This window comes from Juglans regia, chromosome 2 (genome assembly GCF_001411555.2).
Source record: "Juglans regia cultivar Chandler chromosome 2, Walnut 2.0, whole genome shotgun sequence".
NCBI lineage: Eukaryota > Viridiplantae > Streptophyta > Magnoliopsida > Fagales > Juglandaceae > Juglans > Juglans regia.
Genome location: NC_049902.1, coordinates 29,265,973 through 29,389,145, shown reverse-complemented (window position 1 = coordinate 29,389,145; position 123,173 = coordinate 29,265,973). Strand labels below are relative to the sequence as shown.

Here is a 123,173-nt window from a genome sequence, read left to right as displayed (position 1 = left end):
GACTTTAACTCCGAGAGGGAGTGGCAAAGACGAAGAGGTGTCGACGTGCTGAATGAGTTGAAGAGGAATAGAGGCTAGAGTGAAAACGAAACTTGTTGAAGACGAATGGAGGGATACAAAAACGGAGTGAAGAAAAAATATTAAGGGAATAAACAGAAAAACGAGGCCAAAATGCCTCGTTTCATTTTCCACGAGGGCGAGGGTTCCCCCGCGGTTTGCCAAGCTGATTGCATATAGTATTTTTCAAGTATGAAGAAACATTATAGTGGCTGATTTGAAATTTTTAAGTCGACACCGATTGTACTAAGCTATCCTATATTTGTCGATATATGATATATTTCTAATGAAAAGTACTACAGATACAAATAGATTACATAAAAGTAAAGTTACAAATTGATATAGTTTTATGTGATCCATTAAATATACTTTACAATAAAATTAATTTTATAATCTAACACATCACATCAAACCACATTAGTCTATAAGTTTATCTTTGTGTAATTTTTTTATGGTTTAAGTATTTATCATTTACAATTAATTTAAAACTATCTCATAATTTTATAATAAAATAATATTTTCTTAATTTAAATATATTAAAATTAGTTTTTCATAAATTAATTTTAATTAGAAAATGGTACCGTTTGGATAGCGAGTTGAATTGAGATAAGATTAATTGAGATAAAAGTTGAAAGTTAAATAAAATATTGTTAAAATATTATTTTTTAATATTATTATTGTTCTGAAATTTGAAAAAATTCAATTATTTATTATATTTTATATAGAAATTTAAAAAAAAATTTGTAATGATGAGATAAAATGAGATGAAATGAGATTAAACACTTTCACTATTCAAATTGGCTTAAAGTACGATTTAGATAGTGAGTCGAGATAAAAGTTGAATAAAATATTATTAGAATATTATTATTTAATATTATTATTATTTAGAGATTTAAAAAATTTAAAAAATTTAAATTATTTATTATATCGTATAAAAATTTAAAAAAATTATAATTAATAAGATAAAATAAAATCAAACACTTTTTATACGTAAACTGAATTAAATGATCAGCCACTCGGATTTCTTGTTTCGAAGGTAAGGGAGTGGTACCATGACAATGATGGCATGACCCAACATACACGCCCAAGCGAAGAGTCTTTAGGACGGTGCTATATTTGGCCATAAAGTCATTACCATAATGGCTTCTTTTTTAAAATTATACGTTCACAAGTAAAACACCAGCAACTTTTTGTGGTCCATTTACAATTTTATAGACTTTATATTAATTCTTAATTTTTTAAATTAGCTAATAAAACATCGCCACTTAATCTTATCACACTAATTTTTAAGTTTATATTATTATAACAGAAATGATAGTTACAGTCGTGAGTGCGTAAACGTCGTACAATCACTTTAAAATAAATGAATAAATATGAGATTTATATAAAATAAATAAATTTTTTAATAGTGAACCCTACTTTTTTTCAAAGCGACTGCATGACGCTTACATACTCTACGACTGCATATACCATTACTCTTATTAGAAATATAATAGTCTAAACATTTTATTTTATTCTATTTTTTTTATAACAAAACACATACATTACAAACCAAACATTACAAGTATTTCTTAGACCAGATGACTTGTGAAATACATTCCGGGAAAGATCCCACCGCACACAAATATCATCTACGTTTCAAGCAAACTTTGCTAACTTATGGCCAGCCTCATTCCCATCACGTATAATATGTTGAATAGTGCAGCTGTGTTACTTCTTCATTAGGTCCTTTATCTTCGTGACGAGGTTTCCTAGAAGGGACATAGAGCTCCGGTAGATTTATTAGCATTAACCATCAAGAGTGAATCACTTTCTAAGGTGAGATCTTGTATTCCTTGATGAACACAAAGTTGTAGGCTTCTAAATCATTGTTTTTAATCTCGTACGGTATCAATATAGGTATCATATATATTTCATACCGACCTGTATTTCGGCTTTTAATTTTTAATTTTTTAATTTTTTTAAATTATAAGCTTATTTTTTTACTTTTAATTCAAACTAGACTATTTATAATTTATATATATATATATATGTATTTATATATAATTTATTCATATATAGATTATTATTTTAGCATATAATTTATATATATTTATACATATAATTTATTCATATATTGACTATTTCAAAACAGTATACGAAACGGTATTTATATCTAAATATTTTATTCTAGTGTCTTGACCAATACGACATCCCATACAATATTCAAAACATTACTCTAAACATTTGATTTATATGGTTGTCTTTGCCAAAAATATTGTGATGAAACGCCATTTGTGCCGTTTGCCTACCCCACTCCAAAAGATGGTGAGCCATATTTGTTTAAATATTAATTCAGATTTTGCTTTTTTTTTTTTTTCTAGCAATTATACTTTTTCAACAATCATAATTAAATTTTAGTGTGATTAAAGATTTTGTTTCTAAAATTCAAGTTATGGTAAATATGTAGGAAATATGAAAAAAAAAAAGAAGATAAATAATATTCTTTAAAAAGACAAAAAGAAAATATGTTGAAAAATACTTTATACAAATTATTTTATTTTCTAAAAGGAAATGATCGCAGCACTTTATTTTATTTTATTTTTCATTTAAAAAATGGAAAGCACTCATGGCAAATCCAACGGCAGTGAGAAGGGGACACTGTATATATGGTACAGCTGGCGGGTCACGTCACGTCTATTGAATTTCAAAACGTTCTCTTACTTAAATATTTTCTCAATTCTCCTAAAAAATCTCAATTCTTCCGAAACGCGCTTCATCAGATTCACCCACCTCCTTTCTTCCTTCACGACTACAAGCTTCAACATCCACAGGACCACAGCCATAACCCCTCCACAGTAGTCAATCTCTTTCTCTCTCAGCCTGCGTATCACTTTCTCAGATCTTTTTCTCTCTTCGGCCGTCCGATCCAGCGACTCTGAACCTGAGGCGGCTCTGAGAGGCTCCGTTCTGATCAGAAATGGAGAACTTGATCACTTTGGTGAACAAAATCCAGAGAGCTTGCACCGCCCTAGGTGACTACGGTGAAGCCAGTGCATTGCCCACTCTATGGGACTCCCTCCCCTCGATCGCCGTCGTCGGTGGCCAGGTCAGCTCTCTCTCTGTTTCTCTCTTCTTCCTCTTGCACAGAGGAAGCCCAAGCTTGTTCTATTCTATGAGCTTCGGTTGGTAGCCAGAGCTGATATCTCTCAAATCTCTCTCGTATTTTGTGAAAAATGATGATTCTTCCAATTGTTTTGGAAACATTCAATATCCGTTTGCGTAGGTTTGTCCGTGTTTTTAAATTTCTTTGGGATCCTATTCAAACTTCTGTGCCGTTTACCAAGCTGGATAAATTAGATTTCGGTTTATGAAAAGCAAAAAAATGAAGTTGTCCATCAATGGTCGCTTTATGAACAATAAAATTATGACCGGCATTTAAAGCTCCCGATTCTGTTGCTTAGATGTCAAATGACTCTGAAAGCGCTTTTGGATTTTAATTATCTCCTCAAGTTCTCCTGATCAGTATTCGTTGCTGTCCGGGGGCTACCGAACAGTTTGAGGATGATATTTATTATTTGTTCTGCTACTCAACTCTTGGTGCTTTCCTCATTGAACATGTCATAGTAGAGCCGTCAATTAGATTTGCAGCTCCACTTAAAGATCACTTAACTTTTTATGGTTATAACTTATTGAGTTGTATTTTTGCCTCATTTACAAATCAATGTATGAACTTTTTTTATTCCGTCAGCTAACACACTTGATAATATGATGAGTTAGGATGATGATTGTTATTATTTCTCTGGTTTATGCATTCAGCGCAGTTTCTAGATACCCTTTTGAAGTTTCTGAAGGGGAAAAGATCGTAATGATTTCAAATATATAACCTTCACTGAGAATATTTGCCTTTTATCCATGCCTGAAGAAAAATTGTAGTTTCATTCTGTCTTTTATTATCCCACAGAGTTCGGGAAAGTCTTCTGTGTTGGAGAGCATTGTTGGGAAGGACTTCTTACCTCGTGGATCTGGTAATTTATGGAACTCATAACTTTATATATACATGTTTGTTTCCTTATTTTTCATGTTGAATGTTAAAATAATAGTGTAAATTATATGCAGGAATTGTTACTCGGCGTCCACTTGTCTTGCAGCTCCATAAAAGTGAGGAAGGCAGCAGAGAATATGCAGAGTTTCTCCACCTTCCAAGGAAAAGATTCACGGATTTTTGTAAATTTCTTTATCCTCATAAAGTTTTTAACTTATGGACTGAGTTTGAAATGTGAAAATGCCATTTATGTTTTATTTTAATTTATTAATCCGCATTTAATATTTTCTAATCATCATATGGCACATCATGCCATACCTTAATACATCGACAACATGCACGCAAACCATTCATGGGGAGGGAGAGAGAGGAGAATGTAACCATTTTTAAGGTTGTTTCACTTTACACATCTTCATTAATGATATTGTGCAGCTGCTGTAAGGAGGGAGATTCAAGATGAGACTGATCGAGAGACTGGCCGTAGCAAGCAAATCTCCAGTGTTCCTATTCATCTCAGCATTTATTCTCCTAATGGTAAGATAGAAATTCAAAATTATTTTTGGTTCTTTCTTTCTTAACTCTACCTGCACGAATGTATCATTTATGTTTCTTTTATAGCAAACTAGATAGGTTTTATGTCTTATATACTTCCTTGTGTACTTGAGCTTTACCTATTCCTATTAATACTACTGTTTACTTATCCAAAAAAAAAAAAAAAATCATTTATGTTTACATGCTTTTACCAATAAAAAAAAAGAATCTATCATTTATGCATGAAAATATTTTCTAATGTGGGCACGAAGTCATTCCTTTGTGCTTGATTGTATGTTTTAATTAATATTAAATTGTTGTATAGGAAAATATGTTCTAATGTTATAATTTACTTGGTTCTGATTTCCTTATCAATTTTTTATTTTAATTTATTCTGATTTTTCAAATTTTTTGGCAGTTGTCAACTTGACACTCATTGACCTTCCTGGACTTACGAAAGTAGCTGTTGGTAAGTTACACTTGTGTCTTAATTTGTTATGTGATTCATTTACTGACATTCTTCTATGTCACTTTTCTGTTTTGTTGCTGAGAAGCACAAGAAAAGTGAAGGGAGAGGAAATTTGAAACCACAAGCCCTCATTATTTAGGCTGTGACTTATTAAAAAAATGTATTCCTATAAAAGACTCGTTAAAAAAGTGAAAAAAAATCTGCACGCTAAGGCTGTTTTTGTTTCGGCTGAAAATAATATTTGGGGGAAATGCTTTCATCTATTGGTCTGTTTGGAAAGGGCAGAAAATAGAGGTCAACGGAATAGGACTTCTGGGTCAATGGGAAAATCTTGTGTCTAGGGTGGAAAATGATTTGCTCCTTTTCCACTCCTTGCTTCACACATTCTTCTCCACCCAGACAAAAGATAGATGCTTTTTGCTCAAATAAAACACGAGGCCCAGCCATAAACTGCCACATGTTGATTTTTTCTTAAAAAATCTATTTAAATATTTTTTTATAATAAAAGTATATTTTAAAAGTATAAAATTCACTTTTTAGTATAAAAATACATTTTTATTTATTAAAAACAATTAATTAAATAATTCCTAAAACCCCTAGGGGTTGGCTCAAGTAGTAAAGGCCTTGGGCTTGGGGGTATGCTCCCCCCCCAATTTAAGGTTCAAATCCCATTGGGTGCAAACAGTCTCTAGGAGCTATTGGACTGAGGGAAAAATCCTTGAATTATCCTAGGTGCACTTGTGGGAAACTCCTTGCCAAGGGACTGTGCACCCCCGGGATTAGTCGGGACGCTGTTCTGAAACACCCTATGCCGATAAAAAAAATTAAATAATTCTTAAACTAAATTAACACATGGCGTCTGTGATTGGGTATGTGTTTTTATGTTGATGGTGATTGATGAAAAAATTAACGGATTATTTGATTTCTAATAAACTCATACCAAGGTTATTATTACAACGAAGTTCTTACTGAAAATTTTTTATAAGTGCAAATAATCTTAAAACTTATTAGATTTTCTATATTGTTAAACTATATTAATATGATGAATCAAAATTGTTGTTGATAAGTCATATAATTAAGTAAATGATCTTCAATGCAACCAAACACTGAAAATTATTTTCTGCATCATTTTCAAAGTACCAATCAAACATCAGAAAAATCAGCAATTCTTCCAGAAAATATTTTCATCTGAATACATTTTCTGATTGTCCTTATTTTATGTCAAAATAAACACAGCCCAAGTATTGTAGAATTATTTGGCTGGCTTATCTTTCTGTTGGAACCTTTTGGCTCTCCTTTCTTTTTCTTGGCTTTCTAATTTCTATTCAACAAAAAAGTCCTTGTTTTTTTGTATATATGAATGAGAGGATATTGTATCTAACACTTTCTGGGTATTATAGAGGGCCAACCAGACAGTATTGTGCACGACATTGAGAATATGGTTCGCTCCTACATTGAGAAGGTAATATTTGTGTCAAATAGTGTTTTTTTTGTGTGCAAATAACCAATCAATCAAATTAAGTATGATTTTTATGAGCAATCAAATTATGTATTGGCCACGTGCAACATTCTAAACTCTTGTAAACCGGAAAATTTCTTAAAGTGGTTTGATAGATTAAGTTTGTGTTTCAGTAATGTGAATTTTTGGATTTGAACAAATTTTAGGGTGCCTAAGAAACTTTTCCTAAATATAAGGGCCATGCTTGGCTAAGAAATTCTGAGAGTTTTTTTTTTTGAAAATTTTGAGATGCGTTCTTTACTGGGTTTTGTAAGGGTAGATAGGAAAATCTGAATAATTTTCTTGAAATATGTTTGTTTTGAGATTTGTGAAAGTGGATGGGAAGAGTTGAAAAAAGTTTTTTAGATATTATTTTTTAGGATATTTTTGTTTTGGTTTTTGCAAAATTTGTTCTGGATTTTGTGTTTTTGACTTTTCACTGAAGTCTAGGTAAATGGTTGGATGAAAAATTGATATAGTAAAAATTTTTGAGATTGAAAGATTTATGGTTTGGAAGTTGAAAAAGTATGAAATTGAACTTACCAAACAATAACAAATATTCTTCCGGTCCCTTGAGATTGTGGATATGGAACTGGAGACCCTTTTTTCCTCTCTAATCTTAGAGAAAAAGAGGACAAGGATAATCAAAACCTAAATTGGTACTTCACAGTCTTTCATTCTTATCTAATGTGTTGGTTATCTTCTGAGTTCAGAGCTTCTACCTGTGCTTTTCTAGTATCACATTGCCCTGAAGATGGTAAACTCCTTAAGAGTTTAGTTTTGAGTAAGCAATTTCTAGGAAACCAGAGATGGATTGTGCTTTTTGCACTTTGTATTTAAATTTTTATTGCTTATAAAAAATAGAGGCTCAAACCATTCTGTAAGACTTCTTTCCTATTATGTTTAGACCCTTTTGTTTTTTATTCACATATTTTTCTGTTGATCAATGTGATTCCTATATTTTGCTGGTCCATTCTTGGGTTAAATTCTCCATGTGTTATGATTTTTCACCATTTATGTTAGGAGTAATTCTTTTGCATTTTAGCCTGTCCTTATTTATGATTTAGAAGCTAAGTTTCTATGTTATTGTTTTGTCTTCTGTACTTTTATGCAGCCCAACTGTATAATTCTGGCCATTTCACCCGCTAATCAAGATCTTGCTACATCCGACGCTATCAAAATCTCACGTGAAGTAGACCCTACAGGTAACCCCAATATTGTTTCTTTCAACAGTATCATCTTCTCTTTTCATAACTCATGTATACCCTAATGAGTGCTATTTTCAGTATGTGTAGGAGGGGCTCTTTCAATGTTCTAGTTCTTGATTTACCATTTTCATTTTGCAGGGGAGAGAACCCTTGGGGTGTTGACAAAGATTGATCTTATGGATAAGGGTACTGATGCAGTGGATGTAAGTTGACTCGATCTCTGACCCAGAATGATTTGTGATGCTTCAGTGTATGCTTACGAAAGAGAGGAAAAAAACAATTTGTTCAATAAATTGCGATTTTCTTGAATGCTTTGTCTTGTTTAATATTTGTGGAATGTGCCACTTATCTTCATCATGTCCATCAGAGGGTCCAATGGTTCCTGGATGTCTTATTAATTAAGATGGGGATATTTATGCCACTAGGCCTGATACATTTGCATATGCATGATAATAGGTGCTGATGGTGCGTACAACTTTGAGAGGGGTCCAGAGAAACCACATATTTAAAGTACACTGGGATAGTTTTCTAGTAACCTCAAACTTTTGCATATGCATGATAATAGGTGCCTGATGGTGCTTACAACTTTGAGAGGGGTCCAGAGAAGCCACATTTTTAAAGTACACTGGGATAGTTTTCTAGTAACGTCAAACTTTTGCCAAGGATCCTCTCCGTCGCCTGACTGGCTGTCCCTGTTTCCCAGATACCTGAATTTGTTGTGATCTGGTATTCCAGTCCACATCTTTAGCTAGTATCAATATATGAATAGGTGCCTGCTCATTCAATAAAAATTGAGATTATCTAAATGTCTTAGATGAATTCTATATGTTGTTATACAGCTAGAAGCATTACATGCTTTGCTTTTCTAAATTTTGAGTCACATGTTTTGTTTCTTAGATGTTAGAAGGGAAGTCTTACCGGCTGAAATTTCCTTGGGTTGGTGTTGTGAATCGGTCACAAGCGGATATTAACAAGAATGTTGACATGATTGCTGCTCGGCGTAGAGAGCGTGAATATTTCTCGAATACCCCTGAATACAAGCACCTAGCTCACAGAATGGGTTCTGAGCATCTGGCAAAGATGCTTTCGAAGGTGGGTTAATCGATATTGTTTCCATTCTAGTTTTTGTTTTTCGTGGAAAAAATGTGGCAGTTGTAGTTGGATGTAGTTATTATGTTTATGTCCTAATGTTTTATGTCCTGAGTTGATCGAGTGGTTCATATTTCAGCATTTAGAAACTGTAATCAAGTCCAGAATCCCGAGCATTCAGTCCCTTATTAACAAAACAGTTTCAGAACTTGAAACCGAGTTGAGTCGTCTTGGAAAGCCTGTTGCTGCAGATGCTGGAGTGAGTTTGATCTTTCTTACTAGTTTGGCTTGTGTTATCCTTTAAATATTCAGCTTTGTTTACCATCAAACTGAATAATAAGCTTCCTCTCTCTCTCTCTCTCTCACACACACACACACACAATTTTTTCTTGGCCTCTTTATTTTCAGGAGATCCTCATCTCTGTAGGATTTACTAGTTATTAATTGCTAATGGCATGCAGGGAAAGTTGTACATGATCATGGAGATTAGTCGTGCTTTTGATCAAACATACAAGGACCATCTTGATGGGGTGTAAGTTTCATATTTTCATCATCTTCCTTGATTATGGGCAGACAGCGGGGATTCCTTGTGATGCAGGTTCTATAATAAATTTAATTTATTGTGTTCAAAATTGTCTGCAGGCGTCCTGGTGGTGACAAAATTTACAATGTCTTCGATAACCAGCTTCCTGCTGCTCTTAAAAGGTTGCAGTTTGACAAGCAACTTGCAATGGAAAATATACGGAAGATTATAACCGAGGCTGATGGATATCAACCTCATTTAATAGCTCCTGAACAAGGATATCGCCGTCTCATAGAATCAACTATAATTACCATCAGAGGTCCTGCTGAAGCAGCTGTTGATGCGGTATGCATTAAAATTTAGGAGAAACATATATTGAGGAACCAAAATTCTACTTTACATATGTTTCATGCCCATTTATAATTGGTTTCTTCTTTTTGTTTCTTATTAACCATCTCAATGTAGACCCTTTAAAAGATAGTCAGAGTATTATGTTGGCATTGCCATCAATCTGTGTAGGATGTATACCAATTTGATGGGTGTCTCACTCCTATTGACGCCTGTTTTTCGAAGTTCAATTTTTCTGGCAGTGTCAACACCATCATGAAATCATCCGACAAATGTGACCATTTGCCCCTAATAGATGGGCCTGCCCATTTGTGTGGTGTTTTCACCCAATAGTTCAATAGACTGTTGCTTGGAAAGATTAAACATAGATGGAACATAATCGGTCTGATTGTTGGGTTGAGAAAGTCAACCCTGCTTTGGCCAAAAGTCTCATATCATGGCTTTGTAAAAGGCAGTGGATTAATATATGATGAAAAACTTTTACCTGAAATCTTATTGGTATAGAGTTGCCGAATTTCCTTCATATCCAAATTCTGACTCCTTGCTGAATCATGGTTCTTGCTTCTTGATGACTCATCTATGTTTTATTATGGTTCCAGGTCCATGCCCTACTGAAGGATCTAATTCACAAGGCTATCAGCGAAACTCTAGTATGTTCCTGACATGCCAAATTTTATTTCTTGCCATTATAATTGTCCTTAATGTTTCTTAAAGTTTTGTGTGATGAATCTAACTAGATGACCTTTTCATTATGTCAATTTTTTCACAAGTATTTTTTTTTTATATGTAAAAGTAAATTTTATTGAAAAAAGTAATAGTAACAGAGTACCCCAGGAGAATACAACAGATCATGAAACCTGATTACATCTAGGTAGTAGTATACAAGCAGATCATGAAAATTGTCCCTATTACAAATAATGGCCGAAGCCCAAGAAAATAAAGTATTGTAAAAGAATCGCTTCAGCTCCAATTTTTTCACAAGTATTAACTCAGAAAAAGTATGGGCATTTCTGAAACGACTTGATTGAATGATATACATGGCAGTGACTCATATTTTAAGTGTGTGCATTGCTTGCTCTTACGTTAGAAACAAATGTGGTAAATTTGGTCCAATCAAGAAGACGAAGATATATCTATAATCCAATTTTCGCCTTGTTTTTCCTATAACAATAGAGGTGGAAATATATTGTAGAGGTCACAATGGAAAAAATTGAAAATTTGCAAAAATCTTGACACCTTTACAAAACAGTGTGCGGTCATAAAGATTTGCATGTAATTATAGGATCAAATCCCACTAAGAACCTCTATGAAGAATATTACAAAATTTGGAATAGCAGAAGTCCTAATTGGAATGAAGTACGAGAGACAGTTTCTTTTGACAAAAAAGAAGTATGAGAGGCAGTTAACAACTGATGCAAGTTTGTGTACATTTTATAATTCAGAAGTGGAAGTTTGATTTATTTAACTTATATTATGTTCAAAAGATCAAAGTAATAGGTATTATCGTAAAGTTTGGAACTTGGAGCTTTTGAGCCCCTTGTTTCTATCTTGGAGGAAGCTGCCTGCTTATCTGAGTTAGTAAAGTAGTTTAAGGTTATGCCAAAAGCTTGGGCAAACGTTTTGGCATCAGTTGACCTTCATTTGCTCGACTGATGACAACACATGTGCCTACCTATACCAGTCAACATCCACGCACCCTCACCCACCTGCATCTGCACCTGTACATGAGTCCACGCCCAGTTCAAGAATACGTTTACTTTTTGCATCATTGGGTTTTGAGCCCCTTAGAAATTGAAATTTTGCTGCTTCAGAAATCGGGTCAGAAGAGGTTTTCTTTCCTCTCTTTCCAATCATGTAAAAAGGCATTAGGCACTAGACGCCCTTCCCCATTTTCTCCGTTCCTTTAACCATTCTCTTGGATCGAGGATCATAAGTTTTCAAGCTTTTTTGTAAGTGTAAGTTTGCTTGACCACAGGAGTTGAAACAGTACCCTGGCCTCAGAGTAGAGGTTGGAAATGCAGCTATTGAATCACTTGACCGGATGAAAGAAGAAAGCAAAAAAGCAACACTTCAGCTCGTTGATATGGAGTGTAGTTACTTGACAGTTGATTTCTTCCGGAAACTTCCTCAAGATGTTGAAAAGGGTGGCAACCCAACACATTCAATCTTTGATAGATACAATGATTCATATCTTAGGCGAATTGGTGAGTCTTACAACTAAGAAAACTATGCCTGAACTTGTGTTTTTATCTTACCTCTGTTTCTCTTAGCTGATTTATCCGATGCCTCTGTAAACAGGAACAACCGTATTGTCGTATGTCAATCAGGTCTGCGCAAGTTTGCGAAACTCAATTCCCAAGTCCATTGTATATTGCCAAGTGCGGGAGGCCAAAAGAAACCTACTTGTCCACTTCTTCACGGAGTTGGGTAAAATGGAGGTGAGAATCGATCCGATCCCTCTTTCACGTCTTTGGAGCAAGATTTTTGGTGAAATTGTTATCTTTCGTTAAGCAAAAACTGATGGATGTTTGGCTTTAAAAAAAAAAATCCTCCTGATGCAGCCGAAGCGGTTATCAGCCTTACTGAACGAGGATCCGGCCATCATGGAGCGACGTACTGCACTCGCAAAGAGGCTGGAGTTGTACAGGGCTGCACAATCTGAAATCGATACAGTTGCTTGGTCCAAGTGAGCTGTAGTCCTTTCTTTTTGTCCGATGGATTTGGCTACACGTTAGCCTGTCATGTTGTATGTAGTTTCCGAATTATGTTGTAATTTTCTTCTTCTTACTTTTTTTTTTTAATTTTTTTTTAAAATTTTTTTTGGTATCATTTAGTTGTAAAGAGGTGATTCGTCGTCTTCGTATGCTACAATTTACACGTTCAATATTATATATGAATGCGTCATTATTTCATATTTTTCTTTTCTGAAATTTTATTTATAAGTCAGTGTAGATAATATATTTAATATATTAATTATATGGTATAATTTAATTTAAAAGATAAATTTTAAATTTTATCATTTAAGTAATTTGGATAGAAGTATTAATTTGAGAATAGAATAATATTTTTTGTTTGCACCTCGCCTCTTTCTCTTCTCTCTCTTATAAAAAGGGCATAAATACACAAAAAGTTGATAAATATAATCTTTCTATCTTCAAAAAAATTTAATAGTTATAAGAGAAATATAAAGATGTATATATTTTTTTAATTTTTTGCCCGAGGCCTCATTTGGCATTGAGCCATTCTATTTGATGTTAGTAGAAATGATATTTGATGTTACTATACTCATTTGAAAAAAATAGATAAATTTTATATTTATATAAAAAACTATTTTTTTTTATGGACGCTACTACTTTGCTGGAGGTGCCTCTAGTGTAAATTTTATTTTATTTTTAAAATATTTTTTTAAACAATTTTAGATATTTCTTTAAAAAATATACATAAATATATTAATAATCATTTTCTTAACTATTAAATAAATAAAATAAAATAAAATAAAACAGTTAAAATGCAAAAAACAAAACCATAAAATATACTATAATTTTCTTCTTTTTACCGATGGACCCTATATTTATTAAAAAACTATATATAATTTAGTAAAATTCTATCCAGTATTACTCATCAATTCAACATTTTTTTATTTTTTTTACTCTCTTTGCAAGCAAACATCAATTCAACAATCTATCTCCTCACTGTCGTGTCTTTTAAATCTGAATCGTCGGACCCACTACCTCTCGGGTGTGGAGTGTGGACCCACAGACACCAACGCATCCTTTCCTTCCTCCTGGCTCCTCGGATGCGTGATCCACGTTGTACTTAGAAGAAACGACACCGTCTTCAAAGGATTTCGCTCTTCGAATATGGTTCCAGATTCCATGTAGAGTTTGAGTCATTTCGAAAACTCCTGTCATCCCATTGCCCATCGGATGGAGAATTGGTGACATTTCGCATTTGAGCCATCGATTCTAAGGCCCTAATTCTTTCCCTCAAATTAAACCTCCGCACATTTGGTCAGATCTGATCTAGATTTCTTGAAGGTCCATTTCTCTTACTTTCTTATATTTCAGTTACCTAAGTCATTTATTTGTCTGATTATTTGGCTTTTGAGAATTTAAGTCGTTAGAATGCCGGTTTTATTTAGCAATCTTGGACAATGTTCAGATAGAAAATCTTAAACTCTTATTGTGTGTTTTGGTTGAATATGTTTTGCATGGAAGAAATCGGCTCTTTTTATCCGAAATGATTTCTTTTAGTAAACATATATGGCTTTGTTTGAAGCATTTACCATGATGGGTTTTCCTTTCTGTCACCAAAGTAGTTATTATGTTTAGTTCTAAGTTGATTTTAATGACGACATTTTGAGGTACAATCTTTTCTTCTTCTTCTTCTTCTTCTTTTTTTTTTAATTTTTAATTTTTTTATGTATGAAGTTTGAGGAACCAAAAACTGGGCTGTTGATTAATAAAAAGAGGTTTATGATATGGATCTAAGTTGAGTAAATTATACATGTTTGTTGTATAAAGGGAATATATTATGTTCCAGAGAGAATAAATTAGCCTAAAATATTTGATCTTTTGTTGCCTTGTGAAACTTTTATCCACCTGCACCATCATCCTTCTTGCTAGACTACAAGGTGAAAAGGACAATGTTAGCTTGCAACACTGTAGCATCTGTTGAAGTGCAAAATATGAATTTTGGAATTAAGGGGTCAGGGTCTATATGAAAAAGTATGTGGTGTGTCACAACAATCACATGCTTCAGCGCTGATTAATGAAGTATTCCTTTCTTAAACGCTTAGATATAGCCTGAAGTGACCATCCGTATATTGGGGATAAGGTTTAAATTAGACTGGCTTTGTTTCCCCTTTTCAACAAGCTAGCTAAGATTTCATTAATAGAAAAAAATCTGGGTGGTACCTAGCTAGCTACACAGAGAGTATTCTATGCTTAAACAAACAAAGAAAAAAGAGGAAGAAATTCCTCGAAAACCAGAAATAGAGCAAAAGTGAGCAGACAACCAGAGATAAAGGCAATTAAGGAAGGATTCTTGAGTTTCTCCACAGTCCTCTCACAATCCTTAAAACTACAATCATTTCTTCCCCGCCAAAACCACCTGACTTTTCTGAGTCGCTTACTTCTCAATGAGCACTAGCAGCTTCCAATGCGCCAATCTTCTGTTTTTTGATTGGTAAAAAAAAAGGCTAATAGATCCACCATCATTTGAGGCAAATGAAGGCCAAACAAACTGATGCTAGAGCTCCATAAAACTCTAGCAACCTCACAATGAAACAAGAGGTATATATTCTTACATCTCTTTTGTATGGTAAACTCAATCGAAAACTACTTTTCCACCCATTTAAGACATTGTGAGGAAAGGCTTTCTGGGTTCTCTCAAAGCAAGGGTTCATAGGTAGATCATTCTATAAATGATAGATCATCTTACCCTTCGAAGAGTCTTAGGAAGAGTAAGGCTCCTTTATGAGTGGCTTTCTTTGTTTGGACGGTAGTTTTAGGGAAGCGCTCGCTTCAGAAAACGTAAGGAAGCAGCATGTTCTAGTGATAGATTGGTATTGTATATGTGAAAAGTGTGAGCAGAGCATTCCTTCTGCCGGTCTTTATAGGAGTAGGGGAGTGTGGTGAGATACACTTTTCACCATAAAAGGAAAGTGTATCTCATAAAGGAGCCTTACTCTTCCTAAGACTATTCGAAGGGTAAGATGATCAATCATTTATAGAACAATCTACCTATGAATGCCCCTTGCTTTGAGAGAACCCAGAAAGCCTTTCCTCACAATGTCTTAAATGGGTGGAATACAAGCTATCCAAAAGTAGTTTTCGATAGAGTTTACCATCCAAAAGAGATGTAAGAATATCTACCTCATAATCCTATGCTGCTCTGATAAAATCAACATCCACTGATGAGAACCATTGGAAACTTGTAGATGGTGAATTTGACGAGCAAACCCATATTGCACTGGATAAATTGCCTGAAGGTTCTGTCTAATCACCATACCACACATGATGCCAGAATTTTATCCTCGAACCATCTGCCACCTCATATCTAGTCAAACAGGAAAACTTCCCTTAACAATGTCTGAACGTATTTCCAAAGTCCAACCTCAAATGTCCCATTTAACTTTTTAACAGATCCATCCATCCCACAAGCATCCATATTGAGCTTCCACCTCCGTGTGCCATATAGTTTCACTTTCAGAAGTATACCTCCTTAACCATTTCTCCAAAAGAGCTTCATTGAACATAGTTATGTTTTGAGGAACATGCATTGGTATAGTGAAAAGGGACATGCAATAAGTTGGCGAATTTGAAAAAGTATTCTTGATCAAAGTAATTCAATCTCCCTTTGACAAGTACAGCCTCTTCCATCCAGCTTAACACTCCCATCTTCTCCAGAATGTCATCCCAAATAGACTTTCTCTTGTGATCTAAATATGTTGTTGGCAAAGACGCCATCCTGCACCAAAGGATATTAAACAGAGTCGCGTTGTTGTTTTAGGTTAGTGTCTAGGATCTAGAACTTGGTTAACCTCCAATTATTAGGGCTTGCAACCTCATTGACATGATTATAATTGAAAATATCTAATTAATTACCTGGTTTCAATTATGTTATAAACTGCCTGAATGGCGTTATACTGTAAAGAAAAGAATATAGGAACTTTTTTAAAAATTATTGTGGTACTCCTTATAATGAGTTCCCCTAGGGTTTACATTGCTTTAAGATCGTTTATGATCAATTTTTTTGCTTTTAATACATAGTCTACGATGACCTCTGAAACACTTCTTGACTTGTGCATTGCAGACAGCTTTTGAGGATATCGAAAGGAAGACAGAAACGAACGTATGGTGTAATGGCTTCTGAGAGGGAATACTTTAGCCTTTCTGGACCGTTACACCTAACTTCAGTTGACTGGTGAGAACTTCAAACCTAAACACCCCAAAGAAAAAAAAAGAAACAACATAAAAGGATAGATAAATAAATGTCCTGTTTAGTATTTTACTTTATCTTTTTAGGTCTTAGGCATCTGAGGTTGCTTAAGATGATGTGTAGGGATAGCGAGTTCAACTTATTGACTGAGATTGGTATGCTAGCTTGATGTCCAAACAAAAAAAAGATGGCTTGTTTCTCAGCTGTTTCATTGTTTTGCAAATACAATGTAGTCAGATTACACTAAACTGAAAACTACCAAAAGTTTTCTGATGCAATTTATAGGTTGCAACCATAACTCATAGGCTTCACCCCTTTCCCTCCTCTCTCTCTATATTCCCTCAAAGAGTGGCATGTGTTCTAATTATGCCCCAGATTTATATCTTAACACATCTAGAAGCTGGCGTCCATTTATTTATTAAGTTAAATGCATATGCCTCTTTTCCTTACTAGTCATTATTCGGCATATGCTTGTTGACATGACTTGGGTCCATAGTTTTGTAAGAATTTGAAGATTCTGTTCTTCACTAAATTTCCCAAAGATGGGCTGTTTTGTTGCATGCTGTTAACATATCTAGTCCAATGCCATCCAGTATTGGATTAGTTTTAAGTCAGCATTGGTTTTGCTGGATATCCTCTCTCTATTTGTAAGATCGTGAGGGTAAAAGATTTTACATGCTATATCCAGGGAGAGTGCACATGATCAAAGGTCTGTGGCTGCCTGTTTGGTTCAGGGTGTCTACATTCTTGAGCGGGACCGCCAAGAGAAACGTCAAGATGCCCACGCCCTTGCTCCTCCTTGGTGGGAGTTTTTCCATTTTGGGTTGCTCCGTTGTCTTGTGGACGATGCTGATTCTTCCATCTTTGGTGCCATTTTTGAATTTAAACCTCCAGCATCTTGCTGTAACCACTCACTGGATGGAAGTCCACGATACGTGCTTGCTTTCCGAGGCACCATAACTAAGCCAGACTCCCTCTCACGGGATCTCGAGCTTGACCTCCACTTGATCCGAAATGGACTTCACCGGACATCTCGCTTTGAGATTGCTATGCAAGCTGTCCGAAACATGGTTGCTGCCGTAGGTGATTCAAATGTCTGGTTAGCCGGCCATTCCCTAGGGTCAGCGATGGTAATGCTTGCTGGAAAAAGTATGGCCAAGGGTGGCATCTTTCTCAAATCTTTTCTTTTCAATCCGCCATTCTTTTCTGCCCCAATTGAGAGAATCAAGTCTAAAAAACTGAAACATGGGATTCGATTTGCGACCAGTGTGATCACAGCAGGACTCACTCTTGCTATGAAGGCTAAACACCAGAGTAATAGGGCACAAGAAGATCCATTTGCTGCTTTGTCTGCATGGGCCCCTTGTCTATTTGTGAACCCAGCAGATCACATTTGTTCAGAATATATTGGGTATTTTGAACACAGGAAAAAGATGGAAGAGATTGGAGCAGGAGGTATTGAGAGGTTAGCGACCCAGAACTCGTTAGGAAGTCTGTTAATAAATGCAATGGGGAAGGAGGCTGAGCCACTACACCTCATTCCTTCCGCAAGAATGACAATCAATGCAACTCCTTCACGAGATTTTAAATATGCTCATGGAATTCATCAGTGGTGGGGACCTGATCTGCAGCTGCGGTCTGAGCTCTACAAGTACAAATAAATGTTGCCATACTTATCGATATTATTTGCTGAAAGACTTTCTATTGGTGTTGGTACTTGGTCCTCCTTGTAATGGATTATAAAAGAAGCTTTTGATCAGGTTCTTATCCTGCTACTTAGTGGTCTCAGCCTGTCAATTTGAACTTGTAGCGACGGCTGTTTTATTTTATGGACAGATGAGGGTCAGTGACTTATGTTTTGAAGCATGGAGCTTTGAGGCCACCGGCTCCTTTGATTAATTTGAATTGGTTGTATGTGCTTAGAGCCATGGTTACATGTAAAGAGAACAAAATGATTGTTAATGTTTAAAATTTCCTTCTTTGGTATATAATGTTTCTTTGGTATATAATGTTTATAGTATTGTTACTTTTCATTTTAAATTTTGTCATCATTAATCGAAACTTCTGATATGGTTAATTTTAAGTGATTCGATATGTCTATTACTACTACTACTTAAATAGACAATAACTAAATAGACAAGATCTCAAATAATAAACAACTTCTCTATTATGTCTAATATCTATGCCTTGTATCATTCTCCTGAAATTCGCCTTGTTAAGAGAATGATAATTGTCAGGGGAACGATACTAGTCTTCCCGCTGGCTGCTCCTGTTGGAATTTTATTTTATTTATTTATTGCTTTATGATTAAGAAAATATTTTTTTAAAGATATTGTGATTTTTTTTTAACTATTTAAAAGTGTTAACAAATATATGTAAAAAAAAAAAAAAACACATAAAATATACATTAAGTGACAAAGGGATTTAGTTTATTAGTTATTATTTAAAAAAAAAAACAAAAATAATCAAAATGACTTTTTACATTTTAAATAGGTAATAATATATTACTATTATGATTTTATCATTCACTTTATAATTACTAAATACAATCATACAATTTTATTATAATAAATTCTAAATTTAAAAAACTATCTTTCATTAGACTTAAAATTATAAAAAGTTATAAATTAGGTTTTGTTTTTATATAAAATAAATATAATATTCATTTAGTAGAAAATATTACATATTTGAGTTGTGTTATACAAAACTCTCACACTCTAAACATTACTTAAAAATATGTAATTTTATATTTTTATCCACATATTTCTTATTACATATTATGAGGGTGAAATGATAAAATCACGTACTTTTAAAATGATATACAAAAATGTGAGACTTACTTTTTTTAATCATGAAAAAATTTACATAATTTTCTATTATTCACACAACTTTTATATACTATACTTTTTTATTTTATTTTATCAAATATTTAATATATGAATAATAAATAAAATAATTGAATTAATTTAAAAAGGATAAAGTAAAAAAAATTAAAAAATTAAAAAAAAAATTATATATAGAGATTTGGGAGGTTTAGTAACATTGCTTTTTAATCATTTTACCTCCCGTTTGAGAGAGAGAGAGAGAGAGAGAGAGAGCCCCGTGTATCGTAAAAAAGTACACGGCCATATCTTGCATCCACCAGCAAGCAAACCAAAGAAGAGATGGAAGATCCGAGCCTGCATCTCCATGGTGACGTTCTTTGGCGGCGGCGGCAGCAAAAGCACAGTTGCGTGCACCCGGAGGATATCCGACCCTGCGATGTGACGTGTCGAGTCTCGGCCACCACGATCATTGAGGACGAGTTGATACATTTCAAGTCATTCAATCACTCTCAACCCAAGAACTCGCCTTTAATGTACTACAACCAAACTGGTCCCGGGATTCCGCGAGTTCCTGTCATCCTATGCACTCTAATGGAGACAACTTCCATGCCGTTTGTCAACAGCCACCGACTCTTAATGCGAATTCAACTTCAATCCCCTTACATTTCAAGCTGATCCCTCCGCCTATTCCATATTATCTGCTCTACCTGTAATTTCTTTAAGGTACGTTTCTCTTATGTTCTCATGTTTTTTCTCTGTATCTTTCATTTCTCCGATTCTTTTGGTATTCGAAATGAGTCATCAGAGTGTCGGTTCGATTATCAATCTTGGACAGTGTTCACAAAGAGAAGTCCCAACTCTAGCAATGGATTCGGGTTGAGTTGGTTTTTGTATGGAAGAAATCAAAGCTTTTTTCACAAAATGACTTCTTAGAAACCATAGGGAGAATGAAGGAGAGGAAATAGGGCTTTGTTTTTCCAGTGTTTATTTTTTGATAAGTAAAAGATATTTGTATTGATATGATTAGGCATAGCCCGACTACATAGGGGTATAGAAGAGTTTACACCTATTAAGAGGGAGAGATATAAACAAGAAAATCATGAAAATTTAGGCCATTACAATTTACAACACTCGCCCAAAGGGACAAAATTTTAACAAAGAACACTCTAATCTCTTCCAATGTTCGCTCCTCATCTTCAAAAGTCCAATCCTTTTGTTCCTTCCATGGGCACCAAAGAATATATAGAGGAATCATCTTTCACATGGCTGAGATTTGTGGAATCCCGTCCAAATTCTTCCAACTGGTCAGGAGCTCAACCACTGTAGAAGGCATAACCCAAGCTAACTCCAATCTTCTAAAGACACCATCCCATAGTGACTCACAATGCAGTAGAAGATGATCTAGAGTCTCTCCATTCTTTCTGCACATACAACACCAATCCACAACAATCACCCGACATTTTCGTAGATTATGCATAGTCAAGATCTTGCCCAATGAAGCTGTCCAAGCAAAAAAGTTCGCCTTAAGAGGCTCCTTGTTTCTCCAAATACTTCTCCATGGAAAGCTATTCTGCTGCGGATTGATGAGGGTCTTATAAAAGGAGCGGACAGAAAAAGCACCTTTTCAAGCAGGTGTCCACCACAGGTCCACAGCTTATCAGTACCCTGATTACTCAGTCTCATGGCATGCAAGGTTCTGAAAAAATCAGCAAAACTGTCAACTTCCCAATCATGAGCCACCCTCATAAAATTCACATGCCACTGGATTGAGTCACCGACTCACCGGACATCTCCATGAGATCCACAACTGATGCTTCTTGTTCACACGCAAACCTGAAAACTGTAGAAAATGTGTCCTTAAGAGCTCGATCTCCACACCATAAATCATGCCAGAATTTTATTTTAGATCTGTCACCCATCACAATTCTAGTGTGTCAAGCAAATACCCCCCACTCTCTTTGTATATGCTTAGATATGTTTATTATGATGGGTTTGTTTTGTTTTGGTTATCTTATGCAAAGCTTAGATCTTTTTGGGCAATTGGTCCTAGTTTAAGACACCTTGGTGGTTTAAGGAACCGAAAGTTGGCAAGAAACAAAAAGAAAGTGTATTATTTGGGTCAAATTTGGGTAAATTATATCAGTTTATTGTAAAAGCAGCATATGTTATGTTCAAGAGAGAATGAATTGACATAAATTATTTGGTTTTCCTCTGCCTTATGAAACTTTCATCTTCTCACATCAGTATTGTTCTTGCTACACAGTTCGCTACAAGATGAAAAACAAAGACTTTGTTAGCTTGCTTTACTGTAGCATTTGTTATGATGCAAAATGTTAACTTAAGGGCGATAAGGGTCAAGGATCCACATGATAAGGTATGTGGTTGACCTACAGCAACCAATGTTTTTGTATTTATCTATAGATTTCTTTTTAAAATAACAAGACATATTTGGTTGATTTCTTATAAGTAATATTTGGTTGAAAAGTAAGAAATATGGGTATGTTTGGTCCTAATTTATGAAGCCTGAAGTGACTATCTGCATGTGGGTGGGTGGGGGTTCCAATCTCAATCTGTTGATTTGGCTTAATTCAGTACGCATCATTGAAGAGCGTACTCTATAATCAATAAGCAAAAGGACCCTTGGAATTGAGTGCGTGTTAGAACATGCTGAAGATCCCGAAACAAGCCTGGGTGCTTTTCGAGTTTTTCCTTGAATTTATCGAAAAAGAATTTCGTTTCATATGTTTGTTCATCAGTTTTTATGATTTTCACGTCGGAGAATGTCTCATGTTCTTGGATATTTTTGAAAGTACCTTTTGTTTAGATGACTTGCTAAAGCAAATAAAAGTTCCCTGAAGGGTATAGTTGTTCTGAGATTGTTTAAGATAAATTGTTTGCTGATACTTACTAAAAAATATAAATTGTTTGCTGATTTAGTTCTTGTATCTAGCATACACAAGCAAAATCTATGAGGACTGCTGAGCAGTTTATTTCCTTTCCTCATGCATTGCAGAAGAGCTTTTGAGGACATCAAGAGAAGAGAGAGGGACATCCAAAGGAAGAGAGAGAGAGAGGGACATGTGGTGTAATGGCCTTTGAGAGGAACGCCTTTAGCCTTTCAGGACCATTACACCTAACTTCTGTTGACTGGTGAGACCTTCAAACCTCCCCCTTCCCTAACCTCCACAAAAAAAGGAACACTGAAATAAATAAATATCCTGTTTAAATTTTACTTTTGTCTTAGGTCTAAGGGCTTTTGCTTGATGCTAACATAACATAATTTGTTCATTTCATAGAGCAAGGGAATAGTTTCAAGTTCTCATTGGTTTTGCTGAATGGTCTCTTTCTATACTTTCAAGATGATGAGGGAAAAAGATGCTATCTGTATATGCAGGGAGTGTACACATTACCGAAGATCTGTTGCTGCCAGTTTGGTTAAGGGTGTCTACATTCTTGAGTGGGACCGCCAAGAGAAGCTTCAAGGTCCCCAAGCCCTTGCTCCTCCTTGGTGGGAGTTTTTCCAATTTCGGTTGCTCCATCATCTTGTGGATGATGCTGATTTTTCCATCTTTGGTGCCATATACGAATTCAAACCTCAGGCATCTTACTATAACTATTCAGGGGATGGTAGTCCACGATATGTGATTGCTTTCCGAGGCACATTACCTAAGCCAGGCTCCCTCATGCGGGATCTCGAGCTGGATCTCCACTTGATGAAAAATGGACTTCACCTAACATCTAGATTCAAGACTGCCATGAAAGCTGTCCAAAACGTGGTTGCTGCTGCAGGTGCTTCAAATGTCTGGTTAGCTGGCCATTCACTAGGGTCAGCAATGGCAATGCTTGCTGGAAAGACAATGGCCAAGACCGGTATCTTTCTTGAATCTTTTCTTTTCAATCCGCCATTCTTTTCTGCCCCCATCGAGAGAATTAAGGATAAAAAAGTAAAGCATGGGCTTCGAATTGCAAGCAGCGTGATCACAGCAGGACTCACTCTTGCTATGACTACTAAACATCAAAGGAATAGGGCTGTTGAAGATCCATTTGCTACCTTGTGCGCATGGACACCTCGTCTATTTGTTAACCCAGCAGATCCAATTTGTTCAGAATATCTCGGGTATTTCGAACACAGGAACAAGATGGAAGAAATGGGAGCAGGAATCATTGAGAGGTTAGCAACCCAGAACTCGATCGGGAGTCTGTTAATGAATGCAATGGGGATGGAGGCAGAGGCACTACACCTCATTCCTTCTACAAGTCTAACAATCAATTTAACTCCTTGCCGGGGTTTCAGACAAGCTCATGGAATTAATCAGTGGTGGGGACCTGATCTGCGGTTGCGGTCTGAGCTCTACAAGTATAAATAGATGTTGCTATAATTATCAGTATTATTTGCTGAAAGAATTTCTAGCTGTGTTGGAGATGAATTGTTTTGGTCTTCCTCGTAATTGATTATGGAAGCACTTTTGATCGGTTTCTTATGCTGCAACCGAGTGATGGCAGCCAGCCAGACTGTCAATTTGAAATTTTGAACCAAAGCTGTTTTTGTTTTATTATTATGAATTTATGGACAGTTAAGGGTTGAATCAAAGACCATGTAATTCGAATTGCACCATTGTATGTACTTAATTAGAGCCATATTTAACAAAAATATAATGCCTTGTAACATAAGAAATGGTTCGTGATATGGATTACAACTTTTAAGGTAATTTCGTGTATATATATATATATATTTTAATTTAAAAGTTTAAATTTTAATAGTTTAGTATATACTGTTAGTAATACTAATGTTAGATATAATTTTAGAATGTATAAGTCTCGTATATTTCTTTTAAAAGATGTGATTTCACTATTAAAAGAATTTTTTTTTTTATATAAATATTAAATTTATTTATTTTTTTAAAAAAATTGCGTAGTCTTGCACATTATACTATAAATATCATTTCTATATTAATATACTTGATTTAGGACGTCTTTTGGCGCTGCTGTCTGCCCGAGTTAGTGGACTTATGTGGTCTGGAAAGCCGTAAAATCGCGGCTTTGTTGAAAGAAAATATCGATATTCGATAATGCGAGGGACAAGGTTTTATTTTATACTTTTTTTTATTATTACAAAAGTTGAAAAATAAAGAAGAAGAGAAATGTTAGAGATCATCTTACTGTATATTATACTCTCCACATATGTCATATAGTTTTTTTTTTTTTCAACCCAACATGTTAGGTGTGCTGGAGCTTCTACTAATAGCAGAGTGTGAAGAAGATTTTTTCAAAGAAAAATATGACATCGTTTTCTCGACATAAATAAGCAAGCAGCCCAAAGGGGAGGGTAACTTCCGTGGTCAATTATTGGGGCTTTTACCCGAGCGGTGAGATTTAACTGTACAAAATGATTAGTAAAGTGCTTTACAAAAAAATAAAAAATTTTATTACAAAAATAGTTTACTAAAAAAAAAAAATTACGTATTTATAATAATGTTAGAGTATTAGCAATGGAGTTAACAAAATTTAGCTAGAGAATTTATTTTTATAAATTTAACTAGTCACTTTTTAACAAAATTAAATAATAGATTTTTTAAATCTACCACTATTATATTCAAATATTAATTTTAATCTTTTCATTTATTTTAATTTTAATTCTAATTTAAATATAAATTTTAAAAAAGTATACATTAATTTCTACATTAGATTTTAAAAGAAAAATTGGCATCAACTAAACACTCTTACTGCATAACTAGAATTTGAAGTACTCCAATAAGATGATATCATGTTATTGAAATGACGACTGATGGAGACTTACCATATTCTGTGGTTGAGTTTGAGATTTGGGCACTTCGTGCTTTTGAGATAAAGAGGAATTTTCTGGAGTTTTGAACTCGTGTGAAACGAATAATACGTGGGAGAGGAAATTTTTTATGCCAAAATAATATTTAGCCAACAATTTAGACTCCACAGATTTGACCAGTAAAAATGATCAAAATTAAAAATATAATAGTTTTATTGAATTTTTATACAATCTAGTTAAACTTTAATTAAAATATAATTTTATTGAGTCCACTATTAATACTTTTATTAGTCAAATTATGAAAATAATTTTATTATAAATTTAACATATTACATTAAAAACATCAACGTGTAAACTTCCTTTCACAAGATTTGTGCTTGAATTTAACACTTCACTTTAAAAGAATAAAACAAAAAAAAAAATTCACATTTTTTTAATTGCCAACTGTCAATTTTTTCGAAGGACACGTAGGACTAAGACTGTGTGTAGCTAACGTTGCTTTTTAAGTACTTTTAACTATTTGGCATGACTCCATTTAAAAATTAAGAATATTTTAAATAAAGTAAGAATAACAGTAAAATAATTATAAATAATTGAGGTGAATGTAATAAATGAGGTGACTCTTACCGCAAGATTTTTTTTTTTTTTTTATATTTTTTTAACTTTGTTGGGCCAACGTGCAAATTAGACAGAGAGACAAAGGACCTAATTTGCATTGGGATTCGAGTCTCCTTTGTTCGATTCTCTCATGTCTACGTGGGTGTGGGTGTCCCATTAGCTCGCTCGCACACTCCAAAACCACCACCGCAACTATCACACTCACAAGAAAAAAGCTACGCTTAACAGTAGCGCCAGGAATTAAAAAAAAGTTATACTAAGGGTGCGTTTGGAACTCAAACCACTCTCAACTCATCTTAACTCATCATTACAATTTTTTCAAATCCTAACACAAAATATAATAAATAATTCAACTTTTTCAAATTTCAAAATAATAATAATATTAAAAAATAATATTCTAACAATATTTTATCATCTTAACTCAACTCAACTCAACTCACTTCAACATCCAAACACAACCTAAATATGGTGTTTAGGGCATCCAACTTTGCTTATCTCCCAATTAATCTCCTCCTATTCATGCTAAAAAAAAGCAAACCCAAAAGCATATATCACCTTTGGCTTTCTACTTAATTCCTTATAACACTCTCAACACTACCCCAAAACTCTCTTCCTCAAAGCTTATGAAAATGGAAAAAAAAAAAAAAAAAACAAAACAAAAACAAAAAAGCTGGAAAAAACAAGACCTACTGCTCTACCTGAAAGCTCAAATGTAGATGCTTTTAGCAGAAGATTAATGACTTCTTTTATACACTTTTTTCCTAACAATTCTGGATAGTGCTACAAATTTGATACTAAAAAACAACCAAAAAGATAAACTAACTACAATTACACGAATTATGGAAGAAATAAGTGTTAGCAGTGGAAACCCAAGACAGATCCATCACTCACAGCCACGACGACCTTGCAGCCCGCTCTAGCGTCCACGTGATGCGTGAAGAAGTGCAGCACTCGAACCCGGCCCGCCATCTCCAGCCGTGACTCGATCTCCATGGTTGGCCCGATACGGAACCCACCCCCACCGCCAGTGACTCCGCCTCCGGGGAGGAAGGAGGTTCCCATGACGCCAACAGTACTCTGCGGAGCCGTCGTCAGCGGGAAGGACTGGACGGCGAAGGTGGCAGCCATGTACTGGGTGCGGCCGGCGTCGATCTTGCCTGCGGGTATGAACAAGAAACCGACCTGCCTGCCGGAGTAGAGTAGCCGGAGGGTGCTGTCGTAGTGGGAGAAGACGGCCCGGTTGGGGTTACGGACGGCGACGTACTGGGAGAAGGTGAAGTTGACGGTGCCGTTGGAGATGGAGAAGGAGGGAAGCTGAACGGCGTTGACAGAGATCTTGGCGTCGTGGGGCTTGAAGACGGTGAAGTAGACGATGAGGATGATGATGAGAACGAAGATTAAAAAAATGGTGGCCACAATGCATGAGGCCAGGTTGGTATGACCGGAGGGCGGCCTATGGGGCTTGCTCATGGCTCAAGATCGAGCACGAGGAGATCTGCGAGTATCCGAGTGAGAGAGATAAGGACTGGGAAAAGCCTGTCTCTAAGTAAGGTTTGGTAAATATATAGAGAAATATTTTATACATATAGTTAATTTTATAAAATTATTTTTATATAATTTCTTTACAGCAGAATTCAAATATATAAGGCAGGAAAGATGAGTCAAAAACTAGTAGCCTGTATTTTCTGTAAAATTTTGAACTTTTATTAAAAATGAGACTAAATTTTGGTTCATTTGCTTCTGATAATTTAGGGTTTATGTTATAAAAATGATCATAATTTGAAATAATGAAACATAATCTATTCTTTTAATTATTACTCCTTGTTAAGGTTTGTTTTGTAACCATCAAATCGAAAATAGAAAAATAGTCATTCTTGACCTACTGTGATTACTCAAGCTTTGGTTGGTGTAGTTTGAAGCTCATGAGGGTGGTCCGAAATAGCGGACGATGTCTGTATGTACGTCCATAATAATAAATATAAAATCAATATAACAAATATAAATAGAGAGAAAGACACATAAATTTACGTGATTTAATATAGGGCCTACATTCACAAATCGTTTGAGATGCAAATTCACTTTAATCTAAAATAGAGAACTGTGAACACATAATTTAAAATAGAATGACTTGTGATATTCCATACTAATTGATAAAAATATATGATATATGAAATCTCACATTATTTGAAAATGAGATCTTTTATTTATTTATTTATAATAATTCTAACAGGATTTTAATTATATCGGATCATTTTAAAAAATATGCCTAGATATAGTTTAGACCTCCCTTAAGCGTTACACAATAACTAGTTATAAGTAAAGTATATAATTATGCCATGTTTATTAAATATTAAATGTAATATTTAATTCATTTGCAAATTTTGTTATTTTTTAGTTTTAAGTTTTATGATAAAAGAAAAAGGTCGTGGAAATGAGAGTTGGAGTGGCGAGGCGTGCTGTTCAACTTCGATACTTGCTTTTTATTTTCACAAATGATTTATTAGATCAATTTTATAATAAAAATAATTTTATAATCTAACTTTGAGAATATTTCCCTTTGTTTATTGTTTTACTTCTTTTGTGTTTTTTTCAGTCCTGTCTTAGAGGTGGTTTTGGTTCGCGTACACAAGTTTTAGGAACATAATCTCGGTACAGATAAGCTTAGAATGTGGAATTCAATTCCCTTTTATTGATCAAAAGTGAGAATAAACTCACTTTGAATGGTACAATACAATCCGTTCCTTCCTTTTACAAATTTTTTTTTTTAAAAAAAAAAAAGAAAAAAAAAGAAGGAAAAATTGCATTGAGAAAAGTTAGATTGATATTTTATTTTATTTTTTTCTTCACTGTTGAGAAAGTATTTTTAAATGAGTTATTACTTTTTTTTAAATGTTTTAAGGGATTTAAAAAATATTTTAAAAAAACACTATATATATATTTATATTTCACTTATCAATTGCAATCATCGGTCTAGTCTCCTTTGGCCCCAGCATCACTCAAAAAATAAATCTTTCTTTTTTTTTAGAAAAAAAAAAAATGAAATCTTTTGGCTATGAGCGTGAAATTCGGTGGAAAAATGACATATGATGGGGTTGGTTTGTGGGTACTAAATAGTGTTGGAAAGGGTTGGCAAGGCAACAAATGTCTCTGACTGAATAATTGTGTGTCAGGACTCAAGGAAGGGTTTGCCGGAAAATGTTACTTTACCTATTTAACTTACCTTTTCATTCTAACACTTTATATATTTTTATTTTTTTTTATTTTTTTAGTAATTAAAAAAATAATTATTAGTATATTAATATTTTTTTATATTTCTTAAAAATGTTTTAAAATAATAAAAAAATATGAAAAAAAAATCCAATTGGCCTAGCAGTATAATGGAGCGGTACTACTCAGACAGTAGAATAGCACTGTTCAAGATTTACTATAATATAAAATGATATAATTTTATAAAAATGATATAATTTTATAAAAATGATATAATTTTATAAAATTATAAAATGATATAATTTTTATAAGATATTTTATAAAAATATCTCCAATTCAAAACATAATTATATAAAATATTATAAAAAATATTGCGTGTAAATTATTTTTCTTGGAGAGCCATCATTTTTCACCTACTGGAAGTTACTATAAATTCAAATTAATTTCTGTGTGTTTTTTATTTTTTAAATGTTAAAAAAATACACAAATATAGTAGTGATAACATTTGTAACTATTTAGGAAAAAATGCTAAATACAACTCCGCATACTTTAAAAAAAAAAAAAAAAGAATCTACAATTAAAAATTAGTTTTTTTCTTGTGAATTTTATAATTATTTACTTTTCAAAATGAGTGTGCGACACTTACATACTCTACTGCAAATATCATTTTTCTTCCTTACAATAATGCCTGCCAACTCATGCTGTTGTGCTGTGTAATCATACATAACATCATGCCCTAACAAGCAAGGCACTTTGTTAAACCAAATGTTTCAAATCTCATTTAATTACTTATCTACATATGCATTTTGTTGATAAAAAATAAATTTAAGTATAAATGAATCTTAAGGGGAAGTTGTATATACAATGAAGTCAAACACATCAACGAATTAAATATGAGCAATAAAGGGAACAAGCTCGCAAATGAAACTCTTAGAGTAATTTTATATTTCTCTTGATAAAATTTGAAATTGGATTAACACTCAAAATTAATATTTTATTAAAAAACATCAAATTGCATTTTCCACATGTGCATGACATATTTGAAAATTAAAAATTTCAAATTTAAATTTTTGAATTATGATTGATTGTCATCTTTCATATGTGCATGACATGATTAAAAGATTTGAATATTTTGAAAAGTAAATGATATTTTTTTTACAATCACGAGAAGTAAAATCTTGATTTGAATATTTTGAAAAGTGAATGATGTTATCTTTGACAATTACGAAAAGTAAAACTTTGATTTGAGTATTTAAAAAAGTGAATGATGTTATTTATGACAATTACGAAAAATAAAACTTTGATTTGAATATTTTGAAAATTGAATAACGTTGTTTTTGACAATTATGAAAAGTAAAACCTTGATTAGAAAAATTTTGAAAAGTGAATGATATTGTTTTTAACATGTGAATCTTTTTAAATTTGAAAATGAAGTCTCATATGCCTATACATAGCTCATTTGAGATTTTCAAAATCAATCACTACAACAAGAGCATACGCACATCAGTGCAAGTTTTACAATATTTATTCAAAACTTTCACTCTCTTCTCTACGCATTGAGCCTTAATTCTTGTTCATTTTGAGAAATATATAGTTTGCGTTGTGTTGTTTTTATTCCACTAATTGATGAGTGTTTTCCGATAACTTACCCACTATCAGTTCTTGTATCAATAAAGTAGTGTGTATAACTCTTGTGCGTGTAACGTGTTCTACACAGAGAATAGATGTTGAATCACCACGTGTAAGATAATTGCAAGTGTAGAAGATGTTCTACACGGATTTTTTATAGCGGCACTGCTCAAAGGTATAATAGGTTTTTATCTCCATCTGAAAGAAGTTGAATAGTAAATTTGTGAATTCTCAAGGGGTAGCTTGAAGCGAAGACGTAGGCAGTTACTCTTTATATTTATTACTGCTTCGTGTTTTGTTCATATTTTATATTGTATATTTGATTTATAATTACAAATTTTTAAATACAATCTAATTTATCTCCACTTGTGTTAGTCATCTGGCAACACACTTCGTCGACATTAAAGATCCATATCTGAGTTTATAAGAGGAAATGGTGACAATGGACTTGAAGAAGAAGATGCAAGTAGAGTTACAGATTGAGGAGCTTGGGTTCGTTTATGGTGGGGGGTGATATATAGATTATAGCCATTTGGATCGAAGTCCTACGTTTGATTTTCCAATCTAGCCGAGTAGTTAGGGCCTGTTTGGAGTTGGTTAGAGTGTTAAAAAATGTTTAAACAGTTTTAAAAGTTTTTTAATAAAAAATTTAGGTTATTTGGGTGTTATATATTAAAGTACTTTAAATATCAAATAAGCTAAAAAATATATTCGAAGAAAATTATCATTATCATTTTAATGTTTATTCTTAAAAGTGTTTTTTTGGAAAATTTGAGATGTAGATTATTAATGGACGAAAATAATCATACAACTTTCAGATTATTACAACTTTCAAACTTTTAGGAATATGGTCAATATCTTAAAAAAATCAAATGACCGTCATTTCTACCTCAAAAAGTATTTTTTTAATTTATTTCTAAACAAATATAATATTTTTTTAAAGTATTTTAAACATACGATTATCAAATAATAAATAAGTTTTTAATAGTAAAACGTATTACTTAAAATATAAGTAATAAGTCTTAAAATTATAAACTATATTTTCTACCACAATTTCAAACATACACTTAGAAAAGACCTGAAATATTTCGAATTTCCAATAGTATCAGTGACATGATATACATACAGTACACCTGGGTTTCTTTATAGGACTTATACTACTTTTTATTTTTGATTTGGTCATTACTCAATTATCTTTGTATGTATCATGCAAGACATGCATGCTGATGTGTTCATGCATTCAACAACAACCATTTGAAAATGTATCACATCAATTAATATGACTTGAAAATAATAAATCTAAGATGAAAAAGAGCTATTTGCTGCTCACTCAAGAAATATTAAAAAAAGGACAATGATACAACACGCTGTCTTCTCACTCATTCTCATTCGGAGTATACAAGATAATCCCGGCAGGCAATGGAACCTGAGCACAATACATACTCCTATTTGTAAATCTCAATTGCCTACAGTCATTAGAATCCATTTTCTTCGGATAACATTGAGGGTGCGATTGGATGTTAAAATGAGTTGAGATAATAAAATATTGTTAGAATATTATTTATTATTATTATTATTATTATTATTTTGAGATTTAAAAAAATTGAATTTTCTATTATATTTTGTATTGGGATTTAAAAAAGTTGTAACGATGAGTTGAGAGGAATTTTGATTCCAAACGAAGCCTGAATCAGTTCAGGATTCCAACCTTCAAAAGAAACACTTCACTGACTTTGGTTGGCTAGCCAACCAACAGCCCCTTCTTGGAAGAAATCAAGATTGAAGATCGACATTTCTGTACACAGCTCCGAATTGTAAATCTCAATTGCCTAACAGTCATTATAATCCTGCAGAGCACATCTTATTCATAATATTTTTTTTTTTTTTTTGTGGTTTCGACATCCCAATACAACCCCAGGTAACAGTTGACAGAAGTAAAGAGAAAAAGCTTCAAGCTTATACATAAAAAGATAAGCCATCCACATTTTGTATGACATTCAGTCCATCCAAAGATGGACCATTTAATAATACAAAGCAAAGTTTCATTTAGCGTTTTTATCAAGATGGGAATCCATGATCCGGAAGACAGCTTCAAGGAATGCAGCCTCACTCATGCCAGGGAGCAAGGAATCCTTGGCTTCACAAACAATCTTCTCTATAACAGATTCCTTTGTCACAGTTTCCCTGCACATAATGCTTCCAATGGCAAAGGGAGTGAGACCTCTCTCCACTCCTTTCTTCAGAAGCATGGTGGATATACGGAGCGTGCGGGCACACTCAAGTGTAATGTCCCCCCATCCATAAAATTTCAGTAGTGCTAAATCTTGTTCAGCATCTAGAGAATTTATGTACTCAATGGTGGCAGGAGAGTAAGGTTGGCGAGCTTGAGGCCAGTAAAGCCATTCAAAAGTACAATCTTCAAACTGCAAAGAGGGCAAATCGGCTTATAAATAAAACCTAATTGATCTCAATTTTAGTGAAACAAGATAACACCTTGTTTACTCCAGTCACGTTGGTGGGTAATAACAATTGCTACATAACTACAAAGTGCATGTTTGTTCCACATGTTTTGAAATATCAGCAACAAACTGCATCTCAAGTTCAAGAAAGCTCATAAAATCATTATACAAAACAAAGCTAAGCAAACAAAAAACGTTTAGCACAAAAACATGGAATGGTCCACACATGGTCTTAATTTTGCTTACCATGAAAGTATGAACGAAATGGGGTCTAAGCATATTTCAAAGTTAAAAAAGAGACCAGAAAATCGGTTATTTAATATGCCAGTCAGTTGTTATTCTTAGACTCAACTTAATTCCTACTTTTGCCAAAGCATGCAGGTAAAACATATAATGCATTAAACAATTAAAAAGAACCATGGCGAAAAGGAGAAGATACATACATTTTCGGGTAAGCAGTATCCATGATCAATTGGAATGAGTACATTCTTCCCCTCCTCCCCTTTGCGGAACAATATGTTGCCAGCATGCCTATCTGCATTTGCCAGTCTAATATCAAGCACACTGATCTTATGTACCTCATCCACGGGGAAAGCCCCGGGACCAATGTCCTCGCAACTTCCATCATTCTTCATGAACAATTGCAATGAGCCAATCTTAACATTCTTTGACGTGCAATTATACCCTCCCGGATGATTAAATCCTTGGTGCAAGCAGCGAACCATGGTTGTCGGGGCTACACCGGCAAATCCCATTGCTTCGCCTGATAGCATGCGAGGTCCAGCCCTAGGATGATCCAATATGTAAGCAGCAACTTCCCTCAATGCTCCTTCTCCTACCTTTGTTCCCCTCTTCAACCCTTCACCATTTGATGACACGGGTAGGCCTCTGGGATTGTGAACGGCCATGGGCTCCTCATCAATGGGCTTGAAAACGGCAACATATTCCTGACCAGATGAATCTTGCATGAAATAAGCTCCTCCGGTGCCTTCAGAGGACCTGATAGGTTGATTTCCTTTCTCTAAACCAGCGAATGCAGAGTTAATCATATCCCGAATACTAGAGGGAAATTCTACCTTTGTATTAACAACGATCGGTTCCAACCAGAAATCTCCACCTAGTGGCTCCCTCGTAACTACTTGAAGCGCCCCGGGTTGCTGATCTCCTCCAAGTCTGTCATGGCTCTCTTCAGTTGCAGTTGCTGCCACAACCAAAAGTTCCAACTCCTTCTCAACAGGCTTGGCTCTAAATTTTGCAGATTTCTGAACAACCAAATGAATCACTGCATCGTTATCCTTGCATATATCAGCAACACGTATCTGGTCGTTGAGCTTCTCGCCATTACAAAAAATTTCTTGGTCCTGAATATCAACAAAACCTTTCCCCTCCTCCTTCCAAATGCGTTGCTTGAGATACCCTACATTACGATACCGATCTACTTGAAACACAATCTCTTTTCCACAAATGGTCCTAGCGGTGATGAGTAGGAGATCGGAGAGCCTTAGGACCAAATGTAGAACATCCCCACCAGTGACACCATAGTCCTTGATAAGATCATCGTTCCGGGCCAATTCCCTACCTGCATAAACTAACTTTTGCTTCTTCACTACGAACCCTTTATATTTCTGAATTCTAAGCTTCACTGACGTTATCGAATCGGACTCCAATACACGCATAGGAATCACTGAACCGGCAACAGTAAGGTATATTAGGATCGATTCTCTAGAGCAAGGTTCTGGTCTGCTTCGGAAATTTCCGGCAAAATTCACCAGCTCTTTGCGAATCGGAGTAATATCAGCAATAGACATTGTTCAGATATCTTGAAAACCCACAAGAAACGCAGGGTCTGTTTCTTGTTGCGTTACAAATCTGAAATTACGAGGATTCTCAAACCTCTAATAAACCCATCAATATTTACAAACCCAACAAGGCCCTTCGATCAAAGAAACCAACTTTCTATAAGATTTTCTAAAAAACGTGAAGATTATATAACAAGAGAACACGGGAATCGGAATCTAAATCCCCAGAAGGAATTAAAATCCCAGAGATTCAAGAACAATTCCTTGTTAGATTGCAATAAAATGGAAACCCTATAACCCAAAACTGAGCGGAAAACAAATTCTTGGAGCTCCTGGGGCTGGAGAAGCTGGCTTCAAAGATGAATATTCTCCAACCCCAAGAGAGAAACATAATCTTTGCAATTCAGGATCCCGGTCTGGGACATGACGGGTATTTATCAACCTGTTGGGGACTAAAACCTCTCGAAAAAATGTTTAAGGATGAGCAATGCGATGGAGAGTGGATTCTCACCGGAGGAAAAGAATCGAAGGGAAATGGACGAAGACTGAGAGCTTTTAAATGGGGAGAGAAACTAATGGGTGGCGACTAATCGCAGATGAATTGAACCGGTGTTTTCCAAAATTCCCCGAATTGGTGTGTCATCGGTTTCGATTGGTGCGAGGTTTTCGCCGAGTTTTTTCTGGTCCGAGAAAATTGTCGCCGTGGAGACAGGGAAAAAGAGAATAGAACGGAATTGTAGCCGTTGGCTTTAATAGAAGTTTTGACCCATCGACAACCGGGACAGGATTTCGAAAGAATTGTTTTAAAAAACAATAAAATAAAATAAAAAGACAGGGACATGAGTCACTGACGACGTTAATTGCTTTGTAACGGCCGTTTATTTATACAAAAGAAAAAATATTTAACAAATCTATTTTTTACGCATTTCATACGTATTAGTAAAGAATATTGGTAACTTTTAGGATTATAATTTATAATAAATCTTACAACGAGTGATATATTGACTTATTGAATTTTTAAATAGTAAAATTCTTAGTAAAAAAATTAAAGATTCATTTGGACACTTAGAATATCTCAAAATATGTGTAAATAATAGTAAAATAGTTTTTAAATATAGTGAAATAATTTAAATTGAGATATTTTATTGAATTTTGAAAATAAGAGAGAAAAAATTGAATATAATTTTATAAAGTTTAAAAATTGTTTGAATATTATTTTTGTTTTGAAATTTGAAAGAGTAATATTATTTTTTGTATTTTTTTGAAAGTTAAATTTGTAATGATTAGATAATGATTAAATAAAAAAGTTAAAGACTTTATATTAAAAAGTATTTTTTATTTTAGTAATGTTTATGAAAGAAATATCTAAAAATATTTGAAAACACATTGTTACCGAACAAGGCCTAAGATACCCAAAGGATTTTTTAAGGGAAACTTACACATTGTTACATCCATTGCTTGTCTAAGATACCCATTATTTTACATATTTATCCATTGCTTGTCTAAGATACCCATCATTTAAGGGAAACTCTCATCATTTATTCAATCTTCCTCCGATCTTATCTATCTATTCATTTTTTTAACAGAAGGTATCTAATACAAATCCTTTCTGAAAACATGATCATCTAAATAAGCTGTTCGTTGTATTGGAGAATTTTAACTAGAAATTTCCCTTTGACGAGAGATTGAAACTATTTAAAATGTAACGCGTGAACATATAAGATAAGAGAGAACAAAAATTCAAAACGAAAAATCCTTCTTAATATTATATATTTGACATTATTGAGATGTGAATATATATAAACTAAACGAGGAAGCATCTCTTCAAATTCTTAAATCTTTTGTCGATGTTTGTATGCTTTTTGGAGACCTTCCGGATTCAAGGGCCCAAGTTCATTGCCGGTGCATCAGAAAAGGGTCCCAAATCCACGATGCGAATCTGTAAAAGGCACTCATCGCTCATCTCTCTTTTTGCTCGATTGTTCATGTCTACTGTACAAAATCTTGTAAACAATTCAAGCAATTCAGAGAGAGAGAGAGAGAGAGTAATAATATAACCCATTTGCCTAATGATGTCTCCAAAGCTTGGTTTATCTTTAATTATCGGAAGATCTGATGATGCTGGAGATCAGTGGTTCAGTAGATGCACCGAACGTGGGTTCTAACTTCGGCAAACTGCAGAGGTATTGGGATTGGGTTTGAGAAAAGTATCAAGAAATTAAAAGATGTGTAGAGTACTGTTTAAAGCTTAGATAAATGCAGTTGCATTATTATGTCTAATGCAATGAAAGAGTCCGTAGGGTGGTAGGTGTGGACAGGAGCTTCTATTATGGGTTTCCTTCCCTTCAGTGGTAATATTATTTTTGTAATATATTTTATAAAAATATCTATAATTTAAAATATAGTTGTGTAAATAATTATATATCTATTATTTTCCTTTATTAACTCGTCTCAAATGCTTTTATTTCGCTCTTGATTCTCGGGCATAAAGAAGTTTGGAGAATTTTTTCAGAAACAATTGTTCAGAAAAGTCCTGATATTTACATATCAACCTCTGCTAAAAAAACAAAACAAAACAAAGAAACCTTAACGCGTCTCAGAAAAATTTAATCGACTTCTTATTTATTTTAATAACGATTAATGATTTATATAAATTTTAAATATATAAATTTTGTACAGTTATTTTATTAAAAAATTACTGTCTTTTTTTTTCTAAAGAATTACTCTGTCTATTTGTAAAGAGTAAATTGTAATGATATATATGTATAATTATTTTTATAATTATTTATACAACTATATTTTAAAATGAAAATATTTATATAAAATAATATTATTTTTATAAAATATTTTATAAAAATATCCTTAATTTAAAGCATAATTATATAAAAAATTATAAAAATAATTAGATGTCTATTATTTCTCTTTGTAAATGTTCAACTTTCTGTTCTCCAGTGTTTCCTCGAGTCCTGAGAATCTGAGATCCTTCGGGTCAGTCGACGACGTTCCTCCGGTGGCCGTTGGTGGGAAATAAGAGTATGAGAAATATTTTGGATTCAAAATTCGAGATTCAAAAAATATTTTGAATGAGATTTTTTTTTTACTGAATGATTAAAAAAATATTTTTTAATAATATTATAAATTTTTTTATTTTTTTAAATATTTATAATAATTAAAAAAATACATTAAAAAAATTATACTATTTAAGATATTTTTTAAATTCAAATTCGGAACTCGTAACAATACTTTGAGTAAAAATAGTCTGCTGTTCCACTCTTATAACGCTATTTGATGTTTGTATAATTTTTTTATTATTTAATAATTAAAAAAATAATTTTAAGTATATTAATATATTTTTTTATTTTTTAAAAATATTTAAATATATTAAAAAAAATAACCGCAGTGTGGGGCAGCATTGTAGCCCCACTCGGGAAATAAACGTTATGTCGGTGAGTCATGTTCAAACGTGTCATTGTTTGATTGGAGAAGAGACTAAACTTGCTCTATCTTATCGTAATGTGCGTTTTTTTCGAATTAAAGCAATGGCCCGTTATAGCCGCCCCTTCCCATTTTCCCTCGTCCTAAAAAATCAATTTTTATTAGCTTTTATAAATCTCAAAAGAGAAATGATACTTGCAGTCGTGAGCGTGCAGTCGCCGTGCAGTCGCTTTAAAAAAAGTGAATAAATAAGGGACCCACCTGAAAAGAAATTAATTTTTTAATAGTGGACCCCACTCTTTTTCAAAGCGACTGCACGACGTTTGCGCATTCCACGACTGTATGTAGCATTACTCATCTCAAAATTATCTCATTTTATTATCTTGATAAATATTATGGGTGTAATCGGTCTGATGGTCTGGTCCAGATGAGTCACAAATTTAAAATTTTGATCCATCATTTTTATCAGACTGAATTGTTGGCAGTCGATTCGATCGGTCCATGAGCATTTTTTTATATTTTTTTCTTTTTTAAACATAAAAATTAATACAAAAACTAATTAAATTAATAAAATTAAAATTAAATAATCTCTTTAACATTTTATATATGATTAATAAAATATTAAATAACTTCATTGTATATATGATCAATAGTAATTTCTTAAATAAAAATTACATAATGAGTAATTTTATATATAATCGTGAAATATGTAAACGTTGCGTAATCACTTTGAAAAAAATTAGGGTCCAATATTAAAAAAATATTTTTTTTTACGTGGATCTCATGTTTTATTCATTTTTTCCAAAACGATTACGCAGTGATTGCACAATTCATAGTTGCAAATATCTTTTTTCTTACATAATTATCTTATACAACTATTACATAAAATAATATTATATACAAAATATTTTATATATATACATTCGGTCCGTCTCTGTCTATTGCGGTCCAAAAAAATACACCTCGAGACCAACCAATTAGACTATCAGTTTGGTCTGATCCGGATCGAACCATTCGATCTAGTCAATTTTTTCAGTCCAGACCAATAATCTTATAGACATAATAAATATTGGCCTCTTTTGGGTTGTGATTTTTTTGTTTTGTTATGGAGGAGATGGAGAAAAAGAAAAATTACTTGGATGTTGAGTCTTGCAAGATGATGTTGTTTTCTTAATTTGCTCACATCTCTTTGGGCTCTTTTTGGATGTGTTTGAATGAAGTCCATATTTTTACAAAGGGCTTACACGCTTGCATGAGACTTGTGCATTTGGGACTTGTATATATAATTTCTCATTTGAGAATATCTGTGAATAATAATGAGTTAAGATATTTAAGTTGGTTGTGTAAGAGTGCATGTTCCATTGAGATGTGTTTAGATGTATAAAATAAGTTGAAATATTTTTAACTTTTTATGAGAATCTTATGCTCATATAAAACAGTTATTTCCGGACGATGATGGCTTTTCAGATGAGGATGCCCTTTGGCTAGAAGATGAAGACGAAGATGCAATGGATGAGACGAACATAGTTTATATGATGTGGATGACAATGCAAAATGGTGGAGGTCGAATCCCAATGCCCCAATACAATATAGGTATTCGGGAGATTAATATATTCAAGCAGTTTTGAATAGAAACTCTTAGATCTGCTGTGAAATGTTTCGCATGGAAGTTACTGCATTCCGTTATGTATGCGATGTGTTACGAGAAACTATGATTATGAAGCCTACAGTGAGGACCTCGGTGGAGGAATCATTGGCCATGTTTTTCCATCTTGTTGGTCATGCACAAGGTCAACGTGACATTGCGGATTGCTTCTAACATTCAAGTGAGACTATTAACCACCATGTAAATATGGTTATGCGGGAGCTGCATGAGTTAGGGAAGACTGTGATTAGGCCAACACACATAATTGGGGAGCATCCTTGGATTGCAGGAAATTTCCAAAATTATCCATGATTTGAGGTAATGACTTCCCGACTTTTAAACGTTTGTATTCCATTTTTTTGTTTAATTAAAATATATATAATTGTTATGATTGAGATGCGTTTTATGATAATGATTTTGTATAAATGTCTTGGGGCGATGGACGACACAATGATTTCAGCTGTGGCATCCGCTAATGTACGTAATGCATTTAAAAACCGGTATGGCCGAATTGCACAAAAAGTCTTGTGCGTCTGTGACTTCGATATGAAGTTTGTATGTGTATACAGGGTGGGAGGGAACAACCCACGATGCACACATTTTCATGGATGCATTAAGTCGAAGTCAGAGTCAATTCCCATGGCCACAAGGCGGTAAATTTTATTTACAAGAATAAATAGAAAACGTTGTCTTTTGAAATTTTGTAAGTGTATTTATTTCACAAAATCACTAATTCATGTTAATTTAAAAATGTGGTTAGGTTATTATTATCTTGTCGATGCAGCTTTTTCCTGCATAGAAATGTTTATGCCGCCTTATCTATGAGAAAGATATCACCGATCAGATCGTTATGGTGCATATCGCTTTTGGGGATATAAATATTATTTCAACTATCATACCTCTCTACAAAACATTATTGAACGTACATTCTCTTTGTTGAAAATGCGGTTTCCAATTTTCTATGTCATGTCTCGATATCTCCCCGCCAGACAAAGCATGATCGTTATTGCATGTTGTACACTACACAACATGATTAAAGCGGTGAAGCCTGATGATGGGTTCATTCAGGGTGTATTGAATCATTGGTCCTCAATGCAATATATGGTTGTGGATGCTGATGCGGGTGAATATCTTATGTGGTGGACATGTCCAATGCCCAAGCAATGAAGGCAATAAGGGATGCGATTGCATTACCGATGTGGACACATCAAATTGGCCAATGAATGTGATATTGACATGTCTCATTTATGTCTCTTTGTATTGTGGTTTACCATGAATTTATGTTCCGTATGTAGGCTGATGAAATATGTATTTTTGTTTGAACGCTAAATTATGAAACATGTTATAATTTCTAATTGTATTTTGAATTTTGGGAGCAAAACGATTTTGCAAATTTGTTAAAGACATGTAAGCATGTTTGTGGATTGTGGATTGTGTATTTAACATCAACCAATTGAAAAATTACTATGTATAGTTTTTGGAAAAAAACATGCAATGCTTATTGATATTAAAAAAAATTGAAATCTAGTAATATTTTATGACAATTCACAAACTATAGATATTTGTTTTCATATATAAAAAAAATACCTTAGAAGAAATTTTGGTATATTTGAATATTTTCATAAAAGAAATTATTATCATACATTATTTTTTAAATATGTTCGAAACGATTTATGCTGGAAAACTTTGAATGAAATTTCATAATTACTAGCGTAATTTCCCTTCAATTTCCCTTTACTATGTACAAAATCTATTTATACATTATTATAAAATCAACAAATTTTTGGACATTATTTTGTAATTTATGGTATTTTTTCTTTATTTTTGGAATTATTTATACATTAAAATATAAAATCAACAAATTTCCTATTTAAATAGTGTAATGTACGTTACTGTGGGAGATTATTTTTTCTTTATTTTTTTCAGAATTTTCCCCATTACTAAAGTAATTTTGGAAATTTCCATCTATAAATTTGAAATAAATATAATCATTAAAATATATATTCATAATTACACAAATATCTTATCTATCGAATGGGGCCCACCATATCTGCATTCCAAAAAAAAGTTAAAACATCTCATTTCACATTTACATCCAAACATAACCTAAAAGAGTTTACGAAGCCGAGCGTAGTCTACCATAATATGCTATGATACTATTAACGGCTCTTCTTGCGATAACGTGATGTGGGGCCGGTTTACAACCTTGCACACATAATTAAGTATGTGGGCCAGTATGATAAGTAAGATAAGTCAAATTAGCCAAGATAAGTCATGCAAGTTGTAGCATACGTATGAACAATCATGATTTAAGTTTTCAGGATGAAATATTTTATGAAAAACCTTATATTAAGTATGTTTATGTTATGATGGGTTTCTTACTGAGTTATCGATTCATTTTAGTTTGTTTTATATTTTTAAACTACCTCAGATCAGAATATTTATGAGGTAAAGCTGCAGGAAGAGATTTAGTCCAGAGAAGTGTGACAGTGACCTAGATCATGTACATAAATTTTAAGTTATGATTTCTTTATGACACAAACTTTGAGAGATTTTAATAAATGATTTCGTGCACTCTCATTTACGATTTTAATATTTTAATTCAAAATGACTCTATTTATTATAAGGAATCTTTGTGCCTGACGCTGCTTATAAAAAAAAACAAATATATTTTTAAGTCAGATTCAGTAGTAGCACTCTGGTTCCTTTGATTTTCTAAAAAAATGACGTATTTCTTAACTATGGGGAGTGGAGTGTTACAGATGGAGTAGTCAATTAAATTCCAAACTTCTTAGAATAAATTGTTTTTATGACATAAATTTATTCAGTTTATTTCATTTAAATTTTAATATTATTGGGAAACATATTTTTATTAAATAATTATTTTTATGAAATAAGTGTTAATTTTATTTTATTAAGTATGAGATCTCTTGGCGAGTTATTTTCATGAAGACACGTGACATTCCTAACCTATGGGAATGGTGTTACAATATATATATATATATATTATTTATATAATAGGTGTACAAGTTAATTATGTAATTTTTTCTAATCTATCACATTGACCATATAAAATTTAAAATAATATATGCTATTAATTAACTAATATATCATACAATATGTGGTATGATAATATATGTTATTATATGTAGATACATACTCTATTAAAATACTAAGTTACTAACCGTTAGCTAACGGTCCAGTCCTTAGGGGTAATTGATCCGGAAAAAGGATGGACCGAAATTTTCGGTCCGTGATCCCAAATCGGATTGATTACACTCCTAAGTTGTATCGCCGTCGTACTCTTTTATTATAATCTGAAATAAAATTTTCTGTAAATTTGTAAATGTAGATATAAAATCAAATTACATAAACCTTGTGTCATGTATGATTGATTCTATTTTTTCATTTTCTTTTTGTCTAGTTGTTCTAAAAGTGGATGCCATACTGGCAGACAATGTGGAATGGTCTGAACACAAAAACGTGCTAATCCCATGAACTTGGAGGATATGGTAGTTCCGAAGGTAAAATGATCCAACGCAAAAAGCTTCAAGTATGGCAAAGTGCTCAACATATGGACAAACATTTGGTTCTGAAATCATACTTGGTTTACATATCCTCTTCTATTACTGACCAGAATAGGCCAGAAAACTAAATAGCACTTGACCTGGATTGTAAGATTGATTTCGTGTATAAATTGGCAAATAATGATAAGGAATATATGTTTTTCTCTATAGAGATTCTTTGCCATCTTCACAGTCTGATCTCACCAGGAAACTAGGAAATGCAGTTGTGATGTCCCTGCAATGAAAAAAATTATGCAGATATTAAGTTCTAAAATGGTTGTAAACGAACCATGAAAATGGCGATTGAAACAAAGATGTCAAGGCCATATCCTTCTATTGCAGCTTGTCAAGGCTTTATCTAAGATGATGCAAAGACATCTAGAAAGGCAAAGCTGAAGACCAAGAGTATCATTATCACTAGGCAGTATCCAAGCATATCTTTTCCAAAGATTTTTAAGGGTAGAAAATTGGGCATCTAATTCCAATATTTGGTTTTTGTTCGCTAGACCTCTCTACACGAGGTTGTGAGTAGGACTCAAAGCCTGCTAGACTAACAAATTGATCATACAGAGAAATATACAAACAGGATGAAAGGTATTTACTTTAAATATGGGATGGTCATATTGTTCAGTATGGATGGATTGCGAGACACAAACTCTTTCCACTCTTCCATGTCAATTTTTCCATCTCTTTTCATATCTGCTTCTTCAAATGTCTATACAGTTACCAAAAGAAAGATATTGTTAGTGACAACATAATTACATGGAGGCCTTACATGATGTTGCGCCATCTAACTGCAACGCATACCTTCTCAATAATGGATTCAATGATATCATCAGAAAGGAACATATCTGAATCCTTCAGAAACTCCAAAAGCATTTTCTTGACCTTTTCATGAACGTGTATGGCACTCATTTTGTTAGATAACATGACAATTTGAAGATACTCCGCAATTAATCATGCTTGCATGAAGTCAATCACAATTCACACAGATTAGTTTACAAACCATGTTAGTTTACAAGCTTTTTCAGATTGTAATGTTATCTAACAAGAATTAAGGTCAAAATATCACTCTTTACCTCCTCGCGTTCAATAAAGCCAGATTTCCATATATCGTATATTTGAAATGCAACTGAGACATCAGATCATATAAAAGCTTTAGTACAGTCTCAAAGCATACGCGCAATTATAATGGCACAAGCAAATAGAAAATTATAAAATATGTAGTGATAATAAAATAAAATAAAATAAAATAAATCATACAAGCAACTTTTTCTTCTTGAGATGCTTCTGGGTGGAATACGCTCAGAGATCGAACAAACTCTTCAAATTCTATCACCCCATCATGTTTGGAGTCAAACAAGTAGAATATCTGTTTGGATGGGCATGCACAAACATGGATGTCACAAAAATGACAAAAGAGAGATTAGGATGACTTGAAAAAAATCTGAACTTTAAGAACAAAAGTCAGAAATGGCTGTGATTAGTGAATAAAAAATAACTCGTTTGTTTTCACAGATAAGATGAGTCGAGATAAAAGTTGAAAGTTGAATAAAATATTGTTAGAATTATATATATTTTTAATATTATTTTTGTTTTGAGATTTGAAAAAGTTGAATTGTTTATTTTATTTTGTATGAAAATTTGAGAAAGTTATAATAATTAGATTAGATGAGATGAGTTGTGAAAACAAACAGGGCGAAAGCAAGACTAAGAAATCTAGAAAGCACGATTTGGCCCTGAAAGTTTTTGTTGTCATTCTACATCAGGCATTTTATCTCTAATATAAATAAGGTAATTAAAATAGCCAGGAAGCTGACCCTGTCTGCAAAGAGACTTTGTTTCTTGCTATTCCTAAACAATCCAAGCTGAAACTCTTCCTGCAAACTCAGAAGTGAGTTCAGAATATATACTAACATATGAAAAAGACTTTATCATGTATTCTAGTAATAAAAGGTCGACTCAAATAGTCAAGGTTAATACAATTAAGTTGAAAAAAAACAATGTTATCTGAACAGGTCTGCCAGTTTCATATCAACTCGTGTTGCATCTGCATATTATGAAGTAATCTAGCCTACATGATCATGATCATACGTATATATATATATGAAGTGGTTCTGGGAGTGATGGGTGAAATACTTACTTTGCTTATAACCCCATCACTAACTATAGAACTGCTAAGTTTCATGAACAGCTTGTACAAAGTTTCAATCTCGGTCACGTTAACTGCAATAATATAAGGCGTACAGATGCATTTAACAAGAACAAACCAGGAAGGAGATTCCTACCTGAGAATGAGTAAAGGAAAAGGAAGTGAGACTTACACGGAGCTTGAGAGGCGAGAACATTTAGCTCTTCACATTTAAGTCGCTGCTTTATGCAAATGCAGCCCATTGTAAACCCTCAAGGTTAATTAAATGGCTTTCTTTTGTGGAAAACCTGGAAAGAATGCTGCTGTGATTTCGTGGTTTCGTTCACCGACTCCCAACAAAGGCTTAACGTGCAACTGTAAAATATTCTGTGTTTTATCCGTGGTTGCAAATCTCCGCTACTCTTTATTTTATTTCCGATTCAGCACAGTGATTTGATGATGATGCCTTTAAGGACAGATGCTATCCTACTGTAAAGAAATCATCTATAACATCTGCTTTTTTTACACGAGCAAAAATTCCTTTTTATTTATTTATTTTTTAATTTTTATGTTTCATCAATATCATTTTATGATATGGAACATCAAAAGGTTTTTCACCAGGTGACAGGCCAAAAAGGCAACGAGTGCACCCAAGGGGCTTGCTACCCCGCTGATCATGTTCCCACCAATTTCGAACCCAATGCTTAGCAGGTTCTCCACGATGCTTAATTCTCGATTTGGCGGTGATTCTTGTGGTCTGGAACACTTTGTGGACAAATCAGAAGAGGAATACAAGATTTTGTTGCGTCATTTGTAATCCATGGGACTGTTGAATTGTTGAATTATTGGAGCTCTTAACATGTACTTGAAAGTTACACACACACACACACAGTTGTTGGCGTGCATTCAAAGATCTAGAATCAAATTTTCTCAACTTAATTTAACGGTGAAGCCTACGTATTAAATGCCTTCCAAAAAGTGTGATGGTACAAGATAAATACAAGACTAAAGGAAGGGAGAGAGGCAGAGAGCTGAAAAGAAGGCAAATTACAGGGACTTCTTTCTCCAACTTCATCTTTTTCCTCTCTATTGACTAATTCACAATGTAACAGAATAAAATGGAGCTGGGAGTTTGTTTTCTTGATAATAATGCAAATTTCATTGATTAAAAACTCTGTAACAGAGATTGAATGCACTCAGGAGTTTCCTCCATGTCAACAATAAAATCTGTAATGCCTAATGCATTCTTGCCTAGAGTGTGAGCAACTATATTGGCTCTATGGATGTGTCTGATTTACCAGTGTTCAAAATTTTGCAGCTGGAGTCTGATGTCTGATACTAGCATTCCAAAACAAGTTCAAATCTTCCACAGTAGTTTGGACAGCCTTCACAACTTTGCTTGCAGCTCCCTCTAATATTATTCTTCTCAAGCCCAGTTCACCACCAAAAATATCTGCTTGAAGAGCTGCATAAGTTTCTGCTACTAGGGGGTCTGGGACCAAGTCTTGCTTCTTCCTTATTGTGGCTAAAACCTTGCCCTCCCAATCTCGAACAACAACCCGAATACCACCTTGCAGTGTAGCCTATCCCCAGCAGCTTCCCAATTGATCTTGAAAAAGTCTCTTGGAGGAGCTTCCCATTCTTCCACTCGATTGGTAGTAGGTGCTGGCTGATTGGTTTCCCCATGTTTAGATTCTCTAAGCTCTTGCAGCGGCTGATATGCACTCTGCAACAAAAAGTTTGGGTGAGTGAGAGTATCTTTAAATACAAACTCATTTATTCTCCTCCACAGTTTCCATAGTATGACTGCAAGTTCTTCCATCTCCTCCTTGTTTAGCTTTAGAAACATTTCAACCATGAGTTCCTTAAGGCTCTTGTGAGAGACCCTGCTCTTTTGGATTTTCTTTGAGCACTGCCCCCAGACATCACTAGCAGCAGTGCATTCCCATAATATATGTTCAGTGGTTTCATTTTCCTGTAAACAAAGAGGGCATTGGGGGTTGTCCACAATTTTCTTTTTGAACAAGTTCATTTTTGTAGGCAAGACATATTAAGACAGGCTATCCACAAAAATATTTTGGCTGCAGGTGGGAGTGCCAATTTCCAGATCTTGGTCCAGGTGCCCCTGTCTGAAGTGCTTTGTGAACATTGGCCTTGTGATCTTCTTTTTACTTCAACTTGAAGATGATATGCACTTCTTACAGTAAAAAACCCATTGGCAGTGCACCTCCACATAATTTGGTCTGGCCTATTACTATGACTTATAGGAATTTGGCATATGATATCTGCTTCTTCTTTTGAAAACACTACTTTAACTAAGTTTAGGTTCCAAGCCACCGTATCAGTATCTATAAGTTCAGCAACCTTAGCTTCTACATCCAGGATTTCTTTGTGGTTGGTTGGGGCAACCATTTGTCTAACCAGATTTTCCCTGATTTGCCATTGCCAATCCTCCATAGTAAACCTTCCTCAAGCAAAGGTCGAGCTGATAAAATACTCCTCCATACAAAGGAGGGGCTGCTGCCCAACTTTGCTTGAAAAAACTCAGTTTTAGGAAAGTAATTTAATTTAAGATTTTGGCAGCAAGTGAATCTGGGAACTGTAATATGCTCCAGCCTTGCTTTGCTAGCATTGCTAAGTTGAAGTTCTCAAAATCTCTGAATCCCAGTCCACCTATAGCTTTTGCTTTCCCCATTTGAGCCCATTTAATCCAATGCATTCTTCTTTCCTGGCCTATTTGTCCCCACCAGTACCCTCTCATCAGTTTATTGATTTCCTGCAGGCCTTTAGGGAGTTTAAATACTCCCATGCTATATGTGGGGATGGCCCGAATTACTGATTTGATGAGGTTTTCTTTCCCTGCTTGTGAGAGAAACTTCATTTTCCAGTTAGTTAATTTACTCCTCACTCTATCTAGGATACCTTTAAAAACCTTGTCTCTGGATCTTCCTACCAAAGCTGGTAATCCTAGATATTTCTCATACGAACCTGTGGATCTAATTCCTGCAATGCTTGCGATAAGGTCTTTGGTTGCTGTCCTTGTATTGTTGCTGAAAAATATGGATGTCTTGTCTTTGTTCAACCTCTGTCCCGAAGCTTGTTCATAGAGTTCCAATAATTTGAGCAACCTACTCCATTCCAAAGATGAAGCCTGACAGAACAGCAAGCTATCATCTGCAAAGAACAAGTGGTGGATGTGGAGCTGTCCTTGGAGCTGGGAGTTTTTGTTGAACTCATATTCACAATGTAACAGAATAAAATGGAGCTGGGAGTTTTTATTAAACTCATATTCGTGATATGAAGGGATTTTATTGAAGTACACAGAAAGTATACATGACTTCACTCAACAATCAAAGGGAAAAGTGCTATAAAATCTTGCATCTTTTACCTTGAAATCTTGTAACCTCCAGCCTATGCAACATATATAATGTTGCCACTTCAGCTGCAACCACGATTGCTCCAAGTTCTCCAAAGAACATGTCCCTTGATGCATTGAGCGTCTAACAGGAAACAACTTATATGCTGTCGGACATCATTTCAGCATCCATTTCTCCTCTTAAAAATCCAAGTGAAGCAGAAAGCTGGGAAATGCCAGGGTTATGCCCCTGGAAAATGTAAACCTTATATGAAACTATGCACTTATAATAAAATATATCGAAAAGAAATATATATCTCAGCAGCAAAGCAATCTAAAATGATTGGCTCATGTTGTTGGTGAAAATCCTTTCTGCAAACTGCTTATTCTATTACAAAACCATCTATTGGTTTTCTTTGAAGAAGAAAAAGGAAAGGATGTTAACATATGAAACAAAAAAAAAAGGACTTTTAACATTTAACATTGTCAACAAACTTCTTCATAGAATTTCTTGTATCAACATATGGTTAGTGACACATTACGTGTATATAAAATTTACTGAGATAGACTGATGGAAGTCGAGTGTACAATGATATGAACAGAACGGAAGGGCGCACTTTAAAAATGGAAGTCATGTTCTTTATCAGGGATGGATTCTTAGCTACAAATTCCTTCCACTCCTCTTGATCAATCTGACTCCATCATTGTCTAAACAGATTGCACCATAATCAGAAAGTTCGATAGAAGAATAAGTGAGAACATGGGGAAAACACAGAAATTTATGAAGTTTAGCACACCTTATTGACATTCGCTTCCATAATATCATCAGATTCGGTTGGAAGAGCCAATACCATCTCCTTCAACTTCCATGGCAATAATCGAGAGAATAAAAAATGTAGTTGTTGGATTTTTATAAAAACTCACATGAATATTGTGAGTTCAAGGCTAATAAAAACTGGGCCAATGACCTTGCAGCCTGATGACATCTACCCCCTATTTCATAAGGAATGTTTGGGGATTGCACATTTTACCACCCAAAATTACCACGTGATTCTTAAATGTCTCACCAAAATACAACTCATAGAATTCAATCATTTTTAATATAAACACATATAATGTTAATAAAATACCCCTAATATAAATAATAATAATAAAAAAAGGTCCCTTCATATATTTTTCCTAGGATTTTAGAAGCGAAGTGTAGCAACTTTTAACTCGATTTCGACAACATTTTCAGAAAGCATTTTCCTATATTTGCATTTTATCATAGTAATAAGTGTTTTTTGAGATTTCTTTTTATGTAGTAGTAAGAATGATTAGGTAAATGTTTGTGAAATGCTTAAGTGAGGATACATTGAAAAAATAAATAAATAAATAAAATACTTTGAAAAAAAGTTTTGGGGGGGTTTCCTCCCAATATAGCTTATAGGAAAGCGTTGTCCTTAAAAAGAATCTGTCTCTCACATGCTGAAAGGACATGACAATTTAATAGATTACATTGGAGGAGTTTTCCTCCAATCCAATTTGGAGGGAGACTTTGTCCAACTGGGGATATCCTCCCTGGATGGGCTCTACTCATTTCAAGTGTTAGTGCTATTTGACAAAAGTAGTGAGAATTGACCAATAATATCGTGGAAGATGTTAGCAACTATTGTTGTCATCAACAGCAATTTGCAATCTTATCAAATAAACAATGAGGTAAAGAGGAAAGTTTTCAGTACTCATACAATGTATCTGGTCTGCCTCAGATCATACAATCTAAATGCAACTGCTAGAAAATATTTTCCCATCTTAGCATTCATAAGAGTAACGGACAAAGCGGGGGAATTTTTTTTTGAGTAAAAATGATGCATATCATATAATGCAGGGGATATTTACATATTTACATTTAAGATCAATATGCTTCCAGGTTCCTAGAACATACATCAAGAATAGAACAGAACGATAAGGTTTCATGAAAATTTGGGGTACATGCAATTTTGACTGCTTCAGGTGCATTTGGGTGGAAGATGTTTAAAGACAGAACAAATTCTTCAAACTCAATAACCCCATTACACTTAACATTAAACAGATCAAATAACTGCAATAAATTGTGGTGCTAGATTGCATAATATCAGCTGCCCCGAGATTTGGAAACTGGGCAATCATAAAGTTAATTTGAGTGATGATGAGCAGCATCAAGCCACAGCAGATGATTACAAAGTTATTTTACAGTTCTTTTAGTTCATGATAAGACGTTTAGATCCATTAGACACTACTAAATTCAATTCAAATTTCAGGATATTGACAAGTTGGATTTCTTTGACACACAGATACAGCTACTTTGATGGTACATTGCTTGTGATCGCATGAAGTACCCAAACTATAGGGCTTTTTTTATTTGTTACTGCAGCTGCCCTCCAAAAGGTCAAAATAGTTCAGATGACCTCAACGTAAAATGTGAAGATGCAATTTAAAAGATTAAAACTAGAACAAGAAAATGCAAGCTTCCTGAACATAGAATGTCAAGTAAATTAGCACACAAATACACAAGTTACCTTAAATTCAAATCAGAGAGCTAAGAAGCCTATGCTAAATTTCAACTATATTAATTCCAGAGTTCAACGTGTACCAAGCTGCCAACACTAGCTCATGAAAACGCACAAATAAACAGCTTTAAAGCAAATACTTTGATGAATATACCTTGTAAATAAGACCACCATTAAGTATGGTACTACTGCTTAGTTTCTTGAATAGATCATACAGGGCCTCAATTTCATTGACTGCAACTGCAAAAAACGTAAAATAGGATTACTATTTAGGGGTTTAGCAGCTGTAAATTTAAATGTTGTTGTAATTGCGAACTTTAGTGTTGTTAAGGTGAAAGAGTTCAACGGCAGCTAAAACTCTGGTTTCTTTTTCTGAGGTCACCTGTAAATTTACAGTTGCCTGAAGTGTAAATTCTTAAAAATTGACCAACTCTATGCTTTCAAAACTATGAAGCACGACAGTGCAAAATAAGTCAACTGCTTAAGGAGCCTGTTTTGCAGACCAAATACAAAACTCTTTCTATGAGCGTGATGCTTCAAAGAGATGCTGCAAATATGGGTGTAGGACCCAAGCCAAGACAAATAAAAATCAAAACTAAAATCATATTGGAAGATGAGAAAATCAAATCTGAATTAGTCTCAGAGGGTATTGCTAAAGTTGATGACGAAGAACATGATCACGAGCTCTTTTCATAAACCGACCTCACCTGCATGGTCTTTTCTTTGAAGGGTCAAAAGCTGTTCACTTTCATGGTTTCTCCCGTCTGCATGACTTGTCCTGCACTTGTTGCTGTGTCTGTATATGCCAACTCCTAAGCTTATATTTAAGTCAATGACGTCGCCCTTTTGGCTTTTATCTCCAATAACGATTTAAGAAGGAGAGATATATAAAACGAATCTTAATATTTAATAATGTACAGACAATATTAAATACGATGTACATAACCACATCTTTTTCTATCTAATTAAGGTAAATTTATCAACTCGAGGATAAATAAATTATATTTAAAAATTGAGTTACTTTCCCATATGTTGCAAATCTAGGACCAGTTGTATATTAGAGAAAGTCGGAGTCATTGCTCCGTTGCTTTGTGCGGGTGTGCTTGTGCTCCAAAAACACAATCTAACATACGGATACGAAATTGCAATTAAAATCTCTATTGAATGAGCTCTTCCATGTAGTATTTCGAGTTTCAAGAACATCTTCGGTGAGGGATTAGATTGTTGATAAATAAGGTGTTAAGCGAAATTTATAACCAGTAGAAAGGGAAGTAACAGCTGAGCTGGTTAGATCTTAGAACCTCTAATCTGATATCATGTTAAATCCTATTTGTTCCAAAAGTTCAACGCGAAGGAAAGACATATAATTTAGTTGTAGAAGTAATATCCCTCTCATAAAAATAAAAACTAGAGCAGCTTTATTGAACGAATTACAAAAGCCGAATACTCCAGTATCCATAAACTTCCCTCGTGACACATCAAGTATCTTGAAAACAGCAGCAAAATAAAGAAAAATTTGATGTACATTTGACACATAAAGAGGCAGCAAGCCAGCAAAGCATCAAACAGGAACGAGCAAGATGGTCAGAGGACAAGATATCTCAACTGCAGATATTGGGTATGCAAACCCCTCCATCTGGATTCTGCTGTTCTTTCCAAATTCGTCCAGTAACCCGGAGCTTGAGCTCCTTCCTGTCTCCACCAGAGAAAAAAAGTGCAATGTTTCGCTGAATTATTAGACCATCATGGCTATCTCGGACTTTCCTATGGTTATCACGAATGCTCCGGGGAGTGCCTTCCCACATCAGCTTCCTGCCATTTGCCCCAACCTCCAGGCTGTAGCTGAAGTTTTGCGCTTCAATTTCATCACCCATGAAACGAAGGAATCCCATGTAAACTGGGGCTATGCCAATCAGGAACGCTTCAAAGTGCAGGCAGAAGTAGTGACCAAAACAGTTGAAAACCTGAGAAAAAAATGAGAAAGAAAAGAGAGGTTCAGAACTTAGGAATGTGAAAACTTTGTACCAAATGCCAATAGCACCAAAAAGTTACCATTCCCAAGGTTAAAACTTGTTTCATGGATTGGAGTTCTTCAAGGTTATGCATTTTTGTATTGATTGAAAGAGAAGTTTTATATAACATACAGGCAAAACCTTTTTTTTATTTTTATAAGTAAACGGTAGTATTAATAGGAATAGGCAAAGCCCAAGTACATAAGGAAGTATACAAGAGATAAAACCTATCTAGTTTGCTATAAAAGAAACCAGAAAATCATGTATATTTAGGCCATTAAAATCTACAGCAATAGCACAAAGAAATAAGGTGAGGAAAAATAAAGCTCTAAATTCCTCTATTGTCCGCTCCTTGTCTTCAAATGTCCGCTCGTTACACTCTTGCCATAAACTCCATATGATGCAGATATGAACCATCTTCCACACAGCTTTGATTTGTGGCACACAACCCGGCATTACCGAACTAGCCAATAACTCTACCACTGTAGCAGGCATGACCCAGTTTAACCCTATCTGACTGAACACTTCGCTCCATAAGTCTCTAGCTGTTTCACAATGTAACAAAAGATGATTCACTGTCTCTCCAGCTTTCTTGCACATACAACACCATTCTGGAATAATTACCTGGCGCTTCCGCAAATTATCAGAGTAGTCAGAATCTTACCTAGGGCCACTGTCCAAGTGAAAAAAAGTGTTTTGGGAGGTGCCTTATTTCTCCACAAGCTTTTCCAATGGAAATGAGTTTGGGAGCAAAGTAAGCAACTTATAGAAGGAACGAACTGAGAAGGTACCCTTACCTCCAGGGGTCCACCATAGCTTATCTTTGCGCAAACCATACAACTTCAAAGAATACACTCCGCTAAAAAAAGCCTCAAAACTATTTATTTCTCAATCTTGAGCTGCTCTACTAAAAGTGACAGTCCAATGGACTTAGTCCCCTGAATGAGTCATGAGATCCGCCCCGAAGTCTCTTGATCACATTCCACTCGGAAAACAGATGGGAAAGCGTCTGCTAGAGCCTACTCACATCAAATGTCCCTCCAAAATTTTAAACGGGTACCTTCCCCCACCATAAATTTAGTATGACGAATAAACACCCCCCACCCACGTCTTATGTGCTTCCAAGCCCCCACCCCATAGGACCCATCCCCCCCTCTAGTACACCAACCCTCCATAACCTACCATATTTGCTAGGGGTGTAAGGTGGCCGGTCCGGACCGGAAAAACCGACCGGACCAACCGGTTCGGTCCGAACCGGACCGAAAAAGTATAGGGTCGGTCCCGGTCCAGAAATTTGTAGAATTTCGGTCTTCGATCTTCGGTCCCGGGGTGGAGATTTCTCGGACCGGATCGGACCGACCGAATTTTTTTTTTTTTTAAATTTTATAAATATATTATTTTATATAATAATTGTAAAATAAATTATGTAATTTTCATCTAACCTATCCTCATTTAGAATATAAAATTTTAAATATGTAATTACAAATTAATATTATATTAATCATATATTATCAATTAACCTATCAATTCATAATTAACTAATGTGTGACCACCAACATCTATGAGAGTCTAAGAATATGACCTAAGTTGCAACTTGCAAGTAAATATAAAGCATGTATGAATGTATGGAATCATGGATAATTAAATTATTTATGCTTATTAGTTATTGCTTCATATACAAAATGTAAAAAATTGTAAATAGCTCATTATAATTTATGCATTAACTTAGAACTATCATAAATTATAATACATTAATATACTCTAAGTTAGTAACAAATAACAATTAGCATCATCAATATAATTATATAATTATAAATTGATAACTAAACTAAATCACTATGTCTATAATACTATAACCATAGTCTATAATTATAAAGAAATCACTATAAGTCTATTATCTATAAGACTATAAGTTATAACTATATATAGTATTAAATTATTAATATCACTATGACTAAGACTAATGACTATAAGTTTATAATTAATGCTAATATATAACTATACTAGTAGTATAATATTAATACTATTATATAGTCTAAATGTATTACAAATATATATAAATTATAATTATCAATTTTTCAAACCATAATTTTTTTTTAATTATCATTTAAAAAAAATAACCACATTTGATAATTTGTTATTAATACTTGTTCATATTCTATAAATTAACAATATTTTATATATATCTTCATCTAACCTATCACTATTAACAATATAAAATTTTAAATATGTTATTAACACTTGTTAATATTCTATGAATTAACTAATATATAATATCAATTAGTTAATTATATAGTAATTATATAAATTAATAATGTAATTTTCATTTAATTTATTATCATTGACCATATAAAATATTTTTTTATTGAATTTGTTACATAATCCACATTAATAAGTCACTTAATTTAATTTAGTATTTTAAATAATTTTTTTTTATTAATTGATTTAAAAAAAAAGATCGGACCGAATGGACCGACCGGTTTACACCCCTAATATTTGCAATCAACCACTAATTTCCATAAGGTTTCTGGTTCCAAATTGTATCTCCAAAGCCATTTCCCAAGTAGTGCCCGATTAAAGGTTCTCAAATTCTTTATCCTCAACCTACTTGAAGGGATTGGTCTACACACCTTATCCCAATTGACTAGGTGAAACTTGAATTCATCTCCCATCCCACTACATAAGAAGTCGTGATAAAGTTTTTCGATCCACACCACCATGCTAGCTGGAATTGGAAATAAAGACAGAAAATAGGTAGGTAAGTTAGAGAGAGTCATCTTTATAAGAGTCACCTGGCCTCCTTTCGACAAATACAGTCTCTTCCACCCTGCTGATCTTCGTTCTATTTTCTCAATAACTATATCCCAAATAGATAAAACTCGTGAAGCAACCCCCAGTGGTAGTCCCAAATAAGTCATAGGGAGAGAAGCAACCTTACACCCAAGTGTGCTAGCCAATTGCCGAGTAGTACTGACAATCCCAATGGGCACTAACTCTAATTTATTGAAGTTCACTCTCAAGCCTGGTGTTGCTTCAAAACATAGGAGAAGCGCCTTCAGAGCCCTAAGATGGTCTTACTCTGCATGACAGAAAATTAGTGTGTCATCTGCAAATAGTAGGTGGGAAACCGAGATAAGGCCCCTTTGCAGATCACCTACTGAAAAACCAACCATCAAACCATGGTTAATCACAGCCGACAACATCATACTCAGGGCCTCCATGACGATAATGAAAAATAAGGGGGACAGGGGGTCTCCTTGTCTTAGGCCTCAAGAGCTGTTGAAAAAACCATCTGGATTGCCATTGATCAAAACTGAGAATCTTGCCGTTACGATGTACCATTTGATCCACATACACCATTTCTCCCCAAAGCCACATCTCTTTAGTAAATACAAGAGAAAATCCAAGTTCACATGATTATATGTTTTTTCCATATCCAGCTTACATATAATCCCTAGAGCGCCAGACTTAAGTCTACTATCCAGACATTCATTGGCTAGTAGAACAAAATCCAGGATTTGACGATCCCTTGGTAGCCATTGTTTAAAACCACCAGTGCATTATTCCTTTCAGATTTTCCTTTCTTAACCTCAACAACAAGAAGGAACAGCAAGCATCCTTGTCCTCTAATTATTTGCTTAGTTCTTTTAGAAACTCTCATCTTTCTTCTAGTGGCTTCAATAGTTTAAGAAATATAATATGCTTGATTGTATTTTTTGTCACATATTCCATATTTCATCCTATTACCTCTGACTACATTATCCTTTGTGTTACACTAAATTATAAACCAGCATGTGGTCAGTGGGCCTGCAAATGTTCTATGATGCAGAAGAAAAATCTACCAAATTGAAATATAGAAAAATAAACCTCCAAATGGAAACTTAAAAAAGAATCTCGACTAGTACTTACTGTAAGCATCCAGGTCGCATTCTCTACCTCGCGGGGATTGGACTTGACATAGCGGTGATTGAATGTGCAGCCCACATGGGTGTCTACCTTATGATCGTCCCTCAGATGGGCTACAAGAAAAGGGATGTCTCCAACTACAGGACACTCAGATCCCGCATATGGGCAATTGTATGGTCTGAAGCTACATTGAGCCTCATGCTCGAGCTTGCTGTAGTAGGGGAAAATCTCTGTGCATCCCAAGAAGCCATACTTGCAGGGAAGTTCAAGTGACTCTGCCACCTTCTCCAATGCCAGACACCTAATATCTCCAAGCTCTTGTCTACAAGTGGGGCACCGGTTATGTACCCTAGTTTTACAGGTAGAACACAGAGTATGTCCATTCTGGCACTGCAAAAGTATAAAGGCAGAAATCAACTACTTCCAACCAAGCAAGAAACTATGCTAACATTTAAAATACGTTACATGCTAAGACTTGTATTGCTATTTTGCTCAGAAATAAAAAGTTACATCATAGAAGGAAAGAAGGAAAGTTCAAAACATACAATTAAAATAGGCCAACTTTTTTTGCAATACCATTATCAGTGCTTAACGCAGCCAGTGAAAGACATGTTTAGCAAATCTAGACAGATCATATATAGCATCTACTCTCGACAGTCCTCTAAGAAATTATGAAACGTGCTCATATAACTGAAGCAGGTTTGAAAAAGATTCCCAAATTTGTTTAAAACGTTAAGGTTATACAAGTTAATCATTGTGTCAACTGTGCAGAGTATATCAGCCATATCATGAACATAACTTCCCAGTGAAAAAGCCCTCGATCCCCTTTCAAATGGAAACTAATGTCAGGGATATGCTTAATATCTAGTAAATATACATCTGAATTCAGCAAAAAGAAAATATCACATTGCAATGAAGTAGGAAAAAAATAGATAAAGATATATACACAAATAATGGGAATGAGATAAATGTCTTGCCTCACAAAGCCCAACTACCATCTCGAACAAAATTTAAACTAAAAATGATCCTACAATAATTAATTCTCATCAATTGCATTCCCCAAATGCGATGTAGAGCTGGCCGCAGCAACAAAATAAAGAAGATTTAAGAAATTCAACCCAGCCCTCTATTCTCAGAGACACCGCATACATTCAAAGAAAACCACAACCTCAGCCAATCTCAAAATCTATCAAGCATGAAAAAGAATATCAGAAAGCCAAGAGCCATGACTCAAAATCCATTCTGTAATCATACCATTTGCTTCAAATACAGAAACTTCTAGACCCGGTTCGCCAACTCCCCCAAAACAAAAAATAGCTCCAACCCAAAACTTAAATACGAGTTTTACATAAGAAAAAAAAACTGATCAAATACGTGCCACACACACCATCTCTATAGACAGACTTGCATCAGAATTTTACATTTCCAATCACCAAAACCCATCAGATGAAATTCAACTTCAAATCATCTACAACACCAAAATACCCAAATGGAACCAAATCACAAAGCAACCCCTCGATATAATAGAAGAAAGAGACACACCTGGTGAATCGGAGGGTACATAGAGTTGGTACAGACGGGGCATTCGAGAAGTTCATGGACGCTAGTGCTCCGAGAGGGTGCCGGCGGGACCACATTGTTGCGGGACTTCAGCAAGGACTCGAACTGATGGTCGTGTTGGATCTCTTCCTCATCGATCCCATCCAAAGACGACACACATTCAAAGCTATCCCTTTCCATTAAAAATTGCGATATTATATGCTACAAATAAACCATGCCAAAGAAAAAAAACTGGGGGAAAAAAATCATTCACTTTCTTCTGATGTGAATTTCTTACACGGTTCTTTTCGTTGTTTCATTCGGTTTTGCTTCTCTGTTTCTAAATAACTAAACATGGAGTAGTAGACAGCAGAAAAAGATCAGGATCCTAAGTTCCCAACGCTTTAAAAGCGATATGCTTTTCTTGGAGAGTTTTTCTCGAAGAAGGCGGAATGGGTCACTGTCCAACTTGTCATAAATAAATATTATTACTTTCTAAAAGACGGTTGGTGCTTGGAAACAGAGGACCAAACTGCATTCATTCTTCTATTTTTCTCATAAAACAATAATAATTAATTACATTTTCTCGTTTTTCCCTATTAAACACACACATATTTTGATTGAGATATAAATGTGAATATTCCTCCACATCTTTTATTCTTAATTATCGAATTAGACACCATATTTTAATTTGTGACAATGTAATTATTATCTCACCCAATCACTCATTATTTATCTGACCTCTCGCTCTTTCCTTTTTCTCTTTAGAGCGTCCCTCCTAAAAAAAACCCATATCAGAGGAGGGAAGTTGGAGCTTTGGCTCTTCCTTCCCTCATCCCTCATCTCTCTAGTTTGTTTTTGGATTTTGTGTTTTTTTTTTTCTTTTAAAGTAGGGCAAAATGTTGATCTGTTGTTCTCTGAAGACTGACGACCACTATGCACCCTACCGTAAGATTTTCAAGATACTGATCCTTCAGATGAGCGAAAAATCTCGTCGAACGGAACGGCGTGTGAGCCACACATGCAGTCCAAAGTATGCGCATGACATCCAAGCACCACAACAAGAGGAGCTCTACTGCTGCCACACACGGCATTTGTAGGACTAGGGCCATCGGTTTCTTCATACTCAATCGTCCATTGTACTTCTAGGGTGGTGCTTGCCACCACAGTCCTTGTGTTTACTTATTTTTATTTCCTCTAAGGTTGAAAATACGGATATACAACTTTTCAAGTTGTATTTCACTATTTTCCTATGTTTCATTGACGTTTTCTGTTATTTCCTTTGTTTTAGGTTAATAATAAAAAAGAAATAATCTCTTGGACATTTTATCCATAGAGTGAAAGTCATCTCCTCATCTGAAGGGTGGGGTTTGAAATCTTTGCTTTAAGCAGAGTGTGGTCTCTCAGACGGTTTGTTTGTAGAAAGTTCTAAAAGTTAAGACCATATCAGTCACAAATGAATTTGTGTACTGATGGAGTCCCAACCGTGAGTAGTTGGCTTGTAATATGGTTCCCTATATGTATTAGTCACAGCTGTAACTTCACTTTCATGAATGAATGCAGTCTATTTTCTATAAAAAAAAAATTAATTATCTCAAGACATAAGCTTAATAAAGAGAAGACTTCCATTCATTTTAGTGCCAATACCAGAAGGGATGCAAAGGACTTTATCATTAGCATTGTTGGAGTTAGATCTTCATCCTCTTTTAAAAAGTATCTTGGTTTACCTACTCTCATTGGTAGATCAAGACACAAAGCCTTCAAGAGCATATTGGACAAAATCGGGAGCAGGTAATTAGAAGAAGACTTCCATTCATTTCAGTGCCAATACCAGAAGGGATGCAAATGACTTTATTATTAGTATTGCTGGATTCAAAATTTTTCATAATTTTATTTTTAAATATTTTAATATTTTTATCTAATTATTACTTAATTATTATAACTTTCCTAAATCTAAAAGGTAGGAGAGCCTTGCCTAGCAGCTTCACACAATAGTAATGGGGCAAAAAACTCTTAACTAGCATTATTTTTCTTTTACACATGCATGAGATGCCATGTAATAATATTAGCAACGTTAACTTCAAGTTTAAGAATTCATAAGTAGGGGTGAGCATTGACTTCGGAGTTCAAATCTCCGCTTCGACTCTAACTTGTATAGGCGTCGATCTAATTTTGATTTTAACTTGTTGAAATGAAGTCGAAGCGGAGTCGGATTTGAGTTTTCAGCTTTCATCTTTTTTTTTTTAGTCCATAAAATAAAAATAATTTTATGGACTTTCAAATTTCAAAATTTCTAAAAATTTTAAAACTAAACCTAAATTATTAATTGTTAATTTACTTCTATATTAATATCTAACTTATTTTTATACTAGATCTATACTATAATATCTAATTACATGTATATTATAATATTGCATATTATTTTTAGTATCTAATTAAATGTTATTATACTATAGTATTACATGCTATTATGTTATAATAATGTATAACTTATTTTTACACTAGACTTATTTCTAGTGTTTAATTACATGTTTTTATACTTTAGTAAATTATTATTATGTGTTATTAATTTATTATGCTAGACTTATCAGTTATTTCTATACTAGTGTCTAATTTATTTATATACAAGACTCTTACTAGAGTGTAATTACGTATTATTATACATTAATATTACATGTTATTATACTAATGTATAATTTATTTTTAACTTAATTATATACTAGACTTTCAAGTGTCTAATTACATGTTTATATTTTAATAAATTAGTATTACATGTTACTAACTTGTTATACTAGACTAATTAAAATATTAGTATTTAACTTATTTCTATACTTGAGTATGTATGGTAGTAATATTATACTGTTTATATATACTAAATTATCATTAGTCTATTTATATTATAATATAAGTGTATTATTTTATAATAATTAACTCATAATAATATATTATTAAATTTAACTATAAAATTTCTACTTATATAACTATATTAATATATATGATAAATATATATTTTTATAATATATGTACAGTATTAAAGTCGAATTTTGGAAGACAAAGTCGAAATTCGAGTCGAAACATAAAATGGGAATTGGATCGAATTCGAGTTGATCCAACGACACATCCGACTCCAACTCTATCTGAAGTATAAAAAAAATCCGAATTCGAATCGGATAGAATCATAAATAGGTATCCGATGAGCGAAAATTCCAACCACTCCAAACCCTAAAAGAAATAGAATAAGTACACACATAAACCCGCTAAGAAAACGCCGGATTCGGATAAAACTGGAACAAAAACCATCTTCCAATCTTCAATTCCAACAGTCTGCAGAGACAATGTTGTATGGTAGCTACTCATTCCAGCTATCATAAACCCTGATCTCGTTCTCTCCTTCTCCGTTTCTATCCCAAATGAAAATGAGCACAAAGTATCGCATTCTTGGTATGACCCTTCAAAAACCCTTAATTTGATAAACCCATAGTAATCCAATTCAGCTTAAGCAATGGCCTCCATCGACATTCTCTCTAACCATAGGGTTCACCTCCCTAAACCCTGCATCCAACTCAGAAGATCACACCCAGTCTCTTGCCCCATTCTGATTCACCCAAAAACTTCGAATTTCACTCGAAAAAATCCAATTCATTCGAGATTTCTTCTTGGTTCGTTCACAGTCTTTTGCAAGAAAAAATCGGAGTCCTCGTCACAGGTCGGTGAGGCTAGCGCAACCACCAAAGATGATTTTGTAACCCGGGTTTTGAAGGATAACCCAAGCCAGGTTGAGCCCAAGTACCGAATTGGCAAAAAGTTTTACACTTTAAAAGAAAAGGAGGATTTGAGCAGGAATTCCCAATTGAATTTTATTGAATTATTGTCGAAAAGGTTGAATTTGAAGCCGAAGTCTAAGAAAGAGAGTGAGGAAGGTCGAAATGAGACTGGAGTAGGTGATAAGGCTGTGTATTTGAAAGATATTCTGAGGGAGCATAGAGGCAAGCTCTATGTGCCCGAGCAAATGTTTGGGACTGCATTGTCAGAGGAGGAGATGTTCGATAGGGATTTGGAGTTGTTGCCAAGAATGAGCTTCGAGAATTTTCAGAAAGCGATGAGGAGTGATAAAGTTAAGTCGTTGACTTCAAAGGAGGATACCGGTATGCCATATGGTAACCGTTACAGGAATTTCATTGTGGAGTTGAAAGAAATAGCGGGAGACAAGAGCTTGCATAGAACTAAATGGTGAAGATTACCCACCAATTAACTTGTTCTTTATAGTTAATAGTTTGTGCTTGCTGATGCTATTTCGTGACTCTGCAGGGTTATGAGGTTGGATGAGAATGAAAGTGCAGCTCTTTTGGAGGAGTACACCGGTCCGCTATATGAAACTGAGAGGCACACTACGGTAATATATTTTTTACTTTGTCGACATTGACTTGCTATTCTTTTTTTATAGGCAATCAAGAAGTTCTATTTATAAAAAAAGAAAAGAAGGCATAGCCCAAGACACTGACTTGCTAGTAATACCTATGGACCAAATAGCTAGTGGTTTTAAAAAATGGCCTGTGAGTAATCAATGTTTCAATAGTTGTGTACTTCATAAAAGAGAAAATTAGGCAAAAACCCCTAGGGGTTGGCTCAAGTGCTAAAGGCCTTGGTCTTGGTGGTATGATCCTTGCATAAGGTTTGAATCTTCTTAGGTGCAACCAATTCCTAGGGGCCATCGGACTGAGTGATTTTCCCCTATGAATTACTCGAGATGCATGTGCGGGAAACTCCTTGCAGAGGGCCTGTGCACTATAAGGATTAGTCAGGATGCTGTTCTCGGCACCTAGTGCCAATCAAAAAAAAAAAAAAAAGGCAAATAAGTTTGAAATTTCAAACTGAAGTTCAATGCAAATGTATAAGAATATAAGGAAGGATGACCAAATGTTCTATTCCAAAATCTCAATCTATTCACAAGCTTGAATATCATATGTTCATTTTTTGGCCATAAACTTTTAGAAATTTTGCGCACTTTAATGCTTTGGTTCTCAGCTATTGTACTTGTTGGAAACAATGTCCATGGCTTTCTTTCCTTAATTTAGAATGTATCTAGGTGTTTTCTTCTGTATAATTCCTGTGTACACTGGCTATGCCTAGTTCTTTCGTATGAATATAATTTACTTCTTACTTATAAAAAAAAAATAATAATTTGTTGATTGTTTGAGTCTTTTCATATGAAGAATGAGAGTTTGTTTATATTTCCTCGGATGTATTAGATCATTCTACTCTTTCAATACGGTTGACACAACATTTGCACCATACAATAAGTTAAAAAGTTGGGAGATCCTTCTGCTGCCTTGACGTTTTTCTTGAATCTATTGCTGCAGTATTTGATGGGAAAAGTACCAGAGTACCCTCATCCAGTGGCATCTTCTGTGTCTAGCAGAATAATGGTAGAGCTTGGAATGTTGACAGTGGCGATAGCTGTTGTAGCAGCTGTTATTGGGGGGTTTCTGGCTTCTGCTGTGTTTGCTGTTACCAGTTTCATCTTTGCAGCAACCGTATTTGTTGTATGGCCTATTGTCAGACCATTTCTGAAGATTTTTCTTGGTCTCTTATTGGGAATTTTGGAGAGAGTTTGGGATAATGTTATTGATCTTTTCAGTGATGGAGGGGTTTTCTCCAAGATCTCTGAATTTTACACTTTTGGCGGTGTGTCTGCTAGCCTCGAGATGTTAAAACCAATTATGATGGTCCTTTTGACTATGGTCCTTCTTGTCCGTTTCACACTTTCAAGAAGACCTAAGAACTTCAGGAAGTGGGTAAATGTTGCTTATTTTTGTAGTTTCTTTTTTCATCTTCCATCTGTTAGTTACAGGACTATTTTAGCTTGTGGATTAAATCAGAAAGGATCTTAATTAATACCATTTCTTCTATATGTAGGATCTGTGGCAAGGGATTGATTTTTCACGATCTAAAGCGGAAGCTCGAGTTGATGTTAGTTACTTCGTATTTTTAGGATCACTCCTTTGCACATCTTTCCAATTTTATTAAATGTCCGGATGATGTTCTTAATTTCCATGTTTGGAATGATGGTCTTTCAGGGTTCAACTGGAGTTAAGTTTAGTGATGTGGCAGGGATAGATGAGGCCGTAGAGGAACTCCAAGAGGTTTTGTATTTACCTATCTCATAGAATAGAACACAATAACTGAAATTTCTGGCTTTCCATTGCTCTTTGCTTTATCTGTTTGCTTTGAGCTAAGAAGAAATTTTGGGCTCTTTCAGAAAGTTATTAAAAAGAGAAAATAAAAGTAAAAGCATTATTTTTTCCCTTTGTGTGATGTAATGAAGTTCAAATCATGAGGTTGACAACCTTTGCCATTTGAACTTGTGATATTACACCTATACTTTTCTTATCTATATAAAAAAAAAAAAAAAAACAATTACACCCAAGGGTGATAATTTTTAACCACTGTTACTCAATTTTTCTGTTTCTTTCAGTTGCATTATTTCAAAATGCATAAAAGCCTGAAGAAAGTTTTTGTTCCAAAGTGTAAAATTATACTTCTATGTTTATAGGTGTGAAGGCTATCTTCATTTCTTCAATTTTTTTTTTAATAAGTAAAAGTAAAGTTTTATTGATATAAAAGGCTTCGCCTAAGTACACCTTCTTTTCTTCACGTTCTCATGAAAACATTTCCTTTGCCTGCCTTTTTTCTGTATTTAATTTTCATGAAATATTAGTTTGTTCATTTAGGATTTGTGCTAATTACCTAGTTCTTTATGTATGGAGAATCTTTCTTTGTCTCGTTTTACCTGTAATCTGAAATCATAGATAATGAAAAATGAAAATTTTAATAACATCATTATCATTCTGATGACTAGTTGGTGAGGTACTTGAAGAACCCAGAACTGTTTGATAAGATGGGGATAAAACCTCCGCATGGAGTTCTTTTGGAGGGCCCCCCTGGATGTGGCAAGGTTAGTTATCATCCTCCGGTTTTGCAAACTGTATGGGTGAAATTTGGCAAATAGATTCTGAAGCTTACACATACTTTTACAGACCCTTGTTGCTAAGGCCATAGCTGGTGAAGCTGGCGTTCCGTTTTACCAAATGGCTGGATCTGAATTTGTAGAAGTTTTAGTTGGTGTTGGTTCTGCTCGTATTAGGGATCTATTTATGCGAGCCAAGGTGAGTTATAGTCCTGATTATGAATTTTATTTTAGTTTTTTGAAAATTTTGATTTGTTTTTGGGTGACTTGTGGCTCCTCATTGTGATTGTGTCCTTTTGGTTCACGTCATATGTTCCAAACTTGGTCCTTTAATATGCTTATTTGGGGTTTAGAGAGCTGTTGATTTTTAATCAATCCTTACCTGGAAAATGGTTGTGACGTTATGTGAAGGAGAGGTATATCTATGAAGGAGGGTGGTGGGTGCAAACTAGAGGGCTTCCTGGTTAAGGTGGCTTTTCAATGTAGTAAAGAGGTCCTTATGGGGTCAGTTAAGGAAGATATTTGCAGTCGGAGAAATTTTCCAAATTTATTAGGTTTGAGGTAAGGGACGACACATAAATTTGGCATGAACATTGTTGTGGTGATGCGTTGTTAAAAGACGCATTTCCTGAACTTTACAAAGTGCATGCGATACAGATGTAGCAGTGACAGAAATTCAAAGCTCTATCAATCGTATCTTTTTTCCCTGCATCATGGTGGTAAGTCAAGAAAGCATGAATGATCACTTTGGTTTGGCGTTAGTGTAAAGAGATGAGGACTGATGAATTTTGCTGGTTTAGAATTAAGTTGGCCATGCCAAGGATGGTTATTGTATTGCCGAAAGGCGATTTGGTAGATAGTAAGCATAAGTTCAAGTAACAAACTAAATATGCTCCCCTAAGGATTGGCTCAAGTGGTGAAGGCCTTGGGCTTGAGGTGTGCTCCCCCCAGGTCTAAGGTTCAAATCTCTTTGGATGCAAATAATCTCTTGGGGCCAACGGACTGAGGGATTTTTCCCTTGAATTACCTCAGGTGCACTTGTGGGAAACTCCTTGCCGTGGGCCTGTGCACTCCCGGGATTAGTTGGGACGCTGTTTATGGACACCTGGTGCCAATAAAAAAAACCAACTAAATATGTTGATTAATCTGGAAAGCACAAGTACTGAGTTTTTTGAATTTTTTTAAACGTTGTTTACCAAGTGCATGCAATTTTGCTTTATTGTGTGCAAATCTGTGGATATGTTTACAGTAGATAGGGCCGGTGGCCTCTTTTAATTATTGTTTTTTTTTTGTGATGATTATTATTATTTTTGTTATTGAGTTTTGCTACATATAGTCACTTTTACGTTCTCCTTGCGCATTTCACTAATGTGATTGGTCAAAACAGCTATTTTATATTAAAAAAAAGTGATGCAACCAATCACATTAGTGGAGTGCGCAAGGAGTACACAAAAGTGACTTCACGTAGAGTTTTTGTTATTATTTTGCTAGTTTTACTTGAGAAGGCTTCGTCAAAACAATTTAATTTTGTGTTTGGTTGAAGAAAAATTGAGAAAAAAGAAGAAGATACCAAGACAAATTGAGAAGGTTAGCAGATATAGAGATCCAAAGTTTTCAGTTTAGTTTTTTATGAGTGTGTGCTGCACACATGCGTGCCTATGAAGGCAGGTGGATAGAATTATCAAGGAGAAGTGGCAGTGTTATCTTTTCCTAAGAATTCCAGAATCATCCTGTATATTGGTGGCATATTATAACTTATTTTTCTAGGTAAGCGGTATAGTTTTCTAGTTATCATTGCAGAATTTAGTTTTCTAGTTATCAATGCAGAATTGAGTTTTCTAGTTATCATTGCAGAGTTGCTTAGCACGTGTGCATACTTTGGAAGTATTTTTTTTTATGATAAAAAATATTTTCCCCCCGTGCAGGTAAATAAACCATCGGTTATATTCATTGATGAAATTGATGCATTGGCAACTAGGTATGGACACGTGTGTGCTTGTGGACGGAATTTTAGTTGGAGTGTGTGTGTGAGTGGGTATATATTGATAAACACAATAACTTCATGAATGCTCATTTCTACCTCTATAGTCCAATGAGGATTGTTTGAACTCCAAACCTCTTAAGCCAGGTTTTGGTGCTCCACCATATAACTGGAAATAAAAATTGATGTTGTTTGAACTTAAAGTAGAAAATTTGTGATAGAACTTGTGAAAAGGGTTGCATGTTAGTGGTTGGCACAGAGCCATTGTCTTGTGTTGCATGTATCATAGATGAATTGGTTACAACTACATAGATTTAGGTTACATGTTGTGTTTTGTTTCTCGGTTAATAACACTAGTGTTGGGGTGAAATGCTATATCTAGGTTTTTAAACAAGACCACACAGACACTAGGGCTAGTTTGGGTAGTGGAGAATACTCCACTACTATTCATTATTTTATTATTACTTTTCACCTATTTTTCACTATATTCACTACTATTCAATATTCCATCATTACTCTTTCACTACTATTCACAGAATATCTGAGATCATCTCACTACCCAAACGCAACCTTAAGATTGAAGTTCATGTTATAGCTACTCTTTAAAAAAAAGATTGAGGGTCATGTGATAACTGAGTACCATCCATTTTCATTTAATGTGATATGAAGGTGATGCTGTCCTTACAATTTGAGCAGGGTAGATAAGGTGGGGTTCTTAGAATGTTGCATGATCTATGCTGGACAAATTTTATGAAAGATTATGAATGGCTGCCATATTAACTATATACTGAATGGTGCAAGGTTCTACCTATCAAGAGACGTGTTCATGAGAGAGAGAGAGAGGAAAAAGACATGTTCATGAATGAAACAAATAATCATGTGTTTGTTTTTCTATGATCAGGCGTCAAGGAATTTTCAAGGAATCTACAGACTACCTCTATAATGCGGCCACTCAAGAGAGGGAAACTACATTGAACCAACTCTTGATAGAGCTTGATGGGTTTGATACTGGTAAAGGTGTTATATTTTTAGCTGCTACAAATCGTAGGGATTTGTTAGATCCTGCACTTCTTCGACCTGGCCGTTTTGATCGCAAGGTTTGTCTTCATTACTGAATTGGAAAACATTATTAGCTGATCTATCTTGCCTTAAAAGAGAATGAAAAGAATCTGCAGGCATCGAGATTTTGTTCCCGGGATAAACTGTCATTTCTACAAGTATGTGTCTGTGTCAGACTGTAATGCAATGTACTTGACCAGCTGTTGGCAGGATTGGGATCTATCATGAACGACAGTTATTTATAAAGCAATTTACTGAGTCATTGGTGAATGTGGATGTGATTATTTGACTGATTCAGTTTTCTGCTTGATTTTTCTTAAGCTCTGTGATAGCTCTATCAAATAGTCATTAACTGTTTATTATCATTTGGGTTTTCTCTCTTTTAGATAAGAATCCGCCCTCCTAATTCTAAAGGGAGATTGGATATTCTGAAAATTCATGCAAGCAAAGTGAAAATGTCAGAGACTGTAGATTTATCCATCTGTGCACAGAACCTGCCTGGTATGCGTTTCTCTCTGGTGTTTTAGCTGTGTCTGCATTTCCACATCTCAAACCATGTATATAATTACTAGGATGGACGGGAGCAAGGTTGGCTCAGCTGGTCCAAGAGGCTGCTCTCGTGGCAGTCAGGAAAGGGCATCAGTCAATTCTTCAGTCAGACGTGGATGATGCAGTTGATAGACTTACGGTAGGACCCAAACGTGTTGGAATAGAGTTAGGTCATCAGGGACAATGTCGTAGGGCTACTACTGAAGTGGGAGTCGCAATGACATCTCATCTGCTGAGACGATATGATAATGCAAAAGTTGAATTCTGTGATCGCATTTCAATTGTCCCTCGTGGTCAGGTCCTCTTCTATCCCCTTATTTACATCATCCTCTGTTTTATACAAAAAATTCCTCATGTTTGTATGCTGCTCATGTTGTGGTCATTGCGCCCATCTGTAACTAATTCAAAAATAGATGTCGTCCGTACGAAGTGGAGGACTACAGCTAGACAATATATGTTACTAGGGTGGTTTGGATTGAGAGAGCCTCTCAACTTATCTCATTTCATCTCATCTAATCATTATAATTTTTCCAAACTGCCAAATAAAATACAATAAACAATTCAACTTTTTCAAATCCAAAAACAAAAATAATATTCTAACAATATTTTATTTAACTTTCAATTTTCATCTTATCTCAACTCACTATCAAAACCTCCCCCAATGCAAATATTGGGAATGCCCATATGGCCCCTTTGTACAGTATTGCAGCACTGGTTATCCACAAAAATGAAAAATATAGGATTACTTTTTACTTTATATTTTGTACCTTGTATACTTTATGTGTACTTGGGTTATGCATATTGTTCTTGTAATAAAATTTTATTCTTATCCGAAAAAAAAAAAAGAGTTTATATTTGGTACCCATCTTCTTTTGGAGAAGTTCACTATTTGATGTTTTGGTGCATTGCTTTCGTTACTTAATTTTTCATAGATGGATTTGAATCAGATATCTTTATGTCACCTGTTATTCATGGTTTACTTATGTGAACTGATGTGTGCAGACATTATCTCAACTTGTATTTCATCGACTTGACGACGAATCGTACATATTTGAACGCCAGCCTCAACTGCTGCATCGCCTTCAGGTGCACTTCAGATTTTGCCAGTTTTATGCTGATAGTTCTTATTGGAGGGCGTCATCTTTTTAACCAAGCTGATCTCAATGTCTAGGTTTTACTTGGAGGGAGGGCTGCTGAAGAGGTCATCTATGGACGGGACACATCGAGGGCATCAGTTAGCTACCTTGCAGATGCATCTTGGCTTGCTCGTAAAATTTTAACTATGTTGGTCCCTCAATCATATTTTTATTCTTTAAGTTTCTGCCTGCTCTGGTATTTTATAATACCTCCTTTCTTCCTCTTCAACAGATGGAACTTGGAGAATCCAATGGTCATACATGGGGAACCACCACCTTGGAAAAAGAGTGTCAAATTTGTAGGACCCAGGCTGGACTTTGAAGGATCACTTTATGATGACTATGGTCTGATTGAACCCCCAGTCAACTTCAATTTAGATGATCAAATTGCACAGAGAACAGAAGAGCTGATAAGGAACATGTATGAAAGGACGGTTTCTTTGCTTAGGAGGCACCATGCAGCTTTGCTCAAAGCTGTGAAGGTAATTTGGTGTCAAACATACACTAAGCCACTATAATTTGAAAATAAAATTTAATCATTGGTTAAATATGCATATTGTAATTCGCACAAAAATATACTGATTTACCTTTCATGACCGTATAGTAGTTCTGCAACTTAAACTGACTTGTGTTCTCACCATGGATTTGGCATTCAGGTTCTTCTCGAGCAGAAAGAAATAAGTGGGGAAGAACTTGATTTCATCTTGAGCAAATACCCTCCACAAACGCCTATAAGTAATCTTTTGGAGGAGGAAAATCCTGGAAGCCTTCCATTCGTCAAGCAAGAACGAAAGCTCGAGTTAGAGTATGCCGCCCGGCTAACCACATCACAAGGAGAAACCTAGTCAACGAGACACAAGGTGTAGTTTCATGCTTGGTATAGACTGAGATACAGGTGCAGTTCTATATATAATATCAGCTAGATGGCCTTCCTACTTCCTCAGTCAGAGCATGCAACAAAGGCTACATTGGCATCCTTCCCCAGCACACCCCCAAGAAAGAGATGCAATTTTGGCACATATAGTAGTAATATGGATGTTTAGATTGAATGTCATCAGTATCTTAAGAGCTGTTAAAACTATTTCTTGGAATGTAATTCAGAATTACCCAACTTCTTCTCCCCTAATTTAACTAGAAATTCAATTTATTTAACAGCTTAGTTATCACATTTACAATCTTTGATTTTGTTGTTGGCCTTTGGCAGCCCAGTTTTGCTACAGACAATCGGGGCTGGGGAACCCGGGGAATCGGTTGACGTGGATATTATAAAAAAGAAAAATGATATTTGTAGTTGTGAGTCTGTAAGTGTCGTATAGTCATTTTAAAAAAAATGAATAAATATAGGATTTATATAAAAAGAAATTAATTTTTTAATAGTAAATTTTACTCTTTTTTAAAATGATTGCATGACGTTTGTACATTTTATGACTGCACTAGGATTATTCTCAATTTAATTATTTAGCTTTTGTAGATGTGCATTAAACGACTGTCGTTTGCAGCTCCGGTGTATTGGGGGTCGGTCAACCGTCAAATGTTTAAGAGATTGAAATTACGAAACCATCCACAAACTTAACAGTAAGTACTAAAACGTACACGGTCGGTCAGTCAGGACGCAGGGAGAATCCAATCACCACCGTCTTCCTCGTCCTCTGCAAAATCTATTTTAGGGTTTCAGAGAACCACCGAAATCCCGCATATACCCCCTCCCTCCCAAAGACGAAGACGAAAACTGAAACCTCGTACTCTCTTCTCAAACGGTGGCGCACGTTGTAAATCTATTTCAGGGTTTCATGTCCTTCGTAATCTTAGCTTTCATGTCTTATCAATGGAGATTGCCTCTACTCTTATTACCGTTGTCTCATCCCAACCATTCCTTGTAGCCTCAACAGTCACCGCGCTCTCTCTGTTATTCGCCCGCTTCGCCGTCCGATCAGTCCGGTTCCCCAATTTAAAAACTCCCCAATCGGACGGTAGGGACTCCGCCGCGTCTCCGAAGAAGGTTTGCAATTGCATTTGCTCTTGTAACTCTGGTCTTGTGGCTCCTGATTCGGCAACGACGGGTGCTCCGTACGTGAACGGTGGGACAGCGCAGATGGTCGAGAAGGCGTCTTCAGTAGCGGTGGCGGATCGGCTTTCGGGCGCGTCGATGATGGAGCAGCTGGTGCCGGAGATTACCACGCACGCGCTGAGCTACTTAGACTATCCGAGTCTCTGCCGCCTCTCGATGACCAATTCGCTCATGCGAAAGGCCGCCAACGATGACAATGCGTGGAAAGTGCTTTATCACAAGGTAATGATACGTTAATTGTAATGAACAACTTGCTGATGATATTTACTTATATATTGAGGATCTCCCGGGAATTTGGAGCAATCACTCGTTTTGTTGATGATTTTTGGTTGTTGAGGAGCACCGGGGATTATTAGAAGCAATTTTTCGTGCTCAAAGAAATTCTTTGTTGTGTTTTTTTTTGAATTGGGATGTGGATTGGCGTTGAACTCTGAAGTGGAATATGCCTTTGGATCGTTCCATCTTGATTTGAGATCGATGTCACTATTAGTGTGTTTTTGTCATTATATTTCCAAATTATACACCTATGCAACACCATGTTTTCTGCTTAATAGTGACTTCCTTAGTAGTTGCCAGGTTTTGATTTCGTTGGATGTCATGATTGCAATATAAGGCTTAAATCTGCGTTTGCCCATTATATGCTGTTCACGTGTCATGTGCTGCTTATCCAGAATCACTTTCTGGATTCTGGACCTATCAATGAACTTTTTGTTTCTCAATTTCTTTTCAGGACTTTACATTAGAACAGGATAGCGTGACACCTGCAAATGGGTGGAAGGCTTACTATGCTGCTACCAGATCCATTGTTCGTAATAATGCCGAATTCTTTAACATTATCAAGGAAAGGTCTGTTGCAGCAATGAGTCACTTTTGGCTAAATGCAGATTATGTAAAGTGCGTTCACCCCTCGGGAGAACTCTTTTCAGGGTATAATATTTTAGGCTACCTTACTGAAATATATGCTTAGGATGCTTTATTTTTGCTTACGAAAATATAGTTTCCTAAATCGTACCTCTTGTTAAGTTCATCAATGATGGATAGATTTTGTTTTATTTTGTTAAAGCTGTTTGGCCTGTTCATGCTGCTAGCTTATATGCTGCTCATATGTTCTGAGTTTTTGTTGTATGCTCGCATAATTATTGTTGGTATCAAAGATATTGACCATATATGTCCATTATATATATATATATCTTTGATAGTTGTTTCCGTGAAAATGAATTGTCTACATACTAAGTTGGATATGTACTGGAGATTTTTGAATGTGCCTCTGTTTCAGTCTAGCTAATTTGTGGCACCGTATTTAAGGATGATGTTGCAGTGTGCACAATACATATTTGTTTTTTCCTTTTTCCAGATGCTGTTCTCTTGATTGGTTTACTGCGGCAACAATATATCCGTTTGGATTGAGAGATGAGATGAAATAAGTTAAGATTGTTTGTGACTAGTAATGAGAGTTGTGAGTTGAAATTTGTGAATAGTAGTTAGATGAGGATCTCAACTCATCTCTCAATCCAAACCGGCTACTTGTGCCATAGCCTTTGCTAGTGTGGGCTGGCTCAGTTGGTGAACCCAAAATTCCATTCACACGTGCCAAAACCTGTTGAAGGTTTATGCACTGTGAATGCCAATGTTGCTCTCAACAGTGAAAGGGGTTTGTACACGTTGAAGGGTTTCATTCATGCACAATCTGTTGGCTGCTTCCCGGCATCTTGAGACTTCATCTGTCTCTACTGTTTGATTTTAGTGTTTGTTTGATTGGAAGTGTAGTGGAGCTAAGTCATCATTGTTTCCTCCTTCAGGTATAATGCTGTAATACAGAGTTGGCAGCTTGCATTTAATTGGGAACACGGTGTCAACTTTCAAGTTCGGGATGTACGGGCACGGGTTCTGACAGACATGGCTTGGGTTACCATGAAAACTATCGTTGACATTGATGCTGGGCCATTCAACGTGACTAATGTCTTTGAGCTCCATAATGGGCGATGGTACATGGTGCATCATCACAGCTCGATGGAGGTGGATGCTCAAATAGTGCATGCATAACAGAAGAAAAGAAGTGATGATACCAACGAGATATTAAATACAGGTCACCAAAAGAAAACAAAAATGGCAGTACTTGTTGGCTGGAGCAACTTGCTTGAAATTTCACGATCATGATTTCTTTAGATCATCCTTTTTAGTTGCCAGCCTCAATTTTGGTGGTTTTGTGATTAAAAAAACAAAAAAAAGGGTCGTCCTTGTTTTCTTTCTTGCCCCCATTTCATTTTTTGCTTCTTTTTTTTTTCAATAGGAATGAGTATCGGATCTTTAGGGGATTAAATTACGCAGAGTTCTAAAGAACTTATTTCTCAAAGTGGAAATGAATTTTATACATTATAATTTCATATTGCCTAGCGAAGGATTTGGATCTCAAATGTTGTTGTTGTTGTTGTCGTCGTCTCCAGCAACCAAGCCTATATCCATATCACTGTCCTTTTCAGTTTCCACATTGCAATTAAATGTTCGAACTCCATCAACCCTAGCCATGAACGAGGATTGCGTTCATGTCTGTGGATGACCCGTTCTGTCTTCACAGCCGAATCCCCCTAGCAGTGACGTCGCTTGATGGTGGATGAAATGGTTACATGAATGCTTTAAAGTTATTTAAATAATTGCAACAGGCATGTAGGTTCCATGGTCTAGTGGTCAGGAGATTGGACTCTGAATCCAGTAACCCGAGTTCAAATCTCGGTGGAACCTTTGGTTTTAAATTTTTTCAATCTTTATTCAGCCTGGCCTTTCAGTTATAACGAAAAGAAAAAATTTTTACATCATCTATTTTCTCTTCATCTTCTCACCATCTTATTATGTAGTATTAAATGATAGATTTACAAGTAAAATATAATAAATAGTCTCCAATCATCTCTTACCAAGATGATGAAAAAAATAAATGAAGTAGCCATTACTCTTTTGATGTTTAAAATAAGATTAGGAGCAATAAACTAATTTAATTAGCCTCTTAATATATATGCCTTACACTCTTATTATAACTTCTTGTATTTAAAAATTAAGAATTCAAATAAAAAACTTAGTATTTTAAATGAAGTGATATATCATATGAATTGATTATAAAAAAATTATAAAGAAAGTTGTACAAAATTATTAAAATTAGAGCGTACAAATCTCATATAAAATCCTTTTAAAAAAGTAAAATTCACTTAGTAATTTTATTTTTATGGTGTCTACTTTTGTTGGAAAAAATGACATGAAACTTATTCGTCTAAAATTTATATTTACCAATTACTCTTTCAAATATGATATGCCTCTTTAAGAAAACAATTAATCTTTGTTGAAAATACTTTATCACAAAATAATTATATAAAAATAATTATAAATTGATATAAATTTATGTATTTGTCAAATTATAAAATTATTTTTATTATAAAATAATTATAGAAAATCATCGATTTATAAAATTTATTTTTAAAAATTTATCGGACAAAACCGACATGCCTTCTCTCGTAGGATACTCTTTACATGTGCCCCATCGCATACGATAGGCCCTTTACACTGTATCTTTCCTTCTCCCCTTGGACATCGATAAACACAGACAAAGTTCCCGGTATTGAAGCTAGAAGGAAGCTCTCTCTCTCGCGCTGTCAGAGACCTTGGAAAAATGGAACCCGAAATCCAGGAGCGAATCGAAAATACAGTTCGGAGGATTCTCAAAGGGTCCGACATGGAGGAGATGACGGAACACAAGATCCGCAAGCAGGCATCGGCTGAGCTCGACCTCGACCTCTCCGAGCCGCCTTACAAGGCATTTGTCAAGCAGATCGTCCAGTCCTTCCTCGAGAAACAAGTAGAAGAAGAAGAGGAAGAAGTAGAAGAAGAACGAGGAGCGCGCCGTAAGGAGTACGATGATGATGGTGATCTTATCATTTGTAGGGTGAGATTGTGAAAATCCTAATGGTCTGTTTGTCTGCTGAGAGAGTACGAAAAGAGAAAATTAAGCGAAACAAGTTTTATTTTTATTTTTAAAAAATATTATCATCATTTCAATAATTTGTCTGTGGATTTTGATTCAGTTGTCAGAGAAGAGAAGGGTAACGATCCAAGATTTCCGGGGAAAAACTTTGGTGTCCATTAGGGAGTACTACAAAAAAGATGGCAAAGAGCTTCCTACTTCTAAAGGTTCTTTTTATATGGTTAAATTTGCTGTTTCCGTTGCTATATTATTTTTTCACGTTCTAAACCATCGCTGAGAATTTGGACTCATTGTGTAATTGGAAGACTTAGGCGGTTATCTTTATTTTTGGGCTTGCTTATAATTTCGTGAAATATTGGTATTTTTTCCCGATGCCTTGTATGCAAAACAAGTTATTAAGCAACAAGTTTATATAAGAAAAAATGTTGTTGAGTCATTGGACAAGACTTAGGTGATTATGGTGGACAATGGGGAAGTGGGATTAACTGGGTTTTTGAGCTTCCTTATAGTTGTATTTGCTAATGGAGATGTTTTCAAATCCTTAAGACTAGCCTGGTTTGTTTTCCCAAACCATCTCATCTCATATAATCGTTACAACTTTTCCAAACTTCCAAATAAAATACAAAAAACAATTCAACTTTTTCAAATCTCAAAACAAAAATAATATTAAAAAATAATATTCTAACAATATTTTATTCAATTTTTAACTTTCATCTCATCTCATCTGTGTAACCAAATAAGGCCTCAAATTTTTGTATCTTCTAATCGTATTAACGTTTTAGTTGTAGTGTAATTGTAATTTTGAAGCGATTGAGGGGGGGTGCTGGAGGGAAGGGAGGGCGTGTAAGTGTTGGTGCTCATTTTGGCTACCTTGGTTACAAGTTAGGATTTCTACTGTGAATGAGTGTATTGGTGTTGGTGGTCGTGGTTATGAAGGTAGAAATGATAGAAGTTGTCCTCTAAATGGTCATTGCACAACTGTTGTCTGATGTTGATACTTTTTTGGAAGAACAACAGAAGCGAATCGCAGAGTTTTTTATATGAAATGGTGGCTAGGGCAAAGAAGATGGGGGGACCTTGCTTTCATGTTGCTAGTGGTTAAAGCATTTGCTATATCTTGATGATGGAAATTAAGAGGATCAGCAGAAAGGTCAACAAAGACTTCCTACCTTTTGTTGTGACCTAGATTTTTGAACCAACTCTGGCTCAAAAGTTGTATTCTTGAACTATATATCTGGTTATAAGTTATGAAATTTGTAACCCCTTGGGGTTGGCTCAAGTGGTAAGAGCCTTGGTTTTGGTGGTATGCTCCCCGAACCTTTGGATGCAAACAATTTCTAAGGGCCATCGATCTAGAGGAATTTCCCCTTGAACTACCTGAGATACACTTGCGGGAAGCTCCTTGGTGTGGTTGGCCTATGCACCCCCGTGATTAGTTGGGATTTTGTTCTTGACACTCAGTGCCAATAAAAAAATAAATTATGAAATTTGTAAATAGCAAACAGGATCACTGGAGTTTGGACGACTACGAATGTTAATCTGGTTTTAGGTGTTCGTTGTACTCATGTCACATTTACATATTATATAAATTTCAATGCATAACATGAGTCATGCATGTTTCTGGTCCTTTGCAATCTTTTTATTTGTTTCCCATATTTTGCCTTGGTTTGTTTCCTTTTTTGTCTTTTTGTGTGTTTTTTAGTACCATCTTTGATTGTTTACCTCTTATGTGATACGTTAAGTTGCAGGCAATGATAAGTTGTGCTCTTCCTCTAATCTTTGGAAATTCAAGTTTTTTTTTTGTTGGTTAATATTCTAAGACTGTACAAAATATCTACTTCTCTTGTCCTTTCAGGAATAAGCTTGACAGAGGAGCAATGGTCAACCTTCAAGAAGAATGTACCTGACATCGAGAAAGCCATTAGGAAGATGGAGTCTAGGATCATGTGAAAATGTCATCAGTATGTTCTTTTGAACCAACTTTGCCATTGAGGCATAATCTGGGTTTCAAGGTGGCAGAACATTTTATTCAGAACTGGAACTGCTGTAGTGCCTGTGCACGTTTTGGACATGGAGACAATCTGAATGATGAAGTATATGTTAAAGCTTTAAATGAATCAGCAATCTCTGTTGTCTTCTCTTGTTCCTTCTCTTTTACCCCTTATTTTGTGTGTTGGCAACCAAAGATTGAAACATATGTTATGTTGATATTGGCAGTGGACTTCAATTCCTATGGCAAGATTCCATTCCAATGGTGAAACTCGTGCTCATTGTCAGGCAGTACTGTTCAAGAGTAACATTGATACCGATTTAATTATAGAATTGTTATTGCTATTATCTCCCAATGATTGGAAGATATCAATACATACAAAGCAAAAACCCTAAGCATCAACAATATTAACAACGATAACAGTTATATCATCGACTTTTCCAACTAAAAATCTTCTTCCAGAGGCTAAAGAAGCTTGCATAAATGGTGTATAGGCTGTTCTGTTCATGGATTTGTCATAAGCATGCTCGGCTACCGCCCAAGCCACCTGCCGTGGATTGCATCCCACCTCAACCGCCATTTTTACAACATCCCTAATTTCCTTGTCAAACACGTTATCAAACAGCCCGACCGTGCCGACTACTAGGATGTCTCCTGATTCTACCTCGATCGTAAATATCTGCATTATAAAGAAATAAGGCCCCATTAATACTACATTAAGGTCTGATTTGATTACATAAAATTAAACTATCTCATCTTATCTTATATAATTATTACAATTTTCTCAAACTTTCATATAAAATATAATAAACAATTTATTTTTTTTTAATTTTAAAATAAAAATAACATTAAAAAATAATATTATAATAATATTTTATTTAACTTTTTACAAAACGTCTAATCTGCAAATTGCATATATAATTATTATGCACGTACATTGTCTATAAGTTTGATTATGCAAGCCGTTGATGACCCTTTGGCCTTGGTGTTTGAGAAAGCTTGATCCAAAACTCTTTTCAAGATCCGATCATCAACGTTTCCGTCGTCTGGCTCCATTGATAGGATAGCCTCAAGCGTTATCCATGAGCTGCAGGGCATATTCTCCGGAGTCCACGCCCTGGAGGATCCAGCTACCCACCCCATCGGCCACACCAATGGCTTCTTTTTCTTCACAGAGGAAGTAGGCATCCTCGCCTTGATCAGTTGTAGAGCCTGGTCTTTCTTTGGTATGTAGTATGCTCCGGCAACCATTCTTATCCCTTTTCCTTTTGAACTTTCCCTAAAGCATGCAGAAGATCATTAACAAGCTGTTCAATCATGAATTAATATATTAATTATGTCCAGTCCGGCCAAATAAGGAAAAAGATCAAAACAAAGGAAGAAGAAGAAGAAGGAGAAGAAAAATAACATGTTTCTGATCTTGTCGATTTTCAAGAAGCTGAGATAGACAGACTAGAGGAGGTGAGGACAGGGGAGGGAAGAAGACGATGATGAATTCTGAATATGGAAATCTTGTGTACGTTTTTTTTGTGAATAATAATTAAAAAAAATCTAGCGATTGAGACTAATATATCGATCTCATCATGACCATTAAATGAGATATCATACGGAAAAGGTAAGTACTGTTCCAATAAAACCCAACTTCTGATACATACGCGAGACGTGGGATTTTTTCATATTTAAGAGTACTTCAGAAAACATAAGAGGTCGTCTGTTAATACTATCTCAAATCATCTATAAATAATAATAAAATAATTTATAAATAATAATAAAATAATTTATAAATAATAATGCAATAATAATAAATAGTACTGATATGAGACTTATATAAAAAGATTAATTTTTTAATAATAAATTCTATTTTTTTTAAAGAAGTACTATATGATATTTGTACAACTCATGACTGTATCTAGTATTATTTAAAAGTTAAATTAATCTCAACTTACTTCATACATTCATAAAATACATATCCTAATCTATTTACATTCAAACACTTCTCAATAAGAATCTCAAAATATTACTATTCACAAATTAACTCAGATCCTTCGAAGTTACCTTAACATCCAAATGCAGCTCCTATTCTTAAATCTTGTAATCATCTTTCATAATTTAATTTTTTACCATGACATTGAACAATTGAGAAATTACTTACTAGTACTAGTACTAAGTCGGTTCAAACAATATACAAGAATGACTAAAATAGAATAATTAAAGAGAAGAGGAAGTTAAAAGGGTAACGAAGAGTCAATTACCACTAAGAGATTAATTTTCTTTATTATTATTATTATTATTGAAATAGGAATAATAAAATGATAGAAGAATTAAGTAGTGCATGGGAAAGTAAAACAGACAAGTAATGAGAAATAAAAACAACCCTAAGATGAAAACTATTGAATTAGTAATCATAAATAGCAAGAAATCTTTTGTCTTCAAACCTTTATGTTATCTTTCTTTCTTCTTTTATTTTTTATTTTTTTATTTATGGAAAACAATATCATTTATGGTAAAAAAAAAAAATACATTACAGACATCTATTAATCCATATAACTTGAGAAAGAAAATCTGGAATACAATATCACCACATCTCTAATGTTTTAACATTCAAAGCATGTCTAGCTAGTTTATGGGCCATTTTCTAGCCTACCAACATGCTAAATTTTGTATTCACCAAACAAAGATAATAGTTTCCTCGTTTTTGTCATCAAATTACCAAGCATTGACAATGATACAGTTGCATTTTGAAGCTCCTGTATCACCAAAACACAATCACTCTCAACAATAAGCTTCTGAATCCCCATGTTAGCACATAGTTGAAGGCCTCTGAAAATGGCTAAGAGCGCAATGTCTTCTGGATCCTCAACTTCATTCTCCACCTTACTAGCAGCCATAACAATGTCTCCTTTATCATCTCTTAAGACAGCCCCAACACCTGCTCTGTGTAAATCACTAAACAATGCCCCATCCACATTTAGTTTTAGAAAACCTGTCTCGGGAGGCCTTCAACAACAATCATTTTTTGTCTGACTGATTGGCATAGATTTAATATCAATAAACATCTTCTGTAAAGATAAGGCATGTTCAACTACTTGTCTAGGCTTAATACGAATCTTGTCATTCACCAACTTATTTCTCCTAAACCAAAAGTCGGCCTATTGCTATTAGGAAAAGTACATCCATTTCTTCATCTCTTCTAGTCGCTTTCACTTTCATAGCAACATCCATAACTGACAACTCTCTTCCCATCTCACCCATCATAGGTAGTAAACTACTCCAATGGTTCTTTATGCGAGGGTAGTAAAATAATGCATGAGGTAGGTCTTCAACTCTTTCATTGTAGAAACAACATTTTTCTTCTATTGAGACTTTCTTCTTGTGAAGATTGGATTGAGTGGGTAGGCCCTCCTTACAAGGCCTCCATGCAAACACCTTAACTTATGATGAACTTTCATTTTCAATATAGCCTTCCATAGTGACTGATGTTTGCTAGCAGAGGAACACTCACCTGAGTTGCATTTGAACCGTCCTCTATCAACCTATATGCACTTCTCATGTTGAACTTTCTACTTTTTTCCTGTGCCCATACCCATTTACCTGGTTGTTCTCCAGGACAAATAAGAATTTTCAAAATGTTTGTGGCCACTTTTGGATTGAATAAAGCTCTAATCTTCTCCATATTCCACCATCTCAAGTTACTATCAATAATGATATCCATTGTTTCTGATTCATTCTCTGCCCTTATAGCATTGCCATCCCTTTGTAGCCTTGGATGACCTAGAACCCAATTTTTTGACCACAATTTTACAGTTTTTCCATCACCAATCGGTCCAATCGTCCACCTACATCCTTGAAGTAGCCATTTATTTGTTGTCCATATTCCTCTCCATGTGTATAAAGGATTATGGCCCAGACTACAATGAAAAAAATGCCTCGTGGGAAATATCTTGCCTTGTAGATTTTGTGGAGCATAGAGTTCTCTTCCTGCAAGATTCTCCATTCATGTTTAGCTAATAAGGCTAGATCGAAAGTATGCAAATCCTTAAAGCCTAAACCACCTCTAGACTTTGGTTCACACATCTTGTCCCAACTGATCCAATGTATCTTCCGCTCCTCCTTTCTTTGATCCTACCAAAATCTTGTCATCATAGATTCTAGTTCTTTGCATAAAGTACCAGGTAATAAGAAACAACTCATCGAATATGTGAGAATAGAGAGAGCTACAGCTTTGATAAGTATTTCCTTACCCCCTTGAGATAGAAGTTGATCTTTCCAACTCAACAATTTGTGCCACTCTTTATGTTTTATCTCCAAGAAATCCCTTGTTTTGGATCAACCTACAATTGGAGGTAGGCCTAAATACTTCTCATACTGTTGAGCACTAGTAACCTCCCACAAATGCAAGATATCATCCTTCACTACTGCTGGCACATTCCTTGAGAAAACCATAGATGTTTTCTCCTTGTTAATCTTCTGTCCTGATGTCTTTTCGTATGTATCAAGTAGCCTTTGAACAATTCTGTTTTCTTCAAGATCTGCTTTATAAAATAGCACACTATCATATGCAAAAAGCAGATGATTAATCTAAGGAGCCCTACTACAAACTTTAATACATGTGAGCTTATGATCATTCTCTACCTTTTGTAATGAGAAAATCAAACCCTCAATGCATTGCAATAAAAAAAAAAAAAAAAAAGGGAAAGAAGATCTCCTTGTCTTAGCCGTCTACTAGGGACAATACGCCCTTTTGGCTCTCCATTAATTAAAATTGAAAAAGTCACAATAGTCACACACTTCATAATCATATTGATTAGCTTTTTCTCAAAGCTCATAGTATTCATGATAGCCTCTAAGAAGTCCCATTCAACATGATCGTAAGCTTTACTTATATCTAACTTAGGGGACATGTATCATTTTTTACCAACTTTCTTCTACTTTAGATGGTGGATCAGCTCATATGCTACAAGGACATTATCAGTAATAAGTCGACCAAGCACAAATGCACTTTGAGACTCAGAAATAATAGATGGATGCATTCTCTTCAGTCTATTAGCAATAACCTTTGAAATAAACTTATAAACAATATTACACAAGTTGATTGGACGACAATCTACAATCTTCTCAATAAGTTTCTTCTTTGGGATTAATGTAATGAAAGTGTGATTCAATGCAGTGGGAAACTCACCAGTTTGTAAAACTTTTAAAACTGCTGCTATAACTGATCTGCCAACAACATGCCAGAATTTTTGGAAAAAAATTAGGGCCATCCCATCTGATCCAGGAGCCTTTGAAGGGTTCATCTCTTTCAGTGCATCGACCACCTCTTTCTCAGTGTAGGGCTTTGATAATTGTTCATTCATAGAATTTGTTTACCTTTCTTGCCAAACTTTCCAAAAAATCAATAGGACCTCTTTCTTTAGAAGTTGAGAACATATCCTGAAAATAGCCCAGTATGATACTATCTTTTGCTTCTCCTTCATGCCATTCACCATTTACATCTTTTAACATCTTTATATTCTTTCTTTTTTCTCCTATGTGAAGCTTTCTTATGAGAATATCTTGAGTTTTGGTCCACTTCCTTTAGCCATAGTGCTTTTGATATTTGCCTCCACATGATCTCCTCTCCCTCTATCCAAGTTTTGGTCCACTTTCTTATGAGAAAATCTTGAGTTTTGGGCCTCTCTATCACCATAAGTGGGATCTCGTTTCTGGACATGTTGAAGTTTCTATTTAGCCTTTCTTAACTAATGATGGACCCTTCCAAATGTAGTATGATTCCACACTTCCAATCTCTTACTGCAATTAGTAATCATTGACATAACTTTTTCCATATCATTCCTTCCTATATTGTCTCTTTGTCTCCATGAGTTTTCTATAATCTTCGCACAACCTATCTCCTCAATCCATATGGCTTCAAATCTAAACATTTTCTTGTCTTGGCCTTTGTGTAGAGCCCCCTACTAATTCTAACCATATTGGGAGATGATTAGAGTAGGCAACAGAGCCATGAATAACACTTGATTGTGGAAAGCAAGCACACCAATGTGAATTAGCCAAAAATCTATCTAGTCTTTCACTGATGCAACTCTTCCATTCTCTCCCATTGCACCATGTAAATTTTGGCCCTTGATAACCCAAGTCCCTTAAAGCACAATCAATAAGCATGTCTCTAAAATCACACATTTGTTTCTCAGGCCTATCTCTACCACCCCATTTCTCATTTTGATCTAAGATTTCATTAAAATCTCCAAAAACCATCCATGGCTCCTTTCTTTTACATTAAGAATGAATCAGTGCCCATATCATGTGTCTGTAAGTAGTATCAGGGTGCCCATAAACATCCGTTAAATACCAACAAAAAACTTCCTTATTATTAGAAACTTTATCTTTAACACAAACATCAATATGATTTTTAGAGTAACTAAGGGTTGTAAGATTAACATCTTGTTTCCACAATAAAGCAATTCATTCACTTTTACCTTCACAATCAACGGCTAAACAATTAACAAAACTAAGTTTAAACTTACTTTTCTCAACATCTCGAGCTTTCAATATGGTTTCTTGTAAAAATAAAACGTCGGACCCTTCCTTCGTGACTAGGTCTCGAAGAGTGCGAATGATCTGTGGGTTCCCAAGCCCACGGACATTTCAACTGAGTGTTTTCATGGCTCTCGGTGGGGCTGAGTTTCAGCCACCACCTATACATCTTTTGCACCTCACTCTGATCCCCATCAAGCTTTTTGTGGGATTGGTTCTTCTTAGAAACTCTTCCTTCCCCATCCTCCAACTTGCTATGTCCTTGGTAGTTGTCTTCTGGTAGCATGTCTGTTTCTGGGTTGCAGAGGACTCGTTAAACTAAGAAACTCGTTTCCATTCCCAGGCTTCCTTACATCAGGCTTTCGCATGCTTAGACCTCTTGGGTTCTTACCCAAATAAACTTCCGTATGAGCCACAAGCCCAATATTTGGTTCTTTTAACATCGTGGAAGGCACAACATTCTATTTCACCTTCTCCGAAAAATTCTCCCTTCCTTCATCAACATCATCCATAACCTGCATAACATCAGCTTGCCATTTAGTTTGAGATTCAAATTGACTGTCTCTAGATTCTACGAGATCTTTTGACATCAATTGAAAATTTACTCCCTTTATCTTAGCCTTCCCTTTAGGGATATGCCTAACATTTTTTAAAATGTCTGTTACAGTTTCACCCAAAATTTCTACTGATTGAGATTGTGCAATTGAAATTCTTCTCACATCGTCTTTCAAAACCACCGGAGCAGCTACTGAAGTTGAATGTCTGGTTTCAAATTTTTGATTCCGTCATTCCCCACCACCACCTCCATTACCCACTGCCCTCACCCACTGTCCGTAAGGGAATTCATCTTTCTCAAAAGTACTTTGTGTCGTCTGCCATAGCTCACACTCCTTATGCACATGGCCTAGCCGACCACAACAATAGCAGAAGTTTGGCAGTTGCTCGTAGGAGAAATGAATCCAATTTGGTGCCTCTATTACATATCTTCTTCCCTCTGATAAAAGGCTTCGTAATAACAATTGTGACCCTCACTCGCATGAATTTTCCCCATGCCATCTCTCCTTCTTCAATATCAACTTCTTCTACCTTTCCAATTTTGCTTCCAATAAAATTCCCTATGTATTCATTCTTAACATCAAGAAGAATCCAAAATTGTGCCTCTATAAGGAGTATTTGGTGAATAGGTTGATTACGTTCAACCTCCTTTATCAGAACCAGTCAAGATGTCAAAAGACTAGGGTCCTTCTCAAATCACACGCTCCTTATCTCGAAGATCCTCAAACTTTGAGTGTTAAGATTGATTTCAGTTTACGAAATCTGATGTTCTTGACAGGCCTCCAAATCCTTTTCATCGTTTGTTTAAAAGCATCTTGTTATAATGCCGCGTTGTCAACAGTTGTGTAATCAGGCATTTTCCTCCACGGATAATTGCATCTTCCAATTTTTGAGTCTCTACTTGAATCTCCTCTTGTTCCTGATCCATAAGAGATAATCGCTTGTACCACTCCTCTAAATTTTCCTCCATCCCGAAGTACTAAGGTCTACATATGGGACTGTAGACAAGCTACATGTACAAAGACGAAGAAAACCTCTACACAGCAAAAAACCGAGAGGAAAGTTTTTGTAAGCCTCGCGTATTGGGTGATAATACACGATGAGGTGGCTTCGTAAAATAGAAAAATGATGCTTATAGGTATTAATAGATCTTCATTTATCTACTAAATACTTAATGTCATATTGCGCAAATGACGGAAAAGAGATAATTAGAGAGCCTTTTTTAATTATCATGTTTCAAATTGTATACATATTGAACTTCAGCCATAGACCAAACACAGAATATATAATACAAGGATGCCCCACTCTCAAAATCCAAAGAGAAATGCTTTTTATTGAAGATTTTATCATTTCAATCATGTTAATGTAATACATTCCAAGTGATTTTACATATATGAAATCACTTAAAATATACAACATTAATTGATCATACGATTAAGAATAACAAAATCTAAAATACAAAATTCATTACTCAAATGCAGAACATTGTCACTTTCCACTCAAGTTCCCCAAAATAGATTAAAAAAAAAACAGAAGTAGTTAATTCCATCGACTTTTATAATTATTTACAAGCTGGACAGTGCACTAAGCCATTCTCGTTGCACTGACCACATCGCTCTTTCTTATCCGACCCATCCTTAACCACTTTACAACTCCCACCACACTCCCAACACGGCACAAACCTCATGCCCCCGCACCCCTCGCAGCCTTGCCTTCCCACCCCTCTCTCCACTCTGGCCGACTTCAGTATCCTACCCAACCGGCCCGCCTCGTTCAGCTCCACCAATTCCTCCACTCCCCCGATGTACCTCCCTTTCACGAACAGCCTCGGTACTCTCGCCGTCTCCCCCAACAGCTCTCTCAACTCGTTCAGGAACTCCCCGTGCAGCGACACGTCCCGCTCGTCGAACACCACCTGGTGCCCTTCCAGCACCTCCCTCGCCCGGTTGCAGTCCTCGTACGTGCGCCGGACCCCCTGTAGCGACGTCGTGTAGAGCACCACCGTGTCGGCCCCGCCCCCCGGCGGGCACTTCTCCTGAAAATCACTCAGAGGGTCCCTCTTGATCCTATCGAAGTTCGCCATCTTTCCTTCCCTTTCCCTCTCTAGCCTGTCCTTCAATATAAATATGTTCTCCTTCAGGGGCTTGGGCCTGAAACCCTCCGACTCTGACTCGGTCCGTGCCTCGTTCTGCTTTGGCTCGGTTCTTCTTGACTCGGTCCGCATCGTCTCCGCTTTCCTCAACTCTTTAGTCGGCTTCGGAGATAGCTTGGCGTCGAGCTCCTCGAGCGTGTGGAAAGAGGCGCTCTTACGAGGCGTCTGTTTATTGGTGGTCGTGCTATCCTGCACCGGTGGGGGAACTGCTTCCGGTTCCGGCTTTGCAGGCGGGCCGACAATTGTGGGTTTTTGCTTCTTGAGGTCCTCTAACTTCAAGGCTTTGCTGACTTCCTCCCAGGAGTGAGGAGCGTCGGCCTCGAACTTACTGAGCTTCTCCAGAATCGGAGCCGGTACGTGTGTGGGCTTCTCTTCGTGCTCCTGCTGCATATGGTCCACCTTGAGCCAAGGCTCTTCGACTGTGTTGACGTCGAAGACCGCAAAGCTCGCGGGAGCTGGGCGGTAGATATCATCGACGGTCACCTTGGTAGGTTTCGAGGAGGCACACCCCATTTTTCTGGCGCTGGGTTTGTTGGTGGGATTACGTGTAGATGAATATAGTAGGCGCGAACGTGTTTTTAAGGCAATTTTCTTTTTTGAAAAAATGTTTTTAAGGCAAAATTTGTGTGGCTTTGATGGTGGATAAGAAGAGACTTGTGTTCTAAGCCTCGGGATGTTTCTGTGGTGGTACATGAAACTGCGAGGCGTGTACCTCTAGATAGTTGCCACGTCGTAACATGCAAGTTGAGTCTTGGACGACACGTGTGTCTTCGATATTTTTTTGGGTAGCTGCTTGCATGGCCGTGGCTGGTTTTAGCTTGGGGGTGATATTGAGGGTGATGGATATTTGTCTGTCAAATTCCAACCAAGTAACCCCATAGTGGTGGTGGTCATTAGAAAATGTTTACGCAATCGTATCAAATTGGTGGAAGGAAATTAATATGTGGTCATGTACTCCAATATGTCGATGCGACATTGATCTTATCGGTAGAAAATATGTACTTATAAATTTATTTATTGACACATGAAATAGATTGTTGTCATAAAAGTGATCTATAATATCACTAAAAGATGGACTGAAATTTTGATTTTGGTTTGATCTATTTGGGCTCAAACATGTTTGTGGATCAATTTATGTTCCTCTCATGGATGTTTCGGTTTGATCCGTTTGATTTTAGTGAGTTTTAGGAGGGAATATGAAAAATACGTGTGTCTGCATGTGTGGAACACAAAATAATAGGAGAGGAGGTAGAAGAGTTTTATTTAAACTCTATGTCCCACGCAATCATATCTCGATGGGTTTAAAATAGCTCAATACTTATCACTTAATTGATAAGTCACAATGAGATAAAATTAATTCCAATGAGATTAGATTAACTCTATATCTAATGACAGTGGAACACAAAGTTTCTAGATTTCTTGATGGTCAGAAATTTATAAATAGTATTGAGGGATTAGGGGTTTTTACCTACAATATTATTGTGTCTCTAACCATAGAGAGATACTTGTGAGGCTAAGTTGCTAGGGTGATCATTCTCTCATAGTCAGGTCAGATTCTTCATCGATTTGTGATGGATAAAAGTACGTCTTTCAATTGTTATTATTCTATTATTGTGGATTATATAATATTGAAAATCCGATTATTAATGTTCATGTTAGAATATTTAACATATGGTATCAGAGCATCAGGTTACAGATAATTTATGATCTCGATAAAATATACAATAAATATATGACTATTTAATTTTATATGTGCCTCCATGTCTCTATTGATTTTATCATAGTGTTATAGACTGAAAACACTATATTCTTTTGGTCTGACAAATAAATTTATGAATGTGGTTTTTGAGCAACTATTCTGCGTTTTCATCTGAAGAAATTACACAGTGATTTATGTATGAGTTTCATTTTTGAGTTTTTCTTATTTCTCCCTTTTATTGTATTGTGTCTCTGCTGGGTAAAGGGGTTGAGAAACTGTTGTGCATGTATGATGGTGGAGCCGCTGTGTGTTGGCAGCGTGCAGTGTAAGGTGGTTGTGTCACCGTGCCAGCAACTTGGTGGCATAAAGGGTAGCACAGAGGGACTGTGAAGTCCCGAATCGGTGTTGCCCCTGCCTGATTATGAAGCTCGTACGAGGTTGAGGGTTGTTGGCGCAAGGAGTAGGATTGGAATCTCCTTCACGACGCCTCTGTGACGACAGCACAAAGGGCTTTTAAAGCCCAGTGGTCAATGCATGATGTTATTTAAAAAAAAAAAAAGAAAAAAGAAAAAAGTGAGTAAAGTGTCAGCAGCGGAAGGAGGACGGAGACATCTTACTGTCCCCCTCACCGGCGACCTCCAAACCGTGGAAAGGCCAACAGCGTGCGGCACTGAAACTTTTGAAGGAAGAAGAAGAAGAAACCCTAGGGTTTTGATTTGTAAAGGGCCATGGTCGTGGCCCAAGTCTAAGAGAAAAGAAATGGGCCACTGTTGTGGCCCTAGCCCGTTAGAAAACTTAAAAACAAAAAGGGGAAGAGAAGGTATCGGACCTGAACAGTAGGTCCAACCCAGGTCAACTTATGTTTGACCAATGAAATGAACCGGGTCTTAGCCCGGTTTACTGGACCGGTCCTGTTCATGTAAGATTATAATATAATTATTTTAATATTATTTAACTATAAAAAAAATCTGAAATTTTACTTTTCTTTTATATGCATGTTCCTATTGTTAAATACATGTATGAATTATTTTGGATTTTATTTAAATTATTTTTATGATGCCATATATAATTGTTTATCCAATATGAGACAAATAATTTACATCAAAATTAAATAAAAGACTGGTTGTCTAAAGATACAAGGTTTTCGTAAGTTTTAGTGAAAAATCATTAACTCCACTGTAAGATAGATATGATGGAGTGAATAAATTTGTGTGTCAAAATCTACTCTCAAAGGAGTATCTTGATGACACTAGTAGTTCATCCATCAAATTAAAGTTAGAGTGAACAATTTGTGTGTCAAGATCTACTCCTAAAGGAAGGTCTTCATAACACTACTAGTTCATCCATCAAATTAAAGTTAGAGTAAACAATTTATGTGTCAAGATCTACTCCCAAATGAGGGTCTTGATGACACTACTTGTTCATTCATCAAAGTAAGGTGGACAGAACAATTTGTATGTTAGAATTTATTCCCAAATGAGGGTTCTGATGATACAACTAGTTCATGCACATGATTTAAGACTGGTAAGAACACTTTTGTGTATCGAGATTTACTCCCAAATGAGAATTTTGATGACACTACTAGTTTATTCATTAAAGTAAAGTTGAAGTGAACAATTTGTATGCCAACGTTTACTCTCAAAAGATAATTATGGTGATACATCTAGGTCATCCACATAATTTAAGGTTGGATTGAACACTTTGTATGTCAGAGTTTACTCGCAAAGGAGAATTCTGATAATATAATTAGTTCATCCACAAAATTTAAAATTGGAGAGAACATTTTTGTGTTGTGGAGATACAATTAGTTCATCCATAAAATTTAAAATTGGAGGAAACATTTTTGTGTTGGGGTTCACTTCCAAAGGAGGGATCTCAATAACATTATTCGTTCATGCATAATGGTTTAAATTTTGTTATTGTTTATGAGTGTCGAACTCAAATTATTAATGTGATTAAAATGTTTTTCTTGCCGTAAGTATGCAATTATCTTTACAAGGTTTTCTGTACATAATAAACTTTAGTTTAGAGAAATATGAATAAGTCAGATTTTCACTAAAGTCTCATTTGGGAATGACTATAGTTCTAGACCCTCTTTTACTTAGTTTAAGTCTAAAATCAATTATTAATGAGAATAGTGGTATGGGTCAGAAATGCATAATGTTTAAGAAGATGGAATTAATTATTACATATCAAACCTTGAACTTTAGGAATGGAAATGATGAAATCTTCTTGCTTTGTACATAATGGTTTAGTCCATATGCATTATTATTTCATTAAAGTAATGAGATATGAATGAGTTGGTAGCATGATTGTTAGATTGATTTTGTTAATTTGTATTGAAAAACAATTGTATCTTTTGGGAAAGAAAGGAAATGTTGGTCATGAAAATGTGAGAACTGTATCAATTGAATTTTGAAAGAAATAATGCTACATAAAAGTTCCTTAAGCATAAGACATGATTCAAATGGAAGGGTAAATCTTTTTCAGTATAAGTTTCGAATATGATCTACAATAGAAATGAATTTGAACCCAAGGCATTATAATATTAGCCTTAATTGTCCCAATTAAAGATCGTGTTTAATTAAGTTACTGGTGTTGTGGTATATGGAGGAGAATTTGTTGATCGTATAGCATAGGACCGCCATGACTCGCATTGGTAGCTAGTTTGATATTGATATTTCGGAACTCATGCAATGTATTCTGAGCTATGAAAGTTTTCTGGAAATGAATTTGTGCAGTATGGCTAATTTCCTGTAATAAACCCATGAATGAAAAATATTATTTTATAAGCATATGGGCCAAGTGGGAGAATGTAAGAGTTTTATTTAAACTCTATATCCCACACACACATATCCTAATGGGTTTAAAATAGCTTAATATTTATCATTTAATTGATGAGTCACAATGAGATAAGATCAACTCCAATAAGATAAGATTAACTCTATATCTAATCATAGTGGGACACAAAGTTTATAGATTTCTTTATATCCATAAATCTATAAATAGTACTGAAGAGTTAAGGATTTTACCTACAATATTATTATGCCTCTAGTTATCGGAAGACACTTGTGAGCTTGAGTTGTTAGGATGATCTTTTTCTCATAGTTAAGTCAGATTATTTATTGATCTGTGATGGATAAAGGTACGTCTTTGAACTGTTCTTTTTCTATTATCGTGGATTATTGAATATATATCGACGATCTGATTATTAATGTTCATGTTAGAATATTTGACAAAGGCTTCAAGCTTATAGATAGTTTTGTTCAAATTATGTAGGCTAGCATTGAGTGTGATGCATGGTTAGTTTAGCATTTTGATTCAATTATTTTAGATTCGAATTTCTCATGTAAACAACTTTAAATGAAGCCAAGGAGTCGGCCAGCTTGGGACTGGCAAATTAATGAACAAATTCTTTTGGTCAACGGCAAAGGATTCACGCATGCACTGTTTGTAGCATTATTGTTTGAACATTCCTGTTCTCTCAAATATATTTTTTTTTATGACTTTTATGTTCAGGGGAGAGGGAGAGAGAGGTGGGGCGGGAGCCTTGTATAACCTGGCTTTGCCCGATCGAGTCTCGTCTCTTCGGATCAACTTCAATGGGATCTGTAACAAGCTATGATTATATTTCTGACTCACTTTGCTAGAAGGGTGATGCTACAGCCCCCAGCTAGGATTATTTTATATGTATTTTATTTAAATAAATTTTTATATAGATTTTTTAATATTTTTTAATATTTTTAAAAAATAAAATAAATTTAAAATATTATTAAGAAAATACTTTCTTAATCAGAAAGTAAAAAAATATTAAAAAATACTTTCTTAATCATGAAGTAAAATAAAAAATTATAAAATATTTATTTTATAATTTTTTATTTTACTTCATGATTAAGAAAGTATTTTTTAATAATATTATGATTTTTTTAAAATATTTAAAATGGACATGCTACAGCCTCACTGGGGCTCCCGTTGGGTTTAACATGTACTTTTCTATGTGTATTTTTTTAATTTATTTTTTATATAAATTTTTTTTACACTTTTAAAAAATAAAATAAATTTAAAATATCATTAAAAAATACTTCCTTAATCAGAAAGTAAAAAAAAAATTATTAAAAAATACTTCCTTAATTACGAAGTAGAATAAATATTATTTTTTATTCTATTTCGTGATTAGGAAAATATTTTTTAATAATATTATAATTTTTATTTTATTTTTTAAAATATTTAAAATTATTAAAAATATTTATATAAAAAAAAACTAAAAAAATAGATAAAAAAAATGCTACATGCCCAGCGGGGCATGTAGCATTTTCCTTGCTAGAAACTACTATTTCTTAGTAATAAAAGGCATATATATATAATATATATATATACACACTTTGGAAAATAATGATTCTCATACATTAATTATTAATGAGAAAATAGATATTAATTATAGACCCAAAAACTCCCAATAATACTTCCGCAACTCTCAAGAGTTCTAGAGTACTATTCGTCAAAGAAGTACTACAAGTGATCACTTCCTAAACAAAATACACTAACTTGGTACTAAAACACAAATAATGATAAAGCATATTCCTGATATTAATCTAATTCTTTGCATATTGGTACAATGGAATTAGCTAGAGTACTCCTGCTACGGCTTGGACTTGCATGGAATCTGAACACTTTGACCACATATCACTCTATTTCACGTGAGCTTTAGGTTGCCCACTGTTCATCTGAACCATACAAAGTACAGCTACCACGTAAGCATTCTATATTATGTGGTAGCAGAAGCTTGCCTCTTTCCGGCCATTAGAGGTGGTGGAAAGCGAGGTCCTTGAGTTATGAGTAAAGCCGTCTTTTTAGGAGTTAAAAAAGACACCCTTTTAAGTAGTGTGGATGTGTGCCCCGTGATTTCAGTTTATTTTGCCTACTGCTGTTAACGTGAACTTTTTGTAGGTGAATGTATGTACATATAATATATCTGAAGTTTAGTGTAGATCGATGCTGATGCATCGAACCTATGAGTAAAGTTAATAACACTTAGATGCCTAGCTATTGGATTAGAATGGAATCTTTCAGAGACAAGTTGGCACGACCCTTGGCCAAGAAATTTGAATATATATACGGATCTGCCTCTCAAATGTCTTTTCCTCGCAATTTTTTAATTTACTAGCTTACCACTTATTCTGCTCCTTTACCTTGGATCATTCCAACTTAGCTTAAACAATTGTCCCAACGGTCCAGTTTCACGTGGCGCCGATCCCAGTTTTTGAAAAAAAAAAATGGCAGGCTTCATGTGTCGCTTCTGACACCTCAACTTGTCTTTCCTCTAAGTGCTGCATGCTCAGATTCCACAACTTAAATACAAATCAAAACTTGGGTTGCGCCTAAAAAGTTTAGGAGATTTTGGCAATGGGGAATTGCTCTGTCAAAGGGGTCACAAGAGATTGTTACAACTCTATAAGGGTTCTGAGTGATTCTGGAGCTGTATTACAATTCAGAGGCCCTATTACAGCTCGAGAAATCCTTAACGATCACCCGGGATATGGCATTTTCCGGCAGGGTCATGCGTCATCACCCGTGCAGGACCTCGATTGCCTAATCGGTGGTCAATTATACTATCTACTTCCACTTGTTAAGGAGTGTGCTCTTTGCAACAGAGAAGTCAAAGAACCAGTGCAGAACAAAATGACGATCGAGCAATTAGAGGCCGAGTGGATGCAAGCCAAGAGGTCGATGAGTGCAGCAACGGATGTTGCTGAGAATTTGGCAGATGGATCGGCTCTTGAGGTGCTGCCATCGGTTGAAGTTGGAGTTTGGAGAGTGAAGTTGGTGATTGACACAAAACAGTTAGAGGAAATACTGTCGGAGCAAGTGAACACTGAGGCTTTGATCGAGAGAATGAGGATGGCTGCAAGCTCTGCTAGCCCAACACCAAAGCAGACGAAGGGTGCTTGGGCTTGGGGAATGGGTTGGAGGCCGACCTTGCCTAACCTTTTCAAGGGCCTTGACCATGGAAAATAAAAAATGACTATTTCCTTTAGCTCATACTTGTAGTATTTTAGGATATTTGTAGGTTTAAGTACTTCGTCCTGTACATATTCTAATGAAATGTGAGGTTGTTTATGAATGCATGAAATGCACACGGTTTAATGTAAAAAGCTTGATCACTTCAATGGAAAATATTATCATGTGTTTGTTGATATTGTTAATATAAAATAGAATTAATCAAATCTATACATTCTCATATGTTTAAACTTTTAGGACAAATAATGATTTCATATAATATCAAAGCAGAGGTCATGAATTCGAATTCTCACTCTACTCTCTATCTATTTAATTAAATATTTCAAGTGTTGACCCACTCATTTAGGAGAAATCTAGTACACGCGTAAGGGAGAGTATTAAGACAAAATACAAGCTGTGATTTATGGTGTAGGACAAAATTAACCATGTTCCCCACATTGTTTGGGGCTATGAACACAGTTTGCATCTTCTTAAATCCCGTTTGGATGCATAACTCAGTCCAATGCATTTCACTTTTAGACTGAGTTGAACAGCCAAAAACAAGTTTTTACACAGTTAAATAGAGTCCAAAATTGAACTCATATGTAGGGTCCACAATTGACAAACATTAATTTTCAGTTTTACTTTTTCATCTCTGTCTGTTTACTTTTATCTCCATTGTGTACAACTTTTCCATCTCTCATGGGGCCCAACTCAATTGTTTATCACTTTTTCTACTTGGCTGGTCTGGTTGCAAGTGCAGCTTTTTTTTGCAGGTTTTGGTGCCTGCAGTTGCTCAGACGATGTCAGAGACCATGTCAGATGAATAGTAAACTTTAATGGTGAGACTCATTTATTTTATAACTTTCTATAAATATATCTAAATTTATTTTAACATCCAAACATATATAAACTCATATTAAGTGGGTCTCACAAAACTCACTCAACCATCTCAACTCACTATTATTCATAAAAAAACTCAGTTCAACTCAGCTTAGCTTAACATCTAAACATAGTGTTGATCTTATCTTGTCCCTTACTCAAGCAGCAGGTCGGCCAGGGGAATGAAAAAGTGCTGACAGGGTGCTACTAGCCATCCGATGTCCAGAAGACCCTAACAAAACTTTTAACCCTGTCCATGCCATCGTGCATTAGATAACCCTAAATAAGGCTAATCATCAGAAAACTGGTATTAGAACAATTTTATTAGAACAATTTTTTTTATAGGCAAATGGACATTTGGGATTGAGCACATGAAGAATGCGATGTAGTTGTTGGTCTTTTTCAGTACTGCGAAACGAACCAATAAAGAGAAGAGAATTGAAAATGAAGTAAAATATCACTTTTTGTATTTCTTATCAACGTGAACAACAAGCAAAGGTTACAAGTTGTATTTAAACTGAAAGACTATGACAGAGTTGACATTATACACTAGGAAGGAAGGAGAGTATCGTGGACAATTAATATTAAATTGAAGGTGCTGAGATATAAAAGGACACTTTGAATATTTTCCTTGATTTCAGACATAGATCTTCATACTGGGATTGAGTCCGTGAGCTGTACTCAAATCTGGCCTGACATCCGAAATTGTCTCCATGGATTTGTGCTGATCGTGAGGTTTCCTTTATCACTCTACGTGCTCTGTTTGAGTTGAGCTGGCTGATGTGCCTTAATATCCTCCCGCAAACTTGGCCGAGGTTAAAGTTTGATTTGAAATTTTGCAAGGGAGGCTTTAGACATAGGTTTGGTAAAGAGATCTGCCACCTGTTGTGTAGTGGATATATGTCGAGTAACAAGGAGACCGAGTGCAACTCTCTCACGCACAAAATGATAATCTAACTCGATGTGTTTGCTACGAGCATGGAAGACTGGGTTGATTGTCAGATGGAGGGCACTGATGTTGTCACATAATAGTACTGGAGGATTAGTTTGAGGAACACCAAGGTCCTTGAGAATGAATGTTAACCATGTAATTTCTGCAGTAGTATGAGCCATGGCTCTATATTTGGCCTCTGTGCTTGAACGAGAGACAGTGTTTTGCTTCTTTGCACACCAGGAGATGGGATTGTGGCTAAGAAAAGTGACATATCCAGTCGTTGAGCGGCGAGTGGTAGAACATCCTGCCCAATCGGAGTCAGAAAAAGCACAAAGATCAAGTGTAGTGTGAGAAGTTAAATCAAGACCAAGATGAATAGTGCCTTTGATGTAGCGCAAGATCCGTCGAACCATTTTAAGATGTGAAATAGTAGGTGCATGCATGAATTGGGAGACAAAATTAACACTATATGAGATGTCGGGTTGAGTGAGTGTTAAATATTGTAGAGCTCCAACAATCCCTCGATATAAGCTGGGATCATCAAGTGGTACATCACTGTCATGGCCCTTAGTTTTTGCCTCTAGAGGTGTGCTCATGGGCTTGCAATCAACCATTTGTGTTTTCTCAAGAATGGTGAGCGCATAGTGAGCTTGTGAGAGATGTAATCCTGCAGATGTGGGTGCAATTTGTATACCAAGAAAATGATGGACAGGACCAAGGTCCTTCATAGCAAACTCAGAATGTAAAAGGTGAATAAAATTATTGAGAAGCTGTGGGTTGGAACCTGTAAGAAGCATGTCATCAACGTATAATAAAAGAATTAAAGTGCCTTGATTAGAATGCATTATAAATAGAGAAGGGTCAGCTAGGCTGCAAAAGAAACCATTTTTGAGAAGAAATGCACTGAAGCGGTCAAACCAAGCACGAGGTGCTTGTTTCAAGCCGTAAAGTGCTCGTTGAAGCTTGCACACGTGATTAGGAAACATTGGATTAGCCATGCCTGGTGGTTGTGCCATATAGATATCTTCAGAGATAAAGCCGTGGAGGAAAGCATTTTTAACATCTAATTGTCGGATATCCCAATGTCGAACTAAGGCAAAACTAAGAACAAGTCGGATTGTACAGGGTTTGATTACAGGAGAGAATGTGTCAATGTAGTCGATGCCATCCAATTGATGAATGCCCTTGGCAACGACACGAGCTTTAAGACGATCAAGGGAGCCATCGGGATTGAGTTTTGGCTTGAGGACACATTTCGAGCCAATAACATGCATGGTGGGTTTGCTAGGAACAAGCTGCCAAGTGTTGTTATGATGAAGAGCATCCATTTCCTCTTGCATAGCTGCCCTCCAACCATCATGACTGAGAGCAGCTTTAACTGAATGAGGTATCCTTGGAATATCTTGACTATCAACAATGAGAGCATATTTCGGATTTGGTTTGTGAATGCCATGTTGAGAGCGAGTCATCATATGCTGAGTTTGAGTCTCAGGGGGGTCAGGTAATTCAGAAGGCTCGAGAAGCTCATGAGATGCCTCAGTTTGAGACTCTACGTGCTCTGTGAGAGGTGATATTGGTGTTATGCTCGTGTCCTGATCCTGAGAAAATGGAGGAGAGTTAGTAAGATGAGAACTATCAGAAACGACTGAAGTAAAGGGAGAGAAGGATAGAGGTGTGTTATTCATCAAGGCTGAAGAGGTTGGTGTGTGAGGGGGCTGGGGCAGATCAGAAGGTGGAAGGGGTAAATCATTGGAATTTGTAGGCAAAGTAGAAGGATTAGTTTGAGAAATAGGGAGAACAGTCCATGAGTCAAAAATACTTATCCATTGATTAGAAGAAATTGCAGGAGTACGGCCTCGAGGTTCCTTGAAAGAAAAACTAGTCTCATCAAACACTACATGTCGAGAGATAAACATTTTTTTTGTAGATGGATAGAAGCATTTGTATCCTTTGTGATGATCACTATATCCCAGAAAAACACATGGTACTGTCTTGGGTTCAAATTTGTGTTTCCTAGTATCCCAAGTATAAGGAAAACACTTAGATCCAAATACCCGTAAAAAAGAGTAATTTGGATGCACACCATGCAATTTAAAATAAGGAGTATCTAGATTAATGGCAGTGGATGGTAAACGGTTAAGGAGAAAAACAGCAGTTGCAAATCCTTCAACCCATAAATATAAAGGAACACCACTGTGAAATAACATGGCCATACCTAGTTCACGAATTATTCTATGCCGATGTTCAACCATACCTGCTTGTTCAGGAGTGTGAGGGCAAGAAATTTGGTGAATGATGCCCTGTGATTGGAAGTGTGAGGTGAGCCTTGAATTAACGAATTCTCCTCTACCATCAAAGTGAAAGATTTTAATTTTTTTCTCAAACTGTCTCGCAACATATTGCTCAAAAACCAAATAAGCATTAACAAATTCAGATTTTGTTTTGAGAGGAATAAGCCAAGTATACCGAGAGAAGTCATCAACTAAACAAGCATAATAACGATATTTTCCAAGAGACAAAACAGGTGATGGACCCCATAAATCACAATGAATTTTATTGAAAATAGAAGCAGTAGAATTGTTAGAACAAGAGAATGGCAATTTACTAATCTTGCCTAATTGACAGCTATCACAAATGGATTGCAACTTATGAGATCCTACAACATTAATTAATCCTTTGTTCTAAAGCAACTTTAGAGTGGATGCTTGAGGATGTCCTAATCTTTGATGCCATACTTCTGCAGTACCAAATTTGAACCTATGTGAAAAATGTAATTCATGAGGGCTGGAAAGAACATATAAATCACCCTTGCGCCGTCTTGTCAACACCTTGTGACCTGTCTCCCGTTCCTTAACATAGAAATCAGTATTAGAAAATTCACAATTCAATGGATAGTGATCAGTAAGCTGACTTACAGACAATAAATTTCGTTTTAGATGAGGAACATGCAGGACATTATTAAGGGGTAGGACTTGAGTTCCATTGGTAAGAGTAGCATCACCAACAGATTTAATTGCTAGTGATGTACCATCTCCAATCAAGACAGAGTCAGTGCCAAGATAGGGACGTATATTTTTTAACATACCAGCGTTACCTGTCATGTGGTTTGAAGCCCCGTGTCTGATGTCCATTCAACATCAAAGACATTGTTGTCAAGAGTGAGAGCAGCCAGAGCCTGTGGGACTTTATCTTGTTTGAGAGATGTTTTTGTCAAGTGCCAATAGATCTTTGCAATGTGACCCATGACACCGCAAATTTGACAAGAATCATTGCGATACATTTCACGTTCAACTGGTGTCATTCGTCGTTGTCCTGGAGGAGGTGGTCTCCAAGACATAGAGCCTTGTTTGTTGTTGTCATGACCCGTCTGCTTGTGGGAGTTGACATGTCCCTGGTTGTTGAAGTTCTGATGTGCGCTTGGAAACCACGACCATTTGAATTGAATTGATTTTGTGAGCCTCGATTGGTGGGATTATATTGGTGGGAACGTTGCTTTTGACCATAAAAAGTCAACTGGTGAGTGGATGTATTAGTAGTGAACCAGTTTTGACGTTGTTCATAACCTTGTAGCAAGGACACCAATTCAGTGTATGTTGGACGTGGTGGCTTTAACATGGTTGTGGTGAAGGACTCATACTTTGGTCCTAAACTTGTGAGGAGAGAAAAAACTTTGATTTTTTCAGTGACAGGGCTTCCTATAGCTGCTAGATTGTCGCAGATGCCATTGAAATTGCGAATATGTTCAGCAATGGTTGTGTTGTCGTCTTTGCACAGATAGGTCATTTGCTGTCAAAGAGTGAACTCTCTCTCTCCTGAGAGTCTTGTGCATATGCTTCTTTGAGAGCATCCCAGACAGATTGGGCTGTGTCTAGGCCAATAACAAGGCCAAGTGCTTCTTCTGCAAGTGTGCCAATAAGCCATCCGCGAAGAAGTCGATCTGATTTTTGCCATGCGATGATTGCATCTGTGGATTGATCTGTAGAGTTGTCTGTGGCTGGTATGGTGGGCATGGTCGGTTTGGGTGTTTCTCCTGTGAGATGACCAACCATGTCTTGGCTTTCAACAAGCGCCAGAACTTGTTCTCGCCATAGAGGGTAGTTGTCTTGTTTTAATTTGAGAGTGATGAAATTGTTGACGTTGTGAGAAAGAGAGGCCATTGGAAAAAAAAAAAAACTTGTTGCTCACACTGGTTGTGATACCAAGAAGAGAATTGAAAATGAAGTAAAATATCACTTTTCGTATTTCTTATCAACGTGAACAACAAGCAAAGGTTACAAGCTGTATTTAAACCAAAAGACTATGACAGAGTTGACATTATACACTAGGAAGGAAGGAGAGTATCGTGGACAATTAATATTAAATTGAAGGTGCTGAGATATAAAAGGACACTTTGAATATTTCCCTTGATTTCAGACATAGATCTTCATACTGGGATTGAGTCCGTGAGCTGTACTCAAATCTGGCCTGACATCCGAAATTGTCTCCATGGATTTGTGCTGATCGTGAGGTTTCCTTTATCACTCTACGTGCTCTGTTTGAGTTGAGCTGGCTGATGTGCCTTAATATAAAGAAGACTGGGCAAGTAATAGATAGGGTGCTTCTTTTTGCTAGCTAGAGAGTGGGCTTCGGAGTTGCTAGCTGAGTTTCAGGCTGCAAACTGGATGGTGATGTAATTTCAAATGATTGGAATTGATACGTGATGGATTTTATTTATAAAAAGATTAAGATATATGTTTAAATGTACGAAGTAATTAGTCGATATGAGTTTAATTTTTTATAAAAGATTAAAAAATTAAGAAATTTTATTAATAATTAGTTTGAGATAGATAGAAGTGACGATTACGTCCAAATTAATATAACCGATCTGTGTTGAAACAATCGAATCTTTTTCTTTCCTGTTTCTTATAAAAAGAAATATACATTATTAACGTCGACCATTGATCAAGTCCGGCTGGCCAAGTTGGAGAATAAACGGTCAAAAAAGGGGATATATATATATATATATATATATATATATATATATATATATATAACTTGTTACTATAGAGGGCTATTACGTTATGTGAGAAAATTGGTATTGCAGATGCTATTTTGGAGGGGGATGCACTAAAAGTCATTAAGGAAGTACACGATGGTGAGGAAAATTGTGCATGGTATGGCCAAGTAATTGAAGATATCAAGCTAAGCTGTGCTTTGGACAGAGATGGTTGCTGCAGTATGCCCCTAGAGAGAGTAATGTGGTAGCTCATCAACTTGCAAAATTTGCTATGCAATGTGAGGAGGAGAAGGTTTGGTTAGAGGATTGTCTTGATTGGATAAAACCTTGTATGCAACTGGAAAAACTATATATTTCTTCTATGGAATGAAAGTATGGATATGTTTCTTTTCAAAAAAAAACTTGCTACTATAGGTGCAAATGGTCTGGTCTGGCGATGGAACGAATATTTTCAGTCCATCATTTTTTCGGACCGGATCGGACCGGATCGGACCGAACACCCATAAAGACCAGACCGGACCGATAGCTACCAGTTTGGTTTGGTCAGTCCATTCAGTCCTGTCTTTTTTTTTTTAAAATAATTAATAAAAAAATTATTTACAATACTAAATTAAATTAAGTGACTTATTAATATAGATTATGTAACAAACTTAATAAAAAAATTATTTTATATGATCAATGATAATAAATTAGATGAAAATTATATTATTAATTTATATAATTACTATATAATTAACTAATTGATATTATATATTAGTTAATTCATAGAATATTAACAAGTGTTAATAACATATTTAAAATTTTATATTGTTAATTGTATAATTATTATATAAATAATATATATAAAATATTTTTTATTTTTATTTTTCATTCAATCCGGAAAAATCTTAGACCGTGGACCGGACCGAAACTTTTCAATCCTCTAAAACATGGATCGAGACCAACCGTTTCAATCTCGGTTCGGTTCGGCTCGAAACGATCCGGTCTGATTGATCTATTTCGAACCGACCGTTTATCACCCCTATATACTACAACCACATAAGATTCGAATCCTCATCAAAGGTAAATTTTTTATTTTTTTAATATTTTTTTAAACACTTTAAATATTTTTAAAAACTATAAAAAAAAAATCATAAATTCAGCACGTGAAGATACGTTGAAAAAGATGCAACACCACCAAGTCTTCGTAGAATTGTAGTTTGGTCAACTTTTCTGTGAGTTCTAAGTTTCTAACCACCAGGAGAAGGGACCCAGCCTTAACACTTTTTTTTTTAAAGAGATTTGTTATTTATTATTTCTACGTACAACATATTATATTTTTTTATTTTTTATTTTTAATTTTATTCTTCTTAAACTAATTTAAATTATTTTATTCACTATTCATATACCACATATTTAATAAGAAAAAAAGAATATAATGTGTAGTGTATGTGAATGATGAATATAATTTTTCATTTTTTAAAAGACCTCAACTCACTTGCACAGCCCAACTTTTATTAAAAAATTCTATTCATCATTTCTACATCACACACTACATATGATTTTTTTATTTTTATTTATTTATTTTTATGAAATGTGTGTGCATGGATGATGAGTAGGAAAATTCAATTAGTTTAGGAGGAATAAAAAAAATTAAAAATAAATAAAAATAAGTGTGGTATGTAAGATGATGAGTAGCAAAACTCATTTTTATTAAAGGCTAGTGAACGTTTGCTTCACTTTTTATTTGGCTAGGAAAATGTATTGAATAAAATATCTGGGAAATATTTTTCAAAAATCATGTAATAAATTGATCCATTATTTTGGAATTTTTGTCTTTGAGAAATACTTTAACTATAAAAACATTTTATAAAAATAAGTTCTCAAATTAATGTGGCTTGATCTGATATGTTAGATTGTAAAATTAATTTTATTGTAAAGATAAATCTAAGATATCATATAACGTCATGTCAGTTTGTAGATTTACTTTTATGGAGACGCTTGGGGCCGATCGGGTGTGATACTCATTTTTATACCAGTGAATGAGGTGCTGCCACGTATTGGTTTTAGTGGATGAGAGAATAAGCATGCATGTATCTGATCACACTTTTTCTATTCTCTTTTCCCATTCTACCCAACTCTCTCTCTCTCTCTCTCTCTCTCTCTCTCTCTCTCTCTCTCCACCCCATCAGTCTCCTCCCTTGTCTCTCTCTCTCTTGCTTGTTGTAAAATAAAGCACAGTCTTCTTCTCCCCCCACCCCTGTCGCAACTTGCTCCCCCCATTGGGGTACAAGTACGAAATTCGGTGATCTTCCTCATTTTCTATGTGAATTTTGTTTCACGCGCCAAGCTCTCTTCCTCTTACTGAAGAAGCAGGCGTTGAGCTCTGCATAACAGCTCCGATTCTGGCAATGGGCCGGGGTTAGAAGTGTGGTGGTAGGCATTAGCATTGGGTCTGGGTGGGGGTGAGTTGGTTTCCAAGAAGGGTCAACTTGAATTTCTTGGATTTCTTTATAGATGTTTGGGATGATGGGATTCTGAGAGGCCTTCTTAACTGGCATGGAAGCAGATATTAAAGCAGCATGATCAGCACAGCTCTACTATCATTCCTCAAGATCATCAAGATGAAACTGCTCACAACACCAAGAGGACTTCTGACCTGTAGTCTCATACATTACAATATGCATTCACAAGCTTGTAATAATGTCCCATCTGAATTACCAAAAGGGCCTTCTATAATTGAATTGTCATGTATATTTGTGAAACTTTACCGTTTGTTACGTAGCTATATGTTCCTTTATTCTCTAATTTGTTAGAGTTAGTTATTCCCTTGTTGTACATAAGCAGCCACCCTTTGTAAGTGGAAAGATATAGAAATTGGAAGGGAATTTCTTTCCTACGAAGTCTCCCTTTGTTTCTTATTCTTCTTTCTTTAGCTAATTGTTCTACAATTCAACTTGCTTTCTTATTACTTGCATGGTATCAAGAGCCTTAGAGTGAGAACTCTTCTCAAATGGCTACTGAACCATCCCGTTCTCCTTTCCTTGACTTCAATAACCCCACCAACCCATGCAGACTTGACCATGGTGATAACCTTTCTCTCCCCTTAGTTCCATACCTCCTTACAACAGAAAATTATACTACTTGGTCCAGAGCCATGTGTAGGGCTCTGCGTGCCAAGAATAAACTTGGGTTCATTAATGGAACTTTCTCCAAACCTAAAGATCCAAAGGACCCTTTGCATGAAGCATGGGAATGTTGCAATGACCTGGTTGTATCCTGGCTTCACAACTCTATCAACCCAGCCCTCAAATCTAGCATTGCCTTGGTGGATGATGCTCAGCAAATCTGGAATGAACTTAAAAATCGATTCACCCAACAAAATGACAATCGTATCTTCCAGTTGAAGAAAGTCTTGACAGGTTTGCAACAAGACAGTGACTCTGTCAATACCTATTTTGTAAGCTTAAAACCCTATGGGATGAGCTCATTATATATGAACCTATGCTTGCTTGTACATGTGGTAAGCTTGCTGTTTTAATTGATCATTATCAAAGGGATTGTGTTATACAATTCCCCATGGATCTAAATGCAACTTATAATGTAACCTGAGACCAAATTATGCTTATGGACCCATTACCTCCCATCAGAAACAATTTCTCAATGATTCAACAGCAGGAAATGCAACACTTTATGCTATCTGGTCTGCCATCCCCTGATTCCATGGCTCTTGCCATAAAACCGCCTCAATTCCACAACAAATCCTTTCCCAAAACATCCCAACCACCAAAGCATGACAAGCCTTATTGCACTTATTGCGAAATTTCTGGACACTTACTTGATAATTGTTTCAAAGCTGGCACTGCTCAACCCCCAACCTACACACATTGTCATATGACAGGACATATAGCAGAAAAATGCTATAAAAAGGATGGTTATCCTTTTGGCCATAAGTTGCATGACAAAAATAAGCAATATAATCATCCCTCTGCAAATATGACATCCCTCGAGCAAGAATCTTCACTAGATAATACATTAACCTTAACCAAAGATCAGTACCAACATATTGTCTCTATTACAGTCAAGAGAAGCTCCCATTGTCAATCATTCAATCAACACAGCCATGACAAATTGTAACCATTCTCCTGCCATGAATGGTAATTTTCTTTCTCTCACTTCTTTTACTCAGACACAAACCCATTTACCATGGATTATTGACACAGGTGCCACAGATCACATGATCTATAGCACCTCCCTTTTCTCCTCAATTACTTTTCGAGTTTCTTTTGTTGTTGAATTACTAGATGGTACTACAACACTTGTCACACATTGGCATTGTCCATCTCACTAATACATTAATTCTTCATAATTTATTATGTGTCCCATCTTTTCATTTCAATTTGATTTCAGCAAAACAACTAAACTACCTCTCTTTCTTGTTGTTTTGTATTTCTTTCACAATTTTGATTTATTCAGGACCTTTTGTCATGGACCACGATTGGCATGGGTGAGATGAACGATGGACTTTATAATTTGCTTGCTGCCTCAGTGTCTCCCACTGCCCTCATTGACTACTTCTCCACTTATCTACACAAACAAATTTCTGTTTCTACAATTTCCAAAAGTGTTGCTCACATTTCAGATATTTGGCATTGTATATTGGGTCATACACCCATTTCAAAGCTAAATGAAATTCAAGATGCTTCAATTAAGAATTACACATTTATCATTTCTCATGAAAATCCTTGCCATGTGTGTCCCATTGCTAAACATCATAAACTCTCATTTCTAGTAAGCAACCATCAAAGTAAAACCATTTTTGAACTAATACATTGTGATATATGGGGTCCCAATTCCATTGAATCCTATGAAGGTCGCAGATGTTTTCTAACTATAGTAGATGACTTTTCTCGAACTTCTTGGATTTACCTACTCAAAGCTAAATTGGAAACTAGACACCGCATTGAGTCATTTTGTAATCTAGTCAACACACAATTTCAAACAAAGGTTCAAATCCTTAGAAGTGACAATGGCCTTGAATTTCAAATGAAGGGTTTTTTTTAATAAAAGGGGAATTATCCATCATAGAACTTGCGTAGAAACACCCCAACAAAATGGGGTTGCCGAAATGAAACATCATTTTTTAAATATAGCTCAAGCTCTTAAAATACAATCCAATCTTCCAAATAAATATTGGACTAGTTGTATCCTTACAGTAAAATATATTATTAATCGAGTTCCAACCTTGCTCTGTCCAATAAAACTCCTTTTGAGCTCCTTTTCAAAGTCCATCCCACATATTCTCATATGAAAGTATTAGGCTGCCTTTGCTTTGCCTCAACTCTTTCCCAAAAAAGAAAAAAAAAAGTTTTGATCCTCGAGGTAGGAGATGTGTCTTTCTTGGTTATCCTTTTGAGGTAAAAGGATACAAGCTACTTGATCTCAACACTCAATCAGTTTTTCTCTCTCGAGATGTCACATTTTATGAGCATATTTTTCCATTTCATCATTCATCCCAGCCATTGCATACTTCCACCCCACCATCAAACACATTCTCACATATTCCATCTTACTCTCCCACTTTCATTTCACCACCATCAACTCTTCCTTCTTCACCTTTACCTATTTTTCCTTCTTCTTCCCCATCCTCACAGGTTCCTGAAACTTCACTACCCTCTCCTTTGCCTATTGAACCTTCAACCCCCTCATTTCCTTTAGAACTTCTTTCCCCATCATCATAGATTCCTGAACCTCCCCTCTCCTCTTCTTTGCATCTTGAACCTCTAACCCCCTCAGAAGGACCGCCACCACCACCACCACCACTTAGAAGGTCCACCAGAACAAGAACAACTCCCCAATACTTCCAGGAGTTTCACTGCCAGCAAGCATCTTCCATCTTACCCTCTCAATCCAAAGACATGACATCAGGTACCTCTTTTCCTTTATCTCATTTTATTTCTTATGATCGTCTATCACCCAGTTTTTCTTTATTTTCCACTTCCATTTCATCCATACAAGACCCACAAACATATAGACAAGCTGTCAAGGATCCTGATTGGTGTCGGGCAATGGAAGCTGAAATTAATGTATTAAAATTCAATAAAATATGGATTATCACTGACCTACCCCATGGTAAAATCCCAATTGACTGCAAGTATGTCTCCAAAACCAAGTACAACTGTAATGGTACTATTAAAAGGAAAAATGCAAGACTTGTTGCCAAATGATTCACTTAACAAGAATGAGTGGATTACCATGAGACTTTTTCTCCAATGGTTAAAATTGTCATAGTAAGAACCATTCTTGCCTTAGCTACTGTTAAAGGTTGGCACCTCCACCAATTCGATGTCAACAATGTTTTTCTCAATGGAGAACTCCAAGAAGAGATTTATATGAAAAGACCTCCTGGCTATCAAAAGGAAAACTCTGGACAAGTTTGCAGATTGCTTAGAAGTCTCTATGGACTTAAGTAAGCCTCACGACAATGGTATGACAAGTTCTCTACCTTCCTTATTCAGTTTGGTTCCACACAATCAAAGGCTAATTATAGCCTCTTTACTTGTCTCAATGGTTCAAATCTCACAGCTTTACTTGTTTATGTAGATGACATAGTGGTTGCAAGTAACTCACTTGATTCTATTTCTTCCTTAAAAACCTTCTTGAATCATCCTTTCAAAATTAAAGGCCTCGGTCATTTGAGATAATTTCTAGGCATCGAAGTTGCCAAGTCCCCTACTGTCATCCATATATTCCAAAGAAAGTATACACTCGATATACTTGCTGATGTAGGTCACTTAGCTTCTAAGCCCCTCAAAATTCCCATGGATCAAAATCATCGACTAAGCAAAAGCACTAGTTCCCCCTTATCTGACCCAACCCCATACAGACAACTCATTGGCAGACTTCTTTATCTTACCTTAACCAGACCAGACATAAGTTATCATACTCAAGTTCTTAGCCAATTCATGGATACACCTACCAATGTTCACCTTACAACAGCTCATAAAATTCTAAGGTACCTTAAAACTACTCATGGCCAAGGTATTTTGCTGTTTTCTACTTCATTCATTCATTTAAAAGGGTATTGTGACTTAGACTGGGTATCATGCCCTGACACTAGAAAATTTGTCACTGGTTACTGTGTTTTCATGGGCAACTCTCTCATTTCATGGCGCTCAAAGAAACAAACCGTGGTCTCAAGATCCTCTGTTGAAGCACAGTATCGTGCTATGGCTTCCCTATCCACTGAATTCACTTGGCTGAGGCACCTCTTCTCTGATCTTGCAATTCCTCATCCTCAAGCTGCTGATATGTACTGTGACAACTAGGCTGCTCTCCACATAGCAGCTAATCCCGTCTTCCATGAGAGAACAAAACACATAAAGGTAGATTGCCATCTAATCCAAGATCAACTTCTTGTAGGAAGTATTAGAACTACACATGTCTTTATTCATTTACAGTTAGCTTATATTTTCACTAAATCCCTCATTTCATACATTCTATCTTCTTATTTATCCAAGATGGGAATAAACAACATCTATTCTCCATCTTGTGGGGGGATATTAGAACAGCATTATCAGCACATCTCTACTGTCATTCCTCAAGATCATCAAGATGAAACTGTTCGCACCACCAAGAGGACATCTGACCTGCAGTCTTATGATTTACAATGCGCACTCACGAGCTTGTAATAATGTCCCATCTGAATTACCAAAAGGGTCTTCTAAAATTGAATTGTCATGTACATTTGTGTAACTTTACAGTTTGTTACGTAGCTGTATATTCCTTTATTCTCTGATTTGTCAGAGTTAGTTATTCCCTTGTTGTACATAAGCAGCCACTCCTTGTAAGTGGAAAGATATAGAAATTGGAATGGAATTTCTTTCCTACAAAGTCTCCCTCTATTTCTTATTCTTGATCTTTCTTTAGCTAATTATTCTGCAATTCAACTTGCTTTCTTATTACTTACAACAAAGGAAGGAAAATAACTCTTGCGTCTGGACATGAACCAAAGAGATATAAGGAAAAGTATGAGAATAATGGTTGCTCCTACACATATACCAAGCACAACCCACAAACGGAGACCAAAAATCGACGAATACTTTGAGAGTTGATCGTTGAAGAATATAGAGCCAGTCATGGTTCCTCTGGTTTTTCTTCCTCCTCTTAACTTACTATCAAACGATTTCTTTTTGAAAGACGACCATAGAAATGAAGTAGAAGTAGAAGTAGAAAGAAGAGTGAGAATTGTTTGGATTCAGAGATGAGTTGAGATGGTTTGTGAATAGTAGAGATGTGTTGAGATAGTTTGTGTGAAATTTTAAAAAAGTTATAACGATGAGTTGAGATGAGATAGGTTGAGATGATTTGTGAATAGTAGAGATGGGTCGAGATAGTTTGTGTGTAAATTTAAAAAAGTTATAATGATTAGATGAGATGAGATGAATTGAGGTGAATTTTAAATGCAAACGATGAGTGAGTCAAATTGGGAAAATGGACTGCACACTGCACGGACTCAAGTGGGGGTTTGGACACTCCCACAGAGAAGCTAGCATGATGAGACTTCTAGAATACAGACTAATATATATATATATATATATATATATATATATATATATATATATATATATTAGTAGGAGAGAAAGGGACACAATCAACATGAGAACCCCAGGAATCATCTGTAATTTGACAAAACATGTAAACTTATAAAAGAATTTTCTCGAAGTATTTGGTAGGAAATTTACAAGAGTTTTTCATTTTTCCCACCTATCCCTATCCAAATAGTAGCAGGACATGTGGTTGTTATCATCTTACCAAACAAGATATAAGTTTGAACAAATTAATTATTTACTCAATATAAATTAATGTATTTTATGTGTAGATAACTCCGATAATTTAATTGATGCATCTCATATTAAAATATTTTATTCTGTTTAAGACTTCTAAAACTAATGCTTTAATTTAAAATTAAAACGATTTAAGAATAGAAATAAATTTAGCTTAATTATTCTTGCATCGACAAGGGTATATATGAACAGCAAAGAAATAAATAAATCGAAAAAAAGAATGAAATTGAAAATGGAATAATCTATAGCAATAAATACGATCGATACATGATAATATACAAAGTTAATAATAGGAATGGTTTGTATAGTGAGATGAGATAAGATAAGATGAGACAAGATAAAATGAGTTGAATAAAATATTATTAGAATATTATTTTTTTAATTTATTATTATTTTAATATTTAAAAAAATTGAATTATTTATTATATTTTGTGTAAAAATTTGATAAAATTATAATAATAAGATGAGATTGGTTGAGAGTGTTTCTCAATACAAACGGAGTATAATTCATTAGTTTTAAAAGAAAACACATTAATCATTTTGTTTTTAAATTTTAATTCATTATTTGGTTTCCTTTCGGTGATAATCTTAATTTGGTTTACCCACAAGTCATCATGCACCCGTGTTTTTAGCTCAAAGCATTGTCGGGTTAGATGTCCATAAGTGAAAGTTTCATTAATTACCTTTGATTCAAAGCAAAGAGTATCCCATGAAAAAGTAGCTTCATAATAATTTCTGCCAATAGTTAAATCAAAATGGTTAGAAATTTACTAAAAATGTTAAAATTTCTTGGATTAATTAAGTTAGTAGATGCATGTTTGGACTTAGGTTTTTTCTTGAAAATTTTGTGTAGTTTTTTTAGAAAAATTATAAAGACAGATTTTATAGGATTTTTGTGAAAATGGTGAGACCTGTTTAAAATATATTCAAATTATAAAATAATAATAATAATAATTAGAAAGACCTTTTTGACATTTTCAAAAGTGATAGGATTCATTAATTTTGTGAAAATTTTCTTAACAATTATATATATATATATATATATTTATAAATGTTAGATCATTTGTATTGAACACGTATCTAAAGATTGACAATGGAATACCATGAAAATAAATTGTCAAACGTTTAGGTTAAGATGTTAAGCTGGGTTAAATTCTTTATAAATAATAATAAATTGAGATAGTAAAATAAATTTTATATGATCTATTTAAGATGAGTTTAAATATTTTAAATGTTAAGATAAATTTAAATATATTTATAAAAAGTTAAAAATATTATAAATTCCGCTCATAAAGAAATTGAGTTAAAAAAAATTGTGAAACACATGTGTAAAGAGATTTTAAGTTGAGATAAATTTAATAATTTAAGAATTAAATATTTAAATAATAGATTCAACTTAAATTAGACGGATATCAATTCAGTTCAAATTCTAAACGTGACTTTATTATCGATTATCAAGAAGCAAATAATTCCTTAGAGCATTAGTATTGGATTAGTCAAATGCATTTTCATCTTCAAATTTAACAAATATCATCCATATTTACTCTACATTGAATTAACTAAATTGTTTTGATCCAAACTATAAACTATAATAAATCCATTCTTCTTTTCAAATATGAAAAGAACTATAACAAGTCTAAAAGTATTTTTTAAGATTATTATATTATAGATATGAGATTTTTATTCATATGAAATTTTACTATCTATATATATATGAGATTATTATATTATATATTGTTAGATTGTGAAAATAAAAATAAATATGATTTGTTAGAAGTTATTAAAAATTATGAAAATAAAATAAAAATTAATAAATAATATAAATAATAAAAAATAATAAAATTTTATTATTATAAAGAGTGTGATGACTAATTTAATATAGACTTTAAATTTTAAATAATTAATTAAAGGTAAAAAAATTACATAATAAAAATTTAAAAAATAGAATAACCAATCTAATACTAATCCTCTTGACCATGCATGACCAATTCACCAAAGGCGGAACACTTTGGTTTGTAAAGAAATTGCTCAAACGTCACTTCCTCTTGAGGTTTGCAGTCACATCTAGCATTACTCTTCCTTAAAAAGGTGCATCATACCAAACACCATCAATTATTATTTTTCCTTCTTCAAGCTTCTTCATATGCAAATGGATCAGCAGCTCAACTTTCGTACTAAAGCTTCAATGCATGCAGCATCCTCTATAAAATATTATAAGCACCCAATAATATATAAAAGCTCGTCTGTATCGATCACTTGTGCTTTATTTATACACTAAAATTGCATGAACAACAAAAAAGGACAGACATTTAACAGCCTCTATCCAAAAACCAGCTTACAAATCACACACATATATATAAAGGCTGCATCAAATTCAACCGTCCTAAACTGAATTTGTTCTCCAAAATTCCCTTTAAATTCCAAGATACAACACAACACAGCCAACCAGCTTTCTTTTCTGCTGTTCTTTTTTCACTATCTTTACTTTACTCGTATAGCAGTATATATATATATATATATATATAGATATAGTAATACTTTGCTCAAGCGTTTTGGTCTGCAAATATATCCAGGAGAGAGAGTGCCTCTGGAATGCTGAGTTCAAGGCGGAATTTCGGGCCATCATAATGGTGAAGAATTGGCCTGAAGGAGTCCTCCTCTAATGGCTCGCAGACTTTCCTTGTAAGAACTTGAACCTGTCACAAACGTATATATATAGCAGTAAATATCAGATATCATGTATATATATAACCAAATATTTTTCATATTCTGCAATCAAGAAAGAAAACCATGAAAACGGGGGGTTCTTCACTGTTCATACCTGAGCAGGGAAGCGCGATTCACCAGGACACTTTTTGTCCTCCCAAGCCGTTGGATCTATGTTTGTTCCTCCAAAGCCTGCAGCCTGAACAAAAACCACATTGATATTAGCCAAAATTACACACCCAAAATCAAGAAGAAAATGAATTGACTATTTCATGCTTAATAAAAGAGATACGAACCTCGAAAATTCCATGGAGTTGGTGAGTGGAGTAGTTGTAAAGGAAGAGTGGCAAGCCAGGAGTTATAGCCCGAACTGAATCTCGGTAACGTGGAGGCAGACCTGGAATTATTTTGGAGCATAAATTTAGAAACAAATAATTGAAAAGCCATTTACACAAATATAAACCTATAAAGTTAGGTGACTTGACGTGTTTCGTCAGTTTGTAAATAAAAAAATACAAGAAAACACTTGTAATTGAGAGATAAGATCAAAAAATGGATTAATTCCTACAACTTGATTCGAGTAAAATAACATTTATATGAAAGGATATTCATTTAATTCCATTTGCAAACTAGACAGTGATCCAATAATATCGAACATCTCTAATCTCTCTTTGAAGATCAGAGACAATTCATAATCGTGGATCTTAAATTTAAAAATCAGGTGAATATATAGACTCAACCAAGCACCCAGAAACTTGATTTGAATGAAGGGGCAAGCAAAAATTGAAATTTATACAGAAAATCAATCAAAACAAATCTCTGCAGCAAAAACTAGAGAAAGAGAAGGGCTACATACCAAAGAGCTGTCTTTTGAGATTCTCTTGCATGGTATCGTTGTTGCAGACAAAGATATACCCACCAACGGTTTCGTGCCTTGGCAGAGACTCGGATGGTGGAAGTGTCTTGAACCTCTTGTCCACAGCACTCTTGCTATCATTATTATTTTCACCATTATTCTTCTTGTTACCATTACTATTCTTCTTCCCAGCTTTTCCTCCATGATCATCCTCGCCCTTACCACCATTCTTGTGCCCCTTCACGTTAATATTATTGTTGTTATAAATATGATTCCCAGGCTTAGAATAAATACCCTTGGTGAACCCACCATTAATCCCAGCACTCTTTTGAGATCCACCAAAAACTGGACCATTTCCAGTGCTGATAGCCCCAGTTTTCCACCCTTCATTAAACCCATTAAAATCAGTCATCTTTGGCTTGAAACTGTTCCACCCATCATTGAACCCATTGAAATCAGACTCCTTCTGCTTCAGATTGCTCCACCCATCATTGAACCCATTGAAATCAGACTCCTTCTGCTTCAGATTGCTCCACCCATCATTGAACCCATTGAAATCGGACCCCTTCGCCTTCAGATTGCTCCACCCATCATTGAACCCATTGAAATCGGACCCCTTCGCCTTCAGACTACTCCACCCATCATTGACTCCATTGAAATCGGACCCCTTTGGCTTCAGATTGCTCCACGCATCATTGAATCCATTGAAATCAGATCCCTTAGGCTTGAGACTGTTCCACCCATCATTGAACCCATTAAAGTCAGACCCGTTCGAATTCAAGTTGCTCAGAGAGTTAACCTCTCCACCAACCCTTACATCAAAGTTCTTTCTTTCCTCAGGCCTCTTCGCGCCGAGATTAGAGCTCCAAATGGAATCGTTCACCGAGAGATTCGCCAAATTCGAGGTCTGCACCCGAAGCTGATCACTGAATTGCCAAAACGATTGCTGGTTATTCTCCATCCTAACTCAAAAATCTCCTCAAATCCCTTCAAAACAACCAAGAAAACTCTATCTGGGATGTTACAAGATACAAAATTTACACACTTCAAAATATAAAATTTAGGCTGAAAGTGTTGGGGAAGAAGAAGAAAGAAGACTAATTTAGTGTGGGGGTAGAAGTGGGTGGGGAAGAGGCAGTTAAATAAAAGGGAGGGATTGTAGTATGAGAAAAGGGAAATTTCGAGGAAAGACGGAGCAAAATATCACATCGGGATAGCGTGTGAATTTGTCAAAGTAGAAATGGCCAAACATGGAGCAATTTAACAAAGAAAGTCCATTAAAGCAAAAAAAAAGGTTTTGATCTTATTTTATTTTATTTTTTCTCCCCAGTTGAGCGAATACGAGTCATGATCATGACGGCAAAACCGCGTTGGAAAAATGGTGACTCGGTGAGAGAGTGGATGGCGCTGTGTGACTTTTCATTTGGATTTTTTTTGTGCGCGCTTTCTAGAAGGTCTAGGAGGTTCCTGTCTGTCTTACCGTTCACACTTGTGTTTGAAACTTTGAAGAAGGTGAGAGGGGAGAGAGGACGGGTCAAGAGTGTGGAATAGTAGTAGGTGGCAGTTGGATATAGGGTGAGAGATAGACTGGGTTTTGGGGGTGAGGGGGGGAACTTGGGTTTGTCGGCCCAATTTTTGTCGACAATGCTCGAACTCACGATCTCTTCTTTTGCCACGTTTGTTAATGGACCATTTCAGAATCGACTGTCGGCATAATTAGATTTATATGTTCATAATTAGATTGATGTAATGTTATTTATTTGAAAAGATAAGAACTGATTCAAAAATAATAATCAGTGTCGCATCGATGTATTATAATAGACTAGTGGTGATCAGCACGTTTGCCCAGTTGGAAGGAAAAAAATATATATATATAAAATCTTTTGTAGAAGCAGAAAATATCACAAAATAGATTAAGAAATATAATTATCACATCTAATATGAAAGAAATATTTATTATATTTTATGTAAAAATTTAAAAAAAAATTAAAATGATAAAATGAGATGAAATAAAACACTTTCACCATCTAAATGAGATCTAAATTTATATCAATTTTTAACATGTTTTAACTTCGACTATGTAACTTAGTACTTTACGAGCACAATCTAATTATCGTGCATCTTTACTTTCTCATTGCTATCTATCTCTACATGTAGTTTATCCATCCATGTATTCATTTTTACTTTAATAATTTCAGGTAAATGTTTGCTTGTATTTATTTATTTATATTTTTGAAAACAACTTGTTCATTGATAAAATTGTGTTAAGACACAGAAAGATTACAAGTTGGAGTCTCCTCTAACTTGATTACACGCTCAATCACTGTTAAAGCATTTCTCCCCAACAAATGAGCAACTAAATTGTCTTATTTGTTTACATGCTTAAAATAACTAGATTTGAATCTATTGAGTAGGACTTTGATATCAGTGATGATCATTCCAACATAATTGTTTTGTTGATGTCTCCTTTGTATTGCCTCGACAACTAGCTAGGAGTCTCCTTCCATTGCTACATTTGCCATGCCAAGTTCAATTCCAAAATTAACTGCTTCAAGAGCAGTCCTGGCTTCTGCAAGTAAAGGATCTAGAATAGATGTCATCTTCTTCCTCATTGTAGCCAAAAAATTCCCTTTATCATCTCTTACAGCAACTCCCATACCTATTTTACATAATTTTGATTCAACTACAACATTCCAATTAATCTTGCAATAACCCTTTGGTGGACATTCCCAAAACACTCTGTCAGTATTTTCAGAAATATTATTGCCTTGTCTTCTGGTATTTACAGCAGCTGCTAAGTCCATTCTCAATTGGTTTACTCTGTATATCATTTGATGTGGTTCAATAAAAATATTCTTTAAAACCAATTGGTTCCTTCTTCACCATAAATTCCATAGAGTTAAAGTGAATTCTACCATTTCCTCTCTGTCAAGCTTCTGTTGCATAATCTTCATGATCTGTTTGAAACTACTTTGTGCCATGAAGCTCTTTTGAATTTTTCTGGAGGAGACACTCCAAACGTCAGAAGCTGATACACAATTCCACAATATATGTTCCATTGTTTCAGGTTGTTGTAGGCACATTGGGCATGTTGAATCTGTCAAAACTTTCTTTTTACACAAATTATCTTTAGTTGGCAAAATGTTACTACAGACTCTCCACAAAAAGTTCTTCGAGGCTGGTGGAATAGGGAGTTTCTATAGTTTACACCAGTCTTCTTTTAGGAAAAGTTTATTAGAAGTCTCAACTTGTTTTCTGTCTTGAAGGTCCCCTTGAAGGTGATATGCACTTCTTACTGTGAAGTCACCATCGATGGTTCCTCGCCACATTAATTGATCATATTGTCTGCAAAAACTGATGGGAAGATGAGTAATAAGGTCAGCTTCTTGACTGTCAAAAACATGTTTGCTGGTATTTAATTGTACGCTTATGTACATTACACAATTTATTATTCAGTTTTACATACTTTTTTAGCTTTATTATTCATTATAGACTACCAGTAACTCAATGAGATCAATATTCCAGTCATATATAGGAATTTACAAAGAACTTATATAGAATACTATTTCTCGGATAAGTTTTGAACATCAGTTTCAGTAGAAGCAAAACCGTAGTCATTCAAATAGACAAATCCTACGTTATAAGTCAATTATACTAATATATATAATTTCTAAAAAATACTAAATATTTATGGAAATTTTAATCCAGGCATTATACTAACATTTATAATGAAATAATATTAATTGGGAAGAGATAAAAAAATTAAATTTTACCTAATGGTGAATAAATTGCATTTTAATGACTCTGTAATAAAAAAAAATGTTTAAAAAAATACAAAAAAATAAACATATTTATATACGGTTGGTATAAGTGTTTGATGGATATCACTCTAGCATGGCCAAAAGTCGAAAAATTGTTTCATTGGAAGACAAGTTCTGCATCCTATCAAAAGTTTTTTTTTTTTTTTTTTTAAAAAAAGAAAAGGATACTATGCATTTTCACATATAATATTTTTAGTATATGTGAAAATAATAGGTACCATTTAAATTAGAGAAAATATGTAAAAGGAATATGGTTTTAAAAAAAAAATACCTAGGTCTAACCTGTGTGGAAGCCCAATTCAAAGAAGAGTCCTGCTATAGGTAGGCACAAGGCCGTGCCTGCGCGCGGACGCCACTGATGTGGCATTTTGCCACGTCAGCAATTATACATTAATTAAAAAAAAAAGAAAAAAAAATGCAAAAGCAGGATAGAACAAGCGGGAGAACTAAAACGAAGAAGATAAAGAAGCCGATTTTCGAAGAGGACAAGCGGGAGAACTGAAACGAAAATAGAGAAGCTGATTTACGAAGAGAACAAGCGGGAGAAATTGAGAAAAAAAAGTAGAGAAGCCGAGATTTCACCGTCAAAGTAAGAACCCTTCTTTTGATTTTTTTTCATCTTGCTGTGAAATCTCTTTTATTGGAGACGTTGAGCTCCAGACGACCAGTGTGGGTGAATCCAAACTCGTCGAAGGGAATAATACTGGAAAATTTTAGTGTGCTTTGTTTTTCAAAAACTATTCATGAAATTTTTAGTACATTAATTTTAGTGAATCCAAACCCGCGTGCATTGTTTTTCAAAAACTGGAAATTTTTTTTGATAAAGTTAGTGTGCTTTGTGTAGTATCTTACATCTAGACATTTCCATTCATGAAATTTTTAGTACATTGTTTTTAGTGAATCCAAACCCATGTGCATTGTTTTTCAAAAATTGGAAATTTTTTTTGATAAAGTTAGTATGCTTTGTGTGGTATCTTACATCTAGACATTTCCATTCATGAAATTTTCAGTACATTTGAAGTATTTGACATTTGACACTATCATTGTCTGTTCTTTAAACATAATGGGATGATCAATAATATCTGTTGACCTATGGTATCATTTGTCATAAAAAAATCCGTAGTATCTATACATGTAAGCTTGGCTGGTTTTTTAAAAATGCCCAACTTGATTGTAATAGTTTTTTCTAAAAAAATGCCGAGTAAAAAAATGTTGAGTTCCTAACTTGATTGTGTATATATGTTGTTGCAGATTTGTATAAAGATTTATTGTAAAAAGTTGCATTTAGTGTTGCTGCAGTATTTACGTAAAAAGTAAGATCCACTTGGTTTCATTGTTGAGGTAAATGGAGAAAGAAAAAGAAGATGCATCCCGCATAACAGCTCCTATCACAAATCCATCAACGCAGGTATTGTAAACCTCTTTCAACAGTTGGTGTGTGTTTAATTTATGTGTAGTCATTGGTAATACGGTTGATTAACATTATGTTGCTATATGTTAGGACATATCAAGACCACTGCATCCAAATTACATGCCAAGTTACTACGGTCCAGTGCCTCATGCATGGTTACCACATTTTGTGCCTTCTCCAAGTGCCAGCCCATATCCATGGAACAACCAGGTAATCGTTGGATGGTAAAGTAGTTCATGGACTTTATGTTATGAATTTGAATATTTGGTCTAATTATTTATTTTTAATTATTTTTGGGAGAACTGCAGCAAGACCCATGGAGCTCTACTGTCGCTGCCACGTCAAGTACCGCCATACCAATGATGGGACCTCCTCCAACTGCGTACCCATATCAATGGAGCAACCAGGTGATAATGTCTTTGAATATTTCGTCTAATTATTCGTTTTTAATTTTTGGAACTTGAATATTTCATCTAATTATTTATCTTTAATTTTTTTATGGAAAACTGCAGCAACACCCATGGAGCACTACCTCAGCTGCAAGTACTGCTACCTTGAGTAGTTCCACGCCCGCGTCAAATACTGCTGCCTTGTATAGTTCTGTCATACCAGTGATGGGACCTCCTCCAACTGCGTACCCATATCAATGGAGCAACCAGGTGATCATTTTTTCGTATATATATTTATTGTAGTTAATGTTAGACTTGAATATTGGGCTAACTATTTATGTTTACATTTTTTTTTTTTTGGAAAACTATAGCAATACTCATGGATCTCTACTTCCGCTCCCATGTCTAGCTCCACAATTAGTGTCAGCTCTAGTGTAGCTGTCAGTTCTAGTGTACAAACCAGCGCTAGTATCGCTGCTAGCTCTTGTTCGGCTTTACCAATATTTATTCCTCCAACTTCTACCAACCCATTTCCATGTGGCAATGAGGTGATGTCTTGGATTCTCCACATTCACTGTCTTTTACATTATCCATAACATATTTTTACATATAATACTTTTTTCTCCTATTTTACAGGAAAATAAAGTGCAGCAAAGTGACTCTGTTAAAGAAATTAGTGAGGCCACATTAGACTCGATAGAAGTTGAGGCGCAATCTACTGCCTCTTTGGGTACTACGGTTGATACCAAGGAGGCTGGCATAGATGGGGGTGATATCACTGAGGAGCCAAAGCCAGGAATGAGTTTTGAGTCGGAGGATGAGTTAATGAATTACTATAAACATTACGGAAAGTAATGTGGTTTTCAGTTAATGACACAAAAGAGTAAAAGAGAGAAGGATGAGACTGTGAAATATGTCACTGTGGGATGTGCTTAGGGTGGCAAGGCACGAAATAGGGCATCAAACGTCTCCAAACCTCGGCCAACAAGCAAAACAGACTGCAAGGCAAAAATGAATGTCATGTTAAAGAATGGGAAGTTGTGTGTCACATCCGTATTTAACACACACAATCATGTGTTCAGTCCAAAAAAATTCAGGTTTTTCAGATGCAACAGAAAAGTTAATGAGTCTGTTAGGAGAGTGTTGGATACAAATGATGAGGCTGGCATACGGATTAATAAGAGTTTTCATGCTCTTGTCACTGAGGCAGGTGGGTTTGAGAACGTACAATTTGGAGAAAAAGATTGTCGTAACTACATTGACAAGGCACGACACCTGCGCCTTGGTAAATGTGGTGCTCAAGCGTTGTTTGAGTATTTTAGAAGGATGCAATACAAGAATAATGACTTTTTCAGCCTCATGGAATTGGACGATGATGATAGACTGAAAATTGTGTTTTGGGCGGACGCCCGTAGTAGAGGGGCCTACAACTACTTTGGAGATGTAGTAACATTTGATACCACATACCTGACAAATAGGTATGGAATGCCATTTGCACCTTTTGTGGGTGTAAATCATCATGGACAGTCAATCATGTTGGGTGCAGACCTTATTTCAAGTGAGGATACAGAATCGTTTGTTTGGTTATTTAAAGCTTGGCTTGATTGCATGGATGAAAAATTGCCTAATACAATTATTACAGATCAAAATCGTGCAATGAAAAATGCCATCGCCATTGTCTTTCCCAACACGCGGCATAAATATTGCTTGTGGCACATATTGCGAAAGGTTCCTGAGAAACTTGGTTCCCATGGTCAATACAAATGTGGCCTGAAAAGTAAGTTGTTATCTTGTGTATATGACTCTCTTACAATTGAGGAGTTTGAGAATTCTTGGAAAAGCCTCATTAATACTTTCAACTTGCATGAAAATGCATGGTTGCAAAGCTTATATGCTGAAAGAGAGTTTTGGGTGCCGGTATATTTAAAGAACTCGTTTTAGGCTGGAATGAGTACAACTCAACGTAGTGAGAGCATGAATGCTTTCTTCGATGGCTACGTGCATGCCAGAACAAATCTTAAAGAATTTGTTGATCAGTTCGACAATGCTCTCAAGAAAAAAGTTGAAAATGAAAACCAAGCTGAGTTCAATTCATTTAACTTCACCATTCCTTGCATATCACACTTGGCTCTTGAGAAGAAGTTTCAAGATGTATACACAAATGTAAAATTTAAGGAGGTTCAACAAGAGATAATGGGAATGATATATTATCATTGTCGTTTCGAGAAAATGGAGGGAGTAATCGTAATTTACTCGGTCGATGATCAAGTAAAGGCTGAAGATTTCATCAAGGAAGTTACGAATACTCTTTACTTTAATGAGGCCGAGTGTGAGACGAAGTGTGTTTGTGGGTTATTTGAGATGCGAGGGATAATATGTAGACATATTCTTGCCATCTTTTTAGCTAAGAAAGTCCGTGAGTTGCTAAAAAAGTACATATTAGACCGGTGGCGGAAAGACATAAAACGGGGTTATACTATTACTTCGACCAGTTATGATGCTGTTGATCAGAGACCAGAAACTGTTAGGTATAAACGTATTTTGAGAACTTTCAATGAGGTAATAACTAATGCAGTT

The 123,173-nt window shown here is 35.2% G+C and overlaps 15 protein-coding genes, 1 long non-coding RNA gene and 1 other non-coding gene across 19 annotated transcripts in view; 9 read left to right on the top strand and 8 right to left on the bottom strand.

Moving 5' to 3' along the window:
• The first annotated feature begins 2,789 nt into the window (after nt 1-2,789).
• LOC109019652 (dynamin-related protein 5A-like) lies at nt 2,790-12,661 on the top strand. The gene is made up of 16 exons (XM_019001996.2): nt 2,790-3,145; nt 4,001-4,064; nt 4,156-4,263; nt 4,514-4,615; nt 5,031-5,081; nt 6,482-6,543; nt 7,694-7,784; nt 7,926-7,990; nt 8,685-8,879; nt 9,016-9,135; nt 9,338-9,408; nt 9,519-9,744; nt 10,347-10,397; nt 11,723-11,951; nt 12,046-12,185; nt 12,309-12,661. The coding sequence occupies exons 1-16, from the start codon at nt 3,017-3,019 to the stop codon at nt 12,435-12,437; spliced, it is 1,833 nt and encodes a 610-aa protein (XP_018857541.1). The 5' UTR covers nt 2,790-3,016; the 3' UTR covers nt 12,438-12,661.
• An 827-nt stretch (nt 12,662-13,488) lies between these two features.
• On the top strand, nt 13,489-18,693 carry LOC109019639 (GDSL esterase/lipase At4g10955-like). The gene is made up of 3 exons (XM_019001980.2): nt 13,489-13,784; nt 16,564-16,674; nt 17,378-18,693. The coding sequence occupies exons 2-3, from the start codon at nt 16,613-16,615 to the stop codon at nt 18,348-18,350; spliced, it is 1,035 nt and encodes a 344-aa protein (XP_018857525.1). The 5' UTR covers nt 13,489-13,784; nt 16,564-16,612; the 3' UTR covers nt 18,351-18,693.
• Nucleotides 18,694-19,774: 1,081 nt separating this feature from the next.
• On the top strand, nt 19,775-24,261 carry LOC109019654 (GDSL esterase/lipase At4g10955-like). Of its 3 annotated transcripts, none has more exons than XM_019001998.2 (4): nt 19,775-20,237; nt 21,778-21,888; nt 22,528-22,664; nt 22,909-24,261. In XM_019001998.2, exons 3-4 carry the CDS (start codon nt 22,603-22,605, stop codon nt 23,879-23,881), a joined length of 1,035 nt encoding a protein of 344 aa, XP_018857543.1. In that variant the 5' UTR covers nt 19,775-20,237; nt 21,778-21,888; nt 22,528-22,602; the 3' UTR covers nt 23,882-24,261. The 3 variants fall into 3 exon arrangements, with proteins under 3 accessions (XP_018857543.1, XP_035543781.1, XP_018857544.1); XM_035687888.1 differs by having other exon boundaries at nt 22,811-24,261; XM_019001999.2 differs by lacking the exon at nt 21,778-21,888.
• A 2,329-nt stretch (nt 24,262-26,590) lies between these two features.
• Nucleotides 26,591-27,462, bottom strand: LOC109019641. Its single transcript, XM_019001984.2, has one exon. The coding sequence runs from the start codon at nt 27,382-27,384 to the stop codon at nt 26,770-26,772; it is 615 nt and encodes a 204-aa protein (XP_018857529.1). The 5' UTR covers nt 27,385-27,462; the 3' UTR covers nt 26,591-26,769.
• A 5,086-nt stretch (nt 27,463-32,548) lies between these two features.
• LOC109019637 (phosphatidylinositol 4-kinase gamma 4-like) lies at nt 32,549-35,732 on the bottom strand. Its single transcript, XM_019001978.2, has 2 exons — nt 33,653-35,732; nt 32,549-33,173 (listed from the first exon to the last, which is right to left on the bottom strand). Exons 1-2 carry the CDS (start codon nt 35,015-35,017, stop codon nt 32,793-32,795), a joined length of 1,746 nt encoding a protein of 581 aa, XP_018857523.1. The 5' UTR covers nt 35,018-35,732; the 3' UTR covers nt 32,549-32,792.
• Nucleotides 35,733-43,631: 7,899 nt separating this feature from the next.
• On the bottom strand, nt 43,632-46,163 carry LOC109019640 (calcineurin B-like protein 3). Its single transcript, XM_019001981.2, has 8 exons — nt 45,979-46,163; nt 45,798-45,880; nt 45,475-45,534; nt 44,918-45,026; nt 44,734-44,786; nt 44,462-44,542; nt 44,257-44,369; nt 43,632-43,889 (listed from the first exon to the last, which is right to left on the bottom strand). Exons 1-8 carry the CDS (start codon nt 46,046-46,048, stop codon nt 43,820-43,822), a joined length of 639 nt encoding a protein of 212 aa, XP_018857526.2. The 5' UTR covers nt 46,049-46,163; the 3' UTR covers nt 43,632-43,819.
• A 663-nt stretch (nt 46,164-46,826) lies between these two features.
• LOC109019645 lies at nt 46,827-52,460 on the bottom strand. Its single transcript, XR_004798431.1, has 4 exons — nt 52,376-52,460; nt 51,823-51,908; nt 49,174-49,390; nt 46,827-47,511 (listed from the first exon to the last, which is right to left on the bottom strand). It is a non-coding gene; the product is annotated as an uncharacterized LOC109019645 (long non-coding RNA).
• A 603-nt stretch (nt 52,461-53,063) lies between these two features.
• Nucleotides 53,064-59,579, bottom strand: LOC109019650 (E3 ubiquitin-protein ligase SINAT5-like). Its single transcript, XM_019001994.2, has 3 exons — nt 59,129-59,579; nt 57,590-57,976; nt 53,064-53,632 (listed from the first exon to the last, which is right to left on the bottom strand). The coding sequence occupies exons 1-3, from the start codon at nt 59,324-59,326 to the stop codon at nt 53,270-53,272; spliced, it is 948 nt and encodes a 315-aa protein (XP_018857539.1). The 5' UTR covers nt 59,327-59,579; the 3' UTR covers nt 53,064-53,269.
• Nucleotides 59,580-62,627: 3,048 nt separating this feature from the next.
• Nucleotides 62,628-71,969, top strand: LOC109019649 (probable inactive ATP-dependent zinc metalloprotease FTSHI 1, chloroplastic). The gene is made up of 15 exons (XM_019001991.2): nt 62,628-63,355; nt 63,434-63,518; nt 64,486-64,920; nt 65,042-65,095; nt 65,203-65,268; nt 65,985-66,080; nt 66,163-66,291; nt 68,018-68,070; nt 68,975-69,170; nt 69,519-69,633; nt 69,705-69,979; nt 70,684-70,767; nt 70,853-70,965; nt 71,050-71,299; nt 71,474-71,969. The coding sequence occupies exons 1-15, from the start codon at nt 62,628-62,630 to the stop codon at nt 71,660-71,662; spliced, it is 2,868 nt and encodes a 955-aa protein (XP_018857536.2). The 3' UTR covers nt 71,663-71,969.
• A 430-nt stretch (nt 71,970-72,399) lies between these two features.
• Nucleotides 72,400-75,283, top strand: LOC109019648 (F-box protein SKIP8-like). The gene is made up of 3 exons (XM_019001990.2): nt 72,400-73,107; nt 73,616-73,812; nt 74,685-75,283. The coding sequence occupies exons 1-3, from the start codon at nt 72,643-72,645 to the stop codon at nt 74,926-74,928; spliced, it is 906 nt and encodes a 301-aa protein (XP_018857535.1). The 5' UTR covers nt 72,400-72,642; the 3' UTR covers nt 74,929-75,283.
• A 269-nt stretch (nt 75,284-75,552) lies between these two features.
• TRNAQ-CUG lies at nt 75,553-75,624 on the top strand. The gene has a single exon. It is a non-coding gene; the product is annotated as a tRNA-Gln (tRNA).
• A 740-nt stretch (nt 75,625-76,364) lies between these two features.
• LOC109019656 (RNA polymerase II transcriptional coactivator KELP-like) lies at nt 76,365-79,149 on the top strand. Its single transcript, XM_019002003.2, has 3 exons — nt 76,365-76,813; nt 76,953-77,058; nt 78,708-79,149. The coding sequence occupies exons 1-3, from the start codon at nt 76,541-76,543 to the stop codon at nt 78,800-78,802; spliced, it is 474 nt and encodes a 157-aa protein (XP_018857548.1). The 5' UTR covers nt 76,365-76,540; the 3' UTR covers nt 78,803-79,149.
• Nucleotides 79,150-79,233: 84 nt separating this feature from the next.
• LOC109019655 (probable protein phosphatase 2C 80) lies at nt 79,234-80,319 on the bottom strand. Its single transcript, XM_019002002.2, has 3 exons — nt 80,251-80,319; nt 79,779-80,121; nt 79,234-79,521 (listed from the first exon to the last, which is right to left on the bottom strand). Coding segments are annotated over exons 1-3 (633 nt in total). The 5' UTR covers nt 80,253-80,319.
• Nucleotides 80,320-87,225: 6,906 nt separating this feature from the next.
• Nucleotides 87,226-88,677, bottom strand: LOC109019653. The gene has a single exon (XM_019001997.2). It carries the CDS (start codon nt 88,591-88,593, stop codon nt 87,490-87,492), a length of 1,104 nt encoding a protein of 367 aa, XP_018857542.2. The 5' UTR covers nt 88,594-88,677; the 3' UTR covers nt 87,226-87,489.
• A 6,505-nt stretch (nt 88,678-95,182) lies between these two features.
• LOC109018274 lies at nt 95,183-95,794 on the top strand. Its single transcript, XM_019000435.2, has one exon. It carries the CDS (start codon nt 95,183-95,185, stop codon nt 95,792-95,794), a length of 612 nt encoding a protein of 203 aa, XP_018855980.2.
• Nucleotides 95,795-113,643: 17,849 nt separating this feature from the next.
• On the bottom strand, nt 113,644-116,201 carry LOC109019651 (uncharacterized protein DDB_G0283357-like). The gene is made up of 4 exons (XM_019001995.2): nt 114,976-116,201; nt 114,416-114,516; nt 114,235-114,318; nt 113,644-114,109 (listed from the first exon to the last, which is right to left on the bottom strand). Exons 1-4 carry the CDS (start codon nt 115,934-115,936, stop codon nt 113,957-113,959), a joined length of 1,299 nt encoding a protein of 432 aa, XP_018857540.2. The 5' UTR covers nt 115,937-116,201; the 3' UTR covers nt 113,644-113,956.
• A 6,369-nt stretch (nt 116,202-122,570) lies between these two features.
• LOC109019643 (protein FAR1-RELATED SEQUENCE 5-like) overlaps nt 122,571-123,173 on the top strand; it is a 1,272-nt gene continuing 669 nt past the window's right edge. Inside the window, exon 1 of the mRNA XM_019001985.1 lies at nt 122,571-123,173. This exon is cut by the window's right edge and continues 275 nt beyond it. Within this exon, the coding sequence (XP_018857530.1) occupies nt 122,571-123,173 (603 nt within the window).

What these genes read in the sequence shown, in the direction of transcription:
- LOC109019652 (XM_019001996.2), top strand. Translation starts at nt 3,017, where the DNA reads ATGGAGAACTTGATCACTTTGGTGAACAAAATCCAGAGAGCTTGCACC. An exon ending in CTTCTTACCTCGTGGATCTG is followed by an intron (nt 4,065 to 4,155) that starts GTAATTTATGGA and finishes AATTATATGCAG; the next exon opens with GAATTGTTACTCGGCGTCCA. An exon ending in CGGAGTTGGGTAAAATGGAG is followed by an intron (nt 12,186 to 12,308) that starts GTGAGAATCGAT and finishes CTCCTGATGCAG; the next exon opens with CCGAAGCGGTTATCAGCCTT.
- LOC109019639 (XM_019001980.2), top strand. Translation starts at nt 16,613, where the DNA reads ATGGCTTCTGAGAGGGAATACTTTAGCCTTTCTGGACCGTTACACCTA. An exon ending in CACCTAACTTCAGTTGACTG is followed by an intron (nt 16,675 to 17,377) that starts GTGAGAACTTCA and finishes TGCTATATCCAG; the next exon opens with GGAGAGTGCACATGATCAAA.
- LOC109019654 (XM_019001999.2), top strand. Translation starts at nt 22,603, where the DNA reads ATGGCCTTTGAGAGGAACGCCTTTAGCCTTTCAGGACCATTACACCTA. An exon ending in CACCTAACTTCTGTTGACTG is followed by an intron (nt 22,665 to 22,908) that starts GTGAGACCTTCA and finishes CTGTATATGCAG; the next exon opens with GGAGTGTACACATTACCGAA.
- LOC109019641 (XM_019001984.2), bottom strand. Translation starts at nt 27,384, where the DNA reads ATGAGCAAGCCCCATAGGCCGCCCTCCGGTCATACCAACCTGGCCTCA.
- LOC109019637 (XM_019001978.2), bottom strand. Translation starts at nt 35,017, where the DNA reads ATGTCTATTGCTGATATTACTCCGATTCGCAAAGAGCTGGTGAATTTT. An exon ending in GATACTGCTTACCCGAAAAT is followed by an intron (nt 33,174 to 33,652) that starts GTATGTATCTTC and finishes CCCTCTTTGCAG; the next exon opens with TTTGAAGATTGTACTTTTGA.
- LOC109019640 (XM_019001981.2), bottom strand. Translation starts at nt 46,048, where the DNA reads ATGGGCTGCATTTGCATAAAGCAGCGACTTAAATGTGAAGAGCTAAAT. An exon ending in AAAGTCTCTTTGCAGACAGG is followed by an intron (nt 45,027 to 45,474) that starts GTCAGCTTCCTG and finishes CCATCCAAACAG; the next exon opens with ATATTCTACTTGTTTGACTC. An exon ending in GCTTTATTGAACGCGAGGAG is followed by an intron (nt 44,543 to 44,733) that starts GTAAAGAGTGAT and finishes GTTCATGAAAAG; the next exon opens with GTCAAGAAAATGCTTTTGGA.
- LOC109019650 (XM_019001994.2), bottom strand. Translation starts at nt 59,326, where the DNA reads ATGGAAAGGGATAGCTTTGAATGTGTGTCGTCTTTGGATGGGATCGAT. An exon ending in TGTACCCTCCGATTCACCAG is followed by an intron (nt 57,977 to 59,128) that starts GTGTGTCTCTTT and finishes ATACTTTTGCAG; the next exon opens with TGCCAGAATGGACATACTCT. An exon ending in ATGCGACCTGGATGCTTACA is followed by an intron (nt 53,633 to 57,589) that starts GTAAGTACTAGT and finishes TTTTTTTCTCAG; the next exon opens with GTTTTCAACTGTTTTGGTCA.
- LOC109019649 (XM_019001991.2), top strand. Translation starts at nt 62,628, where the DNA reads ATGGCCTCCATCGACATTCTCTCTAACCATAGGGTTCACCTCCCTAAA. An exon ending in AAACTGAGAGGCACACTACG is followed by an intron (nt 63,519 to 64,485) that starts GTAATATATTTT and finishes CTATTGCTGCAG; the next exon opens with TATTTGATGGGAAAAGTACC. An exon ending in GCTCGTAAAATTTTAACTAT is followed by an intron (nt 70,966 to 71,049) that starts GTTGGTCCCTCA and finishes CCTCTTCAACAG; the next exon opens with ATGGAACTTGGAGAATCCAA.
- LOC109019648 (XM_019001990.2), top strand. Translation starts at nt 72,643, where the DNA reads ATGGAGATTGCCTCTACTCTTATTACCGTTGTCTCATCCCAACCATTC. An exon ending in GGAAAGTGCTTTATCACAAG is followed by an intron (nt 73,108 to 73,615) that starts GTAATGATACGT and finishes ATTTCTTTTCAG; the next exon opens with GACTTTACATTAGAACAGGA. An exon ending in TCGGGAGAACTCTTTTCAGG is followed by an intron (nt 73,813 to 74,684) that starts GTATAATATTTT and finishes TTCCTCCTTCAG; the next exon opens with GTATAATGCTGTAATACAGA.
- LOC109019656 (XM_019002003.2), top strand. Translation starts at nt 76,541, where the DNA reads ATGGAACCCGAAATCCAGGAGCGAATCGAAAATACAGTTCGGAGGATT. An exon ending in GTGATCTTATCATTTGTAGG is followed by an intron (nt 76,814 to 76,952) that starts GTGAGATTGTGA and finishes ATTTTGATTCAG; the next exon opens with TTGTCAGAGAAGAGAAGGGT. An exon ending in AGAGCTTCCTACTTCTAAAG is followed by an intron (nt 77,059 to 78,707) that starts GTTCTTTTTATA and finishes TTGTCCTTTCAG; the next exon opens with GAATAAGCTTGACAGAGGAG.
- LOC109019655 (XM_019002002.2), bottom strand. An exon ending in TAATCAAACTTATAGACAAT is followed by an intron (nt 79,522 to 79,778) that starts GTACGTGCATAA and finishes TTTATAATGCAG; the next exon opens with ATATTTACGATCGAGGTAGA.
- LOC109019653 (XM_019001997.2), bottom strand. Translation starts at nt 88,593, where the DNA reads ATGGGGTGTGCCTCCTCGAAACCTACCAAGGTGACCGTCGATGATATC.
- LOC109018274 (XM_019000435.2), top strand. Translation starts at nt 95,183, where the DNA reads ATGGGGAATTGCTCTGTCAAAGGGGTCACAAGAGATTGTTACAACTCT.
- LOC109019651 (XM_019001995.2), bottom strand. Translation starts at nt 115,936, where the DNA reads ATGGAGAATAACCAGCAATCGTTTTGGCAATTCAGTGATCAGCTTCGG. An exon ending in TCTCAAAAGACAGCTCTTTG is followed by an intron (nt 114,517 to 114,975) that starts GTATGTAGCCCT and finishes AAATAATTCCAG; the next exon opens with GTCTGCCTCCACGTTACCGA. An exon ending in AACTCCATGGAATTTTCGAG is followed by an intron (nt 114,319 to 114,415) that starts GTTCGTATCTCT and finishes GTTTTTGTTCAG; the next exon opens with GCTGCAGGCTTTGGAGGAAC.